The sequence below is a fragment of the Castor canadensis genome, chromosome 10 (assembly GCF_047511655.1).
Source record: "Castor canadensis chromosome 10, mCasCan1.hap1v2, whole genome shotgun sequence".
Lineage (NCBI taxonomy): Eukaryota > Metazoa > Chordata > Mammalia > Rodentia > Castoridae > Castor > Castor canadensis.
In genome coordinates this window covers 59,074,466-59,211,400 of record NC_133395.1, presented here as the reverse complement: position 1 = coordinate 59,211,400, position 136,935 = coordinate 59,074,466, and the positions used below count along the sequence as shown (strand labels likewise).

The following is a 136,935-nucleotide window of genomic DNA, read 5'->3' as shown; positions in this document are numbered from 1 at the left end:
AGCCTGGGACAGGCTGCTCCCAGATCCTTTTTTTAAGAAAATGACCAGAAGAAGGGAGCTTTGGTTACTTCTGAGTACATCCAAAACTCACTCTATTCAAGCTTTGAAAGGGTAAGTGGATGAACATCCAGGCATTATTCTCTGAGCGAGATCAGAGGTAGCTACTGGCAGCTCAAGTCTCCAGCCACAAGGAGGTAGAGCACAAAGCATCATTCTCGTACATACCTAGGTGGTAGATAGGGTGAAAGCCTTCACTATGAGGTGCCAGAAGGCAGAACATCATCTGACTCCAGGTGTCCTCTGCAGGGGTGTGGGACTGGGATTCCAGCCTAATCCAGGGGTGGAGTGGATGGGGCAAGGACAGGAGTGAGAAGAAAGGAGGAAGAAGAAACTACAGAAACTCCCCACTTTCCCTACTTCCTTCACAATCAACTGAAAATTTCAACCAGAATAATAAAAGTTAGGCTTTATTATTTATTCTCACTCTGGTATTCCTCTTTCTAAGTAGGAAGGAGAAATGTTGTGCAATGTTATAAATACCTGGTCACCTTCCATGGGCAGAAGACCATCCTGGGATAGCTGTAGATACCAGGGCCTTTGTTTAGCATCAGGGTATATAAGAAACGCAATGAATTAGGGCCTTTCTGTCTTCTAAAGGTGCCCACAATGGAGGAGCCAATGAGATGACATAAATCCAACCCCTTCAGAAAACTGTTAGTGTTTCTTTGCTTTGGTGGTGGGGAGAAGGTTACAATAGATCAGCTGTGTGTGTGTGTGTGTGTGTGTGTGTGTCTTTGTCCATAAATTGTGGAGAGAGAACAAACTTCAGAGAGAAAGACCAAAGAAGGAAAGGAGACCATCTGTTAACAAATGTTGGCCCAATCAGAGCCACATATCACCTTCTAGGGAGAGTTCAGCTCATGGGCCCTCTCTTGATAAGCTGGGGCCCTTGGCCATTATCAGCTTCTTGATTAGCAATGCCTGCTTCCAACTGACTTTATAGGGAGGGCTCATGTGAGCATTTTGCGAGCTTCTAAAAAGAAAATTAAGGTCTGAGAAGATAAGTATGTCATAAAAGCTTTATTAAACAAAGACACAGTATGTGTCATAGTAGGTGCGGACTTCTTGGTGAAAATGGAAATTAAGCTGCTGTGGCTTTTTCCTGTCCTACTTGTAAATGCACCCAGAGGGTAATAAGCCATGAGCACATCCAATAACTCTAATAATTGAATAATAAATAAGCATCGTGTCCAGGCGGCGTGTGTGAGAGAGAGTAATGCCAACAAGCTGGGACGGCACTTCCCCAGGGCAGCACAAAGACAGGTTGAGACAAATCAAAGAGGAAATGTTAGGATAACCCTCTATAGATTTCTTGACCTTGGCATTTGTCCAGGGCAAGCAGCCACATGCAAACAAAGTCCTCAATGCACACCTCGCACACACCAGCAGCCCTAACTGCTGAAGATGTGGGGGTTGCTTCAGCACGGGCTGATGACAGCCACTGGCAGCTGCCCACCAATTGCCTTGAGTACTTAGACCATCACAAAATTGAATAGATTCTGACTTCAGCATCAATCAGCTTCCTTACCAGGAAAAAAGAAAAATGTGTGTGGTAGGGGGAAAGGAATTAGGTTATTGAGTTGGAAGAATTAACATAATGGAAGGGAAAGAGGAGGTACACGGAGTATATGAATTCATTGCCATATATAACTCACTCCTTGAAGCATTTTCAGTTTTTATGATTCCTAGCAGGTTTGGCCCGGTGATTTGGGCAATGTGTGAGGCTCCATTTAAATGTGAGGCAGAGCTCCTTCACTGATGGGCAGCCAAGAGTAGAGAAGGAATGGCTGGTATGTGTGATGAAGTGTATACCTCTCACTTCTTGGGGGAGCTTGGGAAGGGCACCACCTAATTAGAGGGGCAGCATCCCCTCCCAGGAGCCTCCATCAGGGATGCCTCATCACCATTAATAGAAATACCCAGAGCTTGCCTCTGGCCATGCTTTAAGCCCTGGGAGAGGAAAAGGGGTGTGGTGCCAGGAAACTGTGGTGCATCTTATTAATGTCTCTAGCATGTCCTGCAGGTAGCAACAACTGCTAGGGTGTCATTTGGATGTCTCTAATTCTGTCCATAGTATAAAACAGTTCCAAGGCCACACGAATTTCTGTGTATTCATTTTACACACTTGGCACAGTTCCCTGTACACAGGGCCTTTGGTAAAGGTTGTGGCTGATGATGGAAGGAAGAGGAAGGGGAGAAGGGAGAGAAGGAAGAGGAGAAAAAAGGAGGAAAGATAAAGGGGAGGAGAAAGGGGAAGAGGAAGAGGAGGAGAAGGACAGAGAGATGAGGAGGAGTTATGGTCACTGATGATGATGATGTCCTTGAATCTTTTGGAGTGGTAGAAGGTAATTTTTTCTGCAGAAAGGATACTTTAAATGAATTATACTATTCCTTCTGACCTATGAAAACTTACTTCCTTCAGTCCCAAAATTCTAAAATACGAATATTTTACCTCTCAGCAGTGTTGAGCACATAACATGACTGATTTTATGAACCCATTTAACAGATTGGAAGGGGAAATACTGAATCCCACTCCATCATCAGACAGCATGTTAGCAGCAAAGTGCAAAGCGACATTGACTTAGCAGAATCGCACCTGGAGAACAGGCTCTTAAACAATCATCCTTTTTGATTGCATCGCTAAACCCACCTTTTCTTCTGGGAAGAGCAGAGTGAGAAAGCATCAATGCTGTGATGTCAGTGCTGACTCCTTTCTCAAGAATTACAACCATTGAGCCATTAGGAATTTGAAAACTTGACTTTTGTTTTTCTGAAAGAGCTCCAATTACATATTCTGTCAGTGGAAGTAATTTTTTTTTTTGCAGTACTGAGGTTCGAACTCAGGGCCTCATGCTTTCTGGTCAGTTGCTCTACCACTTAGGCCATACCTCAGCCCCTTTTTCTTTAGCTATCTTTTCAGGTAGGGCCTCACTTGGCTGGGGCTGGCCTGGGACTACAATCCTTCTACCTGTGGCCTCTTGCATTGCTGGGATCACAGAGTTACACCACTATGCCCAGCTGCAAAAAACAAACAAACAAAAAACTAGGTACAGTCCATTCCAATACCGATGTAGAGACCATTGGTGCTCTCAGGAGTGTGCAGTCTAGTAAGAGTCTAGAAAGCACTGTGATACTGCTAAAACACAAGGTAGGATGTGGCAAATGCCCTGAGAGAGATGCATATGGGAGCTCGCAGGTGCTGGGGAGGTGGATACCCAGCGAGAGAAGAACTTGCCACCTCCACAAACACCCTCCCCCCGTGTGAGCTCACTGTTTCCTGTAGTTTAAGAAACACAGTGACTTTTGACCTTTTGCTTTGCGTTTCTGGATCTAAAGGTCTGAGACCACTTCAAGGACTCTTAATATTTGTGCAGTCAGGAGATTCAATCTCTGATTACGAGTCAGCAGTCCAAGAGAAGAACAGGGTAACGCGATTATACACTGATATTTTTGCAGCAAGCAATCTGGAAAGTGCTGGCTGTTTGCTGGGTTATCTACACCACGAGCACTCAGGGTGAACTCCCCTAGCATTCACAAGAAATAGCATCACTTCAAGTGCTGCTATTACATATACTGAAAAGATCAGATTTTAGGGGCTTCAGAGGAAGAAAAGAAACAGCCCACCTCACTCAGACACACGCACACGCACACGCACACACACCGACATGCACACTCAGTGTTTCTCATACTGTTTTTATTTGCCTGATTTCTGGATTTTGCCATTAGCTCCAGAACTTTCTTTATGACATTTAGGTTAAAAATCTCAAAGAAGTACTGTCTTTAGGATAATAAGGGAAGGGTTTCAGGGCATCTGATGGTATTACCTGAGCCAGACTGATCACAAAGAGCTCTGTGGTGCTGGTGTCTGAGAAGACTTTCTTTTTTACAAGAGGACACAGAAAATCAATCTGAGAGGTTACCATCACCACTGATGTTTAAATGCCAATGCAGGGTGAAAAATAACAGGTAATATAAAGAAAAAATTTCCTCCCAGATGCCCTCATGGGCCGAACAGCACTTCCCGCTTTATTTTTTATTTTTTCTCTTTTATATTAGCACATATCAATTGTACAAAGGGCTTCAATGTGATCTATGATGTACTTTGATCAAATTCACCCCCTCTATTACTCTTCTTTATCTCCTCTCCCCCCCTTTATTTTAAACACATAAATGTATGCCTATATATTCATTATATATTCACATGCACATCATAATTTTGTTATTTTAATGGTTAGACATTCTAGTCTCAAGATGGACTGTAACTCACTTAATTGATACAATAGATGGTGGGGCACTTAGGTGGCTTGCAGCGTTTCCCTATTAGAAAAATGCTGTAATGAACACCCTTGTGCATGTATTTTGCACATATCTGTAATTTTTCTGTAATTTTAATTTAACTGTAATATTCTGATAAGTTGCTTAGAGTGAAATTGCTAAGTACACACACATCTTTGAGGCATTTGTTATGCACTTCTAGACTACTCCAGGAATACTGTTCTGACTTGCTCTTTCCAAAGCACAGTCTAAGAACACTTCTTTTCCTGACCCACAAAGGACACCTTCCAAAACCTCTTCTTGTCATCTTTGCCCTTGGCCTCCATGCCAGGATATATTCTTTTTCTGACAGCAGGTTACAGAAAGAACTCTGCACTGCTAGTGTGCTCCACACAAAGGAAGATGGGCAGGCAACCATAAACTGGAGGAATAACCAAGATGGGCTGTCAAGACCTGGTAAGATTTTGCTCAGAAGAAAGAGAGAAAAGAGCGAGGTGTCATCCTCAGAGATATGTGGTTTGGAGATTCCTTCCTGTTTTAAAAACAGATACCTTGTGTTTATATAGCATTGTGCTTCTAAAAAAGTGAGATTGCACAGCAAGGTTTTTGTTTTCAACAAACAACAAAAACAAAAAATGATAATTAAGATCTGGTCCCAGACACTAGGTGGAAACCATGTCAGTACTACACAAGGAGAGCCCCATTCATTGAGCAAGTGACTCTTCAGGGTCATAGCTACTGACTTGTTGAGAGGTTCACAGAATAAAGAGAACCAACAGTGAGATAGTACTCGAAGGTGCCCTGTGACAGTTACTTTTATGTGTCAACTTGGGTATCCACGGTACCCAAATAGTTGTTCCAAGAAGATCCTAGATGTTTCTATGAAGTATTTTAAAAATAAGATTAACATGTAAAAGCAGATTGCCTTCCATAATGTGCATAGTCCTCACCAAGCAGTTGAAAGCCTTAAGAAAAAAAAGACTGATCTCCCCAAGGAAAGAGAATTCTGCCTGCAATTGACCTTTGGACTTGAACTGCAGTCTCAACTCTTCCCTAGGTCTCTAGTCTGTCTGACTGCAGAACTTGAACTTGTCAGCCTCCAAAGTCACATTAGTCAGAATCAATCTCTTACCCCTCACTCCCTCAACACACACATATGCTCTTGGTTCTTTTCCTTTGGTGAACTCTGACTAACATAGGCCCATTGCCAATTTCTAACAGTTTTCTGGTCAGAATTCCTACCTTATCTACTCTTTTTTTTTAAACCCAAGAAGCAAGCACTGGTAAGCATCCCAGTTTTCAAAGACATTTTCAAATGGGAACGACTATAATCGTTCAGTGCAGGTGCTGGGCCAAATCCATAACCCAACACTAAGCCCCTGTTTAAAGCCTGGAAGGCTGGGCTGCCTCCCTCCAGCCTTCTACGACATAGCATTGAGCAGCAAGGTTGACTTCAGATCCAAGCTCCCCTGACCTGCCTCATGTTCAGTCTACCTTGCTTGGTGTTATACTGGTTTGGCATTTAAAAAATAAAATTCAGTCCCAATTGGACACAGTCAGGGCCATAAATTCTCTCTACTTCAGAGCAGGTAAGAACCACGCAGGCTGTTGCAGGTTTTGAATGCACTAAATGGGTGCAGAAGGGAAATGAGACGGTGAGTCAGACCTCTCAGTTTCTCCAGCGTGAGGATGATTTCGATGCACACCAATGGGTTCCATTTCCCTCTGGTCCGCTCCAGCGGCCCTCTGGAAGGCCTGTTGCTTGTAGAGCAGGGCTCTGGCAGGCTTGGACAGCCCTCACTCAGCCCTTCCAGGCACCCCACAGCCCTCTACAGTGCAGCTGGGTGGGGGCTCTCCCCAGGGTGAAACACACATTGCCCAAGCCTGTTCTCCTTCCCTTCTCCCTTCATCCTCTTCCTCTGTAGATGAAAAGATTTGGAAGTGGGAGTTAAAGCGAGGAGAGGAGGAGAAAAAAGGAGGAAGAGAAGGAGGAGGAGGAGAGGCAACACCAAAGCTACTCCTCCCCTCTTTTCTTCCCTCTCACGTCCAGACACAGTAAAAATATAATAAGCATCTTTCAACCATGTGAATAGGTACCGCAGCAACTGTCACAGAAAAACGTCCATGTGTTTTAACACTCAACGGGCTAAAGCTGTATGAAAGCCTGTCCAGAGCTGTTTGGAGATGTGGAAGGGAAAATGACAATATGACAAGTGGCATTGGGCTCCCATTTGGTTTTAGGCAGATTATAATGTGAAAAACATCATTTGCCTTTCATTGCTGACACTTGGAGTAGGTTCACCCAGAAAATATTTGCTATTTTACAATCTTCTCTCCTGTTTCCCTAGAAAGATTTACAGGGTCATCTTGCCTCTTTATTTCCAGTTTCCCCCTCCTCCCACCGTCTGAGATGCCAGAAGCAGCTGTCGTTGCCTTGGCAACGTTACAGAATAAACTTGTTGCTTTTGGACCATCTGTACTCAACCTGGGCTATGTGGAGGCTGTTTGCTTCCTTTTCCTGTTTGTCAGTTACCAAAAGTCAGACTTGTTGGTAGTGGTGGGGGGTTGACCTCCCGAGCAATGCAGTGATGGCTAGCAAAACCCCAAGTCAAGGCCTGATTCTCTCTTTTGGATTCATGTCTTTTCCAGAGATCCCTCACAAAATGCATGCTTGTTACTAAGGAGACAGGGCCCATCAACACATTACCATGCTGGGGGGGATCAGCCAGAATCTCAATGGATGGAAGCCCAGGACCACCACATTAAAAAAAAAAGAAAAAAGTGGGTTTTAAATTGTATGTTTTTTACTGTTTTAAAACTGAGTTATCTATTTTTCCTGTTCCAAAAGATAGAATTCAGTGTTTATAAACATTTCCCTCTTAAAACAGATTTGGCAAGTACAAAAACTACTTATTATTTATTTACTTATTTGTTTATTTTGCAGTGGTAAGGATCAAACACAGGACTTCACACAGGCTAAGGTAGAGGCTCTACCACCGAGCTACATCCCCAGCATAAGAACAGAACTGTTGGTTATTGACAATTCTGCTACCCAGAAACAAAAATATTGTATGTTCTTTTCTTTTGTTCTACATATTGCTGTTAAAATAGGACAGATTTGTTTTATAAATCCAATTTTCTATCTGGATATTTCTACTTTAATGTATGTTGGGCATTTTACATATTATTTGAAGCATGGCTTCTCTTTCTCTTCTCACTGCCTGATCTCTCTCTCTCTCTCTCTCTGCAATGTATTTGTTATCAATTAAAGAACCTAGTCATTTTCCCCATTGTTTCCTACAATCTGGATTTTGCTAGTTGAATTCTCATGTTGGTGCTGATCTTCTCTCCTTTCTATTACCTAAAACATTGGTAACTGAATCTACAGTTTTGATCACATTCACTTTTGCCACTTTGACAAGTACCCTTCATAAGTGGTATTATCTCCTACCCAGGGGACACTTCTTCTCCTGGCTGAGAAGGCAGGAGCCACTGATGATGCCTGCCCAGATCTGTTATTTCATTTATTTCATTAAGAATTTCAAGAACAATTCTTGTTTTGCTGTGATCTTTTCATTTATTAACCAGCTACTTCTACTAAGCAGTCTCATTTACTATTTGATTATTGGTGATACAGCTCACACAGCTGTAAACTGAATCCTCTGGAGAAGTCACGTCAGTATTCAAGAGCCTAAGGACTGATTATTTGATCTTGGCTAACCAGAGCATCATGACTGTGAAAAGATGGAATATGCAAGTAAGGAGCTATGGTTCTCTTGGGCTGTCTTCAATCTCTTTTAGTAGCTATTTACTGTCAACCTGTATATCTGACCTAACATTCTTGCACCTATTAGATAAAACTCTTGGGATATATTCTAAGCTCAATGGACCTTTGGCCTCCATCAGCTCTAAAGGTGAGATTTTGATAATGTCTGAACACGACAGAAGAAACATTTTTACCTTTCTGTAGCCCGTCTGCTTGAGGACTCCTTTTATTCATATAAAGTTTTCCATGGTAGAGCATGTCATTCAGGGGACCATGTTATTCAGGGTAACTTGAATCTGTGTTCCCAGGCCATGGTCACTTATTTTTAGCTCAGAATGAACTATTTTCCTATCAAGCAGAGTTATTTTTCATCAACATAGGAAAGACAGGATAAATGCTCAATTTATTGCCCTTATTTGCCATTTAGCAAAATAATGAATTAAGTGCCAAACATGATCCAAAGGGAGCTAATTAGTTTTTAGAATCATTATGCATGTGTGGATTTAAACATATTTGATATGCTTTAATCTAGTGCAGTTATGATATTAGTGATGCTCCAATTATTCCCTCTTTAGCAGAGAGCGCCTCTTCACATTGACTTCTGAGGCCTTAACAAGATTTCTCTAGTCTTTAAAAAATTGCTTCCTAACTTTATGGGATGTGAAATGTTCTCAGCTCATCTTATACATTTTCTGCTCCAGATCTAGCCACTTCTTCAAAAAGCTCTAGCTTGTTAGTTTGTTGTTTTAAGTGGGAAAATGTAGCTAGAAACCAAAATCTGGCTTCTGTGGTGCTCATTTCTTATGGTCTTTTCAGTGGACAGAACTACTTTTACTGCTTCCCTTTCTTCTCCTTTCTCTTACTGTTTTCTTTCCCCATCACCACCTCTTCTTCTTCTTTTCCTTTCCCTCTTGCTCCTTCTTTTCCCTTTTCACCTTCCTCTCCTTCTCCTCTACCTTCTCTGCCCTCTACTTCCTTTCCCCCTTAACAAAAAATATGCTACTGCAATCATTGCAATTCAATTTTTAAAAAGAAATTCATGGTAACTTTATTCATAATAGTGTCAAACTGGAAGCAAACCCAATGTCTATCAACAAGTGAATAAATGAACAAGTGATGGTATAGCAATTAACTGTTTCTCAATGATGCAGAGAAAGGAATTCACAACAATATGATAGAATCTCAAAAATATGATGAACAATGAAACCAGTTACAAAAGAGTATAAGCAATAGGATTTCATTTACTTGAAATTCTAGAAAATACAAAACTAACCTATGAGAACAGAAAGCAGGTAGCTTCCTAGGGTCAGGAGTAACATTGATTGCAAAGAGACACAATGGACATTTTAGGTGAAGAAATGTTCTATTTTTTTTTCAGTGCTTGTTACAAATTGTGGTCATTACAGATTGTCAAAATATTTTTAAAAGTAAGTATAGTTCATCATGTGTACATTATAGCTCAATAAAGTTGATACCAACACATGGACAACAAAAGTCAATGCAGAGCTCCTTGGCTTAGTTCACACTGACATTCTGCACCATGAGTGGATGTTGGACACCTGAATATAGAGCACGGATTTAGATGTCAAAGTCATGGGGTTGACTTTTGAAGCCTTGCTTCAAAATGACTGGTGGAGCTACTCCCTCCCTGAAATTGCTTTTTTGTTGCTGTCTATTTTTAAATTTCCATTATCATATTATTGTTGTACTGGGGTACATTGTGATATTTACAAAAGTTCTTATGATTTATCATAGTCAAATTCACCTCCTCCATTATTCTCCTTTATCCTCCCTACCCCCATCCCTAAATAGTTTCAACAGGTCTCATTTTTCCATTTTCACACATGAGTACATATTTCCACAATATTCACCCTCCCACACCCTGTCCTTATAGCCTCCCTGCAATTCAAATTTAACCTCATCAATTTTACATCTGTATCTCCTCTCTCCTACACTGACACCAACATAATTATTAATTTACTTCATCAATAATACACACACATCAAATTACTCCAAAACCTATTGCCTGACAGCAATGATAAACACTAATTATATCACCTCTGTGTAGATCAACAAATCTTAAGCAGTTTAGCTTATGTCTGGCAAAAATCTCCCATGAGATTGCAGACAAAATGTTGGCCAGGGCTGCAGGGATCTGAAGGCTTGAGTGGGTCTGTGACATCTGCTTCCAGTGGAACACAGCTGGCAAGTGATGTCAGCTGTGACAAAAGACCCTAGCTGTCCTCACAAGGGCCACTCATATGCTGTTGGGAGGGTCCTTGGGATAAGTTTTTATTTCCTCAAAGTAGGTGATGATCTGGTCTTGGAAATCACACATCCTGGTGTCTATCACAGTCTGTGGTTATAATGAATCACTGAGGCTGCTGTCCATTCAGAGGGAGAAGAAACAGTTTCCACCTGTTGAAAAGGGAATGTCAACGAATTTGCAGTTGAATTTCCTTTTTGTAAGTTACATTCCTCCTACATGCAAATAATGTCACCTGCTAAAGAATTAGTGTTCCAGCACATTTTTTTGGGGGAGGGAACAATTTAACCCATAATATTCATGAAGAAAGAGCACACATCAAGAAACAGAATGTTGTCAGCTTTCTAGAAGCCATTTCACATCCTCATCCCCTCAGTTATAACTCCTTGCCAAAGTGCCCACTCTCCTGACTTTATATGCCATAGATCACCTTCTGTATATAGATAGATAGGTAGGCAGATAGATGCAGATACAGATATAGGACTCTGTGTGTGTGTGTGTGTGTGTGTGTGTGTGTGCTAGGGACTGAACCCACAGCCTTGTGCATGCTTGGCAGTCATGCTACCACCCCTAGCCCTGTATTCTTGAACTTGATGTAAGTGACTCACATAGTATATATTCTTTTGTGTCTGACTTTTCTACTTCAAAATCATCTCTGTGAGATCCTTCCATGTTATTGCCTCATTCCAGGCAGCAATGGTTCATTCTTTCTCATATCTGTATAGTTTTAGCAAGAGAGGAAAGAGAATTCAATTTATCCTTTTTAAAAATCATTGATAGATATTTAGGTTGCTTCCAGTTGTTAACTGTTAGTTATCTGGGTCCTATGCTATACATAGCAGGTGATACCAAACAATTTTCCAAAGTGGTTTCCAGCACCTATGAGAGTTTTGGTGTTCCATGTCCTTACCAACACTCCATGTTAACTTGCATAAGATGTATTTTTCTTTCTTTCTTTGTTTCCTTTTTTTGATGGTACTGGGATTTGAACTCAGGGCCTTGTGCTTTGCTAGGCAGGTGCTCTACCACTTGTGCCACACCAACAGCCCTTTTCCTTTGAGTTATTTTTCAAATAGGGTCTAGTTTTTATGCCTAGGCTGGCCTTGAACCATGATCCTCCCAATCTCCACCTCTTGAGCCACTGTGCCAACTTCAATTGTATTTTGGGATTTGAACTCAGGGCCTCATGCTTGCTGGTAAGGTGTAGGAGGAAATAGGAAGAGAAGGACAGGGAGGAGGAAGAGGGGGAGGAAAAGACAGAGGGAAGAGGAGGAGGAGGAGGGGAGAATAGAAATTAATTTTTCTCTCAAGGTCATTGTGAAGACTAAATGATACCTGGAAGTACCAATACAGTGCCCAATTTAAAAAAGCCTCTCAATATTTGCTTCTCCTGAGTATTTTTGGTAGAAGATGATTATTTGCAGCAAGTTTTTTTCTTCCTATTCCATGAAATATTTTTCCTCACTGACATCCACTCTACTATCCAGAGCCCAGAAAGGAGAGAGGATGATAAAAGTGGATGTGGCTCCTGGCTCTGCTCTGAAAGGGGCTGATGTCCCTGTGTCTGGAGACCATGCCTGGGAAGGGGCGGGCAGAGGGCTGGAGAGGGCAGGCACACCAGCTGTGAGGACAGTAACACAGCTCTGCTACTACTGATGCTTTTCCTTGACTTGCTCCACATCTGACCCCTTTCTCTAACTCTCCACCCCAAAGCCGGTTTATGTCATTGTACTTTAGAATGTGAGGCATACTCATCTATTCTTAGGGTCAGTCCTAAAATCATTATCCATTGGTCAATGTGGAGTTGACCCTAATAACATATGCACATGTTTAATGTCCCAAAATAGGATGGCACAAAATAGTGTTCGGGTAGAGATTTAGAGCTGTATTCCCCCTACCCCCTAAATAGGGTCCTCTGTATTGGCCACACCAATTCCCGTCTTCTACACCATGATGCCGAGGGCTGTATCTCCCATGACAATATCTGAATTTTATCTGCTACAAAGTATCTTGGATTAGTAATTAGTAATTTAAATTCAAACAGTACATTGTTACTTAATATTACTTTGGTCAAATTAAACAATCTCCCTGATGCTTAGTTTTATCATCTGTAAAATGAAGCTAATTATGCCATTTAAAGATAAAACAGGATAATACAGATAAAGGACAAGAATGCCTTCCTCCTCCTCCTCCTCCCTCTCCCCTTCCTCTTCCCTCTCCCCAAAATTAAAGAAAAATAACAAAGTTGAGGACTGATACTACCTGACTTTTAAGACTGACTTTAAAGATACTACTGCATCTTTAGATAATATGTATATGTTTTGATAAAATAACAAATAGGTCAATGAAACAGAATAGAGAATATAAATAGACTCACAGAAATATAGTCAACTGATCTTTGACAAGGGAGAAAACATAATACAATGGAGAAAAGACAGTTTTTTCATATATGATGCTGGACCAACTTATCATCCACTTGCAAAAAAGGAGTACAAAGACCCAGAGCTGAAACTCTTCACAAACACAATTCAAAATGAATCATATGCTTACATGTAAAACACAAAACTCTATAACTCCTAGAAGATAACATAGAAGAAATCCCAGTTAATCTTAGTTGTGACAGTGACTTTTATTATTGTTTGCGTGCTTGAAACAGAGTCTCAGACTGTAGCCCAGGCGGCCTTACACCTCTGAGTGTTGGGGTTACAGGTGTGTTCCACTACACATGGCCCTATGACTTTTAAAAAAAACACCAAGAACACAAATCATGAAAGAAATAATTGATAAGGCAGAGTTCATTGCAATTTAAAACTTCTGTTCTGTAAAAGACAATGTTAAGGGAATCAGAAGACAAGTCACAGGCTGGGAGAAAATATCTGCACGTCTGATGAAGGACTATTATCCAAAACTTGCAAAAAGAACTCTTAAAGTTCAACAATAAGAAAAGAAACAACCTGATTAAGAAATGGGTCAAAGGCCTGAAAAGACACCTCATCAGAGGAAGTATGCTAACAAGCACATGAAGTTACTCCACATGTGACCAAGGAAATGTACATTAAAACAACATCGAGATGCCATTCAGAATGGCCAAAAATCTAGAACAGTGCCAACACCAAATACTGGTGAGGATGTGGAACAACAGGAAGTCAGTTATGTTAGTGGGTATGCAAAATGACAAAGTCACTTTGGAAGAAAGTTCAGTGGTTCCTTAAGAAACAAAATACACTTTTACCATACACTTTAGAAATTTTCTTCATTGATGAAAACTTAAGTCCTGCGAAAACCTGCACATGGATGTTTATAGCAGCTTTATTCATAATTGTCAAAACTTGGAAGCTATCGATATGCCCTCCATTTGATAAATGTAATATATCCAGAAAAAAGAATATCATTCAGTACTGAAAAAAAATGAACTATCAAGCCATGAAAAGATATGGAGGGATCTTAATGCATTCTGTTAAGTGAAAAAAAAGACTACATACTACATGGTTCTAAAGATACAACACTCTGGAAAAGGCAAAATTATGGAGACAGTAAGAAGGTCAGTGGTGTCAGGGACTTTGGGGAGAAGGGATGAACAGAGCGTTTTTAGGGTAGTGAAACTTTCCTGTATGGTTCTACAATGGCAGGTCTATGTCATTATCCATGCGTTGCATACTCACAGAATCCTAATGTGAACTATGGACTCTCAATTATAATGCTGTGTAGTGGAAGTGTACCGATTGTACCAAATGCACGTGGGTGCGCTGGAGCAGGATGCTGATAGCTAGAGAAGCTACGCATTTGTAGAAGCAGGGGTCATATGGGAACTCTCTGTACCTTCCTCTCAATTGCATCATGAATCTAAAACTGCTCTAAAAATGGTTTTTAATAAAACTTAAAAATAAAAGGAAATTAAAATTAATTCCTATATCTTAAGCATGAGGTTATCAGCACAAAGTCACAGGTCTTTGTCCTATTTGATGACATCATCACTCTGCTTACAATCATTTTATTAAAAATACACCTTTTAAATAAAAGAATAGCAAAAATTCCCACCCTCATTTGACTTACTTCTAGTAGGGTGAACAAAACAAAAAGCAAATGAAGAAAAAAATATGTAAGCAAAACAAAACAAACCCAACATAAAAGTTCCGTTCTAACCAAAGGTGTAAAAGAGGGAGGTTTAGACCTTTCTGAATTATGTCTTTAAAGATCATGTCTTTAAGGAATCAATAGTAATATATGATCACTTTTACTTTAAAAAAGAAAGACAATAAAAACACACAGAATACTTTCCTGATTAATGGCTGAAAGTTTAGTCCAGATAATGTAAACTTTTGAAAGCAGATTCTAATATTGTGAACTAGCAACACTTATTTACAAAATTTACCTAAAAAGACTCTATAGGTACAGGAACCCAGATCCTACAAAAATTGTCACACTGATGAGGGTCAAATCAGTTCAAATATTGTCACCTAGTTTTGTGGCAGTGAAATTACTTATTTTATTTATTTATCTTTGTACTACTGGGGTTTGAACCCAGGGCTTCAAGCTTGCTAAGCAGGTGCTCTACAATTTGAGCCATGCTCCCAGACTGCAATTGTTCTTAAAAGTGAGAATTATCAGTTTTATTTGTTGTTCAGCTTGTCCCTTAAAATATTGATTTGGTTTTAAATTCAAGTTAAAAGTAACCTGGGCTCTGTTCTGCATTTTTTTTCCTGCCGTACATTTAATCTGTTCTTCAGGTCACAAATGTAGGTATCTCAGGTACCCATATACTTTGCATGCACTATAGCCTGTAGCACTGCGGAGCAGAGGGACAGTTCAGGAAGGAATAATGGGCTCACACTCAATGGCTGTGGATCACTGGGGAGGCTGATCCTGCCCCAGGCAGCACAGGATTTGGTCTGATTGCTCAATAGAGAAACAGCCAAAGAAGAGGGAATCTGCTGCGGTCCATTAGTCTGAAAGACTAAACAAACCATCAGAGCTTATCTCCAGAAGCCCCAAATCCCTCTATGCATTGCATGGGAAACTTTCTTAAGAACCAAGGGGTGGCCCTAAGATCTGACCAGCCTGTTGTGGGAGTGGTGTTGTGTTGCAGTCTGAGGACTGAAATGCCCTCCCTCTGCCTGCTCCAGTCCAAAAGTGCACTTGCTAGTCATCTCAGAAACAAGTAAGTGATGTGCTATGTGTGCTCTTGATCTCTATTTTAATGTCTCCAACAATCTAGTGGTTAATTAGCAATTTGCTGCCCACCAATATGCAAATGAGTGGCAAGCAAAGGTTTTCTGCATCTGTAATTATTTTGCTGATTTACAAGCCACTTTCTTCTCTGTGTAGGTTTTTCTGTGTGTGCATTCATGCATCAGGGGTTTCATTATTTTTAGAAGTGTATCTGTGCAATTTTATGCTTTAATAAAAAAGACTTCAGTAATTACAGTGTTTTGAAAAAAAAAAACATGCATTTCCCCCTCAACTCCAAACGCATTTGTCATATTTTTTTTTGATAGAGAGTAAAGAGTTAGATTTATCAAGAGGCTGTAATCCAAATCGCAGAGAGAGCGCGAGATTGAAAGATACACATTTCTGCTGCTGCCAAAATCCTTATCTGGAATCAGTCTTATAATATTTGATTTTCTCCCAAGCAGCTCTGGTGAGCCGAGCCATGCTCTGCCTTATCCATCTGCTAGTTTAGAGGCAGGGTACTTTACTATTTGGCGGTGTAAATGCTTTACGGGTTTTTTTTTGGGGGGGTAGGGGGGTAGGGCATTTAAGAAAGGCTCTCATGTTAAATTAAGTCAATTAATAAATGGAGACACATTAAGCAATCAATTTTGTCAGCCTATCTCCCCAGCATTATGTATGGTTGGCTGTAATCACAAGATAAATGCAATGTGCTGATCTATGGTAACGTTCAATAATCCATTCTCCGCCAGGCTCAATTCATCAGGGAGTTTCTGTAGGGAAGGCATTTGTTATTGGCTGTCTCTGCACCTCAAGGATAACATTTCTGTCCTTTTGATTGGCTGTCTCACTGCTGCAAGATTCTAACCGTCTTATTTTGATGATGAATATGAAGGCGCGCTAAGCCGGGCTGGAGCGGAGTGTCTCAGAGGCTGCGCTCCTTCCAGAGCCCAAGGACTTACAGCTTCCTCCAGCACCTTCCTGTGCCAACCACCCCCCAAAAGTTGGGATGCTTTTCTTTACCCAGTGCTTTGGGGCTGTGTTGGATCTCATTCACCTCCGGTTTCAGCACTACAAGGCTAAACGGGTTTTCTCTGCTGCTGGGCAACTTGTCTGCGTCGTCAACCCTACACACAACCTAAAGGTGAGTCACGGTCGCGCATCAGTTTATATTCATCCTGCTTGGGGTCTAGTCCTTTCTCTGCAGGTGTCAGGGATGCTCTGGCGACCGCAGAGCTCCTTGCAAACCTCTGCTCGCTAGTGCTAGGATAGTGTGGTTGCTGGAGATGCTGCCTGGACTCCTTCTCGCTCTCTACGTGGCTTGGCGCTGTGAGCGACAGTGTGCTGTTTCCCGGACTGGCAAGCAGCCCTGGACTGATGGGAGTAGTGTCTTCCCTACGCTGTCAGCCTGAGGGCAGAAGCGAGGGTGGTGGCAAGTGCTCAGGAGAGAGGATTTGAAAAGTTACCCAAATTGCTCTCTGTCCCATGCGCTGGCAATGACAGTCAAGTACAAGGATTTTGGAAGTGCTTTCTAGCCAGGGCAGAAGTACCTTCTGGGCTGAGAGGGGGCCCTGGGAGTTGGTGAGGGGCTCTTTCTGCAAAGTGTTTGCCCTTGTCTTCAGACTTGTGTGTGTGAGTGAGTGTGAGTGTGTGTGTGCGTGCATGTGTGTGAGTGTGTGTGTGTGTGGTGTCCCCAGGACGCATCTGCCAGCTAGATGTGCACCTTCCACTGAGGGCAGGAGGAGGAGGACTCCCTTCAATTGTATAATAATGAAGCCAGCTCAGAGCCACCACTGCCTGGAGCCCTGCAGGCGCTGGGTGCTGAGTGGCTGTGGCTCCTGGCTGCTTGCCTGGCACCCACTGCCTGTGCATTTGTGCCTCCAGGTCAATGCCCTTTAAGACAACAGCCAAAATACAGGGTCCAGAAGGACCACTGCGCATCACGCCAAGATTGATGGGGAAATGAATGAAGAGCCACTGGCTAGGGGGAATAGGGAAGACAGCAGGGGTGGGGGGATGAAGGGGAGGCAGGAGGGCACAGCTGAACTGCCCAGAGGTGAAACTCCCAGCCACCTTCTGTATCCTCATTGGAAGTTGCTTTCCTGACCTGGAGGATTGAGGGACAGTGGGAGGGGCATGTCTGCAGCAGAGTCCGGTGGGACAGTTTCCAGGAGGATAGAGCTGTCATTCTGACCACTGTGGATAGGCAGTGTTGGGTATTGCTCAAGACTGGATAAACTCCCACCAGACTGTCCTTGGCTGGAGCCCTGCAGGTCAACTGATGGGTGCCCCATCCCCATTTCTGGCCTGGAACTCATGAGGCCATATGTCAAGGGCAAGCCTGGGTGGAGGGACCATGGACTATTCTGGACCCCTTATGTTTCATCCAACATAGGAGCTGGCTGGCGTTCTGTGGCACCCAAGCTGTGACCCAACCATTCATGTTCTCCCCTTTCTCCCTCCATTCCAACTCTCCAACTCTATTTCTCCTTCTTTTTTTGGCAGTACTGGGGTTTGAACTCAGGGCTTCACTCTTGTTAGGTAGTCACTCTACTGCTTAAGCCACTTTGCCAGCCACCAACCCTCTTTCTCTTTGTTCTGATTCCACTATTTCTTTTTTTTTCTTTTGTGGCTTGGTTTTACAAATGAGAATTCTCTCCCAGTCATCCTTGGCAAAGTAAGTGTATAGTATACATATTAAAATATCATTCTGAATTCCACGTTATGCATACTTTGGAGACCTCTTTCAAACTCTCATTATTTTGTCACTTTGCATTAGTTAGTTCCTCTGTGGTAGGAAATTTTGTTTATTCCCATTTTGCATCTTAATGCCTTCAAAACTTGTTTATGAGACTTAGCATTTCTGAAGTTTGAATTTATATGGTTCATTGACTGAAGCATGATGGAGAAGAGCGGTGCTAAGGTCTTGATGTGAGCTGAGGGGGAGGCATTTGTGGATATTTTTCAGTGATGTCTGCTTGGATATTAACAAGTAGTCTTGCTGCCCCAACCCAGGAGTCCAGAGTTAGGGCTGGGGAGGTCTTGAGTTAGCTCTGGTCAGTCATATGACCTTGAATGATTCAACTTCTCAGAGCCTTCCCTTCCTCACCTTCAAAGCAGACAGGGACTATCTGCCCCACCTCCTCTACAGCTTTGTAAGGCTGCTGAGAGGTTCCAGAGGCAAATGTGTTCTTGATAGTGCCCTCTAAAAACATATATATTTTTGTATATAATTTGAAAGAACTTCAAAATTTGTCATTTAAAGCCTTCAGGCTTCTTAGAGATCATAGAAGCAGGCACATGAAAGTAGGTGACATGCTTTGAGAGGCTGTTTCCCACGGCTCACACTCACTGGTTTGGCTTTTCATTTCCCATAGAAAACAACTTAGGGATTTCGCTCATGGCAACACTGCAGGTAACCTCAAAACAGGCCAAGTGCTACTCATGTTAACTAGAGCTTGGAACCAGGCACACAGGACTCAGAGCACTGCTCCTAGTAAGGAGAGATCCCCACAGCCAGGCTGCCACTGTGGGCACCTCGATAAACACAGCTCACCAGAGTCACCAGGTAGTTCAGCAGGCATGTTTAACCCACTTCTCACATCTGAGAGCCAATAGACATTTTCAGAGTTTGTAAAGGAACAAACATCTAGACACATCACTGCTTTGTTGCTTAGATTAAAAAGTGTGGAAAAGCTAAAAAAAAAAAAAAGTTCTTTCCAAACATTAATTTGCATAAATATCTTCCATATAATATGCTGTGATCTATGGTTTTGTTTTTGTTTTTTTAAGTCCTTTTTTAATTTTTTTAAAGAAGAAAAACAAAAGCTATGGCAGTGTTAACTCAGAATAGCTATTGATCTGCGGTGCTTCCCCGCACTTTGTGTGACAGGCACCTGGTACAGGAAATGGTGATCAAGGGCAGAGAGACTGCAATCTTGCTTTCAATTGGCTGGGTTGTGTGCAGCTACAAAGAGGGCTGGGAAGCCTGTGTTTTTCTTTGTGGAAGCATTTTCACACTTTATCTTTCCTGGGCTTTTCTGAGAATTCTAACAGCATTCAAGGACCGAGGCAGTGCTGAGTTATAATCAAAATTCACTTACCGAGCAGAGAAAATGGTATATTTACCATACTTCTCTAGATCACCTTCAGTCACAATCTTATTATGGTGATTACTTGGTAACCTAGGATGCCTTCAAACTGAATGCCTGCCCTTTTAAATGGAAGAGCCTTCCAGAGACTGCAGACTCTGGTTAAAGCCATCACGCCAGTAAGCCCATTTACAGTAAGGGTCATTTACAGTAGCTGGCCTTGAACTTAAGAGAGCTCAGCTTTAAGTGAGTGCTAGGTAGTGAATCAAGAAAGATGCTACTTTTCCCAGTGCCTGTCTGTCTTTGTCTGAAGGAATAAATCCTTACACAGGTCAGCGTTCCAAATCTGCCCCCCACTTTTCTTCCCTGCTCCATGAAAAGCAGCCCGCCAGGAGGCACCTTTCTTGGCTGGCTGGCCTCTGATTCTTTATCCCTAGAGATTAATGCCATGTGGTGAGCTGGCTTTGCCTGGAGCTCTTGAGGCCCCTGTGCCCAGTCCTGACTCGGCACTCCCTTCTCCCCTGAGTCCTTTGCTTGTTTTCAAACTCCTGGCTTCTCTCCCACTGCCCTCTACCCTGTATGCAGCTGTGCCCTTTGTGGGATGGACGGCCAGTCCCTGCAGCCAGGTTACTCTAGGGCAGGGTCTGGAGAGCCAGCCAGAAATCCTCCAAGGCCAGACTTCAGCCCTTCCCAAGCAGACAGTGGCCGAGCTGAGGCTGAGGCAGCGGGGCCAGTTCCTCCTCCTAACCATAGACTTTATACACACGTTTTTGAGAAAAACACTAGCAAAATGCTTTTTGGCAAACTTCCAAAAAGCCCTCTCTCTCTCTCTCTCTCTCTCTCTCTCTCTCTCTCTCTCTCTCTACCCAGTGCCAACGCTATTCCTGATGAGACCTCTGTGCCCTCCTCTGCATGTAGACATGGGCACAGAAGACTTACGTCAGGTCCCTGCCATTCTTCTCTGTTGTAACCCATTAACCTTGAGTTTACACATAGAAACACACACACACACACACACACACACACACACACACACACACGGGAGAGGTGGACAGGACAATGAAGGCTTTAATTTAGGTGCCTGGCAGATATGAAATCTAAAAATGTAAAGTGGGCGTTTCAGTACCATTCCTTGTAGCATCCATGTGCCTCTCATTGTAAGAGCAGCCTGTGTGGATGATGTGTGTGGAGTGACAGAGGGAATGGGGGAGCTGTACAGGGGAGGGAGAGGAGAGGATCATCAAAGGAGAGAAAAAGAGAGAGATTTCAGATGGTTGGCAAAGCCAAACATGCCTCTGTCATTGATGGGGTCATCTTTGGAAATCCCACACTGCCCTGGGGCTCTGCTAACTCTGCTTGACACAGACAGCAGAAGACCTGAGCATTGTTTTTCTAGATTTAGAGGCAGCCTTTGGAATGTTCAGCACAAATTCCTACTTTAAAACAGTTAAGGGCTTCTGACAAGATTATTTAATAGCTAGTATGTGGGTTACCCGGTTTTTATCCACACAGTCACCTCAGAGGGTCCCATTCTCAGTCCTCTGAGCATTTCAACTTTTCTTTCTCTGTGTAGTCTGGAGCCACCTGAGAGCAGCTGGAGGAAGGGCATGGAATGGGGCCCAGGCTGGTGGTCTGCATCCTGCCAGTTTTATTCCAAAGGCTCCACGGCCTCTTCCAGCCCCCTGGTTTCCCTGAATATTGTGCGACGCTCTTCAGTACAGGCACAGAGCAGTCGTGCTGCTTTCTTGGTTAATGGTGATTGCAAATGAGGCTCCTGAGCCACATAACAGGAAGCCCATGCCCCTGGCAGTAATTTGGTTAGCTGGATGCGAGAGAGATTGAGTTGCAGAGGAGGCTGAAGCTGGCGCTGTGCAGAGGTGAGCCCATGGCTGCTGTGCGTGCTCCATTTGTCCAGCAGCCCCAAGCACGTTCTGTGGCACTCCCCTAGCCTGACCCCTCCAGCTGTGGGGACTACTGTGGTCAGGGTTATTTGGATGGTTTCCCCGGGGTAATATAGAATATTTTTCTAGCAATTTACAGTAAGGGAGGTCGGGGGTAATGGTCTGCGAAGGAATTTTATCCTTTGAAAAATCTTCTTTTTCTTTTGGTTCGACTGGGATTTGGAACTCAGGGCCTTGCACTTGCTAGGCAAGTGCTCTACCACCCTGCATAGGGTCTCATGACTTTGTCGGGGGCCTGGTCTAGGACTGTGATCTTCCTTCCTGTGCCTCCTGTGTAGCTGAGCTTACAAGTGTGCCCCACTACATACGGATGGTTTTTGAGAAATAGGTTCTTGCTAACTCTTTTGCCCAGGCAGTCCTGCAACCCTGATCCTCCCATGTCCACCTCCCGTCCTAACACCTCCCTTCACCAGACCCACACTTAGCAAAGCAGGGTCTGTACACCATCAATCTCCCTTTTCTCCTTTCCCCCCATAAACCCTCTTTCCTGAATTCTTTTAAAAATAATACAATGGATATGCAGGTGTATCACATTTTAACTGTAATAATAAAGAGGATAGAGTTATATAGGCCTTGGTACCTACTTTATAAGTGCCCAAGATCAGTAGAAGGAAAAGCATTGAGCGTTCGAAAAATCATGAGTTTTGGAAGAGATAGGTATGAGTTCAAATCCCAATTGTGCCACTTGGTGAAGCGTGACCTTGAACTAATGACTTAGCCTCTTAGAAGCTCCATCCTGTGAAGAAGAGAAAATAGTGCTTCCTACTCTGGTGGCTGTAGGATTGAACGAGCTCACATCAGGTGGCTGTCTGGGAACAGCAACCTTCACTGTGAACATGGTCATTAGAATGAGGGTGGCCCCGGGAAGCTGGCTTCAACTCCTCCCCCCCACTCCCTTCACACCTGGCAGTCTTCTTGGCTTCCCCTCCTATAAAAGCCAATGCTTGCTGTTTCTTTCTGGTATTTGTGAATTGCCTTTAGCCTTGAAAGGGACTTTGAATAGAACCTTTTCTTGTCTTGAGTAGAACTCAAACTTGTCCATTTGTTTAGCTTCAAAGAGAGCAAGGAACCCTATTGAGCTCTGAGTCCAGAAGTCCAAGGGCAGAGGGCTGGATCTCAGAAGGACACATGTGTCTACAGTGGACAGGAACTGAATGAGCTGGGTGCCCTGTCATTCACAAAGCCAGGAGCCATGCAGATAAACCTCCTTCTCCACCCATCCTGAAAACTTGCCCCTCATGACTTATGCACAGCTTCTTTTCATTAGCAGCAGTTCAAGTGAGCACATGGGGAAGCAGGTCGAGAGGGGCACGTGGTTCAGAGAGAGGGTCTATATGAGCGGGCTCAGTGGTGCCACACAGAGGCTCCCAGGGCGGGCAGAGTTACCAAAGCAAAGCCTGCACACTCCCTGTAAGGGCATGCCTTCTCGCTGCCCTCAGCAAACTGTGCCTGCAGGAAGTAGCTTTGTATAAGCAGGGCAGGGATGAGGACAGGGCTGATGCTCATTGAAGGTCACAGTCCCTGGCATTAAGAGAGAATGAGAGAGACTTGCTGACACTTTCCAGCCAAAACACAAGACTAGACCCCCCCTTTTATTAGAGAATTGCAAGTTATTTATCTGGTCCCTCAGCTTGGGTTTCCTGCATGGCAACCTGAGTCCCCTACTCCCCAAACACACTTTCACACACCCTCACTCTCACACACTCACACACATATAAGTGATGGCCTTTCTGACATGCTCACCCAGGTTTCCCTACATGGTCTTATATAGCAGTGTAGGATCACAGGATCCAGAGCCCAGTGGGCAGGGCCACCTGGTCCCAAGCACAATGGAAGAAAGAGTAGAGATAACAAGAGGAGAGGGGAAGAACAGCCCTGGCAAAGAAAGAGTAATATTTCAGTTGAGTGTGGGTTTTGGAGTCAGGCAGATCTGGGTTTATATCCAGCTGCATTCCTTGAGGAATATCTCTAATTTTTAAATTTTAAGTGATGTGTATTTGTATATATTTTTGGGGTACAGTACAATAATTCAACACGTGTGCCCAATGCATCATCAAATCAGGGTAATTAGCATTTCTCTCTCCTGGAACATTTATCACTTCTACATGTTAGGAACCTTTGGATTTGACCTCCCTGTGCCTCATTTCCTAACCTGTAAAATGTTGCTGTAGAGGTTAAATATGACATATATAAAGTGCTCTGCACCTGGCCCATCACAATTACTCATCATTGCTATTAAGCTGAATTCCTCAGATATAGTATCTTTTCCATAAATTAGGGAATATTGCAACTTACCCTAGGCTAAGCAGGATTACATAGCCCGAAACCCTCAGACATAAATAAGATGTGACCCAGTTCTTTTGCCTAACTCGCATAGGTCACCAAACTTCCCCAGTTGGATATTAGTGATACACAGAAAGGTACAGTAGTAAAAGGACCTTCTGTTGAGGGACCAAGATTTGAAGTGTAGGGTGTTCAAAGCTAAGAGAGCCAGAACGATGTTCTAGTTCAAGGTTTCGGCCTGATAATGAAGCTCTAAGGATAGCGGACCTGTCCAAGGTTAAAGCTAACGGGACTACATCAGGGCCAGGTCTAACATTCATGCCTGCCTTCAGAGCACTGCCCCATCTCTGCCCCTACCTGTGAGGGGATGGACACTTTGGCTAAGGCACTGCCTCTGTAATATGTCTTCATGGCAGTGTTAGGCATCTTTCTAGAGGCACCTCATCCAAAGGATGTTACCAAAGTGTAAACCAGCTGGGCCAGAGTGGGGTATTCAAGAAGTAAATGCAGCCTGTGTCTCTAGTGCTGGCATTGATAAATAATGAAAGGCATAAATAATGGGAAATCACCAGAGTCAGACAGCCATTACCCAGACTGTCAACAAGCAGGAAGGATCAAGTTCTGCTACCAAAGTCTATGTTTTCATCTTGACCATGGACCCGGGATGAAAGTGCAATCAGGAAGCAGATCAGAAACCAGCCTAATGTTTTCAGCTACAGAACAGGGTCTTGGTGGATAATTTAGAATTGGGGTCTAACTGGAAATGCCAGTGATACTCACAAGATGCTGTATCTCTTAATAATTTCTTGGTCCTTTAATGTATTTTTAATCACAAATTCATGATGAAATGGGAACTGCATACTGCTTTGCTGTCTCCAGCAGCCTATGGCATCAGAGCTCTGGCAAAGGAGAGAGTGGCCTGAGGAGGAAGGAACAGGTCTGCCTTCCCCCCACCCCCTGGGCCAAAGCAGGAGAGGGTCCTCGGAAGAAGAGAAAGGCCATTGCAAACATCAGTTGGAGAGGGAAGATGGGGTTGGCTTGACCCCACAGAGATGGAACCAAATTCCGTTCAATAAGCAGATTTTTACAATAGACCAGCCAGCAAACCCAGCCATCTGTTGGCATTGTAACCAGACTTTGTGGCCCCTTAGATCTAACTCATAAGACTTCACCAAGATGTGCTGAAAAGTTCAAGGCAAGTAGACACTCAGAACCTCAGGTTCCTTTTCCATAAATTATGCATATGTTGTATCTTGTCTAGGCTGAGCTGGGCTATACATCCTGAAACCCTTAGGCAATAGATTTCTGTCTCAGTTATGCACACAATAATAACAAAAGTGACAATGACAATCACAAATGACTACCATTTATTGAAGGCATGCTACATCCAGGAACTCTGTTCAATGCTTTATACATTTAATTGTCACTGGGAAGTACTATTTTTATTATCATTCACCACTATATGGGATATAAGAACAGAAAGAGACTAAAGAGCTGTCTCAGTTCATTGTGGGAGAACGTTTTTTTGTTTGTTTGTTTTTAATTAAAACCCTCTGCTTCTAAGCACTTTCTGATATATCATCCCTTCAAGTTCAGTTTTCACAGCAAACAACTCAGCCAACTTGCTTGGCCTTAAGACGAATATTGAACCTACACTGTTTCACTTTAAAATATTGAATTGGGAGCCTGTCTCATTCATCCTTGTGTGTATAGGTACAGGTGCAGATGCCCCAGGTCTTGGTGGGCATTCCTGGGAGGTGTCCTCTAAGCTGCCCACAGAATTGAGCACCTTGACCTCCAGTGGTGACTTGATTACCTTCCTCTTGTTGGAGTCACCTCCCCAATAACCTACTGCATCTGAGTCCTTTTCTCAGGTTCTGAATTGCTTGTGCACATTTTTATTACCTAACATTTGTTGAGCACTTACTAAGTGCTGAGTACTGTGCTAAGTGATTGACTTCAATAGCTTTAAAAAAAATTCCTTACAATCAGACTCTGAGTCTGTGCCCAATTTACACATGAGGAAGCTGAGGCACAGAGACATTAAGTAACTTGTCCAAGGACCCAATTCAAGAGTTTAGTTCATGCTTTTAACCTCTATGGTAAGTTATCTCTCTCTCCTGGTCTCAGAATAGGTTGTTTGGAAGCTTCTACAAAGAGCCCAACCCTCCAAATTTAGGGTCTATAAAAATTATGACTATAAAATACTTCAGGGAGATTTTTTTTGGGGGGTAGTCAGTACTGGGGTTTTGAACTCAGGGTCCCAGACTTGCTAGCAGGCACTCTACCACTTGAGCCACTCCACCAGCCCTTTTTTGTGTTTGGTGTTTTTGAGATAGTGTCTCATGAACTATTTGTCCAGGTTGGCTTCGAACTGTGATCCTCCTGATCTCTGCCTCCTGAGTAGCTAGAATTACAGGCATGCACTTCTGGATCCCAGCTATTCAGGGAAATTTTTGTCACAGCATTATCTAAATACTCAAGTCAAAATTATCCTGTCAAACAGGAAGTTTGTGCTCCAGGGCCATTTGTTTTTAATGGGTGGACAGAATGTCTGAAAGTGGGACTGACCCCCACCGACCTGTGACAGTCTTGCCAATTTCTGACTTGCTTTTTGATGACAGAAGGAAATAGCGGGCCTTGCTGAAATGCTAATGCTCTTTCAATGTTGGGCTAGCATTCCATGGGCTGCTTTCTCTCTGTGAAAGACAAGAAAGAGATCTTTTGATACAAAAGGAAAGAGGCACTGCAAGACAGCATGGCTCCTTCCTACAGCACCTGTCCTTTGAGAGAGCTGCAGGCCTTTGAGACATCCTTCTCATTAGCAGACACACTCTATTACGAAATTTGTTTCTTTTTCCAAACATCAAAGAGGAACGAAATTTTAATGACCATCTCCTCCCTAATTTGACTCCGCTTTTACCTTGGTTTCTGGTAAGCCTCTCCCCCAGTGCCCTACAAACATTTTGCCTTCGAAAAACTGCTGTGAGAAGAAGTAAATGAAAGGGACATCAGCTCAAGGGAACTGTGGCTGACACATGGAACCATCAGCTGGTGGAATGAGGCCAGCGCTTACACTGACCTTAAAGGGTACAGGGACAGGCTCAGCTGAACCAGGGAGGGGAATCACCGAAGGAAGGTGGGATACTGGCAGAAGTCACCATGGGCTTCGGGAGGCTAACAGGAGAGACCCTAGGAAAGTGCCTTTGATCTGAGTGATACACCACAGCTGTCATTCCCAGTCTCCCCTCCCATGCCTGCTGTCACAGCACCCCTCAGAGCTGTGGCATGGGGTACAGGCTGGTGCTGGCCCTGTAAGCACCAGACTGTCACCTGCTGCCCCTGCCCTGCCCAGGCCTCCCTGTAAGCAGAGGGCTGATGAGCACATCAAGGAGTCACCTCATTCAAGCCAAAGTGATGCATCTGTTTATGGTAATTAAATAAATGCCAGTTGGCCCCTGCTCAGCGTGCTTACTGAAGCAGGCACCAGAACTGAGCTCTCCAAGAATCTGAGAGAGATGAGAAACAGGAAGGCAGGCTCAGGGCTCTTCCCTCCTGTTCCTGAAAATACTTGGCCAAGGAGGTCTCAGAGTGTGAGGCCAAGCTTCAGTGGTCCTCTGGCTCACCTCCTGGTGGGGTCTGAGCAAGTCACTCAGCCTTGGCCTCTCCGGCTGTCACATGAGATGGTGACACTTGCTCTTTGCCTTCCTGCAAGGTGACCTTGGTGTGCAGAGCTAGGTATTTACAATTGGGTTTATTTAAATACTGCCTCTTTTCAAAAGAAGTTTGAGGCAATTTACACCGAATGGTTCCATGACCCGTGAGTGCAATGGGAATAGAATGTACGTAGGCTAACTATATAAGCTTATCCTGTTTTTTGTGGGTGACAGAAATTTAGTAGAAGAGTCCACAGATGGATTTTAAGCACCTCCCTGTATTGGAAAGCTCGTGGACCTTGGACTCAGATGTGGCTTCAATATTCACAACTATGTGGCCTTGGCACGTTATTCAACCACCCTGAAAGTCATTTTCCTTGTCTATGATAAGACATGTGAAGGACTGATGTACAGATCGCAGCACCTAGGCCAGTGCCTGGTGTACAGTAACACTTTCAGAAACACTCATTTCTTTTTGCTTCCTTCCTTCCGTCTTCTCTCCCTCCCTCCCTCCTCCCTTCTCTTCTTCCCTCCTTCTCTTCCTTCCTTCCTTCCCCTTCCCTTTGCCTTTTCACTCTTTCCATGTTAAATAAGGAAGTCTCCAAAAAACTTATTACATTATTTGATTAATGCGATCAAATAGAGTCTCAGAGAATGAGAAAGAAAGGAAGAGTCTTGTATTACAAGGAAAGAACGCATTTTTCAACATGGGAATGCTCAGTTAATCCAAAGGCACCAGATGAGTTTTTTTAATTCTCTGAGTCTTTGTGATCTGAGTATAGAATTACTAGGAATTATTCCCTTCTATACCCCACCCCCAGTCTCCCAAAGAGATTGGGAGTAGAAAGGGGGACACTGGAAGATGTTTATTCCACATGAAACTAAAAAGACAAGGGACAGGCCACTGTCATGGTGGGCCAGGAGGACACAAGTCCAAACAGTTGTCGGACTTGACACTGGACAATACAGAGAGCTCTAGAAGCTGCTGTTTACCCCACCTGGAGCAGGCACAGGGACAGCAGATGTCTGCACATTTATCACTACCCCATTACCAGATGAAGATGACAACTGTGATTCTCTTTACTATCTCAGGTAGATTTTGTGGGTGTGGCTTGAAAGGCAGAATGTGCACAGTGACCAGGCAACTGGGATATCCGGGGATACCCAACAGCAGGAAGCAGGGACATGGCCATAAGGCTAGCTACCAGGGCTGGACTTTCCAAGATCCAGTCCATGCTTCCTCCTCTGGGGAGCCTTTCTTGATAACCTCTGTCCCCAGGGAGAATCAAATGCCTCTTTTTGCCCCATGATTCCCTGGATAAATGCAAAGCACAATGCTTGGACTTCCCTCTATGCAGTCACTTGCACAGCCATGTCCTCATCCAATGCTGGGTTTCCCAAGAGCCCTGTTTCCTAAGGCCTAGCATAAATGAAATGACTACCACGCAATAGGTGCTTAATGACTAGGTCTATGGATACAGGTATAGGTCTAATGAATGAATTGAAGCTGGGCCACTTGCAAGAACAGGGCAAGACATGGGGAAACTGAGCAGGTTATCCCAACAGAAGCTCTGGAACAGGAGCCTGTCTCCCAGATTGAGCTGTAAGGTGGAAAGGTGCTGTTAGGAGGGTGGTCAGGTGCAAGGCCAAAGCCAGATGAGCAGTGAGACTTGTTCCCAAGATCACATCTCTCCTGCTCGAGGATAGTACTGGGCTTCTGCTGGATGGGATAAAAGATATAAGAAAGAATCCTGTGATGTTATGTGCTGGACTCTGAGGCACAGAGACTATAAGCAATGTGACCAAGCCACACAGCAGTGAGTGCTGGAGCCTGGCCCAGCACTTCTCCTGGGTCTCCTGCTTTGGTGTGCTCCAGAAGCTTGGGTAAATGCACAAGTAGGGAAGTGGACTTCCTCTACCCAGAGTGAAGAGCAGCCTTGCTTCTCATACTGGAAGGAAAGGGGAATCCCAAAGACCAACCCAGATTCCCAGGCTGGCTCTGGATGGCCAGCTTTGTGTGGAAGGGAAGTTTCATGGCCCACAGACACTGAGCTGGGAGCCCAAGGAATGGGCAGCCAGTATGAGGATGGCAATGCTGTTTCCTGGCCATGACCCCTGAGCCCAGGGAGAACTCATTACCTGAGGCCCCTTCGCAGCACCTCACCTTGGTTTTGGTTTCAGAACACGCCAACTTCTGGTTTTCAGTGGGGTTTGAGGCCCGCAGGATTTTCCACCTCTTCTTCAAGCAAGCAGAAGGAGCCCTGGGGAGCAGTCCATGTGGGAGCACAGGTTTGTGTGTGCTGGGCCTTTGCACTTGGACAGCCTTTTCTTTCTCCTGATAGAGATAAGTGTTAATAACTCAGTGGTGAAAAACAAATTGTAAAGTGTCAAACGCAGCAGGTTTAGTTACAAAAGCTAGGAATAATTGCTTCAGCCTCGCTGCTAAGCAAAGCAGTTGTTGAGTCCAGGATAATTCTAGCAAGAAATTGGCATTCAGGGATTAATTGTTTAGGATGTAATGACTGCTACAACCCAAACTAATGAGAACAGAACGCAGTTTCCAATTTGAATTTCAGGAGTGAAATGGGCTTTGACAGGATGACTGGTACAGAACAGGAGGTGGGTTTTTTGTTTTGATTTTTGTGGGATTTTTTTTTTTTTAACACAACATTGATTGGGCAAAAAATAAGACAGCAGTTTTCAAAAACAGCTTCTGGGAAGACTAGCCAAAAACCCATGCTGACGCCTCAGAAAAACTCATGATTGATTGTTGAGCCTTTCTAGGAGGCCCTTTGCAAGTTGAGGACAACAAGGCCAAAGTGAGTCATTGCGGGCTGGGAGCTTGGAGTCAGACCCTTTGTGCAGTCACCAGCTCTGACTTTCAGCAGGTTATCTCCCCTTCCCAAGTCTGTCCCCTCCTGCAATACAGGGTGGATAGCAACCTGGAGCCCGCTTACCTCAATGACTCATTGTGAGGAAGTATCTGGAAAGTCCTCAGCAATTTCTAGGTCACAATGTGGGTGGAGAGGATTTTTTGGATAAATCAGCCCCCTTTCTGGTCCTTTCTCCTGTTTGTTTAGCCCTGACTTGTTCTAAAAAGGACTCAAGCAGCCTATGTTTTCTTAACTTCCTGAAAAGCTGTGAGTACCACATAGAACAACGGTCATAGCAAGCAGTGCTTCAGTACCAAACAAGACCCACGATGCTTTGCCAAGGCCAGCTAGATAATAGCCTTGGGAGGAACTTGACCTGCTCAAAAGAAGCCTGCGACATCTGACCATAAGCTCTGCTTTGGTCAGGTCTTCAGAGAGCTGGCAGTGCTGGGGATCCTAGATGATGGAGGAGAGGTGGAGAGAAGAAGACAGAGTGGGTTGTTTGTTTAAGTGTTTACTTACAGAGCATCTGCAATTAGCATGTATTTATTTATTCTGCTGGGGGCAGTAGTGCATAAAGGAGAGACTGAGAGTCCTTAGAAGATTCCCACGTCACCGGTTTCCCAATTCTGACTTCATCCGTGGATTAACCCATTGATGAATTCATAGCAGAATGAACTATAAGGGGGTGAGGTGTGACTGGAGGAAGTAGGTCACTGAAGTTTTGCCCTTGAAAGATATAATTTGTTCCCCATTCCCCCTACCACCCTGCTTCCTGGCCACCATGAGGTGAATAGCTCCCCACCATGAATTTCTGCCTTACCGCAGCCTAAAAGCAATGCTGCTAGCCGACCATGGACTACATCTGAAACTGTGAGCCAAAATACACCCTTTCTCCTTTGGGTTGTTTATCTCAGGTTTTGTCACAGCAACTGAAGCTAACACAAAATCTTGTCCAGTTTTCTCCCATCTCTGTGCTTTCTAGCTGTCATTGGTAATGGGGTTGGGCCAGCATTCCCTTGAACTCTTTCAACTACCCACAAGGCCCATGCATCAAATTCCTGCGAAGAAATGAGTGCTCACCAGACAGCCCGCACATCTGGATGATCAGAGTAGGTTCTGAGAAAGTACTTAGACTTGCTGCTCTTAGAATATAGGCAAAGTCAATGGGAAATAACATGTCGCCAAGGACATGCGGAAATTGGAAGCTTTGTCAATTGCTGGAAGGAATGGAAAATGGCCCACCTGCTGTAAAAAATCAGATGGGGCTTCCTCCAAAAAATTAACACTGAATTATCATATGACTCAAATTCTACTTCTGGGTACACACCCCGATAAATGAAAGTAGAGATTCACACAGATACTTACACATGAATATTCATTGCAGCACTATTCCCCGATAGCCAAAAGGAGAAAAAAATCCTAGTATCCATGAGCAGATGAACTAATAAATAAAAGGCATGTCACACATACAATGGAATAGTATTCAGCTGTAAAAAGGAATAAAATTCTGACCCACTCTCTACAATCTGCAAAAACCTTGAAAACCTTATGCTAAGTGAAATAAGCTAGACACAAAAGGACAGCTAGTGTGTGTTTGAACTATATCAAATAGGCAAATCCTCTCACACTTGCTAGGCAGATGCTCTAGCCCTACCCGCGCCCCAGTAAGCACCACTCAGATCATGACACTAAACACTGGCTACATCTGGAGGGGTCTCTCATGCTGCTCCAGTCAGACCAGTGACTGGAATTGTCTTCTTTTGACAAATAATTTGAGTGAAACAGTCTCATTTGTCTGCCTGTCTATGTTATTCCTCCTCTTTCTGCTAACACATCTCATACATATATGAGGACTACACCCCACAAGCCCTGGGACCCAGGTGTGGATTTGTCTTCTGGCTGAGGCAGGTCTCCCTCTAACACTTGCAAGACCTGGGCAAGGGTCACATGAAGACCCCACACCATTTCTCTTAATGTTCCAGAGTTACAAACTAAGCCATCACACTGTGAATTAAATCAAGTACATCTTTCTTCCTATCTTTTTGAATTGAGATACTCAGACTCCATGGAGGTCTGGAACTTGGTAGTAGACAGAGTCAGCCATGGCTAACTCACCAAGTTGCACCCCCAAGATTCATGCACTCCACACACAGCAGTTTTGGAAGTCACTCAACTTGAGCTTGGCCAGAGAGCTGCCCGGGAGCAAGTTACTGATTCTCAGAAACCTCAATCTACTCAATTGCAAAATGCATAAAATCTGCATGTCCCCCTTACAGGCTGCACAACCACAAAAGGAGTTACCCCTGGATCCGTGGCAGCTCTGCATTTACTGCCATTAAGTTAGCTAATTGAGCTGTTGCTTATTAAAATACTTTGAAATGGAAATGGATGGAGTTTTTTTAGTTGCAATTTTTTAAGGCAAAAAAAAATTAGTTCTGTTCAAAAGTCCCCTCCTTTCTAACTATTCTGCCAGTGTCACTCATCTTGCCTACTGATTCCTCAGTGCCAACCTTTCTGACTGGTAAGCAACTTTCCTTTTCACCATCAGGCATCAGAGCTCAGTCCTAAAGGAAGCTTGAGTGTGCTGCTGACAATGGCTCATTGAAAAAGACCTTGACTGCTCTGATCATGGATTTTACCTCAGGCTCCAGAAGACACTTAGTCCTGGTTGCATTTGATTCCTATGGTAACATACTTTTATTATCTAATTCCATACAGAAACTCAGCCTGGACTGAGAGGAGACTGACTGTTCTTCCAGTAGGTAAGCTGGAATAACAGTTTTTCAGTCTCACAAATTCTTGAATATGCCTTCTTCACTATGCTGCTATAAAATTATGCTGTTCCCTAAATGCAACTTCAAAAGGAGACATGGTCTTGACACAGACTCCTAGAAACTTTCAGAATAGCATCCTTTATTCACTGAACCTTTATCTCAGACTCTCTAAGGACAAAGGACCATCCCAAGCACCATGGAAGGAAATAGAGATGGTCACAACCCTCAAAGAGCTTGACTGGCAATTCTCTAGATGAAGTATTGGGACCATGAACATCAGCTATGGAGATGAATGAGTCCATCCAGGACACACACTCCAGAAAAGAGCAGGACAAGGAAGTGGTTCAGAGCACTTCTGGGATCCAGGCACAGTGCGGAAGCTGTGCTCATGTTATCTTACTTGGTTCACCCAACAACTCAGAAACATAGTTATTTTTATTCTCACTTTACACACGAGGAAACTGAGATTTAGAGGGGCTAAAGAAATGGTTTAAAGTCACAAAGTCTATGAGTAGAAGCTTGACTGATTATATAATTAGCAGGATTCAGTATCAAAGGAAAACATGGGTCCCTTGATAAAAGTTCAGACAGTGTTCACACAGTGACAGTAGTTCATTAATTCAAGAGGGAGGGGCCCTTGTAAGCTCATGGTCCTGTGGCATTGCACAGGTTGGACATCCAGGAAGCCAGCTTGAGTGCAAGAGCTACAAAGAATTATGGGAGCATAGAGGAGGGAAATTTGAAACGGTTGAAAATCCTGACAAAATGTTGAGTTTTATTGATGGAAGTGGCCATGAACTGGAAAGGGAATGTTTCTTTTCATACACCTGGACACAAGACTACCCCAAGTGACTTTTTACTGAATTAATCAGGAGCTTGAGTGTTTGCTGAAGCCTATGGAACTCCTGAGTGTCCTAGAACAAGCCTCTTGGACCAAGCATGATAAGGAATCTAATCCTAAGTCCTCCTCTCTGTCCAGAACTTTCCAAGCCCTTTTGAGAACCGTGACCTGCTGGAGCAGCTCCAAGTTGACCTCAGAGAGTTTACAATCCAGTCCAGGCAGGGACAAAAAAGATAATCAGTAAATCAGCAAATGTATCAGCTAATGGTCAATTTTTACAAATGATTAAAACAAGCTTCTATGCACTGATCATCCAGGAAAGCCATCTCTAGAAAAGTGGCCACATGAGCCCAAATCTGAATGAAAAGAATATGAAAGGACTTAGAACCAGCCACCAGTCTCTTGGACAAAAGCCTTCCAGGCAGAAGCTGTGGAGAAACGAGGAAACCAACCCAGATTGAGAGTGTTGGAGGTCGGAAGGAGGAATACCTCTGAAAGCTATGGGACCTGGATTTGCCCCACCTGGATTTAGAGAAAGCTAGATCGTAGAGTAGAAAGCCAGGGAGTGCAGGAGCAGGAGGAAGGACCCGCCTGTGATCAGAGTAGGGCACAGACTTCAAAGGTCCTTGAAGAGGGACCCTGCCCTAGACCCTGGGACAGCAGTGAGTAGAGAGAGACAAAGCGGTGTTAGCAGACAATGTAGCCTAGAGGGGAGGTAGCCAGGGACCTGCTGGGATATTCAGCAAAGAAATGGTGAGGACTACACCACAGAAAAGGTGGGAAACACAGACAGTGCAGGAAATAGTCAGGAAGTAGAAATGTGACCGGACTGTCATCTTTGGATGATCCCTTCCATTCCCTCACTTATGACAGGTGTGTGCTGATGTTGGAGGATGGATGGACAGATGAGGAACCTCAGAGACTCAGGACAGCAGCAGAGAGGACAGAGTGGCAACCACAGGACACGCTGCCTCCTAAGTCACTTCTTCCTCACTAAAATGTCTCCTAAATAAGCTGACTATTCAATTACCTTTAGCAAAAAGGGAGCAGGGGAAGAGGATCAGCGGAGGACAATGGTAGAAAGGAGTGAGAGGGTCACTCCATGTTGTGCCCTTCGCCTCAGCCCTGAGCACGCAGCCAGGCTGGGCTGGGGTGAATTCAATTCCCTTCCCTGTACCAGGAGGGGTGTGGGGTAAGGCTCTGGCATCATGGCTCACACTGTCCCTGCCTTGTCTCCATCATCTACATTCTCATTTATTAACATGATCCTCCCAGAGTCAAGATAATGATTTAAAAGCTCTAATTTTGTTACATTCTGAAGCTGGCTGCCATCAAGGCTGATCGTAATGAGATTTGGGAAGGCGCCTGGCTCTTAGCTGGGGTCAATTCATCTTGGGAAGAAAGTGCTACCATCAAAACACCCAGGAATTATTAGCACTTAGAGGAAGGCTAAAAAGACTTATTAATGCGCGATGCTGAGGGAGTCCTGAAGTGGGAGGTGCAATTATACTTCTTATTTATTTCCCCCAGCTTCATACTTAAAGGTGAAGAAAAGATGAGTAGGTAAAACCTCATGAGGATCAATAAATATTTATTAAGCACCCATGACACTGTTGTGCTGCCTTCCCTCTGAAAATGTGTCTGCGATCACAAGCGTGAGCACATTAGCACACCGTGTTGGTCTCTGTCGCTTCTCAGCAGAGCCCTGGAGACAGTAGAGGACAGACTGGTCTTTATTTAGTTAGTTTTTTATCTAAATGAGGAATCTACAGCTCACAAAGAATAAACCACTTTCTTTAATAAGCAGCAGAACTGGGTTTTTAATCTAGATTTTTCCAATTCTGGTGCATTGCAGGTGGTATGTGCCTTGGGGTTCAAAGACAGCACATGGTCTCTTTTCAAACAGTTGTTTTCAATCTGCCTGAATATTATGCAAATATCTGCAAAGCTTTAAAGAGAGTCAGGCATGGTAGTTCACACCTGTAATCCCAGCACTGAGGAGGCTGAGGCAGGAGGATCACAAGTTTGAGGTCTGCCTGGGCTAGAGAGAGAGAGAGAGAAAAAAAAAAAAGCTTTACACAAATACAAAATACTGAAACAGTCCCACCCTGCCAAAGATTCTGCTCTAATTAGATGAGGTTGGACCCAGACCCTTTGAGATTATAGTGTAGGAGAGAGGAACACTAGGGTAACAGGTAAGGGAATGGAGCTTGTCCCATGCCACTTTGCCCTTATTTTATTAATAGCAAAACTTTATTGACGGCGACAACAGGCAGGTCCACTGCCTGCTGCTGGGCCTGGTTGCATTCGATCTACCAGCAACCTTTCCTAAAACACTATTGGTACTTCTAGAGAACCTGATACAGCACAGTGGGCCCAACAAATGGCTTGGAACTAAAAGGAATTGACTTCAAAACCAAGTACAACCAGTTTCTATTTCTGTGATTTTTGAATTTAAACCTCTTTAAATCTCAATCTCCTACTATGTAAAGTGGGCTGTGAAAATCGCCCCTAAATTAGTGTTGTGAAGAGTAAACAGATGACGACCTGCATTTGAGCTTATGGGGCCAGCTATGGAGATTCAAAAATATAGTTCCAGTGATATCACAGAGGCCAGAGCTGCTAAGTAATTTTCCCAAGGTCACAACTCCGTGCCCAGGCCTTCCGTACGGGCCATCAGACCACTTGCCACACTGCACAGCCTCCTGGATTCAGCCAGAATCCAGAAGGCAGAGTCACGCCTTCTCAGTGTCTGCCCAGCTCTGATGGCATTTGCATTTTTTGACCCTGCTTTAAGAGCGGACAGGATAATGCGAGCTCCAGAAAGGCAGGAAGAGCTTTCTGGTGTCTTTGGATAGCAAAACTGTGGACGCCAAAATGTTTCAAGTGCCCAGGGAATCAGAATCACAGAATAGACCAAGCTCTCAAGGGCTGAGAGTTTCTATTCAGATACCTGGAGATTTCAAAAACTGAAAGGCATGTCAGTTGTAGATTCCATGAAAGAAAAAGAAAATTGGAAAAACTCCAGAAGCAGAATGAGACTTAAGGTTTTAAAGTAGTAGCTATAAAAAGACCTGCCTCAGAAAATAGGGCAGACTTGCTTTGCCTGTAGCGGTCCTAAGGATGAGCTGAAATAGTGGCCGCATGTTAGAACCCTCCGGGGGACTTTTACACAACTCCAGCTGCAAGGGACCCAGCCCAGACTGGTGAAGTGAGTGCGGTGGAGTAGGCCAGGTAGGGGCTTTGGCAAAACCCTCCAGGCAGCTGGCTGTGCAGTTAGAGTTAACAAAGCACCAGCCTGCAAATCCAAATTGTAATTATTGTATTTTTCAAGTGAACCCAGAACTATTGTGGAATAGGGTGCAACCTTCTACTGAGGTTCAAATAAGAGCGACCAGCTTTAAGTTGCAGCAGAAGGAATGGGTTTGGTGGAGGGAGGCGCTCTCTGTCTGGGAGAGGAATTTAAAAAGTCTGAGGGTAGGCCTCAGTGGACCACTTTATGGCCTCTGTACTTCATTTGTTCTTTAATAAAAGAAATAAAGAGAACCTCACGGAGGTGACATTTAAGGCTGGGGCTGCAAGTCATAGGGACAGGGGGTGAACTACAAGGATACAGCAGGCAGCTTTAAAACCTGTTTCAGAATGAGCATGCCTGCTGCACATAAACCCTCCCCTATCCCAGCAAACCCCTGTCACCCATGCTGAGGACATCACTCTTGGTAAAGTATCATCTTTCAGATTACAAAAAACCAAATTTTCGTTTTCAAAATCAGGAACTGAAAAACATAAAAAATTAAAATCACCCGTAATCCTATTGCCCAGAGGCAATCATTATTAATATTATTGTTGGCTTTTTCCCTATTCAATCACGAAAACTTCAGCTTATTTTTTTCACAGTATTCATCACTCTTGAGTCATAATTTGTAGCTGAGTTTCCATCAGAAGTGACTTCAATTCAAATGCAGTTTACTTAGCTACAAAATAAGTCCTCTTAGCTCAGTCTGTTTTCAAATGGTACTGGCTGTCTGTTACACTTGGGAAAAATAATGACTGATTACTGGGGAGAAATGTTCATCTCTAAGAAAATTGTATTGGAACTGAAGAACAAGTCCCCACATCACATTCCAGAAAGACTCCCGTCTTTCTGCTCATTATTCCCAAATTAAGGCAGCAGGGTATTTCACAGGTCTAAATCAAGACCCCAGTGTCTTCAGTAAAGCATTCCCTAAGCAGCTGAGCAGGTCCCATGCCTACTGTCTGGCAGCCTGGATCCATGGCTTCAGGAGCCAGGTTCCTCTGGGATCCTTCAGGAGCCTGGGTGCACATATATCACTTGCAACACGGGACACATGCCACGAGAGCAAAGGTGTATCATGCCAGCTAGGATGATCACACAGGTGAACCAGACACTGATACCCTCATAAATCACTCTGACTGGATCTGAGGCCCACTTTCTGCTCCATGGAGGGTAGTGCTGAAAGATAAGACTGAGAATTAATCTAGCACATGAAAAAGAACCTGCAGGTATTTCACAGTAAACACTTGTTCTCAGTCTGTCCCCCACCTCACTGCCAAGCAGCAAACCTTCTCTTGAATGCCTTGATCATCAACCCAATAACTGAGAACAGTTATTTCCTGGAGGCCCATTTGTAGATGATATAATTAAGAGGCCATAGAGACATTTTCATAACACTTGCTTCTAATTAGCATCTTTGTTAATTAGGACAGTGGTTACCATTCTCTTCCATGGCTTTCCACTTTGAAGTCTGATTACTCTTATGGCACCAACATTGTTTGAGTGCCCACTAGTTGTCAAGCATGGTACCAGTCCTGGGGCATTTTGGTTCAGGCACTTAGTGGCTGACGCTGTAGCAATAGACACAAGAATGAAATAAATCAACCACATTGTGATTGGGCTGTTGCATATACCCAATCGTGCTTAACAACAGAGATGCGTTCTGAGAGCCGCACCCTCAGACAGTTTCATTGTGTGAACGTCATAGCCCGAACCTACACAGAGCTGGATGGAATATGTCAGTCCCTCAACTATGGTGTCTTGAAGCAGTCAAGAAATTTAGCAAACGCCAGCAGAATACAGCATGCTATTTGTAGTAAACCTTTTTTGTAAATAAGAGTACACTAGAATAATAGTTATAGTATAGTATGGGTATAAACCAGTGTCATCATCATCATCATCCTTGTCTCAAGTACTACACTTGAACATAGTTGTAGGTGCTAGACTTTTATATGACTGGCACCATTGTAAGTGTGTTTCCACCAGTGTCACCACAAACACATGAGTGATGGATTGTGCTCTAATGCAGCCACAGCTACTGGGTTGCTTGGTTGTAGAAGTTTCTAGCTTGATTATAATCTGATAGGACCACTGCTGGATATATGGTGGGTGGCGGATTGCAATGTCATATGGTACAAAACTTCATGCACCTGTACTAATGGGCCTGGGGCTGACTATCAAAGTACTACTTAGGTCACTTAAACAACAGAATCTTATTATTATCTTATAGTTCTGAAGGCTAGTGGTCAGAAGTCCAGGCATTGGCAGGGGGGCTAGGGGACAGGGCTGGGAATGAACTTAAGGCCTCGCACATGCTAGGCAGGTGCTCTATCCCTGAGCTACACCCACCCGGGGTTAGTTCCTTCTAAGGGCTGTGAGTGAGAACCTGTCCCATGCCTTTCTCTTGGCATCTAGTGGTCTCTGGAGTTCTTGGCTTGTAGGTGGCATTCTCCCTGTATCTTCATGCCACCCTCCTAATGTATCTGTGTCTGTCTCTGTGTCCAAATTTACCCTTTTTATAAGGACACCAGTCATACTGGATTAGGCCCCACCCAATTGACCGCATCTGAACTTGGTCACCTGTAAGAAGCCTAGCTCCAAATAAGGTCCCAATCATAGGTCCTGGGGTTAGGACTTGAATGTCTTTTGGGGGGAGGGACCCAGTTCATCCCATAATGGTATCCCTAGGTGAGTACAAAGCCCAGAGGCGAGAGAGGCAGATCTGGGTGGGGGGGAGTCTGGGGAGGACTAGGGGAGGATATTACTACAGAGGATGGGAGGGAGGGATCAGCCTCCTAAACAACAGAAAACAAGCCCGGCAGCTGACTGGCCCCCTGGTGCAGCTGAGTCCCTGGCGTCATGTCTGTTCTATTACTAGTCAATAACAAATACCAGAGTGGGTAAGTTATAAGAGGTCCATTTAGGCTCATTCTTCCAAGGTCAAGGGCCACGTCTGATGATGGGCCTCTTCCAGGCAGCATCACAAGGTGGTACAGGTCATCACGTGGCTAAGACAGGCTGTATGAGACCTATCCAAACTAGCTTTTATGGCAGGTCTTTCCTAGACTAATCCACAATCCATAAACTCATGAATCTCGTGAACAGGCTAACTGACCCAGAAGGGCAAAGCCCCAGTCACCTCTTAACAGTCCTTCCTCTTAATAGCTCCTGGTGGGGATTATATTTCAATATAAGTTTTTTGGAGGGGACAAACAATATTTAAACCATAGCCCCAGGTAAGGATGAGTTTCCTGGTGGGGGCTGTAAGCTCCCAGAACTGGAAGAGAAGGGGAAAGAAGGTGCCCAGGTAACCCAGAGGTTCCCACGAAAGCACCCCAGGCAGAAAGCCTGTTATATCTGCTCCAGCAGGGGCTATAGGATGGTGGAGGAGGGAGAGGCCGTGGGAAGAGGGAGTGTACTCTGGAATTGCTGGCGCCTCCAGCCATCCCACACCAGATGTCTACACACTTCAAAGTTGGAAATCAAGCTAGCAAACTCTTAAACAAAATATGTTCTCTTCTCCTACCTTTACAAACACAGCCTTTTAACAAGCTGGAAGACGGAGTCCAAATCACAGTTCTTGGATTCTGAGTTGCAGTGGTGTGAGGAGAGTGAGCCCCTGAACCACAGCTAGCTCTCCTCAGCCTACCCTGGCTCCCAGCCACCCCACGGGACACTCAGGCACATGGGTGTGAGCACTCAGCCCACACATCAAAGCTTCTTCTCTCCACCTGCAAGCCAGTATGGCCTCTGTCCACCTTCTGGCTCAGAAGCATGCACAGTGATGGTGCGGCCCGTCCTATGGGGTACTGTGGTTTGAATGTGTCTCCTTCAACGTCGAAGTGTTGAAATTTAATGGGATAGGATTGAGAGGTTGGACCTTTAGGAAGTGATCAGACAATGAACACTGCTCCCCTCACAGAGGGCCCTAAGGTCCTTATAAAAGAAATTTCACCAACATTTGATTCATCTGTCCTTCTGCCATGTGAGGACATGGTGTTTGTCCCTTTCTGAATGAGTCTGCCATCTTAGAAGCAGACAGCACCCTCCTGCTGGCACCTTAAATTTGCATTTCCCAGCTGCTAGTTCTGAGAGACAATACATTCTGGTTCGTTATAAGTTAGTCAGTCAATGATATTTTCTTATAGCAGTACACATGAATTAAGACAGAAAGCAGAGACCCTGCGGGCTTTGGAAGTGACTTTGGGGCTCTGAGGGCAGGGATAAGGTCCCTGGAGCTAGCTTTAGGGGGTCACAGGCCCTGTGGACGGTGCCTGCTGAGATGGCTTCCCTGAAGGAAAGTCCTCCAATGTGCAGAGCCTGTGAGCACAGAGCTGCCAGAAAGCCATTTCCAAAGCCACATCGTGTGGCCGTCCAGTGCATATGATTCTTCCAAGTACCAGCTTCTGTTGCATTCTCCTCTTCTAATTTTTCTGTCTCCTCCTCCAAAGTCTGAGTTCCTCTTTGCTAGTTTTCTTCTTTTTTTTTTTTTTAATTTGGAGTTACTGATCTCTTTCAGAGGTCCTTGAATATCTGAGTTCCTCAGCAATCCACTCCTCTCACCATCCCAGTCACACCCAAGAGTGTGCAGCACGGGGCACTGCCACCTCCACACCTGTGAACCGGTGCCCACAGTTCTTTCTTTCTTTCTGAAACACGCTTCTCATTTTGTCTCTGCTGGAAGAAAAACCCAGCAGCATATAACAAACAACAATCCAAAACGATAGCACAAGTAATATTTACTGAGTCTTGAGGTAGTATGGAGATCACTCAGGAACACTGGGGACCAGGTTCCTTTGACTTTCTCCACTGCCCTCTCTGTCATGGGCCTTCCTTTCTCAATGTTTTATGAGCTCAAATGTCGGCAGTCCAAGCTATCATGTCCACACTGCAGCAGTGGGGGGAAGCAGAGCAAGGGCTAAGCACATGTGGACTGAGGCAACTTTCCATTAAAAAGTGCCCCAGAGCCAGGTGCTGGTGGCTCACGCCTGTAATCTTAGCTACTTGGGAGGCCAAGACAAGGAGGATCACTGTTCAAGGTCTACCAGGGCAAATGGGGCAGGAGATTCCATCTCCAAAATAACCAGAACAAAATGGACTGCAAGTGTGGCTTAAGTGATAGAGTGCCTGCTTTGCAAGTGTGAAACCCTGAGTTCAAACTCCAGTCCCACCAAAATAAGGTGTCCCAGAAATCCCACCCAGGGGTCTCCATTACATGTCCATGGTTACCCCATCTATATGGGAGGCAGGAAAGTATGGTTTATAGCCTTGCTCAGATCCCTAACCAAACTCAGACTCTCTTCTAGAGGAAGAGAGGGGAAATGGATGCTGAGTGGTCACTAGCAGGGTCCACTATGCTGAATACCAACTTCTATATTCTCCTTCAGCATCTGGCTTAAGGGGCATCTCCTCCAAGAAGCCCTCCAAGCCTTGCCTAGGCTCAGTTACATGCCCTTATCTTCAATTTCTTAGTGTTCTGATTCAACATTTAGCCAGCACCTTGTATAGGTGGGTTTTCTTGTCCATGTCTCCATTGGAATATGAGCACCTGGTGGGGCAAGGAATGTGTTTCATTTATCTCCATACCCCTAGTACTTACCATATAACATGAGCCAAAAGTCAAATTATTTTGCATTATTTCTATCTATTGTGGTGAGCCCATAATGGTTCTCAAAGGTATCCACACCCTAATTCTTGGAACCTGTGAATATTACCATGTATGTCAAAGCTACTGCAAATGTAATTGAGTGAAGTGTCCTGAGGTGGGAGGCAATCCTCAGTTCTATCTGGTGGGCCCTAAATGTCATCCAAGTGTCCTTATAATCTGGAGGCTCAGGGAGATTTGACACAGACACATGGGAGAGAAGGTGATATAAAGACAGAACAGAGAAAGATTTGAAGATGCTAGCCTTGACATTACAATGATGAGGCCACAAGCCAAAGAATGGTGGCAACCACCAGCAACTGGGACAAGCACTGAGCAGCTTCTCCCTCTAGAGGGGACACAGCTCTGCCAGCACCTTAATTGTGGCCCAGTGATACTGATGTCAGACTTTGGCCTCCAGAACTGTGAGAATGTTAATATTAATTTGGAGGTGATCTGAGAAAACATTGGGAGGGAAATGAGGACATGAGATAGACGTAAAGGAAGCCATGCAAGTGCATGACAAGCAAGGTGCCACAGAGGGTAGCTGGTGCAAGGCCCCCACACCTGTGAAACTGATGTAGAGCACACCTCAGAGGGGTCCATCTCCAGAAGGAGCCGGGTGGTGTTTCCTCACTTTCTGCTCATCACCTGCTGTGGCTCCTCCCGGGGCTGAGCCCCAGGAACTTGCTGTGGGAAGGCATCGACGTGAGGGGTGTCTGCTACTATGTGCACAGTTGAACACACACAGCAGACAGCAACAGGACACAGTGGCGGAGTGGAAGAGGCATGGCTCGAGCATTCTGTGGATTCTCTTCTCATCTCTAAAATGGGACAAGCGATAGTGCCTGCCTTAGGACTATTAGGAGGAGTAAAAATATCTACAGAAGTATAAAACTGTGCGCATGTGCGTGCGTGCAAGGCATCTTTCCGTGTCCTAGGGGGATTGGTTCCAGGACCCCCTTGCAGAACCAAAATGATGGGTGGCCAAGTCACTTGTGGGAAATGATACAGCATTTGCATATACCCTAGGCACTGGATCACCTCTAGATTGCTTACAATACCCAATACAATGTGAATGTGGTATGACTCGCTATGACATTGTGTTATTAGAGAACAATGACAAGAAAAACAGAGTTTGTACATGCTTTGTATGGACCTTTTTTTATATATTTTTAAGCCGTGGTTGGATGTGGAATCCACAGATTGAGTGCCATCTACAGACTCACATGTGTTTGTTTGTGTATGTGTGCGTCCAGTGATGCAGATGCTAAAAGTGCTTTCGATAAATTAACTCATGGAATCCTTACACTAACATGCAAAAGCCAGTGGAATTGTTATTTCCGTTACCCCTGAGGAAATTAGGCACCAGAGAGACTCGCTGCCTAACGTGAATTGCTAATCTTGCTAATCGCTGTGTAGCTCTGCCTCTCTTCAATGGGTAATTACCGGATTGGTAATAAGCACTCACCAGTATAAGATTGTTTGTTGTTATTGTCACTGCTAATTACTGCTACCTGTAGGCACCGTGCAGCTCCAGCAGTCACTCCCTCCCCATGGCTGTGGCCCTCTGAGCCATCGTGCTGGCTGTCCCAGAGCAGGTGGGAAGCAGTTCAAGGCTGCCCAAGTGCAGACAGGCCCTTGCTGAGCACCCATGATGCCAGAGAGCAGCGTGGACAGCACTCCCCCGGCTGGCGGAGGCGAGGCGGGTCAAAGCGAGTAGATCGGAATGATGTGACACTACCTAGAGGACGCACAAGTGCAGGGTGCAGCCTGCAGAGCTGTTGGGAGAGTCACGATGACATCTACCTGTGGATGAGTGTTTTTCCTCCAGGCTTTGTAATCAGCTATTCTCATTTCTAACAGGACTTTCAAAAACAGATGTGCATTATTTTCCGATCCTCATGTTAGTGGAAATGAGCGCCTGTGCACATCCTTTCTTCTTTGGCTGCGAAGTTCCCATATTTCACTGAGAATCAACCCCTCAACCCCCCAGTTGTTGTCTTCATCAGAATCTAAAGTAGAAAGGCGCCAGAAACAAGGCCTACTGGCTGCTCAATGTCAGAGACATCATTCTCCTTTGTCTTTGTGGATAGAAAAGCTGTCCCCTGGGGTTGGGTAACATGGTGGCACAGACCTGAAACACCACTTAGACTGCAGCTGTGACTTGAACTCCTTCCAGTCTCCATCACAGTCCAGCAGAGCTATGAAACAGAAGGACCTAGACTGACCCCCAGGGTGTCAGTCCTGCCTTCCTCTGGGCCAGGCAGCTAAGTTTCTCTATGCCTCAGTCTCTCATCTCTATAATGGGTTGACAATGACACCTAACTCCTGGCTTTGCTGGAGAATAAATGAAATAGTTTATGTAATGTACTTATCTGAGAGGTGGGCTCCTGGAAAATGCTCTGTAAACAGTACCTGTTACCGTTTTTATTCTATGATCCCTCCTACTGCTATGTCACCTGAGCCTCTGTCAGCTGTGCCACTCCCAGAAAGTTAATTGATTTGTCTAGACTGTGCAGTCTCATTACAGACTTGTCTAGACTGTGGAGTCTCAGATTTGTCTAGTTTGTGGAGTCTCATTACAGACAGAGGCAAGAATGGAACTCAGAGTTAGGAGTTTTTTTCTACCTTCTCAGATCATAGCGTGAACATCTATAATCATCAGGAAAAGCCAGGAAGCATGGTCTTTCCTGGGTGGGTGAGATGTAGTGATTTCAAATGTCAGGCAACATAAATGCCTGGCCTTGTACCATGATAGTCAGGGTTTCCCAGTGAGCACAGCAGGGCACGTATAGACAATCAGTCCTCAGTATCCATGGGGGCCTGACTTTAGACACCCTGTGGATACTAAAAGCCCTCAAATACAACAGCGTAGTATTTGCATGTAAACTGTGCACATCATGCCATATTCTTTAAATCACCTCTAAATTACTTATACCTAATATGATGTGGATAGTTGTCATTGCTGTATTGTTTAGGGAACAGTGACAAGAGAGAAGCCTGCACATGTTCACTACAGGCACAGCCATCATAGACCTCACTACGTTTTCCATCTGTGGTTGGTTGAATCTGTGGATACCGAACTACTGGATATACACATGCATACATGTGTTCACACACATGTAGAACTGTGCTGAATGTTGACACCCTGTCTCCCAAATTCTTATGCTGAAATCTAGTCCTTAATGCGATAGTATTACAAAGTGGGCCTTGTGGAAAGTGATTAAGTCACAGGTGCTCTGCCCCCATGACTAGGATTCATGCTCTTCCAAGTTCAAAGAAGCTGCCTTGCCTGTCTGCTGATGCCTTGATCTTGGACTTGCCAGCCTCTGGATCTGTGAGGAAGAATGTCCATCATTTAACAATTACCTGGACTAACCTACTTTGCTATAGAAGCAGGAATGGACTAAGACAAACACATACACACATATAATTAGAGAGAGACTGATTGATTTTAAGGAATTAGCCTGTATGATCTTGGCTGACAAGTACAAACCTGCAGAAGAGGGAGACTGGAGACCTAGGGACAAGTGATGCTGCAGATGGAGTCCCAAGACAGTATGCAGACAGAATCCCTTCACCCTTGTAGGACCTCAATCTGTTTGCTTGTAAGGTCTGTGGCCTCACCAAGTTGACACATAAAATTAACTGTCACTTCCACAAAAATGAAATGCTCCTCACCAGCAAGAACCTGCCAGGATCCATTTTTTATTTCTCCAGGATCTGTGGAGGCAAATTAAACTCACGACTTCCCCAGCACCCTAGAAGGATCTAAGTTGTGTGGCATTATGGAGAGGAGCTGAGAGTCTGTATTAGTGAGAGAGAATGAAGCATACAGGGGTTGCTTCTTTGGAGGTGCTGTCTCAATGCCCGCAATGCTGCCTTTATACATCTTTGCCTGCCCAGGTTTTGCTTCCTAGAGGTCCTCCTGATACCCTGAGATGGTGCTGGCTTTCCTTTTAAATATCCCCCAGCACACAGCACCTATCCTATGCCATGGAACATGGCAGAATTGCCTATTTATTTGTCAGTAAACTACACTGCAGCTCCTTATGGAGTTAAAACACCCCCACCCCTGGGAAGAGGCGTGGTCTCCCTTTCCAGCCAAGGGACTGCTCAGTACAGGCCTGCGTTTGAGCCTGTGAAGACACCCAGAGCTTTTCTTAGATGCACCATCTCTCCCAGGGTGTCATCTGCAAAGGCTTTCATGCCAAAGGTACACTAGAAAATCCCTGGAAATTCCTGTTTGCTCCTGCTGGAACAGGACCTCCAGCCTGCTCCTCAACATTTCAGAAAGAGCTTTTCCCCTAGCTGTTGTTTAGTGTGTGTGTGCGTGTGTGTGTACCCATATGTGTCACAGGAAAGCATGGCATTAAGGAAGCTATACCCCAGGCTCCTAGTGAATCTGTGTCGTGATAATAATCATTATCATCATTACAGTATTAGCCACCTGCTGCTCCCAAATGAATGTGAGGATTAATGAGATGTCTTTAATACAGTGCCGGGAGTCCTTGGGAGAAAACTCTTTAGCAGGCACTATTTTTAACCTCTCTTGGGTGAACATTTGAAAAAGGATATACTAGGAATTGGACTGTAACTGTACCTGACAGCTATGTTGTAGCCATGGAACCATGAGTCTGTCTTACAATTTCCCTGTTTCTTCATATACAAAATGGGCTCAGAGAGCCCTGCACTGGTGGCTCACACCTGTCATACTAGCTACTTGGGAGACTGAGATTGGGAGGATCATGGTTTAATGCCAACCTGGGCAAAGAGTTCCCAAGACACCCATCTCCAAAATAACCAGTGCAAAATGGACTGGAAGTGTGACTCAAGTGGTAGAGTGCCTACTTCACAAGTGTGAAACCCTGAGTTCAAACTCCAGTACCACCACCAAAAAAAAAAAAGGCGGCATGTATGTGTGTGTGTGTGTGTGTGTGTGTGTGTGTGTGTGTTGCTCAGTGGACTTGACTGTTCTCTCTCCTGAGGTTTGGGTTTGGGCAAGGTCAAGATGAGATGCTGTTCAGCAACACCACCAACAACAGGTGTTGGCAAGGATGCGGGGAAAAAGGAACCCTCTTACACTGTTGGTGGGAATGTAGACTAGTACAACCACTCTGGAAAAAAATTTGGAGGCTACTTAAAAAGCTAGACATCGATCTACCATTTGATCCAGCAATACCACTCTTGGGGATATACCCAAAAGACTGTTACTCCAGAGGCACCTGCACATCCATGTTTATTGCGGCACTATTCACAATAGCCAAGTGATGGAAACAGCCAAGATGCCCCAGCACTGACGAATGGATTAAGAAAATGTGGTATCTATACACAATGGAATTTTATGCAGCCATGAAGAAGAACGAAATGTTATCATTCGCTGGTAAATGGATGGAATTGGAGAACATCATTCTGAGTGAGGTTAGCCTGGCTCAAAAAACCAAAAATCGTATGTTCTCCCTCATATGTGGACATTAGATTAAGGGCAAACACAACAATGGGATTGGACTATGAGCACATGATAAAAGCGAGAGCACACAAGGGAGGGGTGAGGATAGGTAAGACACCTAAAAAACTAGCTAGCATTTGTTGCCCTTAACGCAGAGAAACTAAAGCTGATACCTTAAAGCAACTGAGGCCAATAGGAAAAGGGGAACAGGTACTAGAAAAAAGGTTAGATCAAAAAGAATTAACCTAGAAGGTAACACCCACGCACAGGAAATCAATGTGAGTCAATGCCCTGTATAGCTATCCTTATCTCAACCAGCAAAACCCCTTGTTCCTTCCTATTATTGCTTATACTCTCTCTACAACAAAATTAGAAATAAGGGCAAAATAGTTTCTGCTGGGTATTGAGGGGGTGGGTGGTAAGGGAGGGGGTGGGGGCAGGGGGGAGAAATGACCCAAGCATTGTATGCACATATGAATAGTAAAACAATAAAAATTAAAAAAAAAAAAAGATGAGATGCTGTAACTGAATGTCTCATGAAAGACAGAAAGTTTGGGATGTATTGTCAAGCTTGGTCTTGCATTCTCAACCTCAAGCCAAGTTTCTGCATCAGAGAATTAGGGACCTTCTGAAAGCTAATTTTCAGAAGTCCCTGGGTCTACTCCACACATGATCACTTGTTTCTTCCCCGTCTTCTTCTACTGCTGCAGGGAGGTGGAAGACTTTTGGTGAATGGCTTTGGGCTCCAAGGAGAGTCTGGCTAGAGTCTCTGAAAGTTCAGATGGTGCCTTCCCATGGAATTCCAGTTCAGGGCCACACTCAGGCCTGAACCCTTCTCATCACTGGACTCAGACAGAGACTGTCTGGCTCCCCAGAGATAGTTGCCTTCCCCTTAAAGATCCTTTCACTGACCTGACGTCCGGTCCCTATAACAGCAGAGGTGAATGCACAGGAGGAGCAGAAATGAAAGCTCAGGGCAGCGGACCCCAGGAGACTGGCTGGGTGACCTGGAAAAAGAAATTGGTGGGAGTTGACAACAAAAACTATTGTTCCTGTCCTACACTACAACTTCAGGACACTGGATCCTAAAATGGCTTCCTGAGTTACAAAGAAAATGTCACCTCATAAGTTTCAGTTAGGGGTCACTAAAAGTACCAAACGTCTTATTCCCTATCAACAAAGCATACTTACACAGTTTTCAAAATCTACTTAGGTTGAAAACATTCATTTCTGTTGAGAAATGTTCATTGCTCCTACCATGGCCGGAGTACCAATTACCACAATTTTTCACCCCTTCACCTAGTCCTACCTCTTCAAGTCCAAAGAAGAATCATCATTACCGTCACCATCATTCATTCCAAATACGATGTGCCAGGAGTATGCTAAGTTTTTGCATGAATCTCTTTTAACTCTTAAAGTCATCCTGTGACTGAAGTTCCATTATTGTTCTAGCTGCAGATGAAACTCAAAGAGGCCACACAGTAAATGAATGACTGAACTGGGACTCAAAGCCAGATTGTCAGATTCATTCTCTTACCTTGTTCCTTATTATGCCTCTCTCAGGCATACCAGACAATCCTTCAACTGTGTTGCCATGGAAGTCAACCAACAGATATGCATGGTGTTCAGGCTCTGTTTTTTCCATGACTCTGTGCCCATTTCTGAAGAGTCTGTCCTGGACCCTTTCAGATCTCATGCAGATGTTCACTGTATTTAAAAGATCCACAGAGACAATGAACCAGAGGACAAGGGGAAGTTAGCCTGTTCATATCTCCAGGGCTGTCTGTAACTGACTGGCAGTGACAATGCAGAGCCAAATTTTAGCAGTCAAATTTGTCTAAATTAATCATTCTAGTAGAGTTCAAATTCCCATGAGCCACACCAACATAGCAGTGTATTGTTTCTCCAAGACTCCACCCTGACTTCAAGCCCAGCAGTGAAGAAACCAACCAGCCCCAGGCAAATGCACCTTCTAAAATTTCAGTCCTACCTTCGGTCCCTGTCACAGCATTTTTCTATTTCCAGAGGGTGATTTTCTCTGATTCTAGGACACATCAATACTCCATGTTTGAGCTACCAAACACCAGCTGCTAGTAGCAGAGTTTGAAAAATGCCTCTTGGATTTTAAGTATCCAGAGTAGTTTTCTGTGGCACTACATCAACCTGGCAACACATGAGAGAGTCAAGATATATGTGAGCTCTTGATGCGGGTCATTCTTCACCCAGGCATTGGTACTAAACAGAAGTTCATATATCCAATCAGCTGCTGAGCAAACACAATGGGGATGAAGCTGGACTTCTGTGTCTTATCTCCTTTGGCAGTCAAGGTGGGGTTTGAGCATCCTCAGGATCCTGGGATCTCTTGGGGAAGGGTGAAGAGCTTAGAGTCCAGGACATTGGGTGTGCCCTGCTACCTAGGCATCGCTACCCATGTTGTACTATGCCTTCAGCTTGTTGCCTTGGGACTCTGGGAAGGTCAGGGTGGGGGCTGTGGATCAGGCCTGGCCCTGAAAGAAAGCCCATGGCAAAGTGACAGTCCTCATATGGTGCTGTGACTTTCTTTGGTTTGGTTTCATTTTGGTTCTTGCTTCCTCATCATCAACTGCATTATTTGAAAAATAATTTAATTTTTGTGATTTAATTTTTAAATCACAAAAGTAGTAGTATGTGCTCTGTACAGACATAGAAATGTCAAAAACCACAAAGAAAAACATAGCTTGTAATTCCATCCAGAGGTAACCACTATTATCTGATATTGGTGCTTTCAGTAATTTTTATTGCAGTATGCTTGATTGTATTTTTATAAGAGTATGTGCGTAATGCACGCACAGTTTTACCTTGCTGTTTTACAAGGCAATTTGTCATAAACATTTCTAAGTGTCACTTTGAAGATAGGGCCTTCTTGGATAAGCAGTTTAGAGATTTTTCACCCAGTATTTCCTAGTTTGAGCCTTGGCCAAACTAAGGAAGATGACCCTAATTACTGACACTCTCAGGTAAAGCAGCAAAGCAAATGCTCAAGAGGTGTAGACTGTCAATCTCTAGTCAGCAATATGGCTTATCTGGGCCTCCTGTTACAATGTCCAGAAATCCTCATTCTAAGGATCTGTTGACACAAAAAAACACATTCAGTACTTGTAATGATTTCTAACTCTTAGTCTCTGAATTTCCAGGGTAGACTTAAGTGTGGAACAAAAATTATGGAATCCATTTAAAGGTCTCAGATCTATGGAGCCCTGACCGTCCCCATCCCCCAAGGAGCCCAGCCAATTACCTTAAGGCAGCAGCTGCTAAAAGGTCAGAGGTTAGGCCGGGCAGCCTCTGGATTTACGTTCACTTCAGGACTCATTGACCCACATCAGCTTCTTTTATGAGTCAGGACCAGGCAGGGATCATCAATATTGTTACAACAGGGTTGGAAGTCCCCTCTGTCCCCATGTGAAATATAACTGCTGAAGGTGTAAACAGAGGGGTCCTCACTTCCTTGCTCAACTCAATTTAGCTATTTCAGACACAAAATGGGAATAAATTCTAAACATACTCATAATTGAATATTGAAGTAAAGGTGACATTCTTTTCTCTATAGCTGAGTTTAATAAATATTTTGGGTTCCCATTCCACCAACGGTGAAAACTTAAATTTTAGCAAAGTTAGTGATCCCTGACTTTGCCCAGAGATGGAGTTAGGTTGGGGACCTAAGAAGTGAAAATCTGGTAGATGTTTAGCAAACAGCTCTTTAGGAGACAAGAATGCATGGGAATATGTACACAAATTTATCATAAATTTTGCTGATATAAAGGATAGATAACAATTTATAAATAATAATGAAAGATATGATTCTCCTTATTTTAAATTCCGTATAACTACACAGAATGCCATCATTGGTTTTGTTGAACTCTTTTGTCCATGACTAACTCACAGCTGTAATTCACCATCACCTGACAAAATCAGACTATGATGACTATCCTGTGCAGCAAAGAAGTCATCACTTCACTGTCACCATGTCACTGATGAATGTGTGTGATTTCAATATGAATGTTGGCTGATATTCTCTTTTATGTTAAAAACATAAAAGTGAAACAACAAAGACACATGTCAACTTCTCACTCACTATTGAGTGACATGAACGATTTATTTGCTGAATTAGATAACACTTTTAGAATACTGAAAGACTAGTTCCTCCATTTTTATGCTACTTCACACGAAGTAACACTGACATACACAACACACTTTTATGTTTAATTTGCTTGTTAATATGCTCTTATCCATCACTTTTTTAGTCTACACTAGGCAATCAGCAAAATAGGAAATCAGATCTGATCTGTAGCATTTACCAATTCCCATGGTACAATTACTCCTGCCATGGCTAGTTTCTAGCTAACCGTGTGACATGAAGTTGGAAGGCAGTGCTTAATGCTATTTAGTATTTCCACCATCAGATACAGATATAGATACAAAAGCAGATTGGTAAATATGTAAACAACCTCAAGAATATATATTGAAGTAAAATGTAGCATGATAATTAGAAAGTAATAGGTTTGCGTATATACTACCTGTGTTTTAATATAACTTACTTAGTTGTAAGTTTATATCATTTAATTTTAATGATGGCTGCATTTAACACAAAATTCCTGAAATTTAACAATGAACTCTTGTGAGCTGATTCACTGTTAGGCATGTATACTGTTAATGGCTGAATCTGATGGGCATTCTTTTGTCATTGTCCATACTGACACACACTCAGAGTCCACATTGCCATCTGCTCTTTGGTCATTGGTCCCAGCAGGTTACTGCTGTGTCGTGACTTAAGCGTCAAACACTCTGCATTGTCTCTAGGTCTATAAGTTCTATCCTCTCACTTCTATGGGTCTGTCAGTGACTGGGGATGCAGATTTTCATCCTTCCGTGGGAGGATGGGAGAGTCTTTTCTCTTATGATACACAGTGCTAACTTTCTACTCTATTGAGTCTCTTGAATAGACCTATTTGTATTTTGGATCTACTTTTTTCCTCTCTGAGCTAGCCCCTTGATCTGCTTTGTTTTTCATGAGCCAGAATCACACTGTTTTAAATACTATAGCTTTATTCTATGGTTTACAATTTGGTTGGATAGCCTCCTTCACTACTATTTCTTTTTCAGTAATAATCTGACTATACTGGTATTTATTTTTTCATAAAATAAAAGATTTTTTAAATTAACTTCTTTAAATTTAAAAAAATCTTTTGGTATATTTATTATGATTTTGTTAAATTAGGGAATGTCAACATATTTTTAATAATGAACTATCCTACTTAATACATTATATTTTAATTTACTCAATTTGTTCTTTGTGTTCTTCAATAGCATTTAAAGTTTTTTCCCACAGCCTTTATTTTCTGTAAAATTTATTCCTTGGTATTATTTTTAATATGAATAACTACTATTTAAATATATGACAATTGTTGATTTATATTTATTACATTTTGGCTCTATGAATTATTCAATATTTATAATTTTCCCAGTTGATGTTATCCTTTCTAAATTTTTATACCTTCTATTTCTCTTTCCTATCAATTGCATTGGTTACATTTTGTAACTTGTTAAATAATTACAGCACAGTGAGCATTCTTGAATTGTTCCAGAATTTGGTAATACTTCCAGAATTTGACCATTAAAATGATGCCAGACTTCTTGTTAAATATAGTTCCATCTAGAATTATGTTCACAATGCTTATATCATAATTCACAAAATTTTTAAAGTGCATAATTCACTTGGTTTTAGTACATCACTACTCTCTAACTTTAGAACATTTTCATCATCCCCAAAAGAAACCTCTTATCCATTTGCAATTAATTCCATTTTCTCATCCTCCCAGCCCCTACAACCAATCTGCTTTCACATTCTGTATATTTCATATGCAGGTGTGCAACACATAACAGTGTTTCATTCGATAATAGACTACATATATAATGATGGTCCATAAAATAATACCCATCTAGTCATGTCCTAACATCTTAATTTGTGTAGGTATACTCTATGATATTCTCACAATGCAAAATCACCTAATCACACATTTATCAGAACATATCCTGTCACTAAGGACTGTAAATGGAATCATACTATTACATCTATGGCCCTTTGTAATTGACTTCTTTTATTTTAGCATAATGTTTTCAAAGTTTTCCATGTCTTGATATCTAATGTTATAAATTAATATTATATATTAATATTGTACATTAATAGCATTAATTGCAATAATGGTCGCACCTAAATAAAATACAAAAATGATTATATATTTTTAAATATAATATATAAAATCATTCTGTTTGTAAAAGTTCCAACCATGATTTACTTTTTAGGAATCAGACTATTTTCAGTGTACAACTCTATGTATCTCTACAAACATGCCATAAGTAATTGAATAAACAGATTCATTTTGTAGCTGCTATTACCTAATATCACTCTTCTCATCCCATTCCACTTATCTGACAACTTTTTAAGAAGAAATTTGTTTATGTACCAATTAACATCACTCCCACCACTTAACCTTGACTATGATGACCTCCCAACATATCTGACCTGTTTGTAGCTTCCAACACTTGAATTGCACATTCCCTTGCTTTTTGTCCACCTGAATGATCTTTCCTTCTACCCACAACCTGATCTATGCCAAGACAATCTCCATTCATCCTTCAAGGCCAGATCAGTCATCACCTCCTCCAAGAGACTCTCCCTGGCTCCCCCAGCCTCTCTTCTGTGCTCCCACAGCACCATAGGCTTATTTCTATCATAGCACTAATCACGTCTCTTGTAGTTGTCTATTTTCCAGTCTATCCCCACCCCCTGTACACTCTTTAGGGTAAAGATAGTGGATCTTATTTATCACCAGGGGCTATCAGTTTCTGCCACATGGAAGATGACTGATAAGCTTTGATGAATGAGTGAAATGAAATCCATACACCCCAGCTTTAGGTGTATCGAAAGATACCACTTGCTGCGGTGACCTAGGAAAGACAGAATATACAAAATGCAGCCCCACTTTCAAACTACTTAGATTAAACCACTCCCTGCCTACACCCTACCAAGCAGGCTTTATGGTCCATAGCGGCTTCGATCTAGATCCTTGTTCTGCTTTCTTGAACTTGCCTAGTACATATTTATTTGAGATGGTAACATGCTGAATACAGACCTGGAGCTAGCTGGGGCTTTCCTAGGCCTTATCACAGTCTCTGAACTCTGTTTCAGAGTGTCGCTTTACCTCAGAATATCCCCTCTTCCCATCCTGAGTATGAACTATGACTCTTAGTAACAACAAATTTATCCTCCCAGTCTTGTGTACGAATACTTCTGCTGAGAAACAGTCTAATAATCCAAGAGTTTTTCCCATCCTCCTTTTTGCCAGGGATCAATCATAAGGATTAACTCAATTGTCCCTTCTCTGCCTCACACACCCTCAAACCATATCCTTACCACCCCCATCATTAATCAGGGTGCAATAACTAGGAGAGAGTTTTCTCACCCCCACACTCTACAGAATTTTCTTACTCTGTAATTAAAATTTTTTAGCTGTTTGTTTGTTGTATAATGTCACAATTTCTAGGAAGGACATTTTTTACTCCTGCTACCTGTGTCTTCCCATAAGTCAGGATGAATAAGCAGAATCTCCATCAAAACCCAACCTTGTTGCCCCTAAGTGCATCATTCTGTAGGCCTGGACCAACATCTGAGACACAGGGAATATCACTTAACAAAGGTCATCGCCTGGGTAACCAATGCACTTGACCCTACCAATGTCCAACATTACCTAAGACGCTGGGTGTGAAAACACTTTTTAAAATGATAAAATGACGGGTCAAGGTAACAGATCTTGATTACAGAGGTAGCACGAGAGTGAGTAATTTAATGGATTATTAAATACACATTGAGCCACAGCTGGACAGACATCTCGGTACACACGTCTCCACTGTATTTTTAATTACTATTATTAGTAATCATATTTCAATACAGCCTCTATATCATGGTTCTATAGAGGATATGGAACCAATCAAAAGTGTCACAAAACCTCCTTCCATCCTTCCTTCTCCTCTCTTGCTTTCAAAGTTTTCTGTACAGAAGGTCCCCAGCTTATGATTTTTCATAAGCAATGCACATTAGGTACAACCTGTGCTTTGAATTTTGATCTTTTTCTGGGCTACAATACTCTGATGAGATGCAGCAAGTGACAGCTCCACAATCATGAGGGAAAACAATTCTCTGGAGTGGACTAAGTGCTAAGCTACAGTGTTTAGTAGGTTGGGTGTATCAAGTGCATTTTTGATTTGTGACATTTCGACCTTGTGACGGGTTTATAGGGACATAGTCCATCAAAAACCAGGAGCATCCTTTAATCTGCCTACACCTTCCATACACAGCCTCATTTCTCCTTGTTCTGCTCACCAGTCTTCTTCCTGTGCTCAAGATGTTCCCTACTCTTCAGATTTTCTCCATGTACAATCCAGGTCTCATTTATTGTTTCTGGCCTATTTTATTTGTCACCCCTTACACAAGCCTTTCCTACAAATCAAGCCCTTTGATACTGAAGGGAACGCACCTGCCTCACCCCACGTCTCTGATAGTGCAGAAACATATGGCTGCACCTGTCAGGTACTGGTGAGCTTCTGAGAGCCAAAGTAACAGCATCTGAGGCCACATCTCCTCCCATACTTCCAGCATATTCCACTTGCTCTGCAGGAATATGCTGATTGGTAAAGACCCTGGAGAAAAATGATCTTGAGCCTAAAATCAAAAATGAACCCAGTAAGGGTCTGCCCTTATTGGGATAGTTGTAGAAGCAAGGCTCCACCCCTCTCTCTACCCTGAACATAGTGCCAAGACAGGTCACCCACAAAGACGGTGTCCTATCTCATTACCAATTCTGTTCCCTTAGAAGCCTTTGCCAGGGCCCTTAATTTCTTGTGTTAAAACAACAAACGGGGTGACCCCGGCACAATCTCTAATAGGTAGCATGGGTCAACAATTATTCATTTGTACTAGTGCCTTTCGCATGACGGGCTGAGATGAAATTCGTCCTCTTCCTGGCAAGAGCTATAAATTTGTTTTATGCCACTGTTAAACCCAGAGGCAAAAAAAGGAAGGGATTGGGAGTGGGGGAGGGTCAGCAAGTCTGGCCTGACTGCTTCCAACAACAAAGCAAGCAACTTTTGGGACATTGGACAGGGAAGTGGGGACAACAGAGGTCAATGAGATTGAACCAAAAAGAAATTGACACAGTGACTCTGAGACAAGACAATGGCTTCTTTGAGGATGTGAACTAAATCTTGTTTTCCTTTTTATCCCCATTTTCTGGAAGATTTGCCAAATGATTGAACAAATAAATGATGGAACACATGTGTCAACAGTGTCTCTCTTAGCCAGGAATGGATAAAACTAACTATGCCACATCCGTGTGTCTTTCCGACAAGTTCTCAAGAGCCACTAAGAATGATGCTGTTCATTTACATTTTTTATACATATTGTTCCATAAGCTACCAAGCAGGAAAAAAACAGCTTCTGAACTCTATATACAATATTTAGACATTTATGTTGAAAAAGGCATAAAACAGAAGTCTACACCAAAATGTCAACTGTGGTGTTTCTGGGATGGTAGCATACTGAAAATTTTTATTTCTCTTTTTTATACAGAATTTTCTAAAAGTTTTGTGATGAGAATACATCATCTCATAAGCAGGAAAATAATAGGCTAAAAACCAATCTACCAGCAGCCCACAGTTATCTGTGGTAGAAAAACAGGATGTGGATGTAGCTCATCTAGAAGATGGGAAATTCACCCATGCTTGACTTTGAAGCATGTTACATATACCTTTTTCCCTCAGAAGATTTATCTTCCTAATTATGCTCTGCTTTTTACTTAATATTAGGATTAGTTCTAAGTCCCCAAGCTCCCCTGTCAACTAATGAGCTAAGCTGAATGGGAAGCTCAAATCAGCTTTGAATGAAATGAAATTTTGAGCTGCAGATAATCCACATGAGGACAGTTGAGTGTCACAGAAAGGGGCAGGAAGGGCCCACATTCTGCAGCCAGACACTCCTGCTAAGCCCCAGGCCTTGGGGAAGACCCTTCTCCATTCTGTGCTTATGCTCCTATATGCAAGCTATTTGTGGTAATGGTTGCCAGCTCCTGGATGTGGTGTGAGGATTCAGATGATGCATGTGACGTTCTCAGAGCAGACACTCAGCAGGTGTCAGCCAGGACATTACATGTTTCAGGCATGCCCTTCTGTGTTTTCCATCCATATAATACTCTTCTTGCAAATGGATTTCATCGTTTAAAACACATTTTAACACATTCCTCATAGTACCCAGGAGGGAGGCAGGTGTCATCATTCTCACTCGGTAGTCATGGAAACTAAGGGCTGGAGATAGGAAAGGAGCTTCCCTTGGTCATATAAGGAGTGGAGGAACTGGGCCCACACCTCAGTTCTCCACGTGTCTCCCTCACGTGGGTCTCTGTCCTTCATCCATGCCACCATTGTGTTCTGCTCACTATGCCTCCATTCCCTTTCTTAGCCAACCCAAGGAAATTTAAGCTTCATCTTGAAATCTACTCCTAGAGACCTGGGACATTTAGCCAGGGATGATGGTGGAGTCCTTGGCCCAGATCAAATGCATGGAAATGCAGAGCTCTAGTAATGGGGAGAAACTAGAAAGGCTTAGGTGCATTCTGACTGTTTGTCATGAGATTGGGACATCAGCAGAGCCAGACTCAAGGACTTGTCATTCCTGTGTTTTACAGGGGAGTTTATTACCATTATCAACTTGTCTTTTGTCAGAAATATTCTCCAATATTGGCATCATTGAAGAATAAATAGCTTGGCAGCAGCAGGGGTGGGGAGAAAGATAAAGTCCTTCCAAATTCGCCTTCCTTGCCACACACTAATTAATTAATTAATTTCAAGATCTTTAAAGTAAATCCTAACCTTTTCCTCACCTGCTATCCAGGCAACTAAGTAAGGGTCTATCTTCTGCTCCCTCTGCATTTCCCTTTGCCTCCCACTAGGTTCAGCATTAAGAGAGGGAGAAAAAAAATTTGCACTAAGACAGCTGAAAAGATAAACACTGGCACATTAAAATTTTACAGAGTTTGGCTGACTGTGGTGATAGACGCCTGAAATCCCAGTGCTTGGGAGGCTAAGACAGGAGAATGGCCAACCTGGGCTACAAAGAGAGACCCATCTTTTAAAAGAAAATTGAAGAATTTATTTGAGCAGACAGTAAATAAGGCAGCTCCAAACCAAAAGTGATTGCAGGTGGTTGAGGGAAAAGTTTATAGAGTGACTGCAGAAACAGAGCAAAGAAAGTATTTGACTGGTTGAAGTCTGAGCAGTTGCTTTATTTGGATTGTCCTGCTAGGAAGTTCCACATAACTAATGCCTAGTTGATCACCTGTGATTAGCTGAGCTTAAGTTTTATTTTGCTCATGCAGGAATCCTGGAAGTGAGAACCATTTCAGGGCTATTTAATTATTTAATAGGCCTCTGTGAGAAACTAGACAGGATACTGTCCTGACATTTCTTACAGATCTCTTCAGGACCTGAAAATAAGCTTTGTTCACTGTTTTATCCCCAGCTCCTCCCACAGTACCAAGTAAACACTCAATACATGATTGATTGATTGAACGAATGAATGAATGAATCCACCATATAACAACAGAAGGGTATGGAAACCAATGGGTCTTGCAGAAAGCCATGCCATTTATTTGTGTGTCATTACTTAATCCTAAGAGGAGGAAAGGGCTTTTAAATCCTGAACATGAAAACCGAATTAAACAAAATAGTAGGAAATTATGGGCAGCCATTAAAAAATGGAGAATGTATTAATTAAAGCTAAGTTCTCTCCTAAAATATGAGTCTAAGTCCTGTGAAAAGAAAAGAGATAAAGGAGCTCTTCTGTGATTCGGAATTCCTTCAGAACTCAGTGTTCCCTCTGCCCGCCTGTGAGCTCAGCCTAACCAAGCTGTCTGCGTGACTAACAAATCACGCAGTTATCCACTGGAACAGGGCAGCCCCATTACCTCCATTGTGAAGGTAACAATGGAGCCTGCAGGGACTTGGAGCTTGTAAGAGAATCAAAGACTTAAAGAGGAATGTCCGAGGTTGTTAAAAACCTTCTTCTGGATTCCTAAAGGAATGTTAGGGCTTTTGTGAGAGGGAGAGGGATGCCCAGCCCCATGTAAGTGGACAAGGCTGAGTGAGTCCTGCCTCTCGCTCATCAAAGTGAGGTCAGTGACCAGCAACTTCAGCATCCCTCTGAGCAGCCTAGACCTGCTGAACCTGAGTCTGTGTGTTTAGCAAGATGCCCAGGTGGTTTGCGTGCTCACTGCACAGGATTTGAGGATCACTGGTTTGGCCTGCTCTCAGCAGAGTAGTAAAAGGAGAGTTTTGCTGCTTTTGAAGTTAGAGGAGATTTATACACGCACAGGGCATAAGGCCGGGACTGTAGATTGGTGGAAGCTTGTGTCTCCCTTCATCTCTACAAAATTCCCTGTGTATGGGGAAAAGCAGAGAGGACGTGAACCCAGTCTCCAGGGTCAGCAGCAGGTGACTCAAGCTACAAGCATTATGCAGGCTGCAGCAACCCTAGGCTTAGGTGAATGCTAGAGACTGCAGACTGAAACCTCCAATTAAGAGTCTGAGCAGTCAGGTGCAGTGGTGCATGTCTATAGTCTCCCAGTCAGGAGGCTGAGGCTAGAGACCTGTAAGTTCAAGGCCAGCTGGACTACATAGTGAGTTTCAGGATGACAGCCTGGGCTGTATAGCAAGACTCTGTCCCCCCCAAAGAAAATGTAGTCATGGTGAAGTCTGGAGAGAAATCCATATATGGGGCAATCTGAATTGCCTTGAAGTAGAATAGACTAATTATCTTAGCAACACTAATAAACTTGTTCCTTAGAGACATACAGTGACTGCAATAACTCAAAGATGAATAGCAGATGAATGAATTATTCGGGACTGGCCAGGCTGCTAACCTCCCAAGCCCAGGGGGCAGCAGTTCTCCTTTCTGCCTTCTCATGCCTCCCCTCAAGCCTAAGATTTTTTATTAAATATGTACCCAGCTACTGGCAAAGATTTACAGTCAATAAAACACCTGCCCCACCTCGCTTACGGGGATTTACTTGGCGCTGTCAGAGGCTGTTCTGGCGGTGCTGTCCTAGGCTTGGGGAGGGGCAGCCACACTGCAGAGGGAGAAGGAACCATGAATGCAGAAAGGCAGAGCTTCACTGGCCTGGCAATCGTGCTGTGGTGCTAGGTTCAGTCCTTAGCTGCTAAGTCTAGTCTAGTCTCAGAAAGAAGCTTTCTGCCCCTGGGTCCAAAAGACAGATCCTGCACCATTGGAGACATAGCCACAAACACCCTCAGTGCCTATCCCAGCTCTCTAAGACCTGTGTCTCCTTGGGAGTGACCTACCTTCCTAAATGCACAGGCTCTTACTCTCCCTTGTCCTGTCCCTGGTGTGACTCTCATCCTCAAGCTTCTACCCCCTAGGTATTAGCATCAGATGCAACCTCCAACAGATGTCCAAACGAATGAAGAAATGAAAGACCAGACCTCCTGGGGGGTCTTACTTAAGCCTGTGAGATGTGCCATTTATCAGTGACCCTTCTTTCCTTCCTTCCTTCCTTCCTTCTTTCCTTTCTTTCTCTTTTTCTCCCTCCTCTTCTTTTCTCCCTCTTTCTCTTCTTCCCTCTCTTCCTTCCTTCCTCCCTCCCTTCCTTCCTTCCTCCCTCCCTTCCTTCCTTTCTTCCTCCTTCTTTCCCTTCCTTCCTTTTTTGCTCTTTGACAAGTAGCAACCAGTGACATACACACATCTTAAGTGTATGTCTCCATGTAGCTTTACATTTGAATACACTCATAGAACCACCACTTAACCAAGAGTTAAAATATCTCCCAGCCCCCTGGGGCTCCCCACATCGTTCCCAGGCGATAAGTCCTCACACAAAGATGACAGCTGTTCGAAGTTTATCACCATGGATAAGTTTCCTATAGTTTTGAATTTGATACAAATAGAATTCTTACATATGTACTCTTTTGTGCCTACTTTTTTATTCAGCATGGTTTTGAGATTTACCCATGTTGTTGAGTATAGCAGCAGTTCATTCTTTTGTTATAGTTGCATGGTAGCTCGTTGTGTGCATACATCACCCTTTACTTACTTGAAGGGTATGTGGGTGCTTTTCAGATTTGGGCTACAATGAATTCATGGTGCATAGACATTCATGTGCAATGTGTTTCCTGATCACATAACACTCCTTTCTATCCAGTGTTGAAAGTAACTGTGAAGGGTCCCAGCTCTCACCCTTTTTCCAAGATTACTAGAAAGCCTGTCAGGTTCATGGGTAAGACACCTGACTCCTGGGTCACAGATAAAGGACAGTTGCAGATTCACAGCAATAGCAGTAGGCAGAGTACTCACATTTTTGTATCAGTGAACACAAAAATGTGAGTAGTGATGCATGCCTCCCAAGGGCGTGCAATAGGGCCAACCGATGCCTGCACGCACACAGTAGGTTACATTACAGAAGCTAGAAAACCCCGTCTTTTACAATGGACAGTAAGCAGGCATGCCTTTAGCTCTTAGGACAGGCACCATCTCTGTATCCCAGTCTGTAAGTAAACCTATCCTTTGTCCCAGAACAAGACTATCCTTTTAGGTTATTCACTATACAAACATCTTTGAAATGGTGGTCTGGAATAAAGAACTTTAAATGATTTGCTGTGTAGGGGTGAAAGGAAATTTTCCCTCTGCCCTCTGAAGGTTTGCTGGAATAAATTGACAAAGACATATTAAATAGGAGAAAAGTCATACATATTTATCAGCACGTAAAATGGAAAAAAATCACTGCATGAAGAAAAATAACAGTGTGATTACCCATGAGCCCGGCACCATTCAAAAGCTCAGAGACTCACTTTTCCATAGGGGAGGGGGAAAAGGAGAATGTTGATAAGTGAAGGGGTCATAACTTATTTTCAGGGGAACTCAATGGTCTAGGACAAAGTCTGTTAGGCCACAGAAAAGATTGTGTCTTGTAAATGTTCTCTTTGGGATCGGAATGAGAGACTGTGATGTGTGACGAAAGTCTGCCTAGGTGTGTTGGCAGACTTCTGTCTGTATTCTTGCAATGTGAGTTTAGTTCATGGAAATTTAGATTCTAAGGCTTCTCAGCCCATCAGAGCACCAGTCTTCATGGTATCATTTTCTGAGCTCTAACAGCAGCAAGATGTGCATAAATGTCAAAACCAGTGGAGAATTGTCTCCTAACAGGTAAATGGCCAGGAGTGGAATTGCAGGGTCAAAGGTCTGGTGTAAGTAGATATTGATAAAGTGATTGTTTCTATTTATATTTACATCGGCATTGTATGAGAGTTTCAACTGCTCTACATCCTGTCAACACTTGATGCTGTCTATCCATTTAACTTTAGCCGCCTGATATTCTATGTCTCTTTTTTCCTCCCCACAGACTCTTCCACACAGACCTGCTTAGATATTGTTTATGGGCGAAATCAATATGAATATTACTGCTGTTACCTAATTCTTACTGCTCAAGTGTATATTAATAGCCACATGCCAAGTGTAGGTCTGAGGTTCTGCAAACACATTTTCCCAGCAGGGTTTGCTAGTCTTGGGGGAAAGCAGCTACCTGTGCAATGCCATTCAGGCCCTGTCACAAAAAGATGCTCAATGAAAGAAAAAGGGGTCACTGATGAGCAAGGTAGAAAGACCCAATGACCAAAACTTACCTGCAGCATTGCAGGTGATAAATGACATGATGATGACAAGGATGATGATGATGGTGGCAGCAATTGTTTGTCGATTACCACCTAAGTTCTAGGAACTCAGCTAAGGTCTTTACCCTATACATTACAGCCAGCATCCATTGGCCAGTGGCAAGGTAGAAATATACTCAGTGAAAATCTTTTCATCAGTGAAAACCTTGGTCCTGAGTGAGAGATGTCGGGGAGCTTTAAAGGAGATTTGGAATGACATTCATATTTTTATGATTTCATCCAGTTTAGACATGATCCTGGAAATTTTGTAGGGTAAATTTTATTAGCTTATAACTCAATCAGCTATCTTTCAATAGCAACAGCGATAATGATGATAAAAATAATGATATCTCCACTTGCTACTTTCTTGCTCTGGGCTAAGTAGTATTCTACAGTGTTTTTTGTATCTAATTCTCCAACCCAATAAGATATTACAGATACCACTATAAATGAAGAAACAGAAGCATAAAGAGGTTAATTAATGAGTGCAGAATTTACACCCAAGTGGGTCTGATACAAAAACCTATTTCCCATCTATTCTTGGTAAAATGACACATATCCTATCTTAAGGACAGACCTATTTGAAGGCGTCATTTGCTAAAGGTGATTATTTGGTGTTAAGCCTGCATTGGGAGACAGTCATTTGTGTGAAATAGCTGACCTTTTGCTCTGTGTGTATGTGCGTTTCTGGTATCTGGACATGAATATAGAAGAATAACTGTCCTGTGAAAGGTCTATGCATGGGTGCAGACACAGTGTCTCCTGATATTGACCTCATTTCCAGCCTCAGTTATCCAGGCAAGAGGTAAAGGCTGTAGTAAAAACAGAAGAAAAAGTCAGAATTTGGTGCAGAGGACCCAGGCAGGTAGAATAAGGAACCTTGATTTTCTTCAGCCTGCTGTCAGGGCCTAGAAGACTTTGAAGGTATAGATGCAGGTCTGAATGCATCTGTGATGGGAGATTTGGAGACAGCAGGAAGCTAAGATAGACAAACCTAATATTATATTCCAGTAAGCTACACCTGACCACAAGCACTGATCGACTTTAAAACCTGGTTAGAATTGCTTCAGCTTCACTTTCCTCTGAATCCACAAAGCAGCAGTTCTAAGATATATCCAGAAGCACACGCAAGAAAACACTGGTCTCCAGTGCCTCCCTAGGTCCCTATAGACCTGAAGTTTCACAGATACCAGCTGTGAAACAATGCACCAGTCAGAGTTGCGTAGAGCTGGGATTTGGGATTTGCCATCTTCAGTGGAGAGATCCAGGATGAGAATGAAAGGAGTCACATCTCCATTCCAGTGACAGGTATACCTTACTCAGGTCTTTTAAAAAAATTATTGTTGTTCTGAGTAGGGGTACATTGTGGCATTTACAAAAGTTCTTACAATATATCAAATATATCATACTTGAATTCACTCTCTTCACCATTCTCCTTTATCCTCCCCTCCCCCTGGAGAAATAATTTCAACAAGTATCTTTTTTCTGTTTACATTCATATGTACACAGTACTCGCAGGTCTTGTATAATGGAAAAGCTCAAAATACAAAGGAATTTGTCTATTTGTTCAAAAAAAATTATTGAACCCTTTTAGTCGCCAAATAAAGTTTTAGAGACACATCAGTGAAGATAACTAACTTATTTCCAAGAAACTTAACATGGCAGTAAGGAAGATAGACATTTGTCTTTACACAGATATATGACCTATGTACTTTTTATATACTCTAATATACATTACAATTTTATAGTATTAATAAATGCTATGAAGTAAAATAAAGTAGGGTCAGGGGATTGAGGAATTTTTTTCCCAGTAAGTAAAAGAAGGGTCACCCCAGAGTGGAAAGAATTGTAGACCAAAGACATAAGTGGACTGAAGGAGTGACCCAGGTAGCTGGTAGTGTTCCAGACAGAGGGAAAAGGCCCTGTGCCAGGTGTGTGGTCAGCATGTTCGAAAACATTAAGAGGCCAGTGTGCTTAGAGCAGAGGTGAGAGGTGGGTAAGGGAAAAAGGAATATGAGGTCAGAGAGTCACATGGACAGAGCATGTTAGTTCTTGATGACTGTGACAGGGAATTTGGGTTTCATTGATGGAAAACCATTAGAATATTTTGTGAAAAAAAGTCTATATGAGGGCAAGAACAGACACAGAAAGACTCATGTCTTAGTTCTCTAAGGCTACCATAACAAATTATCACAAACGTGGTGGCTGAAAACAAATCAATATTTACTCTTGCACAGTCTGGCATTCCCTGGCTGTGGCCACTTCTCTTCTGTCTCTACCTCTGACTTCACATGGCCTTCTCTGTGTCCATGTCTTCTCTCTGTTTCTTCTAGAATTCTTGTCATTGGATTCAGGGTCCACCTGGATAATCCAGGATGATCTCATATCAAGATTTAATTACATCTTAGTTACATCTGCAAAGAGCACTTCTTCAAATAAGGTCACTTTCACAGGTTCTGAGTATTAATGTTGTGGAAATACTGTCAGACAAGAAACCAAGCGGCACTCAGAGAAGTGGAGAACTCAGATTTTATTTTACACCAGTGGTCCCAGATGAGCTCACACTCAAAATTCTGGGCCCCCAACAATAAATTCATGGGATTCTTAAAGGGCAATGCAGGGCATCAGGTTACAAGGAATGTGTTAGGATTAATAGGTGAGCCAGTGCTGGGTTAGAGACTTGGGATTGTTTAGATAGGAGCAAATGGAGAGGTCTGCTTTGGAAAATTTGTTTATAGAAGGAGACAAAGGAAGGTGGGAATAGGCAGTTATCTCTACACGGGGCCTTTTGTCTTGGCCCTGGGCTCACTTTATGGCTTAACTAGCAGTTTCTCATGTCTTAAGTCCTGCTTGAGACAATCTTCTTGTTCATTAGCCTGAAGGCATATCCTTTAGGGGTCCCCTTCCAACCCACTCTAACCAGAAGGAGGCTATCATAGTAGTCCAGAGAGGCAATGTAGGTGACCTGCACCAGGGTGGTGGTGATTGGATGGTAAAAAGTGCTTAGCTGTGTTGGAGCCATGGGAAAAAGCCATTCATCCTCACACACATTTAATGGACACATACTATTTGTAGGCACAGTGCTGGTCCTGGGGATTTAGAGGAGAAGAAAGAGACAATTGCTCAGCTACCTAGAGCTCAGGTCACTGTCCAGCAAGATGTTGAATAACTTTGCTGCATTTTACAAAAAAACATGTAACAGACAGATCTGACCTCAGCAGAATAAGGAATCCCTGAAGTATGAGCCATGGGTGCTCTGGGGGTAGAGGATGTGGGAGAGTGATGAGATCTGGAAGAGTAAGCTGAATTTGTGACGTTCCTAGTCACAATGACTTTGAAGAATTGAGAAACAAGGATGGCATGTAGCCTTGGGGCAACCTGGCCATCACACAGTCTCAGATCACCCAGGATACACCCCTGCCCACTCATAAGCTTCCAAAGCTTAATTTTGCATATGTTGTAGTTTCTAGCATCCCACCTCCAATTTAAGATTAGGGCAAAAACTCAGCCACAGCAGTATCTGTTAATTGAGCAACGCTTGCCCACAACCCAAGGTTGTCCAGATTAGCTGAAGCTGTCCTCCCAGGGAGCTCAGCACACCTCCTTCCCATGCTCCCATAGTAATCCTACAGATATGTTCCTAGTTAACAGGGCTCCAGGTAATTAAATTTTAACCTTTAAACTGCTCATGCAGGCCAGGTTTCACTTGCCAATTGCATATAAAAGTCAAATGACACAAAATAGTTGCTTTTAAGGAACTGTCTTTCAAATCTGCAAGATTTAGCACGCTCCAAGCCTTGCAAATGAAAAGCAGAGCAAGAGAATAAATGGACAGAGAACAGCATTTTTCTATGTGCTTTGACTGCAGGCCCACCCCTAACACTTGCACGGCTCCAGGCAAAAGTACAAGGGAAGACCCACACGCGTATAGTGAAACACTTTGAAGTAAAAAAAACAAGGTATGAGGCTCTTAAGATAGATTCTATCTTCCTACTTTAATAATTATACCTTCATACTGAGCTGTGCAGACTTGTCTCTCTTTCTTCCAAATTCCATTTCATCCCTAACCATGATAGGTCCCATGGAGGGCCAAGTGGACACTCCACACATCCAAATTTTCTCTCGCTCCCCAAAACAATCACCCATTGGCCACTCCTTGCCTCCTACAGGGTGTTTTCTGGAAGGTGGATCTGCCAAATAGCATGGGCTGCATAGAGCTGACTCAGCCATTGGGAGGGAATTCTAGCATCCCAGCTATCTGGACAAGTATGGAAGGGTGGATTGTGGGGCTCTGGGTAAACATAACCCAGTAACTGCTCATCTCATGGGGACACAGAGCTAGAGAGCACCGACAACCTGCTTGGGTTGAAGTTACCTCCTGGTGCTTGATAACAGCAAGTGGGAAGGAAGTGTGTAGAATCAGGGGTCCTGTTGAGATTGGAGAAAGAGTGAGTCTAGATCCATCCAGGAAGTGGATGAATTTACTAGGTGATTGAGAAGACTGTACTTCCAGTTAAATTGGGAGAAGCAATGTGTGATCAGAAAAAAGGAATGCCTGAGGCTTTGAGTAAACTCTGTATTTAAAAAAAAAAAAAGGAAAAGCAAAAGACGAGGCTCTCTGGCATGAGTAGTCTCTTCTTTAAAGCTTCTACTTCCCATGCTTGGTCAGAATCAAATGTGTCCCATCCCTGCTGATTTCTGGGTGAGGAGCTGCCAGGACACTGTCCTGATGAGCCCCCATATGGACTCACTTGTCCACGTACAGGCCACATATTTCTCCACAACTGAAAGCCAGGGTCAGGGACAGAGCCTCCAACGCATATAGTCCAGAGCAAGGTCTGTTTGTGAATTACCCGTTCGTTCATTCTTTCCATCAACACCTGTTCTGCAAGGTGCTGGATTTGCCCATCATGGGCAGACTAAATACACCCCCTGCCTTCAGTGACTCCAGTTCCACAGAGAGGTCACCATCGTGATTCTCAGTGCAAGCGAGTTGTATGAGATGACCTTGACTGCTTTGCAGGTCAGGAAGTGGGGTGACACACCCATTTATAGCAACTGGTTGTCTCAAACATATTGGGATGATGACCAACACACTGAATATATGATATAAAGGGCAGAACCCATGTTGTCCTCATAGAGGGAACCATTACCAGTGCATAAATCCGTGCTACATACGTACGTCAAGCCTCAATTGCGGTTTGGTACTATACTAGCCTAAACAAGGAGTCCATGTCCTGATGACGTTCATCCAGCAGCAAAATATTCACAGATAAATCAAATACCCCTAGTCAGCCAAGGGATCTAGGAACTAAAGAAGGACCCAGGATCTCAGGCCTGGGGGCTCACAGGTACATGCTTTGTATTCACAGTGTCTGCCACATTTTCTTTCCTGTCCCCTCACATAGCCAGGGACTGCATCTGTAAGAGGACCAGCTTAAGCTCTTGACACCATAGACCAGTGTCTGTGCGGACATTTCTGTGGGTCTCTTTCATTATTCTTCACCCATAGGTCTTGGTTTGAAACAGATCTGTCCACCCATGGTATTTTCCTCTTTTCCAACTAATGCCCCATTGCTCTCTTACCCAATGGATCAATGGCATAGAGAGCTTGAGGCTCCAGGCCCCTTTGTGTACCTAACATCTCCATGCTCAATTTGCATAATTCTATCACCAGGAAAGAAACTTTTCATGCAACGATATTTCAGAGGTGAGATTCCCATACTTAGTAGATGCTATCCAGCTATCAGAAGTCCTGACCTAGAGGCTGGAAAATAAGCTTTCAGAATGCATGCATGAAATAAGGAATCTCCAGAACTATTTTAACCAATACTCACTCATCAATGAGAATCTGTTCCTAGTATCTATTATGCTGATTGACAAACCACTGACTACTCAATGAAGGCCTATGCAGAAGCGTTAATTAGCAGCATCTGGTGTGAATAGGGATATGAATTGAGGCAATTTTACTCATTATCTCTGGGGTATGATCTTTTCCAATAAAATGTGAGGAGATTACCACGAAGTGTGAATTCCTGACACAGAAATTGGCCATCCCAGGAATGTGCTTCAGACACATACATTTATGTCACCTTCTTTATGACAAAGTATTTGAAAGAAAATTGCAGATGTGACCATGATGTCCACATGATCGTGTCCTCCACCCACACACCAAATATCACTAAGAACTGAAGCTGATGTGGGTGGAAGGGAGCTTGAGCTGCATTAAGATTTAATGTTGCTTTCCATCTCTGCCTCACTTATTTTTTAACGGTTTTAAAATAAAACATTCCAGTGTCCTCCTGGGTTTGGTGTGCATGTATATAGTCACCCTTGATTTTGAGGAAGAGAGATAGAGAGGCAGAAAAACTGAATGGGCAACATTCAGCCTTCACCTTTGACCTTCCCAGAAACTGAAAATTTTTAAACACTGCAGAATATGGGAACTGGGACAGTCACAAATACTCTTTTTGTGGCAGACTTGACTTTCAGCTGGGTTCAGGCCTTGACGTTAGCCCGATACTCTTAATACCTGCTCTGAAATGTTACCCTCACTTTCAACTTGCTCTTCCTTCCTTCCTTTATGCTGCATTGATATGGTTGCTTCCCTTTTCCCCTTCTCTCGGGCCTAAAAATCTCAGTTAATTAACACAAATAAGAGCAGGAGAAACTCAAAGCGAAAGTCTGTCATTTAAAACTAGGTGCAGAATCCTCTTCCTGCTGAGATTCACTCTCATGACACTGTTCCTGGAAGGAAGTGGAAGGGAAAAGCAGTCCTTTTGGTGAGCTTGCTGAGCATGGGTAGTGAAAGCTAGAGAAAGGTCTCATGATAATTTCAGGAATAAATTCCCCTACTAAAGCCAGGATTCAGAGGGACAGCCATTACCAACCAAGGGAGTGTGGCTGATCAAATTAAGGAATGCGTTTTTAAATTCAATTACACCCTCAGTGGAAATGGCCTCACTAATGCCTGGGAAAGAATTATACCAAGTCTATAAAGCCTAACATTTCTAAACCCAATTTTGTGCATTATTCTAAAGGTTAATTCAAAGTCTCTCTTCCAAATGGGAAGTTAAATACAGCCAATGGAAGGAAGGAATCCGCTGGCTGACTGAGAGGTTTATCAGTCTGTAAGAGTTCATTAGTTTTAATTAGTGTAATCACTAATGTTGCATTCACAGTTTAGTGAAGGAAAGTAATTACTCACACATCCACTGTATTAGATGGGAAGATTAGAATTCATTTTCCAGAAACGATTAGCATTTTACCAATTAAAAGGATCCCTTCTCTCTGTCAGCAGCTCTGTGACCTCCCTCATCCAAGGATCATTTAAATGAAACATATTTTGCATCTGAAGATGGAGCAGCAAGAAATGAAGAATTAATTCTTTTTACTTCTCAGAGCACAGCAAGTGCACAGGTCTCCATGAGTTCATAATGCCCCACTCGATCTGCATAGTCATTCACTTTAGTCTCTTTGGATTATCCTCCTGACTGCTTTGACTGCAGCAATTAAAAAACAGCCAAAAAAAGACTAGTGTAAGATGAAGCCAAAAGGAAGCAATAGTAGAGTCTAGGTGGAAAAAACACTGCTCGAGTCCAGTGGTTGGATAGGGTGGGGACCAGTTTCTTTCCATGTTCTGAGTGCTAACTTGGAGCAGGCTCGGCAGGAGGGCTTGGGAGCATGTACCGCCCACTGGGGTGCCATAAAATATGCAGCTGAGTCTCCTGGGCCTTGCTGCGGTTTCCCACAGTGCACTGGGGCCATCTCAGTCTCAGTGTGGCTTACAAGGCCTTGTGGTATTGCCCCACTGCTCTCCATCTCCACCAGATTCTTATCTACCAGCCTCTTGGTAACTTCTTGCCACTTCTTACGCATCCTATGTTCTTTCGTACCTGGCTCCTTTGAACCTGCTGTTCTCCCCCATTGAAACCACTTTTGTTAGAGAATTCACCCCTCACACCTCACTCATTGTAAATGTGAACAGCTTCTCCCAATTTGTGCTATCCATGCTCCTAGGCATATAGCCTCCTCTTAATATCCATGGACCCCTGTGGATGCTAAAATTCTTGAATGCTCAAGTCACTTATACAGAAAGCCTAGCATTTGGATATAAACCATGAATATACTCCTGAATACTTCGAATACTCTGTACATTGTTTATAATAGCTAATACAATGTAAATACTATATAATTAGTTGTTAGACTGTATTGTTTAGGGTATAATAACAACAAAAAATCTGTACATGTCCAGTACAGATACAATCTTTTTGAAAATTTTTTATTCATGGTTGGTTGAAATTATGGATGCAGAACCCACAGATACTAAGTGGCTACTGTGCTGTGTTCTTTGCATTGTTTTGTAATACTCATAATCCTGGGAGTAATAAGAAAGGACCAAGGATCCTATTCTGGATTCTTAGCTCCTTGCTATGTTAGGTGAAGGACTTGAGTTGTAGACATATATCTCTCTCTCTTTCCCCACCTTAAGCCCCATCAAGGCTCAGTCTATCAGGTGCAGCCTGTTCAGGCCAGCGACATCACATAAAAGGGAACTGAGACAGGCACACAGGTGGACATCCCCTCTTCACCTGTTTTCCTTGCCCAGTACTATTTTCAAAGAAGCTGAGCAGACCTTTGTCGAGTACCTGTCCTGGCTCCCTTTGCTGTTAGGTTTTTGTTGGACTATCCAATGGAAGACACTGGTAAGAGACGGGAGGGAGGAAGAAGGGAGGTCAAGGTGTTTCTTCCCGGATCCTTCGTTACTGCAACTTCACATCTTGACATTAACAGCACAGATCAGAATGGAGAAGATGGAAATACACCAGGGAAGAGCACGTGGAGCATAACTAACCCAGAGGCTTCTGAGATGAGAATTTCAGCACCTTCTATTGTCATGGGTCAGCATTGGGACAGGAGACCCAGGGGAAGGGCAAGATGGGATTCTCCAGACTTTTATGTGGCCTATATTCAGCCACATTGCTGCCAGTGTGTGAAAGTCTGAAAGTCAGTTGATCAACAGAGAGAAAGAGAGAGAGAGTACAGACAAAGGTGAAAGATCACCAAAGTGTCCACCCCAATCCTCATCGCAATAGAAAGGCTATCTTGTATAACACTAGACATAATTTTTAATGCCATTTTACAGGTATTACTTCATGTAATCCCTTAACAATGCCTTGAGGTAACTATTTTGCCAGTAAGAAAACTAATTTAATCAAAAATCCAGCCTGTGATCTTCCCAATCTATGACCTTTAAATGATCTAGGCCTTGGACAAGTGTCTCGATCTCTTCATGATCCAATTTCTTCTTCTGTAATACATAGTATGCTCCTTTCATTGTTGTTGAAAAGATCACATGTGAAAGGGGACTTCCCAGAGACTGAAAGGGACAGTGTTTGAGATTTTCCATGAGAGCCCAAGACTAGATCTTCCTAAACACAGCAGAAGAGGTGGACCTCCTGCCAGGTCTGCAGACTGCTGGAAGGGGCTCTTGATCTGGCTGATGCAGGGTATGAGACCTGACCTTAATGATCCCAGGAGACTGAAGGACCCTGCCACACACACACACACACACACACACACACACACACACACACACACATACACTCTCCCTCTCTCTCTCTCTCTCTCTCTCTCTCTCACTGTCTAAATCACATACACCATCTGCAAGCAGGTGGGAGCTAAGCAAGATTTAATTTTATTTGAAAAAATAAGGAAATGGTTCTCTACTACGAAAAAATTAGTGAAATCATTATTTAAAAATACCTTCTTTCCAAAGTGCCTAACAATTAGTTGATGCTGCGTGTTAGTTTATTTCCTTCCCTAGATCTAACACTAAAGGGTAAGTCAGACTCGTCACTAGCACAAATCTGGAGCCTATACTACTGTTTCTGAAGACACACTGTCTGCCTTGGAGCAAGAGAGTTTTATAGGTGACAGTAGGCTATCAGTAGCTCTCACCCAAGGACAAGGCAGGAGCTACTGGACGGGCCGCCTTTAGCTCAGGCTGCCAGCTAGAGAACACAGACACTGGCAGCCAGAGCTGAGAACCTAAGAGCAGCACTCATCTGGGGCCCATCTGCTTCCATGTCACTTCCACCACCAGGTGACCATCTCAGTGCATTGTGTGTATGTGTGTGGATATATATGTGCATGGTGTCATGAGTATGTACTGCGTATGTGCATCATGTACGTGTGCCTGAATAGACAGGTGCAGGTGTGTGTGTGCACAAGTGTGCCTGTGTGTGTGTGACTGCCTGCCTGCCCTAAAGAAAGGGAAGCTAGCCAGGCCTTTGCCATTAGCCACAGTGAGCTGGGACAGAGAAGCTCTGACATCCACAATGTGAAGTGTGGAAAAGAAACTTTCACACCTTGCTCTGTGCTTTGGGAATGGACTGAGCAAGGTCAGGGGGGCAGGTGGCCAAATGCACTTTAAGTCCAGGAAGCGTTTGGAGAGGTAGGGTAGGAGGGACATTCTCTACCTGAGGGTAGCCTAGGAAACCACTGCCAGGTGAGGACCTGGCACCCACAGTGCACTACAGAGCACCGCCCCTTTCTGTGTGACCAGATCCTTCAGGCTAATTATAGATAAGGACTTGGGGATGGAGGAGGAAGAGAACTGAGGACAACACAACTAGGGGCCTGTGGGGAGAGTTAGCAGTGCTTGAGATCAGAGTCTGGAGATGTGTAAATGAATCCCAGTCTTTCACTTGCTAGTTTTATATCCACAGGCACATTACTCCCGAAACCACTTTTCCAATTGAAAAACATGAATCATAGTCCTCGTGTCATGAGCAGGACCCTTGTCAAAACTCTAATTAATTATAAGAGGATTGATGTCTGTACCACCCACATTAAGTGACACAGTGTCTATTTTGCTCCTGGCTCTATTCCTAATGCCTGCAGGGCCTGGTCTTAGCAAGCTCTCAATAAATGTTTACAGGTACTTGATCAGAAGGTACTATCACAGATCCTGGCATTGTTGAGGGCACTTGTGGGCACACTGCAGAGGACAAAAGGTCAGGAGATTGTCACAGTGAGGGCTGCCTGGAGGCAAACCTCTGGGAAGTTTCTCCAGCGCAGAGAGCCAGGAAGAGGGTAGAAATGTGAGTGCTGGGTCAGTCTCTGGAGTCACAGGGGCCTCCTTCCCTGGGAATTGTGGGCCAGCTGCACACAGTCACCTCTATGTCTATGTGTTGCCTCAGGACCTGGGAGAAGGGTGACCAAAACAGCATGACTCCTGGTAGCACTGGAAGGACCACTCAAATTTTGTTCTAAAAATAATCACAGTGATAAAATAGGGGGAAAAAAATCCACTAACAGCCATTGTCTGCACAAGAATATCAACAGGATCAAGGAAAAGCAGAGGATTTTTTGTTGTTCCTTATAATTGATGCCATCAGGCTACATGTTATTGAGGGGAAATTGCCTTGTGTGGGTATCTTATTAAAGAATCAGAAAGACATTTGCATTTTCTTGAGTTTTGGGGGGGAATCTTACCCCTGTCCTTCTCCAGGTGCCCACAATGTCCCTTTTTTTTCTTTTTGGTGGGGTACTAGGGTTTGAGCTCAGGGCTTCATGCTTGGTAATCAGGTGCTCTACCACTTGAGCCATGACTCCAGCCCTTTTTGCTCTCGTTATTTTAGAAATAAGGTGTTACTTGTTGCCCAGGCCGACTTGGACCACAATCTTCTTATTTTACACTTCCTGCCATAGCTGAGATGACAGGCATGCACCATCACACCTAGTGTTTTTCCATTGAGATGAGGGAGGAGGGATCTTACAAAACTTTTTTTTTTTTTGGCTCCTCATTCTTCTAAGAACTGAAACTTCTTCTGCTTGCATTGGACAGTCTGTTTTTAACACTTGACTCACTGGGGAACACAAACAGAGAGACAGATAAGCCTCACACCTCACTAACACTCTTCTCTTTCCTTCCAGTATGTGTCCAGTAGACGTGCCATCACTCAGGGCACCACAGAGCAAGGCAGCTTCCACCAGCACCACCTCCCCCATAACCACTGCCACCACCGCCACCACTGCCACCTGCACCCCCACGCCCGCCTCCACCACCTCCACCACCAGGAGGCAGAGCTGCACACCACCCAGGTGACACCCTGCATTTGCCCCCTGTTCTCCTGCCAGTGGGAAGGCCACCTGGAGGTGGTGGTGCCCCACCTGCGGCAGACCCACAGGGTTGACATCCTGCAGGGAGCAGAGATTGTCTTCCTGGCCACAGACATGCATCTCCCCGCACCGGCTGACTGGATCATCATGCACTCCTGCCTTGGCCACCACTTCCTGCTGGTGCTCAGGAAACAAGAGAGGCACGAAGGGCACCCCCAGTTCTTTGCCACCATGATGCTGATCGGGACTCCCACCCAGGCTGACTGCTTCACCTATCGCCTGGAGCTCAACAGAAACCACCGGCGTCTCAAATGGGAGGCCACCCCTCGGTCTGTCCTGGAGTGCGTGGACTCAGTCATCACTGATGGGGACTGCCTCGTCCTCAACACTTCACTGGCCCAGCTCTTCTCTGACAACGGTAGCCTGGCCATCGGAATTGCCATCACTGCAACAGAGATCCCCTCCACAGAAGCCGAGATGTGAGGCCAGGAACCACTGGACGCTCACACACAGCCACAGGGAAATTCTGCCTGTGTGCCATGGACCTCCAGATGTCAGGACACCAGACTCCTTTTTATTCTTCTCCTTCCTTCCTTCCTTTCTTCTTTCTTTTCTTTTTTGTCTCAGGTACTTTGTGGTATTTAGAATTTGTCTGCAGTGGGTATTCTATTATGTAAACATCCTGTGATTCCAGATCTCTGTGACATCTGTCCCGTTTTGTTGGTATAGTTTTATAGAACCTTTGTATATTCTATCAGAATACTTCTTTCCTGCTACCCCCAATTCCTTTCTCCACAGCTTCCAAAAGGAACAAAAGTGCCAGGACCATGAAGTAGCCTGTTGGCATAGAAAGGAGGCTTAGTGCCCAAATAGTTTCTTCCTTCTGTTTGCAGTCTGTTTCAGAGAGCTCAGACTGCCAGGTGTAAAGGCAGCAGGGCGGGGAGGGGACCTAGCAAAAGATCTCTGTTTCAGGCCAGCCAGATGGGATTGACATTCCTGAGCTTTAGGGTCAAAGTTCAGCTACACAGACATGAGGGGGCAGTGTCTCTCCATAGTCTTCTTAGGGGGCTGGAGGCGGCCTCATGCGATGATGAGTTCCCTGGGTTGATCAGGGCTGGTGACACTGGTCTGATGCTGGGCTCTCTTGTCAGGCTCCCATGACCTTGTTTTCAGGCCATTCCATTTTGCTCTGGAATGAAAGTTCTGAAGTTCTCGATGCTTTTTTGAAAACACTTTTGCCCTCTTTTTTTGAACAAGTAAGATGGGCAAGATGCAGGAGAAGAGAAGCAGTAGAAAAAAAGAAAGCATAAATTTAATCTCCCAGTTTACTCCCTTTTCAGAGAGTTTTATTATCAAATTAGAAAATCCATCAATCCTCGCATTAGAGTAAAGCCCTTTCTGTATCAGGCAAAGAACCCACTTTGTTCTCGACACTTTCTAAGGACAACCGCAGCACAGCACCAAACACCAGGAACCCAGAGAGAAGCAACAAGGATCTTGAACCCAGATAAATGGTCACTCTGAGACTCCTCTTTCCTTTCCTTACTTTCAAAAATGCCCTGTGGCCTCATTCAACACATAAATATTATCGTTGCTCACGTGTGTGCTCAGCACAGCATGAAGGAGAAAGCAACAGAAATCCGTCTTGCCTCTACCTAGGCCGCTTTCTCTTATTTGGTTGTCAGAACAAAGCATCCGCCTCTTCTTATGAAAGTTCCTCATGAGTTTGAAGAAAGTAAGCATATATTCAGCTTCGTCTTTTTGCTCCAAGTTGGGCACCTTTAAGCCTTCACAGCTGGACCTTTCTTCCTCCTTCGGTGCGTCTGTCCATCCCTCTCAGCTGCTCTCAAGATGCTGGGGAAGCATTACATCCAAACCCCATGCATGCAGCACCCTCGAGGGCCATGCAGGCCTTCAGCCAACCCGTTCTCTCACCTCAGCCACCCTGGCTGGATCCTGGCAGGCCTTCAAGTGAGTACTTAGCTTCAGGTAGATTGCCCTGACTGGCCATCAGCCATCTTTTCTCCACCAAAAATAAATCATCCTGAAACACAACACCCTTTCCCCAATAACTGGGTAATTCTCCAGCCACTTTTGCTGCCGGCCTGTACCCCAAGCACCAGAAGGGAGGTGCTGGTCAATAGATTTGACAACACAGTCCCCTTGAGTTGCCCAGTAATTGCTGGGACTTCATTCTTTCAGAGCCCTGAGGGAAACAACAACTTTGCTTGTATAGATTGAGGTAAAACTCAGGCTCTGTGATCCCAAGGAAGGAGTTGGTAACTTTGTTCTCATGGTTCTCAGACATGAGCCCCAGTGCACTGGTCACCTACCTCCAACAACAAGGCTAGCCAGGAACCACCTGAAGTGCTGGTTGATTAGTGCTAGAAAAGACCCACTTGCATGGCTTCAGACTGTCCTGCCTATTAGTGTGATAGATAACTCTAGAAGCCCAGTTCCTCCCCTGGCTTTTGATACTCAGCCATTTTGAAAAACATTTGTGTAGCATTCCAGGTGCCCCAGATAAACAAACACACAAAACTTCAAGAAGAATACACTTAACACTCACAGGGCATAAAGACTCCTGCACATGTCACCTTTGCCTTCTTGTTGTGCCAAGTTACCTGAGCCAAACTGGGAACTCCTTCAGCTATTGTTGCTACACACAGACTATATTATGAATAAGTGATACCAGACAGAACTTGCGGTAGGTTCCTAGAAACCTTTAGAATAAAGGGTAGGAAATGGGTTATTTTCTTCTATCTATGGTGCTCCCAAGAAGGCCTTTCTCTCCATATCTCCATCTGAAGAATTAAAGAAAAGGGTATAAACTAACAACAATGAAGCAGGAACAGAAAATGGTAACAAGAAATGTGTGTTTGAGTTTTATAGTTCCCAAAAGGCTCTCAACTGAGTCTCAAGTTAATTCTTATCAGAATCCTCAATGTACTAGGAAAGAAGAAAGAAAGGTTCACAGACATGATGTGAACTTCTCAAGGTCACACATTAAGTGATTGGACCATAAGTAAAACCCAGCTAAACCAACTGCAAACTTGCTGTTCTCAAATTAGGGAGACTGACCTCAAATATTCAGGAGTGGTCCCATCTTAGCAGTGGACTGTGTGCCTCAGAATCAACTGGGTCTTTGTCCTGGAATAGGTGGGAAAACCAGAAGAGACACTGGAATGGATTTGCTTTTAGAGGCATCTGGTCAATCTGGAGGCAGGCAGCCCTGGGGAAGTGGTAGGGGAGAAGCATGTAGAGGCCTCAGTGGCCCTATGCCCATTCTGTCTCCCTAAAAATGAGAAGACACTGCCAGTCTTCTCATTGTTAGATTCCCAAGCACAGAGCCCTGAGATCTGATGGTCTCATTTATACCAAGGTGCTAGACTTAATGACACCCTCTAAAGGGTATTCACATTCACATTTAAAAAGAGAGCCTAAATTAACCATCGTGTTGGTCAAAAAAGGCCTAGAGAAACAGCAGTACTCAACAGTAAGGTACCCACATTTGACTCGGTATCTGTGAGCACAGCTTTCTCAGGAGGTGTGCAGGGAAGAGCAGGCCTCTTCTTTAGGCTGATCCTTTGTGAATGGTTGATGAATGGAGGTCAGGCCACACAATAAAGATTGCCTTTAACAACCAGTGTCCACATGAATCTGTACCTGGGATAGATTCCATCATTACCTGCAGCTACTGAGGACATTAAAAATGAGGCTGGTAGAGTGGCTCAAGTAGTGAGCACCTGCCTAGCAAGCATGAGGCCCTGAGTTCAAATCCCAGTTCAACTAAAAAAAAGAAATGGATGCTGAGAGTAATCACAATGAAACTCATGGCTATAAATGACTGAGGGTTTATTATATGAGCCAGTGGTTAAGTACTTTGACTACAGCATTTCACAGACTCCCCATGACAATCTTAGGAAGGTAATAATAATTATTATATCCATGTTACTGGTGGGAAACAAGCTAAGAGAGGTTAGGTGACTTTGTTAAAATTACCCAGATAGCAAATAGTAGCTGGCTCCACAGTCCAGGCTTCTGCAAATATCAACTATGTCCTTTCTATGAACTCAGGAACCAGAGGCTAAGAAGGACCCAGTCATAAAATCTGAATGGCAGGCTGGAGATGTGGCTCAAGTGGTAGAGCACCTGCCTAACAAGCACAAAATCCTGAGTTCAAACCTCAGTAGCAGAAAAAATATTTTTGATTGGCACAGAAGCCTTTTAATATTTACTAAATGTTCCCTTTTATTTCTCCTCTGTCTATATTTTTTTTTTCTAGGCCAAGACCCAGTGGTATACTACAGCTGGCTTGTATTCTGGTTCTTAAATTTTTAGGAATTTTGCAAGTTGATTATTAAGTGCAGTCATTATTAACTATTAAATTATATAAATTTACAATTAAACAAATTACATTAATGCAAAGATAAGAAATACTCAAAATTCATCACTTCCTAATTGTTTCAACACTTTAAAAAAATTTAATAGTACTGAGGTTTGAACTCAGGTCATTGCAGTTGCTAGGCAGCGCTCTACCACTTAAGCCACTTCCCCAGCCTTTTATGCTTTAGTTTTGTTTCAGAGAGTGTCTCAGACTGAGATACTCCTACCTATGCCTACCCGGTAGCTGGGATTACAGGTATAAGCCATTCTATTTGGGCTTCACCACTCTTCTTACTTTCTGCACTTCTGCGGTTATTTGCATTTATCAGATCTGTAAGGTGAATATGCTATACAATGCTGTGTTACAGCTCATCTTCCAACTCCACACTTATTGGTGACTTCATGGTGATAGCTTGAAATATAGCTATGGTAGAAGAATTTAAACCATGGTAATTGGCAAATGTTATAAATTGGGGCTTCCCTGGATCCCAGCCGGTTTGTAAACATTTACTAGCATACCACTGTGTAGATGTTGTCTAGGCAGTTGCTGGTACACATGGTAGTGTAGGGCGAGGAGACATTTGAAGAAGAAGCAAGACTTTGGTGACCGTATTAACTGGAGCACAGATGACAGTCAAACAGCAAATTTTAGGAAAACACCAATTGACCTGGAGAAGAGACTCCAAGACTTCTAGGCAGCTTCAAGAGCATTCCCCGCCAAGGTGCACCTCCACCCTACGCAGATCCCTCCCAATTGCTGTTAGTGTGCAAAGGCCTATTTGATGGTTTTCATGAAGAATCGTGAGCCACAAGACCAGCCTATTGGCAATCCCAACCCAAAAATCTCTATGAAATTGGCATCTCCTCTCATTTGTTCTTTTGGTTCCTCTCCTCCTTTCTTCTTTACAAGTAGGGCAAAACGTGATCTAAAAAAATGTTTTATTATGAATTAGTGATCATAAATATCCAACATTTGAGTACACAATAAGCAGTGGTTTCAAGCACCACATAAAATATGTTAGCACAGAAGTGCATCCCTGATTGAGCATGAAACTGAAATACAGAAAAGATAATGGGTGAAAGGATGTCACATGAAGAACACAGCCCAGCACCTTCCTTTACTGCTTTGGCTACTCCACATCATTGCAACCCACCAAGGACTCTGTCAGGACATGGTTCCCACCAGGACAAAACTCACAGCACATTGCAGGCTAAGTGCCTGGTTGCAGGCAGAACCTCCAGGGTCAATGGAGACTCAGTGACTCTGACCCCAGTGGTTTCCATGTGTGGGATGGCAGAAGTGAGGCTTGCTGAGGCTTCTACTTGGGTCTAGTTTTTCTGATAGAAGGGGAGAGGGTCATAGTGTGGACATCAAAAAATTAGGCTTTGATTAAAGTCCAGCCTAAATGACTTTAGGTGTGTCCTAAAGGAGACACCTAGTCAGATTGCCAAATGTCAGACTATTCTGAAGATTTCCTTCAGGAGTTGGTGAGCCTCCATTGTGTTAACCTGGAGAATGGCCACTGAAAAATTTCAAGACCTAGGCTATTGTAGATAAGCATTCATTTCCTCCAATACACGATTATCATCTGAATTAACTAATTGGGTTAGAATTTTGTCTTTTCCAATATTGTAGCAAATATTTCACTTTGAATATACTGTCAGCATTCCCTAACCTTTTTAATCCTTATTTTAGGGTCTGGAGGTGAGAAAGAGAAAGGAAACCAAGAGGCATTTTACTTACCCTGAATTGATGTATATAAAATTTTCTAGGCTTTCTTATTATGTTAAAAACAAAAAGACACAGCAAACTTAGAATGCTACTTTATCTCTACCCTATCTCCTATGGAAAAATGTCATTAAATTGTATTCGATATCATTTCCTTGAGCCCTTTGGAGTTGTTCTGTTTTGTTTTGTTTTGGTGGTGGTGGTAGCACACTATACAATATGAGGGAATGGCAGAGAAATGCTACAAGGGAAAGTGGAATTATCAGAAATCCACCAGCTGCCACATGTGACTTATGTTTCATTATCTTCCTCCCCTTTTCATTTTTACTTCCATTTTAAAGTCATAACTGGATGTGAGGAAGAAAGTGCTACCAGAGTTGAATAGCAGCTGTGTCAGAACCCAATGACACTTCCTTAAGAAAAGAGACTATTGCCTTTCTCTGCCTTGTAAAGAAAGAACCTGGCTTCCCCCCCACCTCCCCTTCCCTGACCTCCCAGAGCCCCTTATGTTAGCTGTCCCCTGCCTTGTCCGCCTGACAACACTGTCCCTGAAATTTACTTCTGGGCCTATCAGATCAGTTGTCAAAGAAGCCTTCATGGTTTAATTCTTTAATTTCAGGCCACTGTTAGTTACTCGCAAGATCAGAATTGAGCAAGGGTTCTAATCCTATTGCCTGTCAATTCATTTTAACCTCAATCTTCTTCCCTACCTCCTTATTCCCAGAACCTATTTCCTGCTCTCACAAAGGCTTAGAGAAAGTGCCTTGAATTGATCTGAGTGATCAAAACTGACCTGGATGGCCAGCATGAATATTCATGAGCTGAGACCACTTTTCAGACCATGTCCTATCTGGGGACCATTCTGCACCACACAGTGGCCCAAGTTATTTGCCCTTTCTCTCAAAATACCCTCGGAGACTTGTAATATGAAACTTAGGGCGGGAGAGAGGCTCCCCTAAGAAAGCCCCCTGCCAAACCCAGCAAGGGGAGAGAGGCTCAGTCTGGCCCCATCAGGATTTGGGTTCTCAAACTTCAATGTGCTGAACAATTACCTCAAGAATTCAATTTCTGAGTCCCAGGACCAGAGATTCTGATTCAGAAGAGCCAGAGTAGAGCCCAGGGTTCTGATTGTTTATACTTACCCCTGGGATTCTATTGGGAGGTGTGTGTGTGCGTGCGTATGTGTGTGTGTGTGTGTATGGGGAAGAGAGTGGTAATATGAACATTAGGTTCTGAAATCCAGAGCTAGGGGTGGTAAGAAAGGGTTGACAGGAAACAAAGAGGTAGGTAAAGTCACCTGAAGAGGACAGCTCACGCTGTAAGAGGAAGGGAGGCAGGAAAGAGATGGCCACAGGTGCATTCAGATGCAACCATAAAGGATATAGGGGTATTAGGTACTATTACCATGTCCCCTGCCCCTGCCATCAAGCCTGGCTCTAGGTATAAACACTTGATCACATTGAGAGAAAACAACATAATATACAGAAAGAAATGGGGAAATGAATTTGTTTAAAGTTTTAACCAAAACTGGGGAGAGAGAAATTCTTAACCTGTCTCCATCTTGCCCATACCAATGTCACAATTTATAGAAAGATGAAATCTGCATATGGAGATAGTCTTTCTCCTAGAAGATGAGTCTATCTTCTGATGGGGTACAGGGCTCCTGGGGTCACCCATCTTCACATCTGAAACAGTATTTCTTGGAGGAATCCTAACTTCTAGGCCCTCATTATGGTAGGAGTTCCTTGTACCCCAGTGTTAGAGGGAATTCTGTTCTTGTCACTTGGGGATGGCAGTGTAAGGTGGAGGGGACAGGGGAGTGAGGAAAGGGGATTATGTGGGCAAATCAGAATGCAAGAGCTCATCAGCTATGATGGATGAATCAGCCCAGTGTGAAACAGTGCCAGTACCCAGTGTCACACAGTGACAATCCCCACAGCCTGGTGCAATGAAGTGACTGTGACTGTGTAAATCTTTCTATGCGCACAAAGGGAGTCATCCTGTAAATCCTACCTGGTTGGGATACTAATTTATATTAAAATCTCTATCCCATCCTTGACAAGGAATTACTCAGCAAACCCTGGGGAGGGGTTTATTCATCCTGAAAATCCCTGGCTCCCAGAGCAAGGGCACCATTCAGGGTCTTCCCTGGGGAATGTGAATTATCAGGTGTCTTCCTCCCGCAGCTCAGAGCTAAGCCCCACAAAAGCCCTGCCTAGGGGTGAGAGAGAAGGAAATCCCTGAACTAGTTTCTATTAGCCTAAAGGTAGACAAGATAGACTCCATGCTTGCTCTGCAAGGGGGCTGCTGGGAAAACATCTATTAGGTATCAAAGTTGGGGGCTTTGATTACCACCCGGCCAGAAGGTAATTGAATCTTCCATTCTCTCTGTCTCTTCCCAGGTTCCAATTCAACTTCCATTAATACACAGGAGGTACACATTTCTTGATTTTTAGATTTGAATTTACAGTGTTAACTTTAAAAAAGGTTGACACAGAGGTCAAAGGAAATAGCATTCACTCAGGGAAACAAAGGATTGCAATTCTAGCACACTGAATCAGGGGCCCCTGAGTAGGGTCCCATAAGGCAAGTGCAAGGAGGTTTTTCTTTTATAGGGGATTTCTATGAAAGTTAATGGAAGCGATTCATTGGTTGGGCAGAAATCCTAAATCACAAATCCATTCTGATTGGTTAGCTAATTAGGATACTTCCAGCTGAGAGAAGTTGAATATGCCAGCAGACAGACACTGACTACTCTTGTTTACTCAAGTCTATTGGAACATTCTGTGATTTGACCTTTCACAGGTTTAAAGGCAATTCTCCTAACCCTTAGTTTTAGCTACTTCATTTTCTTTTACAGCAGGGAATTACAGATTTAAAAAATAAAACACAAATCAAACTGGAAATCAAGTGCCTCAAAACATCGAATGATTCCAAAGTCATTCAAAAGCAAACCACCTCCCACCTCATGGTTAGACTTCCTTTAGTAGTGACAAAATCTAGGCCAATTAGCAAAATGTAATGAAGGTCCCCTGAAAGGCCATATATATTCATTCCCTAAATATCCAACTCTGAAGCTTCAACAACCCAGAAAAGGGGTTCTACAGAAAAGAAGGGTAAAAAGCTCATTAGCACCGGAGATACAGAGAGACGGCCACAACCCCAGCATGAAGATCAGCTGGGAAATGGGTGATAGACAGGGGAAAGATCAGAGAACAGGTCTACTTAAAAGATACAAGAAACCCAGTTAACTCTGAACTTCAGATAAAGAACAACAACAATATTCAGTATATCTCATGCAATGTTTGGGATGTATTTATACTAATATAACATTCAATATTTATCTCAAATTCAAATTTACTTCCCTTGTATTTTTTAATTTGCTGCATCTGGCAAACCTAGGAGGAAAAGGTCTGCAAAATGGTCCAGTAAAATTCATTTTATTGTGGAAACAGGTTGCTATCCAGCGGAAGCACTAAAGAAGGAAAATCCCTCCTTGCCAGTTCTGCCCCTAATCTAGGGAGCCAAGTGTGTGGCCAGTTACTCTGGCACAAGCCTATAAGGTCTTGGGCCTGTTTTCTGGTAGAACACTGTGGGGTAGAGCTTATCTCTGTATCTTAACAAGACTAGTGTGGCTTTGATCCCAGAGGGCACTTGGGCAGAGGGAAGCTATCAATGTAGAAAGTAGTCACATGTCTTTGTGCGCCATTAAGAAGAGCATTTCAGGCCCATTGTGGTGGTACTCACCTGCAATCCCAGCAACTCAGAAGGTGGAGATCAGGAGAATCACAATCTGAGGCCAGTCCAGGGAAAGCTCAAGACCCTATCTGAAAAACAAACTAAAAGCAAAAATGAATGGGGACATTACTCAAGTGGTAGAGCCCTTGGCTTGCAAACATGAGAAACTGCATTCAATTCACAGTACTGAAAAAAAAAAAAAGCATTTGAGGACAGGAGGTCTGTATAAGCAACAAAACATTATAAAATTGAATGCCTGCTGTATACTGGATGTCCTGGAATATCCAAAGGAAAGAGGAGATCTTAGTCCCTGCCCTCAGTGTGTACTTGAGACAAAGTGCTCTTACAGCTGCCTCCAGTCACTATGGAGGGGTCCAGCAGTTCCTTCCTAAGTGGCAGCCCAGTAGCAATTGTGGTTTTGTTGCATGCTTCTGTGGGTTTAGCCAATAAGCAGAAAATGTGCCCAAATATAATAGAGAGTGTATTATTTGCATTTTGGTGCAGGTTTCCTAAGCCCAAATTCCAATGTTATAATGCATCAGGACTGGGTGTTGCCTGCACACACAGTGTAAGCGCACTACAGGAGGAAAACTCAGGAATAATGAGAGGAACTCTGATTTTATACAGGTTACAAGCAAACATGCCTATCCTCCCATTTGGAGAGAAAAAAAACCATTTCCCTATTCTGGAATGAAGGCAAATCGCTCTGAGGAGGGAATCTATCTTGACTATCCCACAATGTAAAATAACTTGGTTCAGAGAGAGTCACTGTCATCATGCTGATACACACATTTCTGGGAAGATAGTTCGGGAACAACTGGCTGTTTATGCCTGGACATGTAGAAACATGAGAGCTTCATGGACAATCCTCTCCAGCAGCAGCACACAACCTTGCACAATGAAGAGTTAATGGAAGACTTGAACTGGTATGGTTTGAAGAGGAGCTTAGTGGAAGCTATTTTGGTTAAAAAAACATGCTTCATCAAGGAAGAAGAACTTGAGGTTGACCTTGAAGGATATGTAAATAATATCCAAGGCTACAAGCCTATTTTTATCCAGTAGAAAGGGGTCAGCGAACTTTTCCTATAAAGAGTAAGATAATAAATATTTCAGATCTTGAACACTTCTGTTCTCTATCACAACTCTTTAGCTCTGCCATTGTGTATGAAAGCAACCTTAGACAAAATGTAAATGAATGGTCATAATTGTGTTTTAATAAAACCTTATTTATAAAACCATGAAGTAGACTGTATTTGTTCCGTAAGCTATTGTTTGTCAACTCCTCCACTAAGACACACACTACTAATCAAACAGATGCAACAGTATAACCAGTGGTTGGAATGGGAGAAAGGACTTATTCAACGAGAAGAAGGCTGCATGGAAAAACACAAATCTAGAAAAGATAATAGAGAAAATACCTGAATAAGGTAATTCTTGGGGTTTGGGTTTTTTGGTTTTTTTTTTTTAACCACTTTGAAATTCCATAATTATTTAAGGAGTTGGTAGAATAACTATAAACTACACAGGCATTCTGAGCTTTCTCCCAAATGCAACAAGCAAATCGGAGCCCTGTGGGAATCTTAATCCACATCTTCACCTCCCAAATTCTACAATAGCTGAGCAAGCCATAGAGCTCCTGAAATAAATGATGAAGGAGGTCTTGAGTCTGACAGTCAGTGACCTGGGTTGAAGTCTTTGCTACAACAAAGACAGGAAGTACCTTGGTGGGGAGTCCTGCAAGTGAATTCCATGAGGCAGGAGACAGTCAAAACACCAGGGCTCTGTCTTGGGAAATACCATTCATAACAAGAAATAAAGTCTTTGAATATGATACTATACAAGGCTGCTCAAACACTGTCTTTTCTTTTTAAGGTGTATGCAGGATTTGTTTTAATCAGGTAAGGTAAGATATCAGACTGCTTTTAAAAGAAAAGTTTATTACTTACAGTTCCCAAGAGGAGGGGCCATGCCATGCCACACAAGGAAGAAGCAGGATGGATCAGAAGGCAGAAGGATGAGGGCAGCATGGGCAAGAGCGTTTGTATTGCTTTCAGGAAGGAGCATGGAAGGAAGAGTAAGCAGCTGAGCAGGTATAGCATTGGCTAGCTTGAATAAATGAGGAGGTCTCTAGGCTACAGAGTTCTATCTAGCCCTGGGTTGACTTGAGGCAATAGACAGCATCCCAGACTGTAGGAAGCAAGTTATAACTCAAGACTGGTTGAATTGCATACCAAAGGCATCCTCCCAGGCAAGTTATCGTCAATCCCTAGAAGTTAGCTAAGCCTGGGAGAAACAGTCCATACCCAAGTCTTTAATGCCAAATGTCAAAGCATCATAAAATTCAGACAATGGAAAAACATGATGAATATACCCCACTCTGGAAAATTCTGTTCTAAGTGTCTTCACAGAAGGAACTATATCCTCAAAGAGCTTTCATCTCTTGGAGAAGGTCTTATGGACTGGAAGAGTTTTAATCTTTGTAGAAAATCCTGTCCTAGCCCTTGTCTAATCAGATAGCACAGGCTGTGTGGTGAGGCCCAAAATGAAGTAGTAGGCACAGGAGAACCTAGAAACAGACAACAGCCTTTCGGGAGCACAGCAGTTCATTAGGCAGAGCTGTTCAGCCTGTGTGAATGGCATCTTCTGAGTTGTGCAGTGCACTAACCACACAACTGAACGCAGTAGACTGAGTGTGAATCCCCAGTATTATTGGATTGGTGGTCTTCACAAGACCCTGGTTCAGAAAATCTCAGATTCTTGCATCGACTGTATAGATTGCAAGGCAGTAGTAAAGTTTTATTGAAAGGGAAAAGAAAGAATAGGCACTGCAAAAAAAAAAGAATAGGCCTTGTCCAGGTGGGACAGAAACACTGATCTTTGTTCAGAGGGCAATTTATAAGTTGTAAGGGCAAACAGCAGAAAAAATCTGGGAGGTCTTTGCAGGAGGGGCTAGGGTAATTGACAGGTTTGATTGACAAAGTCTTTAATTGTATGTATGAGATGCGACCAATATTCATAAGGTCTTAAGCAGAGGGCTTTACCTGGGAAGTTAAAATGAGGATAGACTTACATTTACTGGGCATGCTCCACTTTCAACTGACCAAGAGATTCCCTTGTTTTTTGGGATGCTTAGGCTTGCAAAGCAACTTATGACTAAAAAAAGAAATTTACAACTGAAGGGATGTCTGTGGGTGGTACTAGAAGGGGAGAAGGAATTCAGCATGGGGTGACCTTTTGTTAAAGAGGATAGAGTCCCAGGGTGGGTTACTTTCCCTGTCTAAGCCTACCTCACCAGGACACACAGGAAAAAGGAGCGTATACCTGTCAACGGTTTTGGTTGCAGAAAACAATACTGTAGCTAGTGCAACCAGAAAATGATATTAAGTGTTTTACAAGAGAGCTGGAGAATCACATAACCAGGCACAGAGCAGTTAGACAAAATACCCAGCTACTGCATAGAACTCTTCTACCAGAAATACTACTGCTGCTGCCTTCTGCTACTGGATACCACGAGGCTAGGGACTGGATACTACAGTGAGGGGAGCAAATGGTAAGGGAGAAAAAAATGACAGAAATGATCCTGGGAATATAAAGGAAACAAATGGCAGAAGTAATTTGCCTTAGATGAAGGAGAAGAGAAGGTATCCCTTAAAAGCAAACATCTAAGGAGACATGAGGAGTCGGCGTGTCACCCAGATAATAAAGTATAGTGATCTTTCTCTTAGATAAGGGAGATAAGCATTCTTAAAGACAAACATCTAAAGAGTTGATATATAGACCCCTAAATGAAGATAGCACAGCAAACTTTCCCAAGTTTGGTGAGATCGCAAAAAGGGGCTCTCATCACAATAATGAGTGGATGTCATAAAATGTATATGGCACAATGGACTAACAAGGTCCTCCTGAAATGCCCAGTCTGATATGGATGGGGTCAACAAGAAGTTCACTAGAGACTGGGGCCACAAGTCTGTGAGGAAACCTGCTAGTTAACCAAGAACACCTACCCTTAGAGCAAAAATAAACTTCTGTCATGTTTGAGCCATAAAAAAAAAAAAAAGAAGTTCACTGGACAGTCAATTATAGATGCAGCTTCAAAGTAGAGTAGGTGGTGCCTAAGTCAGGCAGAGCCCTATATTATCCCTTAGACTTCAGCCATTCCTTGGCTTAGCTCTTTCACTAAGTCCAACCCTTCAGGATGCTTTGCTATCCCTTTCATAAACTATGTGCTTGCTTTACTCTAAACTCCTGGTCCGGCATCTTCAACCGTAGACTATGCCAGAACACGAATGTGGGAACAACAATCCAGTCTCAATAGGAAGCTCTGTCCTGGCTTCCCTGGAAGAGCTGCCTCCCTGCCATGGTGCCTGCTGGAGATCAAACCCCTCCGGCAGATGAGGAGTCCCAAATGCCAGGGAAACTGGGGCACATGAGCGTAACTTTCAGTCCCTACAGCTCAGGAAGGCAAACAAATGAGACTTGAACCTGGGTGGCCAGTTACACGATGAGCCACAGTAAAGAAGAGCTCCAGAAACAAAACTGGGAATCGAACAACTGTCCCTGGAATAAACACCTGAGTTCCCCACTGTCCCCATGGTCCTGAGGGCTGGAGAACAAAGATGGAACAATCTGAAGGCAGAAACCTTTTAGAAAGCATTTGCCCATGGACACATTCCTGAAGTTCTAAAGTAAATCACATACTAAGTACCACATAGGATATTTACCACTGTCAGCAGCCTGCTGTGAATCCTTTCACAAAGTGAATAACCACCCTTCTATATTGCTTTCCTGTGAAACTGGATTTAATATATTGAACTTTCTTAAATCAAGGTATGCCATCCCACTGGAGCCTTTTAAAAAACTGAACATCACAGATCTCATGAAAGGAGTCCATAAAAAGTCACAGTTTTGACATAAGGGGCATGACATAAGTGCAAATGGAAACAGGCAGCCATCAAGGCCATGGTTCAAGTTCTACCTTCTCAACTGAGAGCTAGAGCTTACCAGTTTGGACACAGAGGGTGTGAGCTGCATGAGGGTGTCCATTTAGTAGCTAAGAGTATCAAGTGGACCACAGATGTGGGCCCACTTCTGTGCCACAAATACCCCAGGCAAGGAATAGGTGATCAATGCCCTCATAAAAAGCAGCTCACAGATGGTAATTAACACCCATACTGTCTCTAACATGCAAAGCAGAATTGCTGCAGCCACTGGGGCTGTGTGTGGGGTGGGGCTGGGCTTCCTGTCCAAGCTTTATTTATTATTATTTTTAAATTTTTGCCCTGAGACCTGAAGGCCAAAAACTATGCATTACAAAAGATTTCTCTGCCAGTTCACTCAGATCTCAGCTCATAATGGAGACGGGTTCTCACTAATAGATTCATGAACTCCTTCCCCAGTGCCTTGTCAGATAATTGCCCCGTCAAAGCAGTAATGGAGGAGTGCCACTCCCACATTTTCCACATCCAACAGTAGGAGGGGGGCTTGTGTATTGTGCTGTCTAGAGCAGAATCAAATTATTTATGGGCCATTTAGATGCAAATGTATCATTCATTTAGTAAACACACTGCATATGCAGACAATTTAGTCAAACAATGGCTCTGAAAGGACAACCTCACTAATCTGAGTATCAACTGTGCTTTTTCAAAGGGGATTTGGTTTTTCTCTGAATTATCAAACTTGACAAGCAATTTCTACCTAATGTCTAGCCTAGCCTCTTCTCTTTTCTCCATCTGTAGGTGAGAAATTCTATTTTCTGCTGGTGTAGAGGTAATGCAAAAGGCTACAGACGCAAGTTAGGAAGAGGGGGAGCTGCTGGGCCCAGTCCTCCACAGAAATAAAACTATCCTGAAGGGTCTATTTTGTTTGGTTGCTTTGAGATTACAAAATGTTTCCATTCGACACACATGCCCCATCCCCCAGTCTGCTCATTTTTGCTTCCTGAGCTGTTGCAGGAGAAGAAAAGAGAAAGAGCTAAGGCATCTTTGCACAAAGAGGGAGCGTGTTCTGGCACACTTGTCCAGAAGGGTGTGTGTCTCCACCCTGCCCCAGGATGGTCAAGGAACCACCGATGTTCCAACTACTCTCAGAATCAATGAAAACCACATTAGGGAAAGAGAGACCAAATGTGAAAATTCTGCTCAGCCTGGAGTTTATTATCAAAATGTCAGCTTGATTCAGTTGTACTAAACAATTGGGTGAGTGGGAGGCTGGGAATTCAATAAGCACTGTGGGTCAGGGAGGTAAAATGGAATTAGGGCGATGTTTCTGTAGGAGGTTAGGAGGGCAAATGAGGCCTGTGCTGCCTTTGAATGAGTTCTGAGCATCAGCCTGGAAGTTCTGCATTCTAATTTCACACCAAAATCCATGTGGGTCTGTCCTTGTGGCTACACAGGTGATTTAAAAGAAACACCATTTGTCCATGTCCAAATTGAGAAATGTTGACCTGTGATCTGCCCATTGCCTCCTCAGAGAGTCTTAGCCCAACAGAAGCCATCTGCCATTCTAGGCCGGGCGATCCTTTGGCCTGGTCACTGGGAAGCATTCATTACATTTCCAACACTCCTCTTGAGCAGGAAAGGTGTAGAGGGACAGAAAAGAAACAGACAGACTGTGTTCTAATTACAAGACAAGGAGAGGGGATGGCAAAGCAGAGAGACAAAACATAAAGAATTGAAACATGAAGGTCACATAGCACTGGGGAAATGAAATAGCCAATGAAGTCACATGCAGCCACAGGTGGGTTAGCTATGCTTTTTGCTTCTGTAACCTGCTTGCAAGAGTATAAAAGGTGAGACCCCTTTGTTCTCGGTGCTCAGCCTTTGGACACGAGTCCACTGGGTCTGTGCTGGCACAATAAATGATGCTTCCTGCTAATCTGCCTCATAATTTCCCAGAACATTACTTGGGGGTTCATCTGGGATTGTGAAGACAGTGAGTTATCACCTCCCTTGTCACCAGGGTGTGTCTCCCAGACTGCCGGGAGGAGACCCCACCAGGTGCCAATGGACAGCTTGATCCAAAGGCGATTCATCCTCCCAGCGAGTTGGGGTGAGGGCCTCGGATGCACAGTGGAACCCAGGGAGGCACAGAAACCAACTTAGGAGCACCACTCATCAGACTTGTAAGAACCAGGGTTCAAATTCAGTCCTGCCTCATGAGGCAGAAGGGGAAACTGATCACCTCCCAGAGACCCCCTAGTAACTCTGTTTGTGGTAAAATCCTCTCAGGTTAAGGGAGCAAGACGACAGTGTGTAAGACACCTCCAAGAGTTAGGGGGGTTGAGCTTTTCCTGGGGAAAAAGTCACAACTGAGGTTAAGGGAGGGGTAATAAAAAATTAAGTTCTAAAGGAGGGAGACTCCCAAGAGAACAGATGCATTATCCACCATTCTACCAGATAGCCCTCTGGGTATAATTAAAACATTTTTTTTTTCTGTTTTTGAGAGTGCACTCTAATTGTGTGTGTGTGTGTGTGTGTGTGTGTGTGTGTGTGTGTATGTAAATTTGTTTAAAGCACTGGGAAAAATTTAATTTGCTCCTGGAATTCCAGCTCATCTTATGCATGCTTAAGTTGACATTTTTCCTGGCATACTTAATTTATAAAACTTTTATGTGTGTGTGTGTGTGTGTGTGTGTGTACATAAGCATCTTCAAAATGGTTCTTAAACTGCTGTTATAAGGTTAATGTGATATTCAAGATAACAAAAAACCAGGGTGTTTAAAGATCTGTTACAAACTGCTTAAGCTTTTTACATTTAAATATGTAAACATCTTGAGATGGTTCTTATTATAAAGTAAATGTAAAAAAAATTATTACTCTGTTCTACTGCTACTTGTAAGAAAACAGGTTTTCAAACTTATTTCAATCAGGTCTCACTAGGATGCAGGCATTCAGGGGTTAACACTCTAGCTTAGCCCAGAAGAGGGAAAAAAAAAAAAAAAAAAGGGAGGCTACAGTCTACAACAGAAATCTTAAAATTTGGGTAGTTAAAAATGACCTTAGCTTGTTATATTCTGTCATAATTAAAATCTAAGATTTAATTCTCTTGTAAAATACACGGGTCTATTAACAAACGGTCTTTCTATAAATTGTTTTTATACAAAAAATATTTTAAAGTTGCTTTCTTTCTGTTTTTGCCAGACAAATATAATGTTTTAAGTTTTATATATATATATATAATATTAAAGATATGGTTTTTAAAATAAAAGGATAAAAAATACTTTTAAATTAAAAAAAAAAAGATAAAGACAAGCTCCCCCAGGGGATACGAAATAAGTTGTCATAAAAGGACAGAGTAAGTTGTCAAAAAAGATAGAGCTTATAAATGCTTATGGAAATGATTGAGTTGACTAAAATCCAGTTACATTAAAGGTTTTTGTAAGGTCAAAATTTAATGTACTGATGTTAAACTAAAACTTAATTCCCTAAGCTCATAACAACAAAACTATCTTAAAAATATTATTCTTAATAACATTTACAAAAACTGTTTTAAAAATGCTTTTTGTTTTGTCAAAATATCTGTCAGGAATGTTTGGTGCTACAGGTTAATCCACAAATTTGTCAAGACAACAAGAGTTTATTAAAACATAGAGAGGCAAGAGGCAGATGAGTACAGGGAGCACTGATATGAGGATTGAGATAGATTTACTTATGCAAAGCAAAGTAAAAAAAAAAAAATCAAAGTGCACCCTCCAGATAGGATAAAAAATAAAAACTCAAAAAGGAGCACCACACTGAAAGTCAAGACCTCCAGTTTTTATTGGAGTCAACAGAGTGAAAATGTTAGTCTTACTCCTTCCACATGGCAGAAGGAATTTTTGGCCTAGGATGACCAGATTGGGCCTGTTATTTTAGTGGGGCTCCATTGACTACAGGTTGGTGGGATCCTGCTGTATGTCATGTGCCATTTGTTAATGTCAACAATCTGGGATATGATCCCTTATCAACATCTGAGCCCTGAATCTTGAACATTAGGTTTCTTAGCTCCACACTTAGTCCCCATAAATATTTACCTGTTTTCTCTGGTGATTTTTGTCGGGGTTTTAACTACTAAGGTCACTGAGTCATGTTAGTTTAAGAGTTGGTTTATGTTGAGGTTAACAATGACAGCCATGTTAGGACTAGATCCTCTCCCTTCTTGCAGATGGCTTACTGGAAACTCCCCACTCAACCACAAAGACTGACAGAGAGACAATTGTTAATCTTTATCTCCCCAGATGGATGCCAAGGACAGTTGGGCAGACAGTGACCTAACTACAAATTATCTTTCTTGGTTGCCCAGCAACAATATCTCTTAGTGACCTTCCTGGTACTTTTTCACTAGCCCCCTATATCTAGCCCAAGCCTGTGTATGGCAATGGGCTCTAGCTCTCTTGCTGGGGTCTCCCTCCACAGGCCTCCTGCCTGAACAATAAACCCTGTGCTGGTGTTTGAGCCACCTCTCTGCCTCTTCCATGCCTCTTGTTTTCTAACAGTTTATATAAAATTTTCTAGATGATGTCATAGTCAAACAATTGTTGTCTTGGATGATTCTAATACAGTCGGTACCTATATGTGTCTGTGACTGGGCTATTTGGGTTCACTAAAACTGTTCTTCCCCCCCACAACTGATAAAAATTTAAGGTTTTACTTCAAGAACAACTAAACTAATATGTATATATAACCTCTATAGAGCTATGATGCTATTGTTGGTTCCTTATACTAAATATATTTATATTTTTCAATTATATCAAGCCTTCTAAAGCAAATCAAAACCACACTAAGATTCCACTTCACCTCTGTTAGAATACCCATCATTACACACACCACCAACAACAGGTGTTAGTGAGGATGTGGGGAAAAAAGAACCCTTGTACACTGCCGGTGGGAATGCAAACTAGTACAACCACTCTGGTAAAAAATTTGGAGCCTTCTTAAAAATCTAAACATATATCTGCTATATGATCCAGCAATACCAGTCCTGGGGATATACCCAAAGGAATGCAACACAGGTTACTCCAGAGGCACTTGTACACCCGTGTTTATTGCAGCACTATTTACAATTGCCAAGTTATGAAAACAGCCAAGATGCCCCACTACTGACGAATGGATCAAGAAAATGTGGTATCTACACACAATGGAATTTTACTCAGCCATGAAGAAGAACGAAATGTTATCATTCACTGGTAAATGGATGGACCTGGAGAACATCATTCTGAGCGAGGTTAGCCAGACTCAGAAGACCAAAAATTGTATGTTCTCCCTCATATGCGGACTTTAGATCAAGGGCTAATACAGCAAGGGGATTAGACTTTGGTCACATGATAAGGTGAGAGCACACAAGGGAGGTATGAGGATAGGTAAGACACCCAAAAAAACATGATAGCATTTGATGTCCTCAATGCAAAGAAACTAATGCAGAAACTTTAAAGTGACAGAGGCCAATAGGAGAAGGGGACCAGGAACTAGAGAAAAGGTTAGTTCAAGAAGAACCAATTTAGAATGTAACACATATGTACACGAAAGCAATGCGAGGAATCTCCCCGTATAGCTATCCTTATCTCAGCTAGTAAAAACCCTTGGTCCTACTTATTATTGTTTATACTCTCTCTTTAACAAAATTAGAGATAAGGGCAGAACAGTTTCTGCTTGGAAGCAAGGGGGTAGGGGGTAAAGGGAGGGAGCAGGGGGAAGGGAGAGGGTGAGGGGAAGTGGGGAAAAATGACCTAAAAACATTGTATGCACATATGAATAAAATAAATAAATAAATAAAATACAAAATTTAGATAAACACAGTAACAAAAATTAATGGTACTAATATGCTGTTCTATTAGTTGCTAAATTGCCCATCAGAATTTTAACCATGACTCTTAAGTTTTTGCCATTACAGTTCTGATCCTTCTAGGGCATTTACAATCAAGTCCATAAAAAATGACTCTAATCAGTGCTTATGTGTCAACAAGCTTAACTTTTTAGACATCTGCTTTTGTTGGATTTTGTTCTATATTGTCCTTGTCTAAAAGACCATTGCCTAAGGGTCACTCCTTCTAAGCCTCTTTCTTGCTTAAATTTGACCCAAAGGGTCTAGTTGGCACTGACTCCCACCTGATCTGCTCATTATCCCCCCCCACCCCCTGACGTGGGACCAAGACCAAACAAACAAACAAAATCCAGGAAAGAACAAATTCTCACAATGAAGAAAGCAAATGACCAATCAAGAAAGATCTTCAGTCTACAGCCATACCACCCTGAATGCACCCGATCTCATCTGGTCTCAGAAGCTAAGCAGGGTTGGCCCTGGTTAGTACTTGTACGGGAGACAAATCTTCAAAAGAGACTGCTCAGAGACAAACAGTTTGGAGACAAGGAGGGGAATGACATCAAAGTTCAAATGGAGTCACTTGTGCTAGACCTCTCAAAAATAACCAAGGCCAAGAGGATTGAGGAAGTGGTTCTTATACATGTGTGGCTATCTGGCATTAAAGCCAGATACAACTCATACTTTTTAGACAGAGTCTTCTACTTAAATAGAGACAAAATAACTATTTTTACTTGCTCTAAACATGTCCTTTAATACTTAAAGATGGTGGTTTTAACTTTTTAAAAAAAAAACACGTTTTCTTGGACATATATACTGATAATATATTGTTGCCATGGTAATTCCACTCAGTTAAAAAAAAAATAAAAGACATTGTCTGGGTAAAAGAATAAAATGTCCAGCTATTAAAGCCCCATTAGAGGGGCCCTTTTGCTATTGTCTTGTCTATCCCCACTACAGTTAAAGTAGCAGAGATTGCTCCTTGGATCCACCACAGTCAAGTCAAGCCAACTTCTCTTGAGTGGGAGTGCATCCTTGATCTGGCTTCCCCAAGTAAGATCACCCTCGGAACCTGAGCACCCTCCCTCAGCAGGTCTCTGCTTCCCAGGAAACAACAGGGATCCAAGAACGGCAGGATGACAGCCTTGCTCTAGTCACCCTAGGAAGCTGACTAATCTACACACAGCTGAAGCTTGAGGAGTCAACTCTCCAACAGGACAAATGGACTGTTTTCCACACCAGTTATTTCACTGTAATGCATTGTCACCCCTTGTCTGTATCTGTTGCTGTAGTTCTCACCCTAGTCTTTGCCATAGGTTTGTCAGAAATCACCCCCACTGATTGGATTTATTAGCTCTCTTCTATCTCTTTTGGGCAGGATACATAATTACTATTTACTGGTACTGATCTGTTTCCCTTCCTGGCTCCAGAGCCCTCCTGTGACCTATGTATGCACACTATTCAGGCAGGAAGTGTTGTCACTAGGACTTTGCTTTTCCATACTTACTATTCCTGTACAGGCTCTGTCATCGGGCATACACTCACAACCACACCACCTATCTAGTGTGCTCCCATGGTAACCAGCATATCTGTTTCAACCCCATATACCACCCTTGGAGCAGCGGTTAGAGATCAGGAGCATCCGCCACCCTGGGAAACTCGTCAGCTGCACCCCGGTGTTTAGTCCTGGTAAACCAGTGTCAGTGCTCTTTGATGCACATGGGGCCATAGACAAAGGAGGGTGTGGAGGTACAGGCTGTGGCTGTGGGGGCCTAGCTGGGAAAGAGCCTAGACGTCAAATGAAAAGTATATGTGCGGGGAGGCAGGTCTCGGCCATGTGATGATGTGTTCTTATTGGGGCTGTGTTTCATTGGCCACATGGCAGAGGGCTAAATACACAGTCCTCCTTCACAAGGGGACAGCTGCCCCTGACTGCACCCTCGGCACCTGTAACCCTGTAAATTTCACTGTACTTCAGCCGTCTTATTAGACACTGGGAAAGTAATTAATATAAAAATAGATAAACAGAGTCTTGACCCTGGGAGTCTGAGACACCTCAAATTAACTCTTACCCATGAGAGTTCCTCACACCAAGTGTTTCACTCCTTTTATGAGGAGATGAGGAGTGAATTTTTTATCTCTACCAAAGCTAAAAACTTGTTCCTCTCACTGGCTGAGTCTATAGCCCAGGCACTGAATGTCACTTCGTGTTATGTTTTGGGGGGGGACCAACATGGGAGACCACTGAACTTGGGAAGCAAGGGAGCTGGACCCACAGGAACCTTTTAATGAGACTGCTTTTCCAAAGCACAGGAAAGGCATCTGGCTCCTAAAAACTTCTGTCATTGGAAATTATTGTATCTCTCGTCCAGAAGGTCAATTCTTCACCTCAGTGGGGGATTTAACTTCTTTAGGACAAAAGTTTTACAATGACACTGCCCAAGAGACCCAATGATGGGGATCTCCTAACCATACAAAACCCCAGACCCACCCACTGGCCAGCTTCTCTCATTTTAGGAAAGCTTGGGACAATCTTACTGCAAACATAGATTGACAAGCACACAGGGGGCTGTACTGGGTCTGTGGGAAGCAAGCTTATACAGTGCTACCTAGTAGCTGGTTTGGGTCTTATGTGCTGGGCTCAATCAGACCATCCTTTTTCCTGCTTCCCCTCAGACAAGGTAAAAAGCTGGAGTCCCCATATGTAAAGAAAAATTAAATAGACAAAATGGGGTGCCTTACAAACTGGCAATTGGAAGGACGATGAGTGGCCTCCTGAGCGAATCATCCAGTACTCTGGTCCTGCCACTGGGCAGAAGATGGGTCCTGGGGCTATCGCACCCCTGTATATATGCTCAACCACATCATCAGGCTGCAGGCTGTTGTTGAAATGATAACTAATGAAACTGCAAGAGCCCTCAATTTGCTGTCAAAACAAAGCACTAAGATGCGCAATGCCTTCCATCAGAGCCTCTTGGCTTTAGACTATTTGCTGGCCTCTGTGGGAGGAGTTTGTGGAAAATTTAACCTGAGCAACTGCTGCTTACAGATTGATGATGAAAGAAAGGTCATAGAAGAGATCACAGACAAAATGAGAAGGCTTGCCCATGTCCCCGTCCAGACTTGGAGAGGATGGGATCCCAATGACCTGTTTGGAGGATGGTTTTCTGCCTTGGTGAATTCAAAACTCTGATAGGGGCAATGGGCCTAATCTTAGGAACGTGCTTAATATTGTTCTGTCTGGCTGCCCTGGTGTTACAGTCTATCAAGACTATTATGGAGACCATTATATCTCATGCACGTAATAATGCTATGGAAATACTAATCACCACATCAAGATGATGTTCTTTGACCCTTGGTGGGTCCAAGCATCAAAGGGGGAATAATATAGCATGAAGTGGGGGGAAGAAAAGAAACAGACAGACTGTGTTCTAACGACGAGACAAGGGGAGGGGATGGCAAAGCAGAGAGATAACACTTACAGAATTGAAACATGAAGAAGGTCACATACACTGGGGGAATGAAATAGCCAATGAAGTCACATGCAGCCACAGGAGGGTTGCGCTTTGCATTTGCTTCTGTAACCTGCTTGCAATGGTGTATAAGGTGAGACCCCTTTGTTCTCAGGGCTCAGCCTTTGGACACAAGTCCACTGAGTCTGTGCCAGCACAATGAAACGTTGCTTCCTGCTAAACTGCCTCAGTGTCCCCTATCTCAGCTCGTAATTTCCCACAACACTCTGACTTGTTAGCTCCTGTTTTCCTGGAAGGCCAACCAGCACCTGAATTCAGTAATAAAGTGTCAGTGGCATGTTCCAGCAACTCTGGGTTAGGTGCCTGTCACATTTCTTAAAAACACCAAATTTCTTGAAATTGTCATCCAAACAGGTTCAGATGATCTGTGGTGCTAAAGAAAAAAGCATTTATTTGGAGTTTTAGAACTGCAATTATGGAATACAGATTCCAGTAGAAATCAGATGTGTCCCACCAGGGAGAGGTTTGAAGAGTCCTTTTAAGAGTAAAAGGAGTTTAAGTGGGTTGCTTGCCTGTTTGCCAAGAATTATGACTGCAGGATAAATTTACTTCTACAGTTTACTGGCCTAGCATAGCCCTGCTCAGATAACATTGTTCTAGCAAAGGGTTTAATTTCATAATCCTCTGGATGTACCTTCTCAGCCAATAACTGTCTTTTAATATGTCAGCAAGTTCACAGAGCAAGTTCACCACAGCACAAGATGGGATCAGGCTCACAAAATGGAGTCCCTGATGTCAACTTTCTTTTTACAATCTTTTTTTATTAATTCAACAAACTTTATAAATGGAACTCACATCAAATGAGTTGTAATTCATCCTCACCTATGTGGCCTCAATTTCTACATCTATCTCTACACAGACACACACACACACATACACACTACCTACACTCATTTTTCACTTCCTAATTCTTACAACTGTTAAAGAAAACCATAGCCTGACAGAGTTACAATGGTTAAAAACAGAATTTACTCAGTAACTATTGAAATAGATGAAAAGAACCCCCAGTATAGAACTGAGCTCAGCTGGGAATACACAGAAAAGTAGGGGTACATAGCTAAGGAACAGGTTGAGGAGAGGGGTCAGTGGGTGGAAAAAATTATTAAGAGGCGACATGAAGGATAAGGGAATCCTTGCCAAACTGTCCTGGCAAGGTTCTTTGGAAGCCAAGCCAGCTTGGTCAGATGTCACTTGACAGAGGAGTTTGACTAGCTGTTGAGGGTGGTGAGATATCAAGGGTAGGGATTCACTCTAAACTGACTTAACAGAAATCTTGCTAAAACTGGGTGGCCCAACAAGGACCCACCACGGATGACACTGAAGCCCAATGTCAAAGCCTAGTTGAAAAGAGGCTCAGAGGATCCTGACACAAGGTAGGTCAAGGAGTGGTCTACATTACAACAATCCAGACTCTAAAACCTACTACTTCTGCTGCATTAACCCTGATGTCTTCTGCGTCATCCTCACAGCTCTGCTACCTCAGTTCTTTCACAGTTGTAAGCTACTGTGTATGCTAAATTCAGTGACCTCTTGTCTTTGTTTTACTCAAAGTCTCTATCACATTTGACATCATGGATGCTAATGAATTTCCAGGGAAGCTGAGCCCAACAAAGAGGTCCACTGTTGCCTCAAATTTAGCTGACCTGGAGCCAACATTTGCCGCCTCTACTCCCAACCTCCCATCTTTAAGTTTCCAGCCTCTGTGAAGACAGCACTCTCCTCTTGCTGATGGGTTGGAAACCCCAGAGGCACCTTGAACACTTCCCTTTTCCTCACCCCCCCTTCCCAGGTTTCTAGTGCATTCTCACTCTCCTTTATATCACTCTTAGTGAATTATAATTCTGAAATTGTAAGTAGATTGGTTATGTTATTTGTAAACTTCATTTTGCATGCTCTCATAATGTGAACTTAATCTGTCTTCCTGGGCCTACTTTCTCCTTTCCAGATTCTTCCAGAATCCTGAAATCATCTTCTTCCCTGCCACACTCACTAATCCCTGTATCTCCTGGTTCTTGCCTCTCCAATCTTCCCTTTGCACCGCCAGAGTGATTATCACTATACAGCACACATCAGACCACATCTCTCCCCTCCTACAAAGTCTTCAATGGCTCCCCACTGCCTCGTGAGGTAACTCTACTCTTGAGGGTGGCATGTAAAGCCACGACAATGGAAGAAATCTCGTAAATCTCAAGCACTACCATCTACATGTCTGCCACACCCCCTGTGCTCCTGTGAGAGACCATGAGGGCTGACTGAACTGAATGTAACTAAGAAGAAACAGAAGAGCTCTCTTCCCTTCCTCTATTTGTCTAAAACAGAACATCCATTTATTTACACAGGCAGAAGGTATCCCCCTTTCTCAAATAGAGCAAAGGTTAACCACTGAGGACAACTTTGAATGCTCACAGGCCTAGACATGGTACCAGGGAAATCTGCATGAACAAGCCTTGTCACTAGCTCTACCTGCCACTTACTTGTCTTCCCTGGAGACACAAAGTCCTTTTCCTTCATCTTGTCACTTCTCTACAAATTTACTAAAAATTTGCTGGACTTCAAACCCACCTTTTTGGGAACTACTCATCCCTGGGGAAGGGGGAAGAGGTGTCTTTCGTATCTTTGAAATGCGCGTGTTAGTAAACTGGATTGTTTTTCTCTTGTGCATCTGCCTTTTGTTACAGGCCTCCATTCCAGCTAAGAACTTATGCTGAAGAAAACATTCTTCTTCTTCCCCTGCACTTAAGTAACTGGGGCTTGCTCCTCTAGACCTTTGCTTAAAGTCTTCCTTCTATCCCTTTTCCACCTATCAAGGCAACACTCGCCACAGCCTCAGTACGGGGGCCCCTCAGTGAAAAATTCTGTCCCCAATTTCTGTCCCCACACCTCTCCTGAGTTCTTTACCAAGCCCTGCTGGAGTATCTCTCCATCTTTGCCTTGCACCAAAGTTGGAGTTGTTTTGTTGTCTATTTACTTCTCCCCCAGGACATCTTGTCTGTCCTTCATCCCCCCCACCTCTTAGCACTCTGACAGCAAGTACTCAAGAAATACTTGCTGAGTTGAACTGAAATAGTAAATCCTGCTGGTGCACGAAATATTTCTGGGGAAAGATTGGGCAGGATGGGAGGGAAGACAGAGCTGGCGTCTCAATAATTTGTTAATGGAGCTAAATTCAGGTCTAAGGCTCCCCCCGGGAAAGGTCTCAAACATTTCTGTTCCATTATTTTAGTTGAAATTAAAAGCATACATCAATAAAACAATGAGAAATAAATGCAGTGCTTTCTTAAAAAGCAAGACTGTAATGTGAACGCTGCTTAAAGCGCCACTTTACCACCATGGGCACTGCTCCCAGGGGAACTGGTGGAGTCGGGGTGACCCTCCTGATGATGTTCTTCTGCCTCAGAGTGGGGTCATGCTGCTCTTTCAGAGGTGGGCTTGGGGCCAGGGTACTGATGGCAGGGGGTGCTTCCTGCAGGCAGCTCTACCCAATAATGGTGTACAAGGATCTGTAGTGTCCCCAGTCAGCATGGTCATCTGCCCTTCTCTTGGCCCCCTTTGTCACCTGGTCCCCATCTAGATCCTGCCCCATGCATGTCCCCAGCCTACTGTGTGTCATCTCTGTCCACCTGGCCTGCTTCAGTCCTGCTTTCTTGTCCTTCTCATCCCCCCACCTTCTGTTCTGCAGCTCTGACTGATGGACAGCCCAGGACTTGCCTGGTGTCCTGTCTCTTCAGGATCTTCATGCTACCTCCTCTGATGGCAGTGCGCCTCCTCCTGCCTACCCACCTCCTCTATCTGGTTAATTCCTGGTCCTCCTTCACACCTCAGGGAGAGCTTTCCTGACCCTTCGGAGCTCAGGGCTCACACTATGTCCCTCTGCTGTGAGCATCCTGTGTCTCGTCACCCTGTGACACTGGTCATACTTGGAGCAGCGTGGCTTTTGGTTTGCCTTTTGTTTTTCTTTTTTCTTGAACATACCTTAACTTCTTTGGAGATCTAGTTGGTGTATGGTTTAGATGTGGTTTGAATATGCCCCCCAAAGATTCATATATGGAAGCTATAAGCAGGTTTTTGGGGAGGATTTGTTTTGTTTTGTTTTCTGATGGTGCTGGGGGTTGAACTCAGGGCCTTGCACTTGCCAGGCAGGTGCTCTACCACTGAGCCACACTCCCCAGCCCTTTTTTGCTTTAGTTATTTTTCAGATACAGATCCCTGTTTTTGCCTAAGACCAGGCTCAGACCATGATCCTGCTACCTATGCCTCCTAGTAGCTGTGATTACAGGTGTACTCCACCATGTCTGGCCCTGTATGGCAGTTTGGAGAGGTGGTGGAACCTTTAAGAGGTAGAGCCTATTAGAAGTCATCACAGAAGTCCCACCCTCAGAAGGGATTGAGGCTGGTATCTCAGAATGAGTAAGTTCTCTCAGTAGTGGGTTGCTTTGAATCAAGGTCACCCCACATGCTTAGTCTCTTCTGCACACATTTTTCTGCCATATTGTGACACAGCTGGGGGCCCTCGCCAGAATGCAGTGCCATGCTGTTTGGACCTTCCAGCCAGAAGAATCGTTTTCCAATAAAACTCTTTATAAAGTACCTAGTCTCAAAGTATCTTGTTATAGTAACACAAATTAAACTAAGACACAGGCTACAATTACTACTGACCCCCCCACCAAAAAATGAATAAAGATAATTGTTATTCACAGGGTACAGATTGCAAATTCCTGCAGCATGACTCCCACATGAATTAATTAATCCTGTTTTTCATAAGACAGTTGTACAGTGTGATGTACACACGTTTTTGTCAGTCAAATTATGTATGTTAGTCTGCTTGACTTTAGTCACTTTCCTCCATCCTTTTTACAGCAGAAAGCCTAGATATTTTACTTCCTACTCAGCTTTGCATTTTTACCATGTAACCTGTTGCTGCAGTGAATTCTGAGAGCATTGATAACATTTAAATTGTCTGTGGTTGGTGGCCAAAAAAAAAATGGAATAGAAAAAAGTTGAAAGTTAGAATATATTCGCAAATTAGTTTTTGTAAGATCATTTTCACCATTAGTGGAAATCTAAACCAAATTCCCTAGATATCACTACTGCCATCTCCAACAAAATTTTTTAAGTGACATCAATATTCTTGGTCTTAAACATATCCAAAAACTTTTCGTGTAGAGTATAAAATGAGGAAATTTATTTGGAAATAAGTAACTTCTTCTCAGTGGTGGAAACAAATATCTATTTAAATATAATTAAAATAACCATATAGCAGAATGTGTAGCTCAGTGGTAGAGTGCTTGCTAGCATGCACAAGGCCCAGTACCTTAAATAAATAAGCAAACAAATGATATAATAAAATAACCAGATAGGTGATAAGCATGACATGAATATTTCTCCTGCAGAACTCAGGAATGGCTAAATGGAAGATGTGTAGGACAAGGCACGAGGGTCACTCAGAGCTCCCATGCCCTGTGTGTGGTCCTCAGGCTCCTTGAAGGGCCCACCAACTGGGAAGGCCCTGTAGTCACTTGGTTTCTGTTTATCATCCAAGAAACATACTTGCTCACCATTCCATCTCCAGGGCTCAACACAGACAGGAGCTGGTACAAAGCAGAAAATCAATAACTATTTGCTGAATTGAAATGAGAAGCCTGCCTGGGTTGGTTGATCTGCATTTTTCATGTGAATGCCTACGATATGCCAGACATTATTCCCATGGGGACAGGGGCCAGCACTGATTACAGAGGACAGAATCCCTGTTGTCAAGAGATACATTCCAATGGGAAGAGACAGATTTTCAAAAGACTTTTTTCATGTCAAAGGACATGAAAAAGGAATATGGTCACTTCCAATAGTGATGTTTTGGGAAAAAAGGATGGAATCTTCCTTTTCTTTAACCAAAGTTATACAAGGTTCAAATGTCATGAAGCCCAGGATCACCCAATACCTGAACAATACTGGGACTATGTTAATGGGAGGAAGCAAGCCTTCTGGGCTTTGAGTTGACAGCTAGGATGTCTGCCCCTTCCCCCATGCTGGATCTATCTTTCTCCTCATCCCTGTGTCTTCACTCAGCTCCATCCCAGGAATTATTCACAAATGTCTCCATCTCCATTTGTGAGCAGGAACCATCACTTAACCTGGCACACAGCTCAACACATGGAAAGAACTCAATAAACATTTGACACTTTTGATAAAGCTCAATTTTAAGGTTAGATACCGAGAAATAAAGAGAGGAAAGAGCTACTGAACTTTTGCACACTCTGAAAAGATAATTCCACATGATTCACCTCTCAGTCTTTCTGATAGTATCCACTGGGCCCCTGTATGAAGATTTGGGGATTAGCTGTTGTGACACCTCTTCAAAGCCTGCTCTGGAAAGAGTAGGAAATACTCTGGAGTCAGTAGGTATAGGTAAGAACTTTCTCAACGAAACCCCAGCAGCACAGCAACTAAGAGATAGCATAGATAAATGGGACCTCATAAAGCTAAAAAGCTTCTGTTCATCAAAAGAAATGGTCTCTAAACTGAAGAGAACACCCACAGAGTGGGAGAAAATATTTGCCAGCTACACATCAAAGGACTGATAACCAGAATATATAGGGAACTTTTAACTAAATTCTCCCAAAACTAATAAACCAATAAAGAAATGGGCAAGTGAACTAAACAGAACTTTCTCAAAAGAAGAAATTCAAATGGCCAAAAAACACATGAAAAAATGCTCACCATCTCTAGCAATAAAAGAAATGCAAATTAAAACCATACTAAGATTCCACCTCACCCCTGTTAGAATAGCCATCATTAGGAACACCACCAACAACAGGTGTTGGCGAGGATGAGGGGAAAAAGGAACCCTCTTACACTGTTGGTGGGAATGTAAACTACTACAACCACTCTGGAAAAAAATTTGGAGGCTACTTAAAAAGCTAAACATCGATCTACCATATGATCCAGCAATACCACTCTTGGGGATATACCCAAAAGACTATGACACAGGTTACTCCAGAGGCACCTGCACACCCATGTTTATTGCAGCACTATTCACAATAGCCAAGTTATGAAAACAGCCAAGATGCCCCACCACTGACGAATGGATTAAGGAAATGTGGTATCTATACACAATGGAATTTTATGCAGCCATGAAGAAGAACGAAATGTTATCATTCACTGGTAAATGGATGGAATTGGAGAACATCATTCTGAGTGAGGTTAGCCTGGCCCAAAAGACCAAAAATCATATGTTCTCCCTCATATGTGGACATTAGATCAAGGGCAAACACAACAAGGGGATTGAACTTTGATCACAAGATAAAAGCTTTAGCACACAAGGGAGGGGTGAGGATAGGTAAGACACCTAAAAAATTAGCTAGCGTTTGTTGCCCTTAACACAGAGAAACTAAAGCAGATACCTTAAAAGCAACTGAGGCCAATAGGAAAAGGGGACCAGGAACTAGAGAAAAGGTTAGATAAAAAAGAATTAACCTAGAAGGTAACACACATGCACAGGAAATCAATGTGAGTCAACTCCCTGTATAGCTATCCTTATCTCAACTAGCAAAAACCCTTGTTCCTTCCTATTATTGCTTATACTCTCTCTTCAACAAAATTAGAGATAAGGGCAAAATAGTTTCTGCCGGGTATCGAGGGGGTCAGGGGGAGCGGGAGGGGGTGGAGTGGGTGGTAAGAGAGGGGGTGGGGGCAGGGGAGAGAAATGATCCAAGCATTGTATGCACATATGAATAATAAAAAAATAAAAATTAAAAAAAAAGCCTACTCTGTGTCACTCAGCTGTCCCAGGTCTTTGGTTCACTGAACCTCCTTTCCTTGGCTAATCTCAGACCTGCCACAACACTGATAACAGCCTCCTCTAGGGCTTATCTGGGGTGTGTCCCCTACTATGAGAAAGCTTGGTTCCACATTAGCTGTCATCATTCCTATCCATGTCCGAGCCAGGCCTGAGGGACTGGGGACATCCAGTATATGAGGAAAGGCAGGAGTGTCGCAAAAGTCTGAAATACAGGTCAAACAACTTTTCAACGATGTGGCATCAAGCTGTCCTATTCCTCTGCCTCCTGAAACATCAGAAAGGGAACAGGAGAAACAGTGCCCAGCTAGCAGCACTCAAAGGGAATATGGATATAATAGGGTGTGGGGGGGCAAACAAGGGGACAATCGGGCCAGATAGGTGTTTCTCCAGCTTTAGGCTTCCTGGAACACCTGGAGATTTTGTTTAAATGCACACTCTGTTTCCATAGTGTTGGGCAGAGTCTCAGATCAGATTCTGCATTTCAGATAATTACCCAGGTGATGCCTATGTTGCTGGGCCTCAGCCCACACACTGTACAATAAAGAAGGAGAGGATTTCTAAGGACCCTTCTGCTCTGAGATTGGAAATAGGTGGCCATACTGCCTGGCAGATTTGAGGAAGGAAATCTTCATTCAGGTTAGTCATATGCCCAGATAAAATGGGAGACTCTAGTACTCTAGAAGACAGAGAGAACACATTGAGGAGGATAGCCACCACCTCTGCCTCACTAACCTTCACTCATTTGTCATGTGCTTGCTAAGCCCCATGCCACTATTTATTTGTAAAGCTCTACCTTAAGAGGAGCACTGTCCTCATTCCACCTTACAACCAAGAAAACCAAGGCTAAGGGAAGCCTCGGTTATGTGTCCAAAGTCCCTCAGATTAAAAATGGCCACTTTTAGGCTAAACGAAGGCCATTGATTTGTGATCACTTTGCCAGGCCAGGTGAATTTAAGACTTTGTCCCTTCCTGATTATGTCCTTTTGAGCATGCAATAAGTGCTCACCAACAGTGTCTGTTATCATTATCACCAGAATTATTACCACTAATTGAAAACTTCAAGCCACTGACACCATGAGGAGGATGCTTGTAGGGTTTAGAAAGAAGGGGAAAGACGCAGGAAGGGTTGCTGGGATGCCCTCAAACTCCTGGCCAGAATTTAACCCCTGCCCATGGAAAGCCCTGAGCCAAGAAGCATCATACCCATTCACTTGCCCTGAATCAAAATTCCCCATCCCAAAGCCTCATACACCTGACAGGGAAGTAGCGTGAGAGGCAAAAGTGGAGCTCAATCTTAGAGCCATCATTTCCAGCACAAGCATCTAGAGCAATGGAGCACATATACGGTTTCAGGAAGAGGGTCCACAGAGACACAGCAGCTGCTCAGTAGCTGATCAGCTCATACAGACAGCACAACTCATACAGGCAAGCCCAGGTTCGTAGGGGACAGTGGATTAGAAGAGACCTTGCAAGTGGCATAGGACCAAGAAAAGGGTGAAAAGAATAAGGCATTTGTTTGGGGTACAAACTTAATGGAGTACTTAAAAAAAAACCTCAATAATCAAGATAAGTAAGATATTAATCTGGGTGTGGATTTGTGGGAGGCTGAGGCAGGAAGAGCTAAGGTTGAAGACCAGCCTGGATTACACAGCAAGACCCTGTCTCAAGAACAACAATAACAACAACAAAAGATAAGTAATATTTCAATGCAAAAATACAGTAGACTGACACATATCTCCTCCAAAATTCCTAGATTGAAATCCTAACCCCCAAGGTGATGGCATCAGGAGGGGCTTTCAGAGGTGATTAGACTGTGAAGGCATCCCCTCATGAATAGAAAAAGAAACACGAGCCCTCCTTTGCCTGCTTTTGCCATGTGAGAAGATAGCACTCTACAAGGAACCGGGTCCTATAAGCACCTTGATCTTAGACTTCCCAACCTCCTCAACTGTGGGAAATAAAAGTCTTTTGTTCCAAACCACCCAGTGTAAAGTATTTTGTTATAGTAGCCTAAGCAGACAAAGGCACAATATCTCTAAATTGAAAATTGATGCTAAAAAAAAAAAAAGAAAAGAAAAGAAAATTCATGATGAAAAATATGTCAAAATTTTAAATAAAGAACAAATCTTATACTTCACACAACACTGGAAGTGAGTTCCTCATTTGCTTTACCTGGTCCCCAGTGGTGATATAGGGACAAAAAGAGGAGATGTGGTTTCTACCCCTTTGGGACTTGTAGCTTTACCCTGCTGGAACTAGGAAGGGATAATAACAACACAATTGCTCACTGAGTCATAGGACATTGGAACAATATTTTTGGAGGTTAAAATGGTAGTGTTGGTCAAAACCTTTCAAATGTGCAATTTTAACTCAGTAATTCCACTTCCAAGAATTTATCTTAAGGAAACAATAACAGATAAGCACAAAGACATTCATCATTGCACAGTTTATACAAGAGAAATATTGGAAACCTCTTATGTGGCTAAAAATAAAGAATTGCTTTTGAAAACAATAACAAAATGCTATAATATTAAACTACATGTATAAAATACTATTCTGTCATTGTAAATTATGCTGTCAAAAAATTGTTCATGACGTGAGACAAAGCTCATGATGCAATGCCAAGTGAAGAAAGCAGTAATATGTATCTATGAAAACCATTGCTAACAGGTGAAAAATAATTACCTCTAGGCAGTGGAATTATTATGGTAGTTTACATCATATTTTGTATAAGCAACACTTTCTAAAATGAATTGCTCTTATGATCAGATCTTAGCATACTATATTTTTTAAGAACAAAGGAAAGGTCCTATTTGCAGACTTCTTGTGCTCTAGAGTTCTGAGAAGAAGACATGGCACTGTGGCAGCTGATGACAGAGGTGAAAGTTGTCAGTGAAGACAAGGGACACAAGTAGATAGGGGTGATCAGGGTGGCTGGTCTCAAAGGACAGAGGGGCCAGGAGCAGAAGAAAGGTCTTTGAGCTCAAAGTGGGAGACAGCTGATGACATAGCCACCAATTCCAAAAAGGCTTGATAATCCTAAATCTTGTAAAAAGGATCAGATGACCTGCTCCATCAGGGGACAGCAAGAGCAACGGGCATAATTTAGAGGCCATGATGGAAGTTGCAGTGGCTCCTCTGATTAAAACCACAAATCCACAGCTCTCTACTGAGTCCCTTGGTGACAAGGGAAGATTAGCACAAGTCACAGTCCTGATAACTCCTGCTATCTCTTTAAGTTGCATGTAAAAATTTCAGGCATCTCCCAGGAGACCCCAGGCTGGGCTATTGCCATTGCTCTCCCAACTAATTGGAAAGCTATAATAAGAAAGTAAACATTGCCGATTCTGTAATAACTTGAATAATGGAGCAGCCTGCCTCGTGCTCTGATTACTCTATTCCTTTACTAAATATACCAGCATGGCCTGAAAGGATGAGTGATGGGGGCTATTGTACACCCTTGATGTCACGGCAGTTTTCATTATAGTAAGACAATAACATCTGCAAGGAAAGAGACCATTTGGTCCAGAAAATCTTTGGACTCCTGTGGGCTGGGATAGAGGCATTGCAAATTTGAATGACTCCCTTCGGGGACATAAAAAATCCCGTGTTCCGTGCCCACAATGGAATCAGTAAACCACAGCAGGAGGAAGAGGTGGTATGAACACGGGTGCCTCAGTGAGGCTGTCGCTTCTCCCTCCATTTTGTCCCATGCCATTTCACATCTGCCCTCTGCAGGGTCTGAAGAGACTCTTGCTGTGTGAGGCAGGCAGAGTTCATTATGGGAGACAGAGGGCATGGAGCCCCTCTGTGCAGAAAAGATACGTGAAGTCTTACTGTGCTACTGCCAAGCCACTGCCTCCCTGCCATTCAGACTGGTCACAAAGTCAGAAAGCAGTGCAGCCCACTGCAACACCGGAGGAAGACACACCCACCCACCACCAAAGCAGCAGCAGGAAAGGAAAAAGATGTCACAAATCCCAACCCTGGGTGGCCCTTACCAGTCAAATGACAACATTATATCCAAAGACTCCCAACAAAGAATCTATTGATTCCCTAACTGATACCTGCCCAGAATTTTCTCTAAGTCTCTCCTGCTTTTATTGCTGATTTCTATATAGTTGGTGAGACATAGGAATGGGATTGGAGTGTGCAAAACATGGTGCCAGGGGAGTCCCATACTTCAATCATTCTGCATTGCTTTTTCTGGCATTAACTGAAAAGATATGAAAACATCCCAAGCTATTAAAATAGTGGACAGCATTACTAGAGCTATAGTAGAGTGATGTGTATACTAGAGCTATAGTAGAGTGATGTGTAGTTTTTAAATAGCACATTTAACACACTCAGGAAAGGCATTAATGAAATTTTAATGAGAAGTCAGCTTGCAATAACTTCACATTAATGGTTCTCTTCATTCCAAAAACTGTCCAAATAAATGTCACCACAGGGATACTCATAGTTAGCAGAGATGTCTATTACAAAGAAAACTAGTCCACAAATAGACAAAGATAATTATTTTTGCATCAGAGTGGTAGAAATGTCAACTGGTGAAGTTGTGTAAGTCTTTTTCACAAAGGAAGACATTTTTTTCTTAATGGGTTTATAGTTTGGGATGAAATTACAGGTGCAGTTACAGGTGAGCAAAGGAAGATGCCTCTGATACAAGCAAAGCAACTTCCCATGGCATGGAATGCCATGTGTGACACTGTGTCCCTTCACCTGGGCAATGAGCAACATTTGAACTGCAGAGAGCTCAGGCCCAGGAGCAACCTGGTAACATGGACATCAGCCTGAAGCTGGAAGACAAGAAGGGGGGAAGAGAGTGTTGGTGGACACAAATTGTATGGTTGGCCTTTGACATTGTCTTTCATTTGACAGAATCTCCAAAGCCATGTTATTTTGTGAACTGCTACACACAACATTTTTAGGAAGATATTTTCCAAATATATTACAATTCTTTTCTACAGCTTAATGATAGCTAAGGCTTATTAGAACAGCCTTCGTCAAGTTTTAATGGACATAGGAATTAACCAGGGATCTTGTAAGAATACAGATTCTGCTTGGTCTGCTTGAGTTGGGGTCTGAGATCCCTGCTTTTCTAAAAATTTATTGGGGATGTTGGTCTCCTGGCTCATGGACCATACTTTGAGAAGCAATGTTACATAGTATTATTATAATCCAGGCACTGTTGTAAATACTTTGTGTACAATGTTTACTCAACACAGCAAGTCACTTAGCGAGATAGCATTACTTTCTTCTGCTTTTGAAGCTGGAGAACAGTAGACACAAACAGGTTACATAATTTGCCTAGTGTCACAGAGCCAATAAGGAATAGAGCCAGTATTTAACCTTGGCAGTCAGATACCAGAGTCTAGGTCTCTTTGATAGCTGACTTTTAAAAATTAGATTTAATTCTTACAAATAGAACTGTTCCTACTCTTCTTTCCCACCATGAAGTCATACTTCAAGCTCAACTTCCTGTTTATAGACATTTCTTTAACACATTTCTTTGACAATGTTTATCAAGCAACTGCTTCCAGTCAACCCTGGGTTAAGCGCTGGGATTCTAGTAAACAGCCCTGTTGCTCACAGACCTGGGGAAGTAGAAGGACAGAGAGACAGGTAAACTGTCAACTCTACTGCACTGTGACCCATCCTGGGATCATGGTATGCATAGGACATACTCATTTTTCAAACACAGAAAACGCTAGGTTATTGTTTCTATTTCTTTAGGTGGAAGGAAAGGGAATTGAAGAGAAACTAAGGTTTTTTGAAAACTCCTATCACTCACATGATTGACCTTGAATATCTGTTATCTCATTTAATCCCCATATCAACCTAAAATACAATAATCTTATCCCCACTATAAAGCTATGTTAGACCCTATCCAAGATCTTAGAGCTAGCCAAGTGGGAGATGGCGTTTGAATTGATGTCTAACCGACTCCAAAGCTGGTATTTTCTCATATATCACTGTCTCAACACTATTGTTGCAAAATTTAGCTAAAACAACACCTGTAGTCTTAGGTTAGGAATTCAGAAAAGCACAGTGGGGAAGGTTCTCTGATTATCTGGGGTCTCAGCTGGAAGGGACTCAAAGGTGGGTAAGGAAGGCTTGGGCAGGGGACAGAGACATGACAGCTAAGTTTGGAGGATCCAAAAGCACTTCTTTACTCACAGTCTGGTGCCTGAGTTGGGAATATTCAAGGATGAATTTCTTCAACTGGCTCTGTCATTTAGGCTGACTCCATATGGCCTTTCTAGCTGGGCAGTCTCAGATAGTCAGACTTTATGTGGTGGCTCAGGGATCCAAGAGTGAGCTTTCACAAAAACAAGATAGAAGATGCATGACATTTAATGTGCCACCTTGAAGTCACATAGCACCACTACATCTTTCTCTACTGATTCATCATTGATCACAGAACCCACTTTCAAGGATCAGGTATAAACTTTATCTCTTAATGAGATATGTTCAAAGAATCTGTGAGCACATTCATTCTTTTTTTTTTTTTTTTTTTTGGCAGCACAGGTGTTTTGAACTACTCTGGGCCCCAAGTTTGCTAGGAAGGTCCTCTACCACTCTGGGCCCCAGGCTTACTAGGAAGGTGCTGAGCCATTCGGCTACCCCTTTTTTTATATGGGGAATTTTAGAGATAGGGTCTCCCAAACTATTTGCCAGGGGCTGGCTTCAAACCTCAATCCTCCTGATCTCTGCCTCCTGTGCAGCTAGGATTACAGGCATGAGCTACCAGCACCCAGCTTGTGAGCCCATTCTAAGGCCACTACAATTGCTTTCACCTGTATTAAACAACCTCATTTGTAGCTCTTGCCTCTTGGAACCACACAGAAACCCTTTCCATAACTCAGCCCAGGGCAATAAGAATGTCAAGTATTCTTGGATGGGGTCAATGAGAATGTCAATTGTCTTGGATGGGGTCAACCTGGGCCCCATCCAAGAAAGAGTTACAGAGCATCCGGAAGATATCAATATGATGAACTCATCTGTAACCCACCCTATGGGAGGACCATGTTTACAGCAAGTCACAAATCTGGCACTAGCCCCAAATTCTCCCCAGTTAACACCAGCACTGCTGTGGAATGCTAATGCAGGGATATTGCTGGTGAACAGAAATTGCTTTTGACCTAGCCACATCTTCTTTTGTTTTGTTTTGGCTTCTTGCTATGCTGAGGATAGACCCAGGACTTCATACATGCTAAGCACATGCTCTACCACTGGGCTATACCCCCAGCCCCTATTCCCATCTTTACTGGATCTATCTCTATTCTACAAGAGGCAGCTGCTCCTAGATCAGGAATGAAGGAATAAAAGCTTCCACACCAGACTCACATAAGCCAGTTCCCACGAGAAGGCCTTGGTTTCCAGGGGACACTGTCAGTAGGGACACTTGACCTCCAGTAAGGAAACTCTCTCAACCTGAATTTGTGTGAGCATCTCTCTCCATCCTCCCTCCTCGTGTCACAAAACTCATAGCTTTGGGAGCATGACAAGGAGCCAGAGAAAGTCATTCACCATTCAGTATGGCTGACAGGTGAGAACCCAGATAGTAACTAATGGGAGGATTGATGAGGCAGGAAGCCATTAATCAATGTGAGCAGGGGCTGTAGACCACTGGCATTGAGTTCAATCAGAGGAAATCAGTGTATGAAAAATGCCTCTTGTACTAGTTTTCAAAGGTTTGATGTTCTTCTCTTCTCTTGATGTGGTTTTATGTTGATTTCACTTTAACAAGCTTTGTTCTAATGTATAGGGCTTCTTTCCTTCCCTTCCTCCCTCCCTCCTTCATTCCTTCCTTCCCTTCTTTCTTTCTTTCTTTCTTTCCTTCCTTCCTTCTTCTCCATTATTTACTTGATAGTCTGTGAACTAGAAAAATATCAGTGAGCAAAACAGACAAGGCATCCTTACCTAGCTTTGATTATGGTACGGAACTGACAAGACCAATAAACATAATAAAAAAGTAATGTTCACAATAATTAAAATATGGTAAAGGCTGTGGAAACATTAGGACTGGGTAAGAAGATTACAAGTGCTGGTGAGAAAGTGAAGTTTTAAATTGACCCTTGAGGGAAGAAATCACTGTGCAGATGGTATTTGATCAAAGAGGTGAAGGAAGTAAGGGAGTAACTATGAAGCTCCTTAAGAAAAATGCACTCCAAGCTGAGCACAGCCAGTTGGGGGTGGGAGGCTGGCATGGTAGCTGCATAGCAAGGATGCCAATGTCATAGGGGCAGATTGAGAAGAGAGTAGTTGAAGATGAGGTTACAGAAGTATGGAAGGTTTGGGTTATGGATTTTGGCTTTTATTCTGAAAGAAATGAGGGGGAGTCAGACTTAAGCATTTTTACCAATATGGTGACATAATCCAACAAATTTTCAGCGAATTACCTTGTCTGCTATATTGGGAACAAACTACAGTATGGGAAAGGGTGAAATGAAGACCTCTTATGAGACCACTTATGAGGCTATTACAAGAGGCAGGAGAGAGAAAATGGTGGCCAAGGCAGGAAGCTATCCGTGCAGGTACAAAGATGTGTCAACCTCTTGATACGCTTTGAAGATGGACTGAGTGAAACTTAAGGTGGATTAGATATGGGATGCAGAAGGGATAGTGGCATCAAAGACCACTCCAATGTTTGGCACCTGAGCATCTGGAATCCTAGAGCCACACTGTCCAAGAACAGTGGGGGAAGCCAAGGAGTCAGGGCACATTGAGTTAAAGATGTCTCTCAGATACCCAAGAGGTGCCCTCAAGTCACTTAGTGTTAGCATCAGAAAGACCCAACTGGGGAGCAGCCATTCCTAAAGTGATGTCTACATTGTCACAAGTGAGTGGCAGCAGAAGTAGCTTACCCTAAAGATTTGAAGCCTTTCATCAAAGTAAGGTGGTGAGTCAAAGGGTCACTGAATGAGATTTCTGGGTGCCTGCCATGTGGCAGCAGGCCCAGGTACATGAAGGATGGCAGGAAACTCAGGCATGAATGGCTCCTCCAAAGGGTCTGTGATGGCCAGTGGAACTAGCAGGCTGTGTGTGTTGGGCACAAGGAAACACAAGGAAATGTCAGACACGATGAAGAGCTACCTTAAGTTAGAGGGAAAAGACAGAAGCCTATGAAAACTTAAGGGTACTCTATGAAAGTTACAAGAAAGACAATGAACTAATTTAAAAGAAAAGTAGGAAAATCCTCAGCAAATGACTTCTTCTTAGGATGCTTACTGGGGATTTAAGTACTACATTGGAGGAAGTGGGTACCTGCTTGAATTTTAGAAAGGTATCTGCCCATGATCCAGTGCTACAAAAATTCACCCTGGTTTTTATAAGCCTTTCAATCTGTGACGCTTCCCTAAATGGAATTTAGAAATCATTTTTAATATGGACACTAAATCACTGGTTTTCAAACACTAGAATTTTTAGGAACTTGTAAAAATTCAGAATCCTGGACCACATCTCCAGGGATTTTGATTCATGAAGTGATTTTCAGTGAGGAAATCCTAGAACTACATTCCTCAAAATCTTTCTCTAGGCCATCACCTCCATAGTGGTTAAAAAAAAAAAGGTCTGATAGGATTCAGTCTCCACTAAAAGCAAACCCCAAGGGGAAGGAGTGTTGCTCTAATCACCCACCACTGCAAGCATGGGTGGGAATAAGCAGGAGGGCTGCCAGGTTCCAGAGGATTAGACTCTGAAGAGTAGGGCCAGCCAACAGAATTTAAGAGTTTTTCCTTTGGTATCAATTTAATTCTTGGTGATTTACTGATTTACTCAGCACTCATAAGTCTTTTTCAAGTGACTATTGTTGTTGACATACTTTTCACTCTAATGAAATAGAAAACCAGAAGTACATTTAGATCCATTTTCAGGACAATGTAATGGAGTGTAGTCACCCCACTAATGCATATCTCTCTTCATTAATGAAGGGATAGTAGTTATCACTTGGGTTGGACCCTCTTCCCTTCCTGCTTTTGATGCATTTGTGGGTTGCAATTCTTAAAATCAGGCCATTTACAACTTATTGGGACAATATCTGTCCCAAGCCTGGGCTATTTATTGATCTCTAAATCTGAACCATATGTTGAAATATAGTTCTTTGAAGGAACAGAGGTTACAAATCCATGTTAACATGTGACCCCTGGGTTCCATGTGTTGGACCTAGCAGAGCTACAGGTTCATTGCCATGGTAATCTCTACAGTCCCTAACATGTCAGAATCAAAGACTAGTGTTTACATTTTATGTTTAAAGAGACCAACTTCTTGAGAACTTATTGACAGTGAGTTGATGAAGAATGAAGAAATGGATTTGCCCAAGATCACAGACTAATGAGTTGTGCCACTAGACTATGAAGCCAAATCTATGTGACTCTGAAAATCAGTTCCCTTCCTTTTTTCCCCTATGGAGAAGTCACCAAGATAAACTACATTTTCAATTCAGTCTTTTCCCCACAATCAGTCACACCAAGAAGTGTGGCAGGTCTCTTACCTCCACTGCTCCAGGTCAGTTCAGAATCACATTTGATGGAAAGTTCTTGTTTGGTGAAGAACTGCATCTTGCACACACCAAAAACAATATGGACAAAATTAAATGACCCTACTGCATGATGGGTATAGAAGGAATCCCATGGAGGACCCTTCTGTAAAAGGATAATCAGCAGATGCATTATACATGAACTGTTTACAAATATATTCTTGTTCTTCATCCTTTGTGATCATGGCTTCATTCTATCCTTTAAGTCACTACAAATAAAAGCTGTCCTGGAGACCACCTCATGCCAATGTAAAAGCATCACTGTTTCAATCCCAGGACCTGGAAGGGGGGGAGGGGAGGAAGCAGAGAAAAAGGGATAGAGCAACCACTGGAATCAGGAAAACAATGGCCAAATTGAATTCTTTCTAACCAAATGCATCTAAGTCAGACTCAGTAAAGCTTGGCACTGATCCCTGTTCACCATGGTCTAAGATCTTAGGGCCATGCCTACCCAGTCTTGCCTTGCCTGTCCCATGGAAACCACAATCAAGGCTCAGGCCCTTGTTCTCCTTCCATCCTGTCTCCTGCCTGACCCCGGTGCCTCCTTGTGTGGTTTTGCGTGGTGTGACATGGCCCTTCTTTTGGATTTTGTGAGTAACAAACAATTTTCTCAAGACAATTAGTACATTGGGAGCCTTCTGAAACCCTATTTCTTTTCCTTTGTTCAACTGAGCAATGGGGAAGTCACTAATGCTATTTACCAACTACTGCTTGCTCTTCTCCCTCTGGGCATATGCTAGGATTACATTTCTTGGTGTCCTGTAGTTCGGTGGTAAATTATTTGCTACATGTAGGCAGAACCTTTAACTCCAGGTGCAAGAACTTGCAAGGCATTCTTGTCCTTTGGATGGCAGCTGTCCATTTAAAATGGCAGTTTTCTGCCAGTCTGGGTTCTTGAATGATTACTATAAGCAGAGATCCCTTGGCAACTGGGGATAGGCATGTAATATGTGAATGTGTACACACTCATGGCCTGTGGGCCCATAACACATGAAAAATGGCCTTTGCATTTTAAGTTACTGAGATTTGAGAGGTTTTCTTACTGTAATGTACTTGATCCTTGTGTTCTTTACTTTTATCATCACTATCACCAAATATCTAACAGAAACAATTTCAAGGAGGAAAGATGTGTTTTGTCTCATGGTTTCAGAAGGTTAGTGGTCTCTTGGGTCTATTGATTCTGGGCCCCAACTGAGTAAGAACATCATGGCGGCAGGAGCATGTGGCAGATGAGGTTCTCACCTCATGGCAGACAGGAGACCAAGAAAAGGAGGAGTACAAGAAGAGGCCAGAGCAAGGTGCATCTCACAAGGACAAGCCCCAGAGACCTACTTCCTCCAACAAAGCCCCACCTCCTACCTTTCACCACCATCAAATTATGAATCCATCAAGAGATTAGACCATTCATGATGTCAGAGCCCCCGTTATCTCATTGTGTCTGTAACCATCATCACAGACACATCCATGGGTGTGCTTTACTAATCTTCTAGGTGTTTTCAATCCAATCAAGTTGACAGTTAAGATTAGTGATCACAGGCCTGAACTGAGTGACTCAGCAGCTAAGATTTTGAACATGGGAGGAACAAGCAAGGAAACTGGGAGCTTTGAGACTGCAGGAAGTTTTCATCATAATTCTGATGAGTTATGGATACCTAAAACTTCTGGTGTTCTGTGAGGACCTCTAACTCTGGTGAATTCCAATATGAAGACCAAAGCGCTACTGAAGTCATCTGTGATTCTGGAAGGTATGACTTTTGGAACCTGGTATACAAGGACTCCCTGCAGAGAAACTCAGTAGACATCAATACCGACTGGAAAGTAAGTAACTAGCTTGGGCGAGATACTGCTACCAAGCTACCTGTGTTCCTGCCTTCCATGGCTGGGATTATGAGCATGTACTCTGGAGCTAGACTGATGAGATGCAAATCTCAGCTCCATCACTTACTAGCTTCATGAACTTTGAGCAAATTGTTAAAGCCAGTTGTTTTCTTCTGTGAAGAGAAAATAAAACTACTACCTACCCCACAGGATTGTGATTATTAATAAACAAATTAGGATGAGTAAAGAGCTTGGGCCAATACCTGGCACACATTAAGTATTGTATAAATGTCAGTTATTGATATTAATCTATTGTTAATATTATCATTAGCCATTTTTCCTTCCATCAGTGAATATCTATTAAAATTTACATATACTGGTAACTCTGAGCATACAGCTAAAGTGTTTTTCTTTACAAAATATTTTGATGTGAAAATACAGATTTCAAAGGGGGAAAGAGAGAGGAGTACACTGTATGCATCTATGGAATAGTCACAATAAAATCCCCTTGTACTATTAATGAATACCAATACAATGGTAGAGAGAGAAGAAAATACAGATTTTGAAGTCAGGTATAGTGGTACTCGCCTGTAATCCAACCATTCAGGAGGCCAAAGCAGGAAGATTGTGAGTTCTAGGCTAGCCTGGGTTACTTAATGAGACTCTCAGAAAACCAAAAAGAAAGGAAAAGAAAAGAAAATACAGGTTTTCAATGTAGTTTTCCAGTCCCACAGAGTTTAGCCATTCAGATGACAATGTGTTGGCGACCTCACAATGGCATGGGTGCATGAGCCTTAGTGATCTGTGATTTGAGAAACGCTGTATTGTTTCCTGATGGAAACATCATTCTTTGGTGCTAGACATCATCTTTTTAAGGGATCTCTTTGTGGGGCTGAGGTTGTGGCTCAAGTAGTACAGAGCCTGCCTAAAAATCACGGGCCCTGAGTTCAAACCATAGTGCTACCACCAAAGAAAGAGACAGTGCTCCAATTTGTTGAATGAACCATGGGTTTAAGAGTTATAGAGAAGTCAGGGGGCAATCACTGACATTTTTCAGGCAACCCTAGGTCCCACCTGACTTTTGGAGTGTGTGTGTCACCAAAGCATCTGAGACTCTTTGTGGGGACTCCCAGTACCCAGTGTGCTCTCAAACACCATAGACCTTGAGAGCATCAAGCTTCCTTTGCTGGCTCTCCCGCTGCTTTCCCAGGTGCGAGGGACCATTTCATAGCATTTAAAATACAGAACAGTAGGATGTCTGACCATCAGTCACCCCAGCATCCTTGCTCCCAGACAACTTCCCTGAATATGGTCTCTCCCCCAAACCTGAGTTTTCTCAATTGCTTACAGTGAAAAAGTAAAGAAAATAAATGAACTCATAAGTCATCCCTGGAAAGTTTGGGACAGCTCTGTGTACTATTCATTTTTTAAAATCCAATTTATTGAGATTGTTACTGTATATAACAGTAATACTTAACCCTTTGTAAGTGTACAGTTCTGTAAGTTTTGACAAAGTGAAGAATTGTGTATCACCATAGCTGATTCGTTTTAATCTGAAGATTCAGAAGCTCCCTGTGGAGTCCTCAGGGGATGCCAAGGAATCTGGTTAGGTTCACAAATGCAGCTCGGGTTTCTGACTTCCAGGTATGCATTCTCAACTTCTAATCATTCAGGGACGTGATAAAAGCCATTTTGAACACTTACAAGTAAAGGCTGTATAAGCCCCAGTTTTCTATTAGGCCCCCACAGAATGAAATGACACCTCTCACCTCTGCAGAGTTATTTATATATGGATTAATCATGCCTTTCTATTTTCTGCATTCCTATGCTTTGACATCTGGGGCCCTGCTGACCCTGGAGAGACTGCAGCTCCAGAACCAACCAGTTCCTAGAGACAGAGCTAGTGTGACTTTTATGGGCAAATCATCCAAGCCAAGCTCACATCCCCACCACCTCCTTCATTGGGTTGTCACAGGGCTTTCACACTGAGTCTACCCTAAAGACCTCAGAACTAGGTATCAGATAATTAGAGGTAGCCACTGGATCTCTGAGCCCCCTGAAATTCTCCAAACAAGTCAATCCTAAGCCCACTTATCCTGACTTGCCTTGCTTGTTCAGTGGAAACCACAATGGAGGCTCAGGTCCATGCTCTCCACCCTTTTCCTCTGCCTCTTTCCTCCCTCCGTAAGAGGCACTCAAACTGCTTTTGCTAAAAAGCACTGACTCCTTACTTGGGCCCACAAATTAACTAAAAACAGCGATGGAGGCATCCCTGCCTCCATTTTGTATCTGTCTTTGCTCTAAGCCATTCTCTTTACAGTCACTTTGCAATCACCTTGAATTCCAGAAAAGACAGAACTGATAACATCTTTATGACAAGGGACTAAAACGTCCCATAAAGAACAGTGGAATGTGCAGGACAGACCACCCCTCTAAATGAGGACAATTACCTATACTGATGAGGCTGCACCCTGGAGCAGGAGCAATCATCTCTGGAACAAGATTCCTCCCAAATGATGACAGTGATAACATCTTCTTTGAAACCCTCTGGAACCCCTTGGACTGAGATAATAGTCAACCAGCACACACCTGTGACTGGGACTGTTTAGCTATGCATACCTTTGTTCCCTGTCCCCAGTTCTTTTGTCTATTTAAACTTATAGCTCATGGCTGTATCCCAAAGATGGCTAAAGATGAGCTAAGTGCTTATTCTGCCTCTTCCCACAGCATGTCCTAAGCCATGTAATAAATCTCTTTTTTCTGCCTTCACCATGCTTCTTTATTTGGTATTTACAGGCAGGTGGCTGGATCTGGCATATGGACTCTCAGGAGTTTGGGCCTTGGGTCCAAAACTCCAGTTTCACCTCCTCTTAGGAACTGTGAGTGACAAACTATTTTTTTAATGGCAGCCATCTTCTATCTGTTGGCTTCACCATACCTGAATAATAATAAAACCTACATCTTAAAACAATAGGCACCCACATGTCATGGGCATTTTATAAAACACAAGTCCAACTAAACTACTTGGAGGGCTCTCACCAAGAGGCACTTTGGTGACTACCTCGATGCTGTTCAGTAACAGCTGCACGGCTGGCACATTGCCCAATGTTCTCAGTCACAGCACCATCGAACACATGAACAGCTTAGGAGCTGTTTGATGAAAGTCAATGTAAACTCATTCGGATCTTGACTATGCATCTGTTTTGTATCAAGTAGTACCTATCTGACGCATAGGTATTTAAGGAAGAATAAATCATAATCCAGGCTGCCAAAAACTTCTGGTACAAAAAAATATATAGTAACTGTATTTCACCTTACAGTTCATAAAGTGTGGCAGTATCACTGGGCTTCTTGCCTAGGAAGAAATACATAAATTGGTGTCATAAATTGTGGGGGAGGGGAGCTCAGAGGAATCTAGCAACAAGGCAGCCAGACAGGAAGCTAAGGTATTAGCAGACATAAAGGTTGAGTGAAAAATCCTTCTGTACCATGAATACCTCCCCTTGCTTCCTATACCTCTAGCCTCTGGTCTACCTAGTCACTACCATTTGTTAGTATTTACCTCACAGTTCCAAAAGATCTTCTACTTTCTTTCTTTCTTTTTTTTTTTTTTTTTTGAAGAGCTTGGCACAAGCATTGTCAAGCAAAAGTTGCATACTTGCCACCCATTTTCCATGAGCAAACAAGGATGGAGTTAAGCAAAAACAGACTGCTGGTACAGAAGACCTTCATGGGAAGGCAGGGACCACCCAGTGGGATGTCCCAGGAAAAGGAAGGTTGGTCAAGGAGGACAACTGCTGGTCATGATTACTGTTCACTGACTAGTCTCACCTCTCCATGTTAAGACACAAGAAGAAGTACTCCTGGTGGCCCTCTCTGGTTGGATGGAGCCACGTGACCAATTTCACCTAAGCAAAAGAGGTCTGTGTTAGTCACTTCTAGGCTGAACACCTAATTGGAGAGTATACCCTAGAACTGCAGAATCCAGCATGGCAGCTACTAGCCACATGTGACTAAGAGCACTTGACACATGGCTATTCCAATTTGAGTTGTGCTCTAAGTACAAAACACACTGATTATGAAGAATTAGTACCACCAAAAATGTGTGTGCATAAACTCATTCATATTTTTTAATCAATTACATGTTGAAATTATATTAGGGAAAATGAAAAGCATTATTAAAGTTAGTTTCATCATTTTCAGTTTACCTTTTAAAGATAACTAGAAAATTTGCACTTGCATATGTCACTTGTATTTGTGGCTTGAACTATATTTTCTATGCACAGAGCTGCCTAGCACTTCTCTCCGCAGCTACAATGCTAGGAATGTGTCAAATGAGGTCACTTCTGATGGCCAGGGGCCTGGGGTGAAGAAAATAATGATGAAGAGAGTTCTCCAGCTGCCCTCAAAGAACATGCAGCATAAGCAAGGAGCAAACCTTTTATTAGTCTAAGCAACTGAGAGTTGGTGTGTTCATTACCATAGCATAACTCAGTCTATTCTAAGCACTACAAAGATGAAGACATGCCAGATGTAGTGCTGCACACCCGTAATCTTAGCACTCTGTTGTGAGTGCTTATAGTTCAATCGAGTACAGATAAACAGTACTCAGGAGACTCTTATTTCAGAGAACAGGATTTTATTCAAACAAATCCACACTGCACTCTCCCACGGATCCTAATTCCTGTCTCTGCTACCCTAGCCAGCCAGGAGTTCACTCAGGCCTTCCCCAAGCCTCACTCACAGTGCAACAGTTCTCAGCCAATGGGGGGGTGGTCCAGCCAAGCCCCAGGGAATTCCTCACGGCCGCTTTCAGTGCAGGTCCAGTCTCGCGGCTCACCAGCAACACCCAGTGGTCGTTGGGAGGAGCACACTCTCAAGCAGCAGCTGCCTCTACGTCAGAGTCTTGGGAAGGACCCTGACAGCGCACAGTCTCTGGCGTTCAGGGAGCGAGCGATGAGTGGTAGTGAGGCTTGGGTTTTTATGCTTTGTGATGACCTCATAGTTGGTGTTATCGGCCTTACCACCTTAGGGTTGGCTTATTTGCATATCACCTGTCACTCTCAGGCTTGGTTTCTAAGTCCTAACACACACTGGCTAATAATTCTTATTTCAACGATTTTTCCTACTTTGACAAAACACAATCCATCAAGACAACAGCAATCTTATATATGCTCACCACAGCCCACCCCCAAGTCCTTGAGGTCCTAGTCTTCAGCATAGGACCTCAGGGACAAGTTCCATGGTTAACTGGAGGAGTTAATTAGCATCACAAATGGGAACAATTCCCCTTTTGTGTCCATGCGAAAGCTGCAATAAAAAGCCTTTTCCCAACCAACGGGATGCCAATGTCCCATATAGCATGCTGCATGGCATTCTTAGTCCAGTAATGACACATGCCCAGTCTGTCATACATGTGGAAATGGACAAGTGTTACCACTGCGCAGAAGTGGGAAACAATGAAGAAGGTGAGAAATCCTGTAGTTGGTGGATGTGGGTGAATCTCCTCTGCAGCCTGTTTTTGTAAGTATGTCCATGCAGTCAATTGTGTTGATGGGGGAATGGTATAGATGCCACCCCCAGTCTGCAAACTGATGCTGTGCCTTTTGCTAAGTTGGACCAATGTCCAGGTTTCCACCATAGTATTATGTCATCCTTGAAGTCCACAGCCTTCAGCTGATTGTTAATGATTCTTGTGCTGGTGCCTGCTCCTACATCTGATTGGGGTTGTGGAAGTCCAGCATTGAGTGTGAAGATTACCTTGTGTCCGTCGATGAAGGTCCCAAGTGCTGAGTAGCGTAGGGTATCTGGATTGGAAATGATGACACACATTGCAGGTGAATTAATTAAAGGTGGGTCCTAGTTCCACTGGTCAATGGACTGTCCATCTGGATCACACATGATGGGTGGTCAGAGAGGGTTTCTTCTGGTTTTGAGCTGTTGAAGGTGTTAATTGTCCAGAAGGAGTTGATGGTGTCTCTTGTGTGATTATTTGCTGTGTATCTACAGGGGTGTGGGACATGGGCCTGACTATTTGTGTTTGTTTTGGTGTGTGGGGGATTACATAAGTAGTGAATGGAATATACTGTGAGCATGATGGTAAAATGTGTGATGGGCCTGTATGTCTTGTGATATATAAGCCTACCAAATATCCCCATGTTAGTCCCATTAGATAGAAGAGAAATAGAGTGACGAAGAATTTGTTCAACATTATTTACCAAGACTTATAAAATCTGTATCTATCAATAGTAAAGAGCCTCAAGATTAAGAATAAGAGGAGTGTGTATGCAATAGAAAATGTTATGCCTAAGACTATAAGAGTTATTTATGGTTTAAGCATTGAGTGTATTGTTTACTGGGTGCCTATGGCATTGTCCTACTGGATGTTCAGTCCTGCAATATGAACAAAAAAATCCATCCTATATTTCTTTTGTAAAGTGTTTTTAACTCTATGGTTTTGTTTTTCCTATATGTGTCAAAGTATTCTTTCCAATTAAGGAATACAAGGTATTGTTTAAGTGCATATATCAAGATTGGTTTAAAAATCGCACAGATGGTAATGTCCACCATTGACGGTTGGATGACTATGGGGTTATCCGTGGTTGGCTCGACAGAGTAATATTTGGATTCTATTCATCACAAGAGTGTTTCAGGTTGATTATGGAGCATATAACCCCAAATTGAAGGATATGTGTGCACTCGTTGTGAGAGGTGCAAACTTATCCAGTATGTAAGGAGGGTGCCTACCGCTTGGTAGCGGCGCTTGCGCCCATTAGTGTTGTGAGGATTTAGATCGTGTTTTAAGATGTGTTTTAGGAATTCTCTGTATGTATCTTGCTTTTGCCAGCCATTATATATTGCAATAGCCTTACAAAATCTACACTCATCAGTAGTGTATAATCTTAACATCCTGTTAATGATCAAATAAACATCTGTATGCATTGCATATGTGTGGTAGAGGTGGTTCCAAGTCATTTCTTTAAAATAATTTCCCCCAAGGGTTTGGGGGTTCCATTTCCTCCTATTATTCATATATTTGTAATGAAGGGCATGGAAGCTGTGCATTGTTGTGGGCAACTAGTTTCCAAATTGCCGAATCAGCACTTTTCTTTTGAGAATGCCTGCAATATAGGGAAAGTAGTTTTATTGCTATAACCAGTATAAGTATGAGCACTGCATAGTGCCATAAATCTCTTAACCACCTAAAGGGGTTCCAAGAGGTGATGCAAGAAATGTCAAATTTCACAAGTCTTATTAACACATCTCCTGCTGAGCAGTGAGAGGGTGTATATCTATGGTGGACGAATGCCATTGTGTCTGTCTCAGCCAAGTACACTGCCTTCTTTATTTCTACCAATTCTTTGTCCATGTGTTTAAATTCCTTATGGACTGCATCATTCATGTTTGCAAATTGTTTTGCATTTTTATGTATGAAGTCCTTCATAATATCTAATTGTCTATTGGCCTCCTTTGTCATTGCTTCTTCTCTTGCTAAAGTATCTGGAGCTGCTGCTTGTGAAAATGAGAAATAATGTGTGGATATTACTTTCCTATCCCAAACCTGTATTGAATATGTGGTGATATTGAAAATTGGATTTGGCTGGTGTCTGAAGGTGACATTGATTTTGTATGCGTTCTCTAAGATAATACATCCTTCTGGTCTTTCTTGGATTCTGTCAACAAAGATATCATAGGTTTTGTCTTGAGCCTCAGTGTCATTATCCTTAGTATTAATTATTGGTACATTTCTGTACCAATACTGTATGGTGTGATTATCACCTAAGCATACTGAAAATATATTGTTCCCTAGAGAAGTGGCTGTATCTCTAAGGGGTGTTATTACTAGGTCTAATTCATGTATAGTATGCAACATGGGTTCTGGTATAATATATATGTTTTGTGTGGTAGGTATTGCCCTGTCTCTCGGGTAAAAGTATGTAGTATTAATTGATTTATCATCCACTACTAAAAGTGTGGATCATGGTATTACAAATTTATCTCCTAACTTTCTTGGGACTGTTGTTGTGTAGTGAGCTGAGACTGCATTGTCTAAGAAAATTTATAAGAGATGTAGTTCACAATATCCACCTACACAACTTGAGTGGTATCTGTCATCTAATATAGTTTTAAAATGTGTTGTTTCCCTTCCTTGACCTGTTTGGAATAATATCCTAATTTCATCTATCATGGTATCTAAAGATTGTTGGACCTTAAGACACTCTATTTCATGTTCCTCCAGGATTAATTGTTCTTTAAGCCACTGAAATCTTCCTACTGCCAATTTGTCAGATTGAAGCTAAGCATTTTTGATAGACTCTATTTCTAATTGCAAGTGGTGAACTATTTGTGTTAATTGACTCAGACCTCTTGACAAGGCCTCTATTGCCTCAGCCTGGTGTTTTGTAACCTGTTTCAGGTCATCCAGGGCTGTGAAAAGAGGTGCTGTTAAGGTTGTCAGTACTGCAGTTGCTACCACAGCTGTGATGACACCTGCCATAAAGAACTGTAAGGGCTTCCTTTTTGGTGGACTTAGGCCATATGAAAAGGTTTAACCCTTTAAATTTCATCTCCTTAGGTACCATATTATTGAGATTTAGTGTGAGAGTAAGCTCTCTTATCCTGGGGTTAGGCAGTATTCTTAAAGAAGTGTAAGTCAATGGTTAAATCATTGGGGGTTCTCTCCAGATGATGTGCATATGTGTATCAGAAGTATTTTCTGATATCCTTGGTGCAAAGAGAACCTCTGGTTTATAATGTACGGAGTAAAATTTAAGTGTCTCATTCCAGCCTCCTCTATATAATACATATGGTGTGTCTGAGAAGTCTTTTATCCAACATTTCTTAAATGAATCTTCTAAATGGTATATTGTGTCCCAATCATATCCAGGCATTGAAACTGCTATTCCTTCTGTTGGCGTTGCACTGGATGTATCATTTCTCCATCTAGGTTTGTGGGCTACAAAGTCCACTGTGTGCCATCTTCCTTTCCGTGGTAATAGGAAGGAGAATGCATACGAGACACCATAATTGTATATTTTAGTTAGTTCCTGCATGTGCATCCCTGCATTGGACCATCACCATAATGTATGGTTGTTGGCTCGTGGTGTTTTATATATTGGTTTAACATAAAATAAAGGTCTTGTGCAAGCAGATTTCTTGACTTGGTTAGAGTTATCAAGCCATCTAAGGTGTAATTGGGTGCCACATAACTACTGATCTCATAGTATGTAATGTTTGTCCAGTTTGTCATAGCTCTAATTGTCCTGGTAGCCACTTATAATTTAACTTTTGAGCATTAAGCGTAGTAGTTCTAGTAACTGGTGCTACTAAGTGTAGTGGGATAGGTTGTTCAGCTATGTTAGATTGATATGGTAGGGCTTGTCTAGGTTTATATTGAGCTTCATGTATGTATGTTGGAATATCACACTCTAAATTGCTTGGGATTGTGCCAATTCTATGTATATTTGAGAACTGTATCATATTCATTAAGGCATACACTGTTAAATTCATTTTTCCTGCAAAGTGAGAGAATACCGTTCTGGGTGCAGTACCGGTGTCTGCAGGTTGCCCTGTATTGTTAAAGAAGGTGACGTGGAAAGTCTTATTCAGAAAGATGGATAATGAAAAATTGAAACTGGCCACACTTTCAGTAATACTACCATCTTCTGTTATAAAATTTATAGGCTGTTTTGGATATAGGTTTGGATAAGCTGATGCCAGAGATATTGTAAGTTTTTTTACATTTCCATCAGAATCAGTGGTAGAGTTCAATTTTATCTGGTGGAGTGTGGTATCATTGGAAAGATCTTGGTATGAGAAATTTTGTGCACACAGGAATGACATTATGGCTTCTCCTGTGGTATTGTTACCCAATTTGGGGTGAGCACTCCATAGACGTGCATTATGTTTGGGTACTTCTTCTGGCCTTGGTAAATCCACGGTAGTATTCACTAATGTAAGAAATCCCAAGACACAATGATAGTGGTCTTGTAATACCAATTCCTGTTTAGTGTAATCTTTAATTCCTTCCTGCTGGTGTAGTCTGTCTCCGTAATTGGTCGGTATTTGAGCTGCAAAAGAAGGATCTGTTGGTGGAAATGGTTGTGGCAGTAATTCAGTCAAAATAATTGGGAATCTCCAGTTTACACCCAATGGGAGTATGTCCATCCACGCTGGAATATGTGGGAAGGACAGGTTAGTCACCTTGGGTGTGCTAACATAGGAACTGCCATGGTAATAGTGAAGGCTCCATAGTATGGTAAATTTGAAAAGTTAGCAACACACACTACTATCTTGGTATCATTTTCCTGCGTGAACCATGGGATACTCTTATTCATAGCTGCTTCTGGGCATATATCCCCATATGGCTCAGTGGGATAGTCTAGATACAAAGTGTTTCTGCCTTCTGGGGGAGCAAAATTGGGTATAGGTTTTCTAAGTATATCCTGTGGTAATGCTGTGGGAGTACTTGGGGTACTTAAAGTATCACTTCCTTCCTCCTCATAATCCTTATCCTCACTATCCTCATACTCAATCCTCACCCTGCTCACTCTCAGTTCCAGATTCTTGTCTGATCAACGCAGAAAAGAAGATTTGAGGGAATGATGTCAGTATAGCATCATCACAAGTGTAGACAGGGTCCTCCTCTAAGGTAATCTCGGTGTAAGAACTGGATCACTTGGTGTTATTGAATATAGGTAAATTGGAGATTTCCACATTATGGTGTTAAGTTTAATGTCTGCTGCATATGTAGCATAAATGGCTGACTCAGTAGTGGCATTCCTCCATAAAACACTTTCAACACATTCTGCAGGACTTGATTTAACATGACTGGCTGATGGAAATAGCTTTCTGCCCTTAAGGTGGAAATGGAACAAATCCCTGGTTTCAAAGTAGTCATTGCAGTAAGATGGAGCCACCCACTTTCCTCTAGCAGAGCAATGCGTATACAGAGCCCAATAGGAAGGCCTATACTTTAAAAATGGCTGTATGTCTAAGTATTTCCATGGGGCCAAGAAAATTGAGGCGTTAAGTGTAGGGTTAGGTCTGTGGGTGGGTAAGGTTTCATTATGAAAGTATTTAGTGGGTTTAATGATGGTGGTAGAACTAGCATCACTGGAGCCAATGGTGCAGGATACACAAAGTGTGATTAGTAAATTTCCTGCACATGAGGTTAGTACCATTCATAGTACTGTTATTGGCATCGCCCTGGCACCTCCTTTCATGGCAGAGGGTATAGTGGCCAACTACTGTAATTCCTGCCCCAACTAGAATAACTGTAGTAATGAGAAAAATGATGCAGCGGTGAGTAGTATGTATGTAGTTCAGGCAGTGTGATGTTAAAGAGGGCATTGTGGCGCCAGCTTGTCTATTTTAGGATTTTGAGGTCGCCCTTTTTCCCAGTCCAGTGTTGGGCACTCCTGAGCACACAATGTCCTGTGGAGAGAGATTATTATTGTGATCTTTTAAAGTAACTTTGTGTGGTAGGAGTACCTTGTTACCCTGAGTTACCACCCCTGGATTAAAAAATGGACTGGGGAAGGCACTTTCAAAGGGTGGGGATCTGCCAAGCCTTAATCTAGAGTTCAGCTCATAACAGGTTGTCTCTAAAGCTCTACTCAGTGGCTGATCCTTCAAATACTGTAGTTTCAGTTCCAATAATCCATTATGTCTTTCTGTGTTACCTGCTGCCTGTGGGTTGTATGCTGGGTGGTAATTCCACATAACATCCATCTCCTCGGCCCATTTCATGACTATTTGGCTAGTAAAATGCGTGCCTTGATCTGACTCAGTAATGGCCCGGGGCCATATCTGGCCCACCAACACCATAGTGTGTATATGATGGCCATAGCATAAGGTCTCTTATGTGCCTTTGCCAGCATTACACCAGAATGTACATCTACCATTGTGCATGCATAATCTCCCTTATGTGCTTATAATGGTCCTATGAAATCTGTCTATATTGTAACATTAAAGCAATTAGGTTTGTACAATTCTGGTGGGGCTCTATATCTAAATCTTTGGACTGTCATTGGGCAATCTGTGCAGTTTTCCACTGCCTGTTTACATTTTGTCCAAGACAGGTCAATATCCCTGAATTGTCCCCAAGTAAATAATGCGTGTGTGCCACAATGGCCTAATGCCTTATGAAGGTCTCTTAGTTCTTGTATCGATGGGGTACATATCTTGAGTTTTTGTTGTTTTATTTGTTCATTTTGTTCAGTCTTACAATTCCCAAATGTATTAGTTTTAGTCCATTTGGGTTTATCTTGTATTACCCTACTCCTAGGTCCTCTTTTAAGGGTCATTTTTAGTCCTTCTTGTTTATGCACGTGCCACGGATCTGCCCAGTTATCTTTCCTATATAAGGTCACAGAATGGTCTGTGGACTCTTTGGCCTGCCAAGGTGTATTTCTGGTAATCATCAGAGCTGCTAACTTATCTGTCTTTTCATTATGCTGAGATGCTGGATTGCCTTTCCCTGTGTGTGCATTCACGTGTGTCACGTAGATGCTAATAGACTGGGAGAGTTCATCCATTTTTATCCAATCTTCCTTAGACCATATGTCCTTGACATTTATCTGCCAGTTGGTATGTTTGCATTTCCCTGACCATACTGCAATACCATTGTTCATGCACCACGAGTCTGAATATATCCTAACAATTTTATGTCTTTCTTTGTGAGATTGTTCAATTGCTAATCTGGCTGCAGGGACCTCTCATGTTACACTGATCTACCCATGCCTTGGTCTGTGAGGATTTGCCCATCCGTGGGTCTCCAGGTTGCAGATTTCCAATGCAGCTTGCCACCTTGCAACATGGATGATTCATCAGTGAACCAGGCATTTGTTTGTGAGTTGTCCCATCTCTCTGTCCCCCAGCGACCAATATACTTGTCCTGGGTAATTTTGGGCATGGTTTTGGGGCATGGTACCATCAGGGCTGAAGTAGTCTCCTCCACCCAGAGTGGTGTCTTTCCCTTTGCCATGATCTTATGGTTATTGAGGAACTCAGAGAGGAACAACTTCCATTGCAACATCTTGGGTTCAGATGGGGTTCTGGCTAGGGCTTCCCCTTTCATGTTGATCCAGTCCAATATTGGTACTGGGCTACGGATTATTAGGCATTCATCCATCAGGACCAAGCACACCATTTTCACCGCCTCCATGAGCATCCAACTGAGTCTCTCAGAAATTGTATATTTGGATTCCACATATGGGAATCTTTTACAATACAATGATATGGGTAGTGTGCGTGCACCTCATTTACACATTACGCTCCAGTTTCCATATCCTGCTTGATAAGAAATAACCAGAATCACGGTGTCAGTGCGTGCAATGGTTATGTAGTTGGCTATGAGTTGTTATCAACTCCTTTACCGCCTTAAAGGCATGTTCTTGTTGTGGGCCCCATTCAAAATCAGAGGCCTTCTTAATAACCTGATACCGGCTTATAATGGGATCTGTAAATACGGGATATGATTTCTCCAATATCCAAACAATCTGATAGTTTGTTGCACTACCATTTTATTAGTTGGTGCTTTTAAATTGGCAATTTTATCTAGGACAGCGTTGGGGACCTTTGGTCCTGTCATCGTCCATATTACTCCAAAGAACTTAACAGAGTTCTGTTGGTTTTGTATTTTATTTGGATTTATTGTCCACCCATCTTTCCTTAATATCTCCACTGTCTCCTCTAGTAATTTTGATAACTTTTCTTTGTTCTTTCCAGCTATAATTTTATCATGTACATATGGCAGTACTAAGCATTTGTCCAGGATTTTTAATTTGTCTAGTGACCACTGTAGTGTCACATACACTATGATGGGGCTGTTCTTATATCCCTGTGGTAATCTTTTAAATTGATATTTGTTATTCCAAGTAAAGATCGTCATTTCTCTAGATTTAGGGTGCAATGGTAAGGCAAAGAACATATCAGATAAGTCCACCGATGCAAACCGTGTGTATGCTCCCTTTTGTATTCTATAAAATAAGTCTTGTACATCTGGTAAATTACCAGGCATTGCAGGTGAAAGCTCATTAATTTTTCTGAAGTCCACAGTGAATCTATAGGTGCCATTTGGTTTCTTTTTCTTTTTTTTTTAATTTTATTCATACGTGCATACAATGTTTGGGTCATTTCTCCCTTCTTCCCCCCACCCCCTCCCTTATGCCCCCACCCCCTTCCTTACCCCCCAAAACCTCTCGCTACCAGGCAGAAACTATTTTGCCCTTATCTCTAATTTTGTTGAAGGGAGAGTATAAGAAGCAATAGGAAGGACCAAGGGTTTTTGCTAGTTGAGATAAGGATAGCTATACAGGGAGTTGACTTGCATTGCTTTCCTGTACATGTGTGTTACCTTCTAAGTTAATTCTTCTCAAACTAACCTTTTCTCTAGTTCCTGGTCCCCTTCTCCTATTGGCCTCAGTCACTTTAAAGTATCTGCATTAGTTTCTCTGTGTTGAGGGCAACAAATGCTATCTAGTTTTTTGGGTGTCTTACCTATCCTCATACATCCCTTGTGTGCTCTCACTTTATCATGTGGTCAAAGTCCACGCCCCTTATTATGTTTGCCCTTTTTTTTTTCATGCATTCTTTGGGTTTTTTTTTTTTAATTTTTTTATTCCTATGTGCATACAATGTTTGGGTCATTTCTTCCCCCTTCTCCCACCCCCTCCCTTACCACCCACCCCCTCGATACCCGGCAGAAACTATTTTGCCCTTATCTCTAATTTTGTTGAAGAGAGAGTATAAGCAATAATAGGAAGGACCAAGTGTTTTTGCTAGTTGAGATAAGGATAGCTATACAGGGAGTTGACTCACATTGATTTCCTGTGCATGTGTGTTACCTTTTAGGTTAATTTTTCTTGATCTAACCTTTTCTCTAGTTCCTGGTCCCCTTCTCCTATTGGCCTCAGTTGCTTTTAAGGTATCTGCTTTAGTTTCTCTGCGTTGAGGGCAACAAATGTTATCTAGTTTTTTAGGTGTCTTACCTATCCTCGTACCTCCCTTGTGTGTTCTCGCTTTTATCTTGTGATCAAAGTCCAATCACCTTGTTGTGTTTGCCCTTGATCTAATTAGTCTGCATATGAGGGAGAACATACGATTTTTGGTCTTCTGAGCCTGGCTAACCTCATTCAGGATGATGTTCTACAGTTCCATCCATTTACCTGCAAATGATAGCATTTCATTCTTCTTCATGGCTGCATAAAATTCCATTGTGTATAAACACCACATTTTCTTAATCCATTCATCAGTAGGGGGGCATCTTGGCTGTTTCCATCACTTGGCTATTGTGAATAGTGCTGCAATAAACATGGGTGCACATGTGCCTCTGGAGTAACCTGTGTCACATTCTTTTTGGTATATCCCCAAGAGTGGTATTGCTGGATCATATGGTAGATCTATGTTTAGATTTTTAAGAAGCTTCCAAATTTTTTTCCAGAGTGGTTGTACTAGTTTACATTCCCACCAACAGTGTAAGAGGGTTCCTTTTTCCCTGCATCTTCACCAACACTTGTTGGTGGTGTTGCTAATGACAGCTATTCTAACAGGGGTGAGGTGGAATCTTAGTGTGGTTTTAATTTGCATTTCCTTAATGGCTAGAGATGGTGAGCATTTTTTCATGTGTTTTTTGGCCATTTGAATTTCTTCTTTTGAGAAAGTTCTGTTTAGTTCACTTGCCCATTTCTTTATTGGTTCATTAATTTTGGGAGAATTTAGTTTTTTGAGTTCCCTATATATTCTGGTTATCAGTCCTTTGATGTATAGTTGGCAAATATTTTCTCCCACTCTGTGGGTGGTCTCTTCAGTTTAGAGACCATTTATTTTGTTGAGCAGAAGCTTTTTAGTTTTATGAAGTCCCATTTATCTATGCTATCTCTTGGTTGCTGAGCTGCTGGGGTTCCATTGAGAAAGTTCTTGCCTATACCTATTAATTCCAAAGTATTTCCTACTCTTTCCTGTACCAACTTTAGAGTTTGGGGTCTGATATTAAGGTCCTTGATCCATTTTGAGTTAATATTGGTATAGGGTGATATACATGGATCTAGTTTCAGTTTTTTGCAGACTGTTAACCAGTTTTCACCATTTGGTTTCTTAACCGGTCAGACTGGGCTGTTAAAATTAAAGGACTGTCCTTTCAATTACTCCTTCATCTATCAGGGTATTTATGAATGCTGTCACTTCATCATGTCCTCCCTTCAATGGATATTGTTTAGTAAATGAAGGTTGTATCTCCAGCATTAGTATTGGTTCTATTTTCAC

General features: G+C 42.9%; 1 protein-coding gene across 1 annotated transcript; it reads left to right on the top strand.

Moving 5' to 3' along the window:
- The first annotated feature begins 16,294 nt into the window (after window positions 1–16,294).
- Window positions 16,295–83,132, top strand: Siah3 (siah E3 ubiquitin protein ligase family member 3). The gene is made up of 2 exons (XM_074043361.1): window positions 16,295–16,680; window positions 76,151–83,132. The coding sequence occupies exons 1-2, from the start codon at window positions 16,546–16,548 to the stop codon at window positions 76,817–76,819; spliced, it is 804 nt and encodes a 267-aa protein (XP_073899462.1). The 5' UTR covers window positions 16,295–16,545; the 3' UTR covers window positions 76,820–83,132.
- Window positions 83,133–136,935: the final 53,803 nt, after the last annotated feature.

Coding starts and splice junctions, on each gene's coding strand:
- Siah3 (XM_074043361.1), top strand. CDS start 16,546: ATGCTTTTCTTTACCCAGTGCTTTGGGGCTGTGTTGGATCTCATTCAC. Junction 16,681..76,150: donor ACCCTACACACAACCTAAAG/GTGAGTCACGGT, acceptor CTTTCCTTCCAG/TATGTGTCCAGTAGACGTGC.